A 144,179-nucleotide genomic window follows, 5' to 3' on the forward strand; every position below is an offset into this window, starting at 1 on the left:
ATTTATATTTACAGAGCTTTAATGCTGAATTTGCAAAGTACCTGTTCCACATTTATTTGTGCAATAAATATTTGTATCATTTAATTTGTATCATTTAATTTGACATAAAATTATGCCAGGGCTATTAATGTGATGCATCTTTTATTTCTGAAATAATCATATTTGGTCAGAGTGATCGCTTATTCTTTAGTATACTTCTTGATTCAATTTTTCAAAATATTATTTTAATTGTATTTTTGCATCTGAGTTCATTAGCAATTTCTCTTTTTAATAATTCATGGTTTGTGTTTATTCTGTTATCTTAAAAGTGAACCCTCAGCTGGGCATGGTGGTGTGGCCCACACCTGTAATCCCAGTTTGGGAGGTTGAGGCAGGAAGACTGTAGATTTGAAGATAGTCTCAGCAATTTAGCAAGATCCTGTTTCAAAATAAAAAGTGAAAAGGGCTAGGGGTGTACTTGAATGTAGAATGTCCCTGGGTTCATTCTCCAGGAACACACACACACACACACACACACACACACACATGCACTCACACACTGAATTATCTACTGTCTAAAATTACTAGACTATATAGAATCTATAGTATGTCATGTGTAATACCATCTGGGCATGGTGATGTTATAAAACCAGACTTCCAGCTTGTGTTTGGTCAGCTCCACTTTCTCCCTTACCCCAGGCAATTGTGCTAATACATTTTCCTAGAAAAACCACCCATTTCCTTTCAACTTTTAAGTGTATTACCACTTAATGTGACATATATTTATTTTCTTTGTTTATCCTTTAATCACATATGTCAAAGATTTGCCAGTTTTATTCATATTGGAAGAACAGCTGCTTTTTATTTTTTACTTATTCTTCTGTCATGTATTTATTTTCCTTAAAAAAAAATTAATTGGCTCCTAGCTCCTCAGTAAGATTCTGGCAAGGTGAATGGGTCACTCTCCTTGAGCACAGAATTTAAGGAGATGCCAAGAACTCAGTAATTCAGACAAATTGTGTTTTTATGCACTACTTTAAAAAATAAAAATTAATGCAAAAAATCCATGGTGCATCACATTTTTAAATAAAATTAGGATCAGTATTACTGATGTTCCTTTTGCTTCAGGCTCCAATATGGCTTAGCACAGCACTACTCCTTAGTTCATTTATTTTTGGGCAAAACAAAAATTACAAAATCTGAAATTTGTATACAGGCTCATGTTTTGTGTGACTAGGAAACCCCAGCATAGTAATTGCCCCAAATCTGCTATCATCCTTTTAATTAACATTCACAGAGAATTGTTTTTCTACAGAAAGTATTACCGATATTGAATCCAAACATGTGCTTTAAAGGTCACGTTCTAGAAGAAGACATACGTGCTTTTATTATATATGTTGATGAGTTAGGTGACTCTGATTTCCACATTGGCATAAAATGAAAGCAGAGGAAAGATTATCTGGTAAATAATGACAGGCTTAAAATTTTATTGCTCCTGGAATAACTGCTAAAATCCACCAGGTGGTGGAGTAAAATGAGTTAACAGTGCAGTTTAGCTTACGTATTTTCCTAGTTGGAGATGTAATTTTACAGAGCAATTCACAATTACATATCCACATTTTAGCCTATTTAAGTATTTTCTATTTTATCTTTTATTCTTACAAATCAGAATGTATATGTTAAAAATTTTAACCACATAATACTTTTTCTAGTACAAGGCAGTGCATAAACAAACAGAAGAAAGCCCTAGTTTAACTCGGTTCACAAATACAAATTAAAACAAAAGAACAAAAAACCCAGAAGCAAACTCTACTAAAAGGACAATTAGCCCTGAAAGTTTTACTAAAGAAAAAAAAAGCGACACTAATATTAAGCATCTTAGCTGGATTTATTATTGTTCAAAAGCTTTAGATTGTTGTATCCTCTTTCATATAGTTCTTATGTGACCTACTTTTGTCCTATCTAAAGACTTTCAAATTAAATAAATTGATTTGAATGTCTATACAGTTCACTTTGTGCGTATATCTTTATTCATTATTAATAACGACAGCAATCTTGTGCATATTAAAATGTATAAAATTATTTTTAGATATGGATCCAAATAGAGGATCAAATGACTTGCCTCAGGTCATGAAGTTAATCAGTAGTCAAACCATCACGAGATCCTGAGTTCCTCTAAGTCCAGCCTTTCATCCTGCTCCACCATCTACAGGGCCATCATTTCATCATGTGATTAAGATGAATCCAGGCAGTTAGCAACCTGTGTTGACACCCTGGGATCTGCAGAATTCTAAAAAGAGGGGAAAAAATAATTGAAGGGCTATTCCTGAAGTACTTACAGTATAATAGGATTGATAGTATAGGGGTAATTGTATTTTACTGCTAATAAAAATGAATGCAATAAAAATTTTAAACAATTGTATAGTCCCATAGCAGGGACCAAAATACTATCCTATATAATATCAAATGATTTAATTTAATTTACAAGTATCTGAGTGCCTAATAGATGCAAAATATTATATTTCCTACTAAAACAGTTTTTCTTAATGAGCTCATAATCTAATCTTATGGCCTAGTTTAGGTTAATTTGCTCGCCCTAGATTATAAAAAGATGGCTCATGATGTGGCATATTTTATTTCTAAATTAGGTTTTTAAGATAAAAATACAATATAATAACCCAATATTAGATTACAGACACTAAAGCAATAACCATAGCCAATAAGTGTTAGCTTTGAGTTTTACTTATTTTTTTCACTATCAGAAAGGAGTAAGAAACATTTGAGATGTGATCTAGTCAACTAGAGCAAAGCATTTCTTTGCTGCCCTTATGGTTTGGAGCCTATTCACTCCAAAGGCTTGAGAACTATTTGGGGAATTGAAAACATTTGCCCCCTTTCTCCCCAAATCTCACAGCCTGCCTTTTTGCATAGTTGCGTTGTCTCCCGTGCATTTCCTGGCCTGTTCTACCATCTCTTACTCCAGGTTTCTCTACTGCTTTGGTTCTACCGTCCCACTCACAAGTGACTCCTGAACATCGAACATCTCCAGCGTTCCTGGTTAACTTCTAAATATTTCCACCTTGCTATGCACATTCCGTCTGATGCTTCACCACTAAAACCAGACTTAATTAACATTTTGCCTTTTTAAAAGCCAGCCCCCACCCCCTGCTGCCTTCCAACAGTCTGATTTCCACTGGTGTAACAAGTGTGGGGGCGGTGAAGATCTGTGCAGGTTGCACTCAGAACAGAAGTACGGAGCTGAAACTATTTTCACTCGTGATGTGACATGCTTGAGCGCAGGGCTATGTCAGCCCTGGAAAGGCCTCTACCTGCTTCTTCCTCCCAGAGAGGATGATTTTGTCTAACACACACAAAGGTGGCAAGTGATGGTGAAGGACCCAAGAAGCACCCCCCCCCCATTTTCTCCAAGTCACTTATTTCAGAAACTCAAAATCTCTATATTATTTATTTATTTATTTATTTATTTATTTATTTATTGTTGTTGTTGGTACTGGGGATGGAACCCTTCTACCTCTGGGCTACACTCCCAGACCTATTTTTTAACATATATATATATTTTATTTGGAAACAGGGTCTCTTAAGCCAGCGCGGCTGGCTTCAAACCTGTGTTATCTTCCTGTCTCCACCTCCCAAGCACGGGGATTACAAGCGTGCACCACCATGCCCGGCAGAATCCCCATGTTTTATTTCCTCTTTTAGCCCCCATAAAATAACAGATCACATTCACCTCTTTTTCCCCATCTGTACTGTCAGGAGATCAGTGCAGCCCAGGGTCTTCTCTGAACTATTTTAATGGCACTGTCTTCATTGAACTCTTCTCTGTCACTCTTCTCTGTCCTTTCTCTGCTCCTGATTTTCCTTCATCCAGCTCCAGATTACCCTCCCTTATAGCATAATTTTATCTTGTCATTGTCCTGCTCAGAAACCTCATGATTTTCCTGTTGTCTGCATTATTAAGAAACAACTTCTCAGCCTGTCATTCTCCCACCAGGCAGGGTCTAAAATATTTATGGCCCCTTGAACAATATCTTGGAACTCCTAAGCACTCATTAAATACTCGTTGACTTGCTAAATATAAGATTTCCTACAATATGTTCCAAATGCTCCCTGCCCATCTAAGTCCCACTAATTCCTTGTACATACCCTAGGCACCATGGTAAACTGCTTGATATTATCAGAACCCCCATCCTTTACTATTTTGTGTGTATATCCTTGGCATTGCTGATTTATTTACCTAGGGCCTTGTCCATACCCAAGTCAGAAAGCCCACTCCCACACCTCTCTATAGGCTTTCCTTGTCTGATCTCTGTACTTATCCCTTCTTTTATTTTTTATTTTTATTTTTTCATTTTTATTTTTTTCATTTTTATTTTTTTGCGGGTCTGGGGGTGGAACCCAGGGGCATTTGACCTCTGAGCTACACCCCCTGCCCTGCTTTTTATTCTTCATTTTGAAACAGGGTCTCACTAAGTTGCAGAGGGCCTCACTAAGTAGCTGAGGCTGTCTTTAAACCGCGATCCTCAGGTCTCAGCCTCCGGAATGCTGGGATTACAAGTGTGCGCCACCACGCCCGGCTTATCCTTTCTTTTAGACTGAATATCCTCTTTCTTATAGTTCATCCATCATGTTATTTTCTCATTGTAGTCATCCTTGGTTTGTTGCTTTTACCAGATGTTAAGCTTTTCAAGAGTAGCCGTCCTTCTTACTTGTCTTTGCCTTGTCTTGAGCCCCAGGTTTAAAGAGAAATATACTGTAGACATTCAATAAATATTCATTGAATTGTAAACCTGCAATCAGTTTTACATATGCCCAAAAGACAAACTGATCAAGCATTTGACTTTTCAGGGGAGAGGTACCATCATAGAAAAATAGAAAAGAAAAGTGATTAAAGAGACTTTAATTTCTGACAGCAGTGAGGTCACAGAAGAACAAATTGTATATTATTGGATTTAATATGTAAAACATACAAGTAAACATACACTTTACTTTTTTTTACAGAAAGATGCCGAAGTACAGGAGCATGAAAAGATTTTGTCTTCTGATTTTCTTTCAACTGCCCAAATTGCTGCCTTGCTAACTGAGGATGTAGATGGAGTTCAAGAGTAAGCATTTCAGTATTACAGCAAAATAACCAGTTCCAGTTTTCCATTTATAAATGACCATTATATGTTATTACATATTTTAAATTTTTAAAAATGTTGTTATATTTTGCACTGAAATACAACTAGACTCTGGAAGCCAAAAGCTTTTAAATTCCTGACTTTTGTGCTGCTTGGCAGCCTTCTTTATGGGAGAAATACACTGCAAACCAATTTATTTTATAATAACCCAAAGTACAAATTTATTACTAAACTCCTCTAGCAAATGCCATCTTCCATTTCTCTATCTCATTCACAAAACTGTCAATATGAATAAATCCTAAAGAGTCATGTTTTCTGTAATATTAATAGTCAATGCATTTTATTATTTTAGAAATTCTGAATATTAGCCACCCATCTGTGATTTTTTTATAAAAAATGAAGCTATACTAAATACTTTGACTGCATACATGTTACTAAAAATGTAAATATCACTAAATTTATAGATGATAATTCTATGACATATACATTAGGCCATTTATTTACAGAGTAGATAATTTATTTAAAATATTAGTATCAGATATATCAAACACAATATTCTAAAAGATATTTTAAAAAATCATATCACTTTAAAATGAAATTCAAGGAAGCCGGGCATGGTGGCGCACTCCTGTAATCCCAGCATTATGAGGCTGAAACCTGAAGATCACAGTTTGTGGGCAACCTCAGCTACTTAGTGAGGCCCTTTGCAGCTCACTGAGATCCTGTTTCAAAAATAACTAATAAAACATTAGGGCTGGGGAGTGTAGCTTGGAGGTAGAATGTCCCTGGGTCCCATCCCCAATACCGCAAAAAAAAAAAAAAAAAAGAAAGAAAAAGAAAAAGAAAGAACGAAAGAAAGAAATTCAACTGGCTGTATGTGTGGAGACTGGGATGACATAATGTGCTGGACCAGAGCATCCTGTTATCTAGTCAGGACACAGACATGGAGTCTAGACCAGTGGACAAATGACTCTGTCAGCAGTTATCATTGACAAATCTTAGAAATGTTATGAAATAGTGGCAATTTGCTACTTAAAAGGAAACACGACGGCTGTACTGACTGGAAGAGAAGACGTTTTGAGAGCAGGAGAGAGTGCAAACCTTTCCCAGCAGTGAAACCCTGTGAGTTGGCCACACCTCCTGCTGTCAGAGAATTAAATTTCCCACAGATTAAAGCAACTATCTTGTGACAGTTTTACCATTTTTTATAGAAATGAATGTTCACTGGGAATTCTGATTCTTGGTGTGAGAAGATGATTGTGTTTTTGTGTGAAATATTTTCTAATGCTTTTGAACATTGCAGTGCAAAACAACAGGTGTTGAATACAGGGCAAAACTAATGCAGTGCATATAAGACCTATTTGTTTACGATTTATTTGTATTCAGCACTGAGTAAAAGGTGTAATAATTGCAATTAAGTAACATGTGCATTTGGCTTTTTAGAATTATTTCTCATCATATCATCACTTGTGCTATGTATTGTACTTTTTATCTCCAATTATTTGTTCTTTTTGTTGTTAAATATCCAAATTCTTTTTTTTGTGTGTGTGTGGTACTGGGGTTCCTGGAAACCCTTCTACCTCAGGGCTACACTGCCAGACCTATTTTATATTTTTATTTGGAAACAGGGTCTCTTAAGCCCTCGAGGCTGGCTTTGAACCTGCGTGATTCTCCTGTCTCCGCCTCCCAAGTGCGGGGATTACAAGTGTGCGCCACCACACCCTGCCCCAATTCTTTTTTAAATATGCTTTCATTGTTGAAATGTGTTTGTTTGTTTCCTGTCATTTTGTGTTCTATCTTCTGTTGGATATAATATTATTTCTTCATACTTTGATGCCCTGCTGATCAACTTCATCTCTTTGCTGGTTCTGGAGTCTGCTTCTTTTTTCTTCTTTGTGGTTTATTTCTTTAAGTATTTCCTCTAGTGTTGACTTAGAATTCATGAATTTTTTGAGGTTCTGCTTATCTTGAAATACTTTTGTTTCTCTATCAATGTTGAATAATAGTTTTGCTAGATAGAGCAATTTTGGTTGGAAGCTGTTTTCTTCCAGAGTCTGGATCACATCATACCAGTCTCTCCTGGCATTCATGACTTGGGATGTGTAGTCTGGGGTGATTCTTATTTTTTTGCATCTATATGTTACCCGTCCTTTTGTTCTCACTGCTTTTAAGATTCTTTCCTTGACATCTATGTTGGTCATTTTGATTATTATATGACGTGGGGATGTTCTTCTTTGATCTTGTCTTAGTGGTGTTCTGTATGTCTCCTGAACGTGAAGATCCAAGTCTCTTCCCATGTTTGGAAAATTCTCTGAAATTATTTCATGCACACCCATGTTCATAGCAGCACATCAACCTAGATGTCCATCGACAGATGAATGGATTGCAAAATTATGGGAAATACACACAATGGAATTCTATTCAGCCATAAAGAAGAATAAAATAATAGCATTTGCAAGAAGATGGAAGGAACTGGAGAGCATTATGTTAAGTGAAATTAGTCAAGCACAGAAAGAGAAGGGACATACGTTTTCTCTAATATACGCAAGCTAGGGAGTAGTGGCAATACCAGAGGGACTCCAGATGATGGAGGGGAAATCTCAGCAGAGCTTGAATGGAAGGATAGGAGAGGAAGAAAGCTGAGGTTGTTCAATGGAGGAGCTACATATGAATATGTGTAATAGTATAAATATAACATGGTTAACCTGGACACTCTTTATTGGGAAGGGGTAAGGGAAATGGGGGGGAAGGGCACGAAGCACAATCCAAATGTACACCATTTTCAATATGTTCCACTTATAAATAAAAAAGAAATATATATATATTTAAAAAATAATGAAAAAAATAAAAAATACATATTTTTTCATTGGTGTATTATAGCCTCACATCATAATATAAATCATGTTAACAGTGACATATATGCACACAGTACTTGGTGGCACCTGCCTCCCATTTTCTCTTAATCCAGAGTACTGAGATTGATGTTGGTCTATTCACATATGTACACATAGTTGATGGTAGTATTTCCATTAATAAATCTTTAGTGAGGCAGTGAGGTCTAGGACAAATAAATGACATAGTAGGTGATGCAGAAGTTAGCAATATAAAAATAGTGGGGCTGATTTTTTGGACTGTCTCTTTCATATAGAAATCACCTGAAGCAATCTCGAATTTAGAACATCATCTTTGGATAAACTCCAGCGGTGTTAGGAGCTATTTCACTGTCACTTTCTTGTTCTTCTTTATATGACTCTTGTTAACAGTAATCCTGATATATTTGCAATCAATCACTTACTTTCAATTTAAAATAGCATCATTATAAATAGGGACTATATACCTTTCAAAATGACAAATATTGTTTAGCTATCCTGTCACCAAGTGACAGAAGTATGCCAAAACCATGAAGTATACAATGCTATAAGCCGACTGAACGATAAGAAATCAGTGTATTTCCCTGCCTTCTGAAATTAGGAATTTCTCCCTGTGAAAGCAAGCAGTCAAATTAAACATTATAATTAAATATATTTTTAGAATTCCCTTTTCTTCAGTAGCTAAATGTCTGGGTACACTTCTCATGAGCCCGTAGCTGTTATCAATCATACATTTTTAAAAATGTAAACCTGACTTAATTTGCAGAACCACCCCATACTTTTCAAAAAAAGGAATTAAATTAAAAATAACTTCATAAAACCAGAAATAATATGGAGGCATCTTTTAGTATCATTTATCTAGTTAGGCCTCTACAAGCTGGTTTCGCTTGTGCTATCTGGTTGATTTCTTCTTGTTATCACTCCAAGTTCAAGAACACACAATATATGATAGTTAACTGAAATTCTTGGTATTACAAAGTAAATAGTCATATCACCTATTATGATCACAAAACTTAATAAAACAGTGTTAAGCATCTTTCATTGTCTGCATTCTCTTATACTATAGCAATGACCATCTCTCCCACTGCCCCCACCTTGTTCCATCTCCCCTTATGTCCAGAGGGGGTGCAAAAGGCTAGCAAAATACATGGAAACTTTGCATTCACACTGCAGCATTCTTACTCCAAATGCCCCCTGCATACTTTGCTTTGGAGTGAAATGACTGAACAAAAAAGAAAGGATAAATCCTTAAAACCCTGTGGCCCAAGTTATTGTGGAAGGCTCAATGACGCTATGGAAGGTGGTATAGGAAAGGTTAGGAGAGCCAGGGTGTCAAAGAAGTGTCACCAAAATGTTCTTAGAAAAGTGGTTGCCTTCATTCCAACACAAACATTGAAAAATAAATATAGAAAGCAAAGAATGTATTTAAATATTCAGGCCAAATATTTCATTAACAAAACACAGCATGCAGACGGCAGATGAAGGAAAACTTAGAAGTAGAGCTAACTGCTTGTGACAGAAGAAACTGTTATGCAGAAACTGTTGATTAAAGAGGGCATCAATTTCAAAAACAGAGAGGTTAAAGAAGAAACCGTAAAATACATAAGGAAGTTACTTTTAGAACTAAAGCAAGAAACTAAGGGTAAAAAGTAAAATCAATGCAGAAATCACCTTGCTATAAATCAAGTCATTAATAATGGAAGACAAATTTAAGAAAACTAAAAATGCAAATCACAGCAATTAGAACATGTTAGAACATACATCTGTCATAATGAATCAGGAAAAAGTTAAACTTCAAAGTAAATGTTTTAATTTAATATTTTGGTAGAATAAAATTTCATGTATTGCCTTATTTCTAGGTTAAAGAGAGAAAAATAAACAGGGCTCAGACTGCTAAAATGTCAGGCAGCAGAAATGAATAAATTTGACAAGTCACTAAAATTTAGGGCATTGACAAAATATGATTCCAGGACAAAATGTATTGGTATTCTTCTTTATGATTTGTATTTATTTATTTATTTTTATTTTTTATTTTTCTAATTTTAATGAGCATTTGTCAGTGAATTATAGTCTCACATCATAATGCAAATCATGTTGGCAATGACATTCATGCACACATCACTTGGTGGGCCCTACCATCTCTCCATTTCTCCCCCAGCCTAATAGAGATAATTTGTATTTTTTAAAGTCTTACCAAGACATTCTGACCTACTCAAATCACAGTACTATATTTTCCTAGTAAGTCTGTGATATTTGCTATTAGCATTTAAACCTTTAATCCATCTGGATTTTATTTTAATGCATTAGGTGGAGTGGTATTTTATTTTCTATGATAATGGACAGTTCACCCACCATCACAGAGTCTATACTTTCTCACCGTTTCAAAGTATTACCTCTGTCATATAACAAGCTCCCATGTATAATGGGTCTGCTTCTGGGTTTTCTACTCGTTCCATTGGCATACTTATTTATTCCATGACAGAATCACACATTTTTACCATCATAGAAGTATTTTCAATGGCTTTCTCTCAAGACTAAATGATGTCATACAGTAAATACTGAAAAGGAAATATTGCTGAGTAATGCCCAGTGCAGATTAAAGATGCCTGACCAGTAGAGTAACTGCCCCTCCACTAAAACCAACCTGTCTGCTTGTATCCACCTCTACCAGTAGAGCTGTGTACTTGATGAAATATATCAAAAGGTACAACCATATGATAAGGAAAGGATCATAATGACTTAAAAAATAAACATTTGTGCACGTGTATGTGTGTGTGTGTGTGTGTGTGTGTGTGTGTGTGTAATGAATGATGGTACTAGTACCCAGGACTTGACTCAACTTTGAAATCAACCTTTCTCTGAATTTCTAATTGTGTGATATTTTATATAGTAGTGATAAAATCATTGCCAATACAGATCAAAGCTACTTAACCCTTTTTTATTTTTGTTCAGTAGAAAAAAATAATCTCAAGAATCTCATCATTAATTACAAATTAATATTATTTTAGAGATTTTATATATACTAAATGGTAATGTAAGGCATTATGGGAAAAGAAGTGAGATTAAAATAATTGCTTCAAGTAATCAGAACTCACTTTTGGGTTTGAGATTTACCCTGATAACACTGAACATGAAATGCATGTTAAAAAGTTAAACACATTAATTGCATCCTTTATCTCTTTTTGGCTCTCTCTGAGTTCTTTTCGAAGCACCTCTATTATTTCTACAGTTATTTTCCTGATTTGATCTTCTAGAAATCTCTGATTTTCTGTTTTATCGGGTTCTGATGTTGTGGGGTTGTGGGCATTCATTGCTCCAGTATTATTCCTCTTTCCCATGATTTCGGAAGTTTGTGCCTTCTCTGGGTTCTTCCCTTGGGTCACTATGACTTCACATAAGGTGTTTTGGATCTCGAGTCTGTAGTATCTCAGACCCCACTACTCCTTTACTGGGTTGTATCACAGAGTCTCCGACCCAGAGAGTCGATAGAGGATGCTTTAGACTGTGGGGGGTGCCAGGTTGCACGTTCTCCTATGGTGTGATATCTCTGCCAACGCCCCTCCCCCACTGGGTCAAGTCCCAGGGAGTACAGTACTGGGATTTCTCCTCTGTGGCCCGCAATTTGACTCACTGTTCTTGAATACGCAGATGTAGCTGTACTGGATTCGGGTGAATTCTCTGCTGCTGCCGCCAGTGGCAATATGGCTTCGCTGCTACGCCCTCGGCCGTGAGGCTGGCGTATTTCTTCTTGGTTTTGATTTCCACTCTGAATCGCTGCAGCGTGTGTTGAGCTCAGCCACTGGGAGCTTTAGATTTTATCTGCGGCGAGAAATCCCGCCTGGCTGTTCCGCAGAGGCTCACCTCAGCTTGCTGTAGCCGTCCAGTGAATTTGCCGCTGCCGCCGGCAGTATGGTGCTGCTGCCGCGTCCTCGGGCATGAGGCCGGTTATCTCCTCTGTGGCTCTGAGCTCTGTTCTCAGTCCTCTTTCTCTCTGGAGGCTGGTGATTTTTTGTTTCTCTGGTGATGGTGTTTTCTGGCTATGAAAGGCGCTGATTTTGTGGTAATGGAGATTGGTTGTTAGCGGGGCTCTTAAGCCCTGCTTTTCTCGGTCGCCATCTTCCCGGAAGTCAACATCAGAACCCGATAAAACAGAAAATCAGAGATTTCTAGAAGACCAAATCAGGAAAATAACTGTAGAAATAATAGAGGTGCTTCGAAAAGAACTCAGAGAGAGCCAAAAAGAGAAAAAGGATGCAATTAATGAAGTAAAGGCCTCAATTCAAAGCACAAACAACCGATTAGACCACATGGAGAACAGAATCTCGCTCTTAGAAAATGATCATTCCAAAAATGAACGCATAGTTTCTAATCTAGGAAAAAATATCCGACAGCAGGAATATGATATTGAAGAAATATGGGCCCATTTTAAGAGAGCTAACCTAAGAATAATTGGAATAGAGGAGGGAAAAGAAAGTGAAACCAAAGGGATCAACAATCTCTTCAAGGAAGTAATAGCAGAAAATTTTCCAAACATAGAGCAAGAGGTTGATACACAGGTCCAGGAATCTTATAGAACTCCCTTTAGACAGGATCAGAGAAGAGGATCCCCACGCCACATAATTGTCAAAATGACCAATGTGGAAGCCAAGCAGAGAATCTTAAAGGCAACAAAAACAAAGGGCCAAGTGACATTCAGAGGCAAACCAATTAGAATCACTCCAGACTTCCCAAACCAAGTCATGAGAGCCAGAAGGGCTTGGAGTAACATATTCCAAACTCTGAAAGAAAACAACTTCCAGCCAAAAATTTCCTACCCAGCAAAACTTTCTATCAAATTAGATGGAGAAATAAGAAACTTCCATGACAAACAGAAACTGAAGGAATTTTTGTCTTCAAAACCAGCACTAGAGAAAATACTCAAAGAGATTAACTACAAAGAAGAAATAGGTAACACACACCAGAACCAGAGAAACAAGATTTTCCATCCAGCAGTCAACTAAGATTGGTTACCTGTGGAGATTCATTACTTATGTTAGTCTTTTACCTATCTCTAAATGGTATTGTTTGCCTTTATTGTTGTTAATTTTTAGGATGTCTAGTTGGAATATTAATATACCTTCAGATATAGCATTTGGAAATATTTTATCCCATTCTATTAGTAACTGTTAACTCTGTTTACATTGTCTTTGAATATACAATATTTTTTTTTATTTTTTAGGGAGTTTGTATACTCTTCTGTTGCCTGTGCCATTGAAATCATATCCAAGAAATCACTGCCAATTTCAGTGTTGTGAGGTTTTATGACCCAGATTTTCTTCTAAAAGTTTATAGTCTTAAGATTTATATTTAGGTCTTTTATCTATTTTGAGTTAATATTTGTATATGGGATTAGGTAAGGGTCCAATTTTATTCTTTTCCATGTAATTATTATCTTTCAACAATATTTAGTTAAAAGATTATTGTTTCTACCTCCAAATGTTCGTGGAAACCTTGTCAAAAATAACTTGACAATATATGGAAGAATTTAGCTCTAGGCTTTTATTTAACTCCAATGGTTTATATATCTGCCTTTAGAATAGTACTACACTGTTTCAATTATTGTAGCTTTATATGGTTTGAAATCAGAAAATATATATCTTCTAGCTTTGTTCTTTTTCAAGATCGTTTTGGGTATCTAGAGTCCATATTCCATATTAGGATAGAGTTTTTTTCTGAAAAATAAATATATAAGTATATGATAGTTTCACCTAAAAAATAGAAAAAAAAATATTCTCTGGTAAGAAAGAAAGCAAAAAGAAATATTGAAATGTTATTTTTAAGTCATCAAAAGCTTGGTATCAGACAAATGAAACTGTTATGTGAGATTATAATTTTTAATTTTGGATAAATTGCTATAATACTAGATGTCAACCACTAAGCCAAGCATGGGAGGGAGGGATGGGGAGAGAATGGGGTGGGGATCCGGTGGGGGCTGACTGGGCGATGTGTGCATATATGTCTACAAAAGTTTGTATCCCACTATGATGTATGAATACAGTGCACCAATAAAAAATAACAAAAGAAAAGAAAAGTTAAACACATATTAACATAAGTTTTACTTGTTCCCAAACTTGTTTAATCATGCTGTGTTTGTTACTTATTTTATTATTACATAACTTATTTTAATATTATAAATAATAAGGGATTCCTTTGTCTGGGTTTGTGTGGTGCCATGGATTGGATCCAGGGGACTTCTACCTCTGAGCTACATGCCCTCAGCTCTATTTTATTTCTTACTTTGAGGCATGGTTCCCCTAAATTACTGCGTGCTGGCCTAGAACTTATGAAGATCCCCATCTCAGCCTCCCAAGTACTAGGATCACAGGCCTGTACCCCTATTCCAGATGTGGGTTTCCTTTTTTGAAGACAGCTGTATACCACTGTCACTCACATTCTCCCCCCACCCCGCACCTCAGAAATAAGCTTCCATCCTGGTTCCATCCTGGTTAAAACAAAGAGAAAGATGAAACACTAAACCACAAAATAAAAAGACAATTGCCACAGTCATTATAAATCAACCAACTATAGGAGAAAATGTAAGATACACATAGTTTCAGATTTTAGAATGAACTAAAGTATATATTTATTCTCCCAGAAAAAAGAATCCTTAAAGCGCAATTTTAAGAATCCTTATTTGCAATAGTAGGACCAGGGTTTTTCAGGCTCCGGGCAGAATCTTTTGTGAATCACAGGAAGTCAAGTGTTTATGTGCTGATATTAAAGAGAACCTACCCATACTTTTTTTCTTTTTCCCACTAATTAAAGAGAAAATAATTGTTAGGATAATTGGCAGAGAGATACTTCAAACAGGAAAGGTCTGCTAGTTTGCAACATGGCCAAGTCTCCACCTCCAATGTATTTTCTGAAAGTAGCAATACAAGGACAAAAACTTACCTTCATTTAAAGATGAGTAATGAACACAAAGAATAGGAACACAACAATATTGTAAGGGGAAAAAAACAAATGAGGGGATAAATAAGAAAAAGAAATAGCAGATAAAGAAGACACAGCAGATACAGCAGTGAGCAGACAAAAATATGATCAGACATTTCCTCATAAATTTTAAAAGATTAGGAGGCACTCAGAAGAACATGAAACAGGTACAAAAATTCGAAGAAGAGATAATGAAAAAATGAAAGGTTATAATGCTTGTAATAAAGCAGTAGAAAAGTAAAAACCTTACAGACTTTAAGGTGAAATTTATAGTAGCCCAAGGAAGAAATAACGCAGATAAAATCACACCAGTGGACAGAAAAGACATAATTAGGAATATAAAAATTGCAAAGAAAATATAGTTAAAAGAATCTGAAGGTTAAAAATTACAGATATAGATATAATTAATATAAGTAAAATTCTTTAAAAGAAAATATAACAGAATATTTTAACAATCTTGTTCCAGAACACATTCAGAAATTTAAAGAAAATAATTGTATAAATAGAAGGAGATATTAAATATCAAAGGCAAAAATTCTAACTTCAAAGATAAGGAAAGTAAGTACAAGGGAAAAGTGAGTAAAATTAGAAAATAAAGAGGAAGGAATGGGGAAAAATAGAGCTCTTTCTCTTTTGAGTGTCATTTTGCACTTAAGGATTTTTATGTAACTGAATATTTTTAGATTTTAAAAATTATAGAATTGCAGGCATGGTTGCCTACTATTGTATCCCAGTACTTGGGAGGCTAAGATGGGAAGGTAGCAGATTTGCATGCAGCCTGCCTCATAAATTTAGTGAGGTCTCTGAAACTTGGTAAGACCCTGTTCCAAAAATAAATAAATAAATAAATAAATAAATATTATACAATTTTTTACAAAATATATTTGTTTTCAATATTTAATCTAATTTAATATCTGGATTTTTCTTTTTGTTATAGAAAACTGGGAATGTTTCTGAATTTCAAAAATCTTCAGACTTGCTTAAAAGATGCCATTATACTGGATTATTATGTGTCTGGATTTTTGTGGGCCAAAGAAATGGACTTTTCTATTACTCAGTATTCAAAATACATGACTTTACTAAATAAGTTACTTCATAATCTCAGAGGTAAGTACATTATTTTTCTGTTTTTTTAAGAAAAAGATATTTAGTTTATCATCTAACTTAATGATCTTAAAGCAAAAGTTTCTGATTTTGCTGGAATTTCCTCAATGAAAATTATGGGCTTTTTATGGATATAGTAAAGATATGGCTTATATCTTTATATAGTTGTAAGTCCTCAAGTCATACTTAAAAATACTAACTTTCTCTTAATAATCAATTTGCCAAAGATAAATTTTCTTTAAAAGTTGCCAATGCCATCATCTTCAAGCATCTGAGAACTCTGTTATATTCTTGCAACTTTTATGTATATATAAAATTAGTCTAAAATTAAAAGTTTATCAATAGATATTTTAACCTGTCCCTAAAATTGAATAAAGAGGAAAGAATAAGGAGGTTTTCTATTAATTATTTAGAAAATTACATTTTTATTAAAAAAGCAAAGTGAAAAATTATGTGCTTTTGTTTATAAAAGAGACAAAAATAAGAATTTATATGTTTTTATTTGCACATACACAAAAAAATTACTAAAGGAATACGGGAAAAAACCTAATAATTACAATTACCTGTGAGGAAGGGTAGTAGGAACTGGGCATTTGGGCATAGTGGTTGGAGGATGTCTTTTCATAATAAATCTATATATATAGCTATTTTTGAAACATGAATATATAACCTATACAATTTATTTATTTTCTGTCTTTTTTTATGCTGGCAATTGAATCCAGGGGCATTCTACCTCTGAACTACACCCCCAGTCCTTTTTATTTTTCTATTTTATGTATATATTTATCTACTTATTTTTGGTGGGTTCCTGGAAACCCTTCTACCTCCAGGCTACACTCCCAGACCTATTTTATATTTTTTATTTGGAAACAGGGTCTCTTAAGCCAGCGAGGCAGGCTTCGAACCTGCGCGATCCTCCTGTCTCCGCCTCCCAAGCGCGGGGATTACAGGCGTGCGCCACCACGCCCAGCTTTATTTTTCTATTTTAAAACAAGGTCTAAGTTGCTGAGGTCCTCACCAAGTTGCTGAGACTGGCCTTAAACCTGTTATCTTCCTATCATTTCAATTTCAAATTTCTGAGCAGAGTGCTCATCAATAGAAAATAAAGGGAATGAACGAATGAATCTCAGACTCTAAATTGAAGAGAATATTTACATCTCAAATTTTTTTCCATACTTTAAAACCAACTCAAGAATATTCCTTTGAAGCGAAACTTTATACCGTTGAAATCAGTTCCAAAATGAATGTTTAGAACTGGTGCAGGATCCATCTAACTATTCACAAACCACGAGGAACACAAGGATGTTAACAAAGTTATAGACAAAATCAGTGAAGAGTGTAACCTCAGTGTGTCTGCCTATTCAAGGAGGGCGAGTGTGTTTGCTTGAACTCAGTGGCTGTAGAGTCCTGAGCTCAGCCTTCTCATTCCCAGGGCTTGCTAGGAAAGCTCAACCCAAGCCCAGGGTCCTGTGGCCCATCCAATGTGGAACCAGCTTGCAGTCTAGCAAAGTGCTAACTCGGTGTCTGATTTGTTTCTTGCCTCTGACTCGTACTGCACTTCTACAAGGCATTGTGCAGACAAACCACCTAGAACCAGATTGGCTTAAATTAAGAGACTCTAAAAATAGAAACAAAGCCTAAAATGATGGCACACACCTGTAATCCCAGTACTTGGGAGACTGAGACAGGAGGATCTCAGGTTTGAGGACAACCTCAGGAAGTAGTGAAACTCCCATCAACCTAGCGAGACTCTTGCTTCAAAATAAAAATAAAATAGGACTGGGAGTGTAGCGTAGAGGCAGAATGACCTGGGTTAAATCCCCAGTATCACACACACAAAAAAAGAAAAGAAATAGAAAAAGATTATAGAAATAGGATCTGTAGAGTTATCTTAACCGTTGATCCTCATGGAGTCCGCCAACTGCAGACAGAAAATATTTGAAAAATACGTGTCAGTACTGAACATGACCAGACGTTTTTTTCTAATCATGATTCCCTAAACAATACAACAGCTATTTGCCTAGCATTTGTAGTGTATTCAGTATAATTAGTAATCTAGAGATGATTTAAAGTCTATGGGAGAATGTGTGTAGGTTTTGTGCAAATACTATATAATTCTACATAGAGGGACTTGAACATCTACAGATTTTGGTCTTTTTCAGGGATTCTGGAACCTACCCTCTGTGAATACCGAGGAACTACTGTACACGTTTGGGGTCTAGGTTTTCTAGGGCCTGACCAAAGGCAAGCTGTAGAGTATCATTTAGACAAGATATTTGGCTTTTATTCCTGCTCATAGGTCTAGATTGACTCTCCTGTGCATAGCATGATTATTCTTAAGTAACTACAGGATTTTTTTTTTTTTTTTTTGCAGTACTGGGGGTGGAACCCAGGGCCATTTTACCTCCGAGCTACACCCCCAGCCCTTTTTTTACTTTTTTTTTTTTATTTATTCTCTATTTTGAAACAGGATCTCGCTGAGTTGCAGAAGGGCTCACTAAGTAGCCGAGGCTATCCGCAAACTTGGATCCTCCTGTCTCAGCCTCCCGAATGCTGGGATTACAAGTGTGCGCTACCACTCCCAGTTTATAGGATCCTTTCTAATTCTTATGATGCTAAATTGTTTCACCTCAAATATAAATGACAAGAGCAGGTTGCATTTATGTAGAATTCATTTGTGTCAGCCAGGATACCAATCACATTACAAATAAGGTCTTAATTCGCATACAACTTTATGAGAAAAACAAATAAGACTCAAAGGCCTTGAACAACTCTCTAACAAGATGGTCATGCTGCTGCACACACATAATCTCAGGATGTGGGAGGTTCAGACAGGAGGATCGTGGGCCAGCCTCAGCAACAGCGAGACCTGGTATCAAAATAAAAAATAACATGGGGTGTAGCTCAGAGTTAGAAGGCCCCGGGGTTCAATCCCCAGTGCCACACACAAAATAAATAACTAAATAACTCTGTTAACATCACGTAAGTCCAGCCTCAGCAAATGAGAGCCCGTCCTTCTGACAGCTATATCAAATATGCCTCACTTTGAGATGATTCTAGACAGCACTACCGTAAAATACTAGAATGCGCATATTTTCAGTTTACTAAAAGTTTTATGTGCATTTCTTATTTGATCATCACAGTAGTACTATAATTTTGAAAACATATTATTATTCTCTTTTCATGATAAAGAAAAGAACACTCTGGTCATCTATCTAGTATCAGTTATGAAGTACTATCCTAAATTTCCCAATTAATTATGAACTTAGTTTATTCTTTTGTTATCTTAGTTTTTCAAGAATAAATTTTATTTCTATAGCCTTACTATTTAAGTGGTTTAATCATATCACTGAATGCAACTTTTAAAAGAACAAATGTTTCAGTTAGATAAGTGAAATGATAACTTCCCTAATTTTTAAAACAATTATCTACCGAAAGACAGACGCAGAAAAATAGTTTGAGTCAGTTATTTTTCAATATAAGAAAACAGTATTATAAATGTATTTTTATATTTAATAAGTATAATTTAATCTAGATTTATAATCAATTATCTAAGAATTCCTTTTTCTCTGTCTCTAATTAATGTAATTTTATTAATAAAGTGATTCAGATTTTCCATTCATTTATGAATTGCTCTTATTTAACAGATTTTTCATTTCTTAAGTTATTTCCGCTATTTTAAAAAGATGTTTATAATAGAAAGAAAATGTATAATTGAGTTAAATTCCACTTGGAATAATATAGAAAATTCTAGTTATCCAGCAATAATTCAGTGTATCTGACATGCATAAAAGATGTTCTCAAGGGAAACTATGAGAATGGACCAATTGTTATTCATTAAAGCAGATTTTAATTGCTATAAAGTTTTATGCTTCTAATTTCTATAAGTAGAAAAGAATCGAGACTAAACAAATTATAAAGTAGTGTTCATAGTATCTTTCTGAAAATTTAAAGTTGCTATTTATTTTATTAATAATTTTGATGTTTGGGTTACATCATATGTACATCTCCTAAAGAGTAGCTAGTCTGGTTCAGAAGTGGCTGGGTGCACTCACAATTTATGTCCATCCCCATCCCTCCAAAACTCCATTCATTACAAGGAGCAGAACATTTACTAAGGGTTTTCTAAGAGAACAAAATTTGTTTGGCAGGGTGCAGACTGAGCAGTACAATGCCATCATCCCTATCCCATTCCCATCCTCAGCTGACTCACCTCCCCTCAACAGCTAGCCCAGAGTCAGTTTCCCCAGAGCCTTTCAGCTCTTCACCCCCAGCCACCTGAGTTTTATGCACCCACTATAATCAGAAAACAAAGGACCCTCTGGATCCTCCATTTCCCTGAATTCACCCTTCAGGGTGTTGAAAGAAAGTGTGTGTGTGTGTGTGTGTGTGTGTGTGTGTGTGTGTGTGTGTGTGTGTTTACATGTGTGCACTCATTCTAAACATTTTACCTGCCTCAAGTAAAAATGAGCATTATATTACCAAACAAGGAAAAGACAATAGAAATGAATATATTATAGATACTCTAAAAGCTAAGTCTAAGGGTTTTTACTTTTACTTTTTCACTGAGACAAATGCCACAGAAAGTGTTTGTTTTTTTGTTTGTTTTTTGTATCTTTGAGTAGACAAGAATCATTCAGCTGCTCATTTGTGGTTATGGTGGTACAGTGGTACCCTCTTTTTGTACTTCTTCCAGTTTTCACCAACATCGTTGTGGGAACATTTGAGAATCAGATTGCATGATTTCTAACCTGTAAGCTGTGGGGAAAAAAAGATACTTTGAATTTTACATAAATATCCGTAGTGAAAATCTTCAGGCCCAGATTCTCACATGGCATTTCTGAACTCCAGTCACTTATATTTTAATCTCTGAGTTCAGCTCCGCTGTCTGTAGCAAACAAGCCTACCCATCTGGGTTTTGCTAACCATCTAAGTCAACCAACTTTTTGTAAATCTTATATTTTTTCTAAGATTATTTTAAAAAAATTTATTGGCGCATTGTAGTCATACTTTTTTTTTTTTTTTTTTTTTTTTTTGCGGTACTGGGGATGGAACCCAGGGGCACTATACCTCCGAGCTACAGGCCCAGCCCTATTTTTTATTCTTTATTTTGAAACAATGTCTCGCTGAGTTGCAAAGGGCCTCACTAAGTAGCTGAGGCTGTCCTGAGGCTGTCCTCGAACCGTGATCGTCTTGTCTCGGCCTCCCAAATGCTGGGATCACAAGCGTGCGCCACCACACCTGCCTGTAGTCATACATCTTCATGGCGTACAAGATGGTAGAGGTCTACATGTACACATCATCCAATTAGCCCTTACTCAATTCTCACCCCATTCCCTCCTCCCTTTCTCCTTCTCATGTTTGGCTTAGTGATTGGTATGTTTTTGAATGTACATCATGTACATTAGGGAATTTTCCTCTCCCCTCCATCATCCTCAGGTCACCTTATTGCATATCTATAGTTTCTCTTTCTTTGTCTAGACTTTATCCTATGACCCATTTTTATTATCCTAGCTTCTGCATATTAGGGAGAGCATCCAATTTCTTATTTTTTTGTGACTGACTAATCTCCGCATAATATTCTCCAGTTCCACCCATTTCCCTTAAATGATGTAACTGTGTTTTTCTTTATGACTGAGTCACATTCCATTGTGCACATATTCTTAGTTTTGTAATCCATTCATCTATTGATGGACACCTTGACTGGTTCCATAGTTTGCCAATGGTGAATTCTGCGACTATGGACATATATACCTATGCATTAGTTTGGTATTTTGGTTTCCATTCTTTTGGGTAGATACCCAGAAGTGGTATTGTTGGATCACATGGTAAGTTCGTTCTCATTCTTCTGTATGGAGGATCCTTCATACTGTTTTCCAAAGTGGTTGCACTAATTTGCAATCGCACCAACCAACAATGTATTAGAGTTTCCACTTCTCCACATCCTCACCAGCATTTGTTTTTTTTTTAATTAATGATTGCCATTCTAATTGGAGTTAGGTGAAATTTCAGGGTGGTTTTGACTTGCATCATTCTGATTGCTAGTGATGCTGAGCATTGTTTTCATACATTTATTGGCGATTTGAATTTCTTCTTTTGTGAAGTGTCTATTTAGTTCAATTGCCCATTTTTAATTGGCTTATTTGTTTTCTTAGTGTTGAATTTCTTGAGTCTCTGTATATTCTAGATATTAGTCTTCTATTGGAAGAATAGTTGGCAAAATATTTCTCCCATTCTGTCGCCTCTCTGTTGAGGTTCTTAATAGTTTCCTTTGCTGTACAGAAGCTTTCAGTTTAATGCAATCCCACGTATTGATCTGATTTTTAGTTTCTTGTGCCTTTGGGGTCTTGTTGAGAAAATTTTTATCTGTGCCTATGTGTTGCAGTGTTGGACCGATCCCCTTTTTCAAGGAGCTTCAAGATTTCTGGTCTTATTTCTAAGGCTTTGCTCCATCTTGAATTGACTCTTATGTAGGGTGAGAAAGTGGGGTTTATTTTTATTTTTCTGCATAAGATTAACCATTTTTGCCAACAGCATTTGTTGAACAGGCTTTTGGACCCTTTGTCAAAAATCAATTGGCTGTAAGTGTGTGGATTTGTTTCTGGGTCTTCTATTCTGCTCCATTGGTCTATGTATTTGTTTTTGTGCCAGTACCATGGTGTTGTTTTTTCTTTTTTTAAGTTTTTATTGGTGCATTATATTCATACATCATATTGGGGTAAAAAACTTGTGTGTACATACATGTACACATCACTGATTTAACCCCTACCCAATTCCCACCCCATTCCCTCCCCATCCCTCCTTCCCTTGCTTGGCTCAGTGATTGACTTTGATATGCTTAAGTACATTGTGTGTTTTAGAGATTTTCCTCTTCCCCACCCCTTTCTCCTCCTTTAAGTTGTCTTGTTTGCTCCTCTATAGGATTTCCTTTTTCATCTAGAGTTCCTCCTATGACCCATTTCTCCTTAACTCTCACATATTAGGGAAAGCATCTAATTTCTTATTTTTTGTGACTGACTAATCTCACTTAGCATGATGTCCTCCAGTTCCATCCATTTAGCTGAAAATGATGTAATTGAGTTTTTTTAATGGCTGAGTAAAATTCCACTGTGTACATATCCCACAGTTTTGTAATCCATTCATCTATTGATGGACATCTTGGCTGGTTCCATAGTTTTGCTATGGTGAATTGTGCAGCTATGAACATAGATACGCATGCATTAGTTTAATCCCAGTACCATGGTGTTTTTACTACAATAACTTTGTAGTATAGTTTAAAGTCAGGTATTGTGATTCCTTCTGCATAGTTTTGTTGCTGAGAACTACTTTGGCTATTTGGGGCTTCTTGTCCCAAATCAATTAATGGCACAGTTAGAACATCTTGGATTATTTTGCTCTTAAAAAATCATCATAATAATACTTAAGATGTCCCTGGATTTTATTTCAGCACTACATATGTCCTTAGAGAACAGCATAAAGTGGCTGGGGGAGGTCATGGCTGAAATTGGACCAAACTATTCACAAAAGAACGAGGAACAGAATATCTTTGATGTAAAACAAGCCAATGCTATCGTTGACTACTTAAAACTCAGGTATGTTTGTTTTTATAGCATTATAAAATGTCTACCAAATACAAACTAATTCAGTTATTACAAAGCCAGAATTACAGAATGTATGCAGTACATAATCCAATGAGCAAACAAATAATATTCAAATCTCTCATCTATTAAATAAAAGTCAGGATATTGAACATTTAAGCCAATGTTACATTTTTTAAAATGGTCTGTGTTTAATAAGTATAATTTTTCCAGGTGTGGTGGTGCACCTTGTAATCCTAGTACTTGAGAGGCTGAGACAAGAGGATCACAGGTTCAGGGCTATCCTCAGCTACTTAGTGAGGCTCTCTGCAACTTAGTGATACCCTGTTTCAAACATAAAGGATAAAAAATTGGGCTAGGGATGCAGAAACCTTCTGGATTCAATCCCTAGTACCACAAAAACAAATAAATAAATTTAATTTCACCTGAGATTATAACAAATTACTCAAGGATTTTTTTCTGCATCTCTTATACCATTTTATTAATTTTTGTGATTAATTAGGCTTAATTATAACAGATTCTTTGTTTTTGGTAATTGACCTTTCCAACTTCCTCACTTTATTTATTTATTTATTTATTTATTTATTTATTTATTTATTTATTTATTTATTTTGAGGTACTTGGGATAGAACCCAGCAGCATTCTACCTCTAAGCTACACCCCCAGCTCTATTTTTTTTTTTTTTGGCGAGTTTTGGGGATGGGACCCAGGGGCATTTGACCTCCGACCTACACCCCCTGCCCGATTTTTTATTCTTTTTATTTTGAAACAGGGTCTCACTCAGTTGCAAAGTGCCTCACTAAGTAGCTGAGGCTGTCCACAAACCTCAGTCTTTGTGTCTCGGCCTCCCAAATGCTGGGAATTACAAGTGTGCACCACCATGCCTGGCTCCCAACTTTACCTCTTAAGGAGCAACATTCATTTTTATTTAAATGTTTACTTTAAGTCCTTTGTGTTAGAAATGGAAGAGATTTATGTATTTTCTTAATGTTTTTACGTGCCATAAAATATTTTGTGCAACTGACCTATTAAACATATTATTAAGCCTCACTCTCAACTTGCAAAATTATGGCAAATGGAAGTGAAGTGCTTTCTGTAATAGTGATTCTTCCTTGGTGAACTAAGAGATCTGTTTTTACATATAGTCTAACAGGACGTCTACATTACATTCATGTGTTTCTCCAAAGGGACATTTTTGGAGTTTGCAAATATTCAAGCAGGAGTGGGTAAAAATTTTTCTTTTCCCTGAATAAAAGTTTTTGCACAGTATCTTTGTTCCTTTTATGCTATATACTTGAGTATTTTCCAACTTTCAAATTAAAATTTTAAAATAAAGTGTGCCAGAAGAAATCCTAGACATGTTTGTGATTTGCTTGGCTAGGATCCTGGTTGTAGTCTGGAAGCTTTATAAATATTAGTGTGTTTAATATCATAAAGTTTATACACTGGCTTCTGGCATGAATTAATAATGGCATATGATATATTCTTTATATAATGGCATTTGATATAATGTGATTTCTTAACATAAAAATTATCTCCTAATGAATGACTCTCACTAAAACCACAGTAGCTGTTGTGCCAGTTAGATTAAAGCAAGGTACATGGATGTGGGGAGGAAAGAGAAGGCTGGAAATCTGGAGTTGGATGAGAACCTGTATGCCTCAAAGTCTTTCTGTGCCCATCAGGGTTGAGAATCACTAAGCCAGAGCATTCTACCCTGCACATTCGTATTAGCATCCTTCTCCTTTCCCTCTGTTTGAGCATGCCAGATTGCTCTTGCAGAACACATTTCTACAGCTGAGTTCAAAACCCAGGAGGTTTATAATGGGCACAGAGACTGATAGCTAATCATAGCAGCAAAACTCACACAGGCACCATCAAGACAGCTTCTCAGCAGTGAAGGACAGCTGCTCTTTTCCATCAAGTCTCATCTCTAGGCAAATGCTCATTAACAATATGCATCTCTTAACATATTGTTCAGAAAATGGTGAAGTTAGGAGGGGGATGCCAGCATTAGTCACCTTTAGATCCGAAACACAGTAATTCAGTATACCAAAAATCTCTAATCCGATATCTCTTAAAATTTATTATTTAAGAAATTACTCAAATAGAGTAAATTAAAAATATTATTAATGACACTAAGTTTTGTGAGAGGTACTAGGAATTGAAGCCAGAGACATTCTACTTGCAAGTTACCCCTCCAGCCCTATTTTATTTTTTATTTTGAAACAGGGTCTCACTAAGTTGCTGAGGCTAGCCACATACCCCCGTCTTCCAGTCAACGCACCTGGTTGATGTTAATTCTTTATATCGCAATTTCAAATAAACTATGCATCTTAAATATCCTTATTACAGTAGGATAAAATATCAGTTAGTAGAATATCTGGAATTGATACTGAAGTTGTTGTAAAGGGAAATGTGCTACAACACCTGTTCAGAATCTCTCATGGGGTCACAAATGTAAGTTTAGTGGCAATTAAATCACATAATATATTATTTCGATGTTTGCAAGGCAGTTTTATAAATAGTAACTCAATTATTAAAGTATAAATGTGTTTCAATTTCATCTGATAATAAGTTTACCTAACCACTGAAAACCCTAGTCAATTTAGGAAGATCAGTTTGTAGAACCTGAACCATAGCACGGTAAACGTAACTTGACAATAAGGCTAAATTTCATTGGCTGCTCTTAATACAATCTAAATTTTATTGTCTGTGATGTGTCTGTGATTTGAAAAAATTCCTCACATTACTGTTAAATCTACTTGCATAATATATACTTTTGTATGTACATGTTGTATAATCCCTACAAATGTAAATGCAGTTATAAATACTACTGTAGCTTTTCATATGCAAACCTACATATGAAATCATATATAAATATAAATCAAATATATCTATAGGCATATGTATATCTACTTGTGCAATTGTATATATTGTATAATTCTGACAAATAAAGTGCAGATATAAATACTACTGCATCTTTCTAATCTACACATTCATATATATTTATAATATATACATATATATATATATACATACATACATATGTCTGGTTCAAATACACTACTTTCATTCTTTCATTGTGTATTTCATCTATTCTCTGATAATTAGACAAAGTTAATATATGCAGACATATATCCAGGATAAGAAAATCAACCCTACGCCTCTGTGTACAACAGTGTACAACATCCTGGCATGGAGCCAGACATCTGACTCATTTCCATTCCATCTCCCTTCCATTTAGGACAGACTAGATGTTTAAACCAAATAAGCAAGGAGCTTGATCACTCAGATGTCTAAGGGTAGAGAAAGAAAACGGCCTCATACGGCTGAAATGCCACTTTGTTATCACGTGAGACCTCTTACTGGTTACCTGTAAAAGCTGGGGAGTGAGGTGAAGCCGAGGTGGGGACTCGGCCTGGTCCTGAGGACGGGGCTCCGTGTGCCCCTCCCCTGCGCGTGTCCTCGTAGTCCTGGCCTGTCAGCCCTGCATCTTCGGCCACAGCATCCAAGTCATGCACATTATTTCCATTGTGAGAATTTAATTCTCCTCTCGACGTAGGACCATCTAATTCCTATATGCAATGAGGAAATTGAGGCTGGAAGGTTAAGAAATTGGAAAGAAAATTCCAATTTAAGTTCTTTGTGTTATACAAGATGGAGAAAGTAATTTTACCCTAGTTCACTTAGAGGACATGAAATACAATCTTTAATTTTTCTACCCCAAATCAGTTATGGCCAGTGTATTATTTTTGACCTTACAGGTTTCTCTTGGTCAACATTGTAAGGGAGGTAGAATTTGATTTTTATTTTGCTCCAATGAATTATCAAACTACACTAATCTAAATGCTTTTTTGTAGCCAAGCAAAGTGATTTCAAAAGATAATTTAGTTTTGTGAATGTTGATGAGTAATTCAAGTGTACAAGTTAAAAAAAAGATATGCTTGCTTCAGCATATATATTATATATATACTAAAATTAGAATGATACAGAGATTAACATGGCCCCTGAGCAAGGATTACATGCAAAATCGTGAAGTGTTCTACATTTTTTTTCAGTAAAATCAGAGGGAATTATTTTGTGTTGCATAAACTTGTAGTCAGAAAAACTTAAAAAAGAAATGACTGAGTCTACACACCCATTACTTTTAATGGATTGTGTTAGTTGTGAGATCAACTGCTAATATAACTCAAAAAGACCCAGCTGCCTGAGGATTTCTTCATTGATTTCAAATGAATTGAAACTTTGATCCATTACAGCATTCTGGAGAAGCCATTATTATACATGCTCTGTAGCTACATTTTGCAAATGTTAATTTCTCAGTTATATTAAAATCAATTTTCTTAAATAGCAAAAGGCACCAGAGTGAAAGAGAAACCACTAAGACAATTTTTTGTTCTTGGGCATTTTGCTATATTATGAGTCTATTAATTTTCCTAACCAGCAGGGAGAGAATTAGAAAAATTCAAATATTATCACAAACAGGATATTAGAAGTCAGCCTTTCAGTTAAATTTTTAACTCTTAGTGATACATTGCTGAGCTCTTTAAATTTACTAGAAATACTTATTTTTAGAAACTCCTGTCTTGGAGCTCTCTGCAGTTTTTACACATTGGGCACCTAGCTTTCAGGTAGGAAGAAAGTGAAATGGTCCCTTTTAAGTTTATTCTACCTAGCCGGGCGTGGTGACGCACGCTTGTAATCCCCGTGCTTGGGAGGAGGAGACAGGAGGATCGTGCAGGTTCGAAGCCAGCCTCGCTCGCTTAAGAGACCCTGTTTCCAAATAAAATATAAAATAGGTCTGGGAGTGTAGCCCAGAGGTTGAAGGCCCCTGGGTTCCATCTCCAGTACCACCAAAGAAAATAAATAAATAAATAAATAAATAAATAAATAAATAAAATTTAAAAAATAAATAAATAAATTTATTCTACCTTTTCATGCCTAACCAAATATTCTGCAGGTAGATTGGATCTTTTCCAAATGAATTTTAGTTCATGCCGCATCAATTTTTAGGTGTTAATGAAAATTAATTTAATCTTGAAACAATTTGAAACTGTAAGATGGAATTGATATGGAAGTAGATTATAGAATGAAGTGTCCTTCATACCAGAGGAAATTAGCTCCAGTTAGGAGGAAAAAAAAAAAAACATAGCTAATAATGTGTAATTTTATATTATTTAGAAATGATGCATTATTTGCTTTTAAGCTGGGAAAAGTTAAGATGCAATCTAATTGCTTTCTTATCCTAAGCCAAACTTACAGACGTTATTCTTGATACTGTTATATCACCAATGTCACAAAAATAAAACTTCTGTAGCCAGATGTGGTGGCACATTCCAATAATCCCAATACATTTGGGAAGCTGAGACTGGAGGATCAAAGGATACAGGCCAGCCTCAGCATCTTGACGAGACCCTCAGCAATTTAGCAAGAAATTGTTTCAAAATAAAAAGGGCTAAGGGTATATACTCAGAGGTAGAACCTCTGGGTTCAATACCTAGTACCAAAAAAAGTAAGATTATAAGACTTCTAATTTTTTTTAACATTTCTAGGCAATTTCTTTTGAAATAAAGGATGTGGTTCATTTTACATTAGTGTTTAATACTTTTAGTTTGGTCAATATGAACTTTCCATGAATAGGTGTCTTTATGTATTCTTTTCCTGAAATAAATGTACCATAGTTGCACATTCGTTTTGTATTTCAGCTTCTTCCAGCACTACAAGCTGTATGAGTTTATGTTCTACTCGACCAGGGAAGAAATTGTGATAGGAACTGAGGTAAGTGAGGTATCTAAGTGGAATTCAGTAAGCCGAATCACTCATTGCCGCAATCAGCGATCGGACTTTAACTGCGAAGCAAATTCTCGTCAAGGCTATGTAAGTGTTAAGACAACCAGTATTTTGCAAAAAGAATAATCATATAAAGCAAGCTTTGGATTAAGAAAATAAGCTGTCTTTCAGCATTAGAAACATTGTTAATCACTATGCTTAGACAATATACTATTTGACAGAACTAAATTGAATAAGGTATTTGCGTCTTCATACAAATAAAATCAGAAAAAATGAGATAAATTAATCCAGCTAAATCTCTTCTAATTTCATATTTATTTTCACTCTGCTCATTTTTAAAGGCCTAATTTAAATCCTACTTCCTCAATGAAACAAATCTATATTAATTACATTGTAGCTCAAACACAGGGCGTGGACAAACCTCTAATCACAGTCTATAATTTGATTTCAGTTGGTCTCCTCTCACTGAATTTTCACTATTATGCCCATAAGCGCAAGAACATGCACTATTGTGTAGTTCTCTGATTATTTCCTATAGGTTCATAGAGTCAACACAGCACAATGGAAATCTTCTCTAAGGCAAGGATCACCTGTTGTTTTTCTATGATGTTAACAGCCTAAAGTATAATACAGGACACAGTAGCTCCTAAGCTAACACTGTGTAAGCCATTCAGTGGCAGTTCATGGAATGGAAATTCTCTAACAAGTCATTTACCTAGGGATGTTTGAATAGCCTTGCATATAATCACATGCTTCTCATAACTAGAAATCAGCCAGGTGTGGTAGCACATACTTATAATCCCAGTACGTAGGATGCTGAGACAGGGGGATTGCAGTTCGCAGACAGTCTCAACTAATTAGTGAGCCCTTCTGCAACTTAGTGAGAAGATAATAAAATAAATAATATAAAAATAAGGCTGGGGGTGTAGCTCAGAGATAGAATGCCCAGAGTTCTATCCATCCCTAGAAGTACTGCAAAAAAAAAGTAAAAAAAAACAAAACAAAACAAAAAAAAACACTAGAAATCAGTCCTGAGTAGAACAACATCTTAAGGAGACTACAGATGTCATAAAAGGTGCTCCTGTAGGTTCCAGTCGCTTCAAGAGGCTTCACTGCCTTCTAAAAGCATCAGGGACAGGAACGATCATCATAAGAAACGGTGACTAAGAGGATATTCGCATTATCTGTATGACTTCCCCCATGCTAAGCGCTGGAAGGAGCGGGCCAACTATTCTGTCCTCCCGAATGTTGTGGTGTTGGAATTTATAAATGTCTTCAGGAACACCTCGTCCCTGTGCTCACCCTCTACCAGAGCACTTCAAAGCCAGCTGCAGGGAAACAGGGAACCATTTTTACTGTGGGCTTTTCTTAAAAGGTCTTCCTTGCCATCTCCTTCTACTGAAGCTTAAACAAGGTGTCACCTGACAAAGTGTCACTGAAAACGTCTCCACTTCAAATTTATATCACAGAATCATATCACAGAATGTTGCGGTAGTTAACACTTTGGGACCATCTCGCTTATTTGGCAAATCTGTGTGGGGCAATAATGGCTTGAAGAGCAGCGCCAGCAGACAGAGTCATCAAGAGAGCAGCTCTGAACTTTTTTTCCCCCTTTGTTAATTGAAGAATCATCCCTTCCTTCTTTATTATGAGGAGAGATCCAGGTGACATTTGTGCTATGGAAAGATAAACTAGATGAAATAGACAGAGATGGACTCTGCTATCTTTCCTTGTCTTTTGTGTTTTCCTCAAGTGATGGGAGCTAGAAAAAAAAAATTGTAAGGAAGGGGTATTGGATTGTCAAAAATTAGGCTACTCATAGGTAAAGGATTAATAAAAACAGATATTATCTCACAATATTTTATGGCCTTTCGGAAGTGTCTGGTAGTTTTGGGTTCAAATATATGCTGTTTCATTATCAACTTTCCATGGAGAAAACAACACCTCTGTGTTGTTACTGATCTTAGTGCTCTGGACCAAACGGGACCATGTGCGACATATGAATATTTCACACTTAATTCTCTGGCAAGCATTACAGTTAGATAACACTGGCACAATTTAGTTTCTGAGTTGTGGTAGACAATTATCACCAAACATATGTTATCTCTATTCATAGAAGTAGCCACTTCAAAAATGAAAACAGAGCCGGGCCTGGTGGCGCACACTTGTAATCCCAGGATCTGGGAGGCTGAGACAGAAGGATCGCGCTTCACAGACAGCCTCAGCTACTTAGTGAGGCCATTTGCAGTTCAGTGAGACCCTGTTTGAAAATCAACAGTTAAACATAAAGCTGGGAGTGTAGCAAGGAGGTAGAACACCCCTGGGTTCCATCCCCAGTACCACAAGAGAAGTGAAAACAGAATAAGGAAATAAAATGTCACTAATTTTCAGCTTTTAATGAAATAATAGATCTATGCAATGATGATCAGTGGTTGCTAACATCATAATATGAAAGATCAAACATTATATGCCTTAATAAAATCATACAAAAACCATCTATGAATTGTCCCTGATAGATATTCGAACATGTCAAGCCTCTGGTAGCTGCTGCTATCTATTCACGTACTGGAAATATGACCAATAAAGGAACAGGTTAAGGGTATCATGGAAAGCAATCAACTAAACATTGTCCTAGGGGATTCCATAGATTAGAGGATGTGGAATAGTCACCAAATAAATTACATGGGAATAAAAAGAGGTTAGGAGAAAACCTGTCAATTAAAAAATACTCAAAACCAATTACAACATAAGTATTTTATTTGGAGCTAATGCCATGTCATGAAATGGCTTACGTGTGTCCCTCAGTGGATCCTGTGTTGCATGCTCAGTCCCTGGTGTGGCGATGTGGGAGCTGATGGAATTAAGAAGTGTAGCCTAGTGGGAGGTCCTTGGTCATTGGGGGTATGCCCTCAGAAGGGATGAGGAGTCTCTCTCTGGCTCCCTGCTCCTAGAAGTGACCTCTTGTTCCCACACATGCTCCTGCCACTGTGACATTAACCACCCTCCAAGCGGTCCCCACCATAGCAAGAACTGTCAGCATGTTGCCCTTAAATCCCCAGAAATGCCAGCTAAATAAATCTCTTTTCTTAAATAAAAGTAGCCTACCTCAGGTATTTTGTTCCACTCTACTTCAGACAAGAAATCAGACAGTCAAACAAACCAAAACACAAACTCAGACAGGAGATAATCCCAGGAATTTGAACGAACATAGGTTTTGTATTTGATGATGACTGTATACTGATTTCTTGAAACCTGTGAATGTACTGCCAATGAATTTGCCCTTAATGGCAAAAGGAACTCCAAAGATTTTAAGTTAAGAGATTTGAGGTGGGTAAGTTTTTCTGGATTACCCAAGTAGACTCAGTATAATCATAAGCTTTCTCATAAAAGAGGTGGAAGGCAGCAGAGTCAAGTGAGGGAGAAAGAAAAGAAGGTACTACGCCGATGGCCTTGAAGGTGCAGACGCAGCGACTTCAGCAAATGTATTGGTGTCCGGTACAACAGTGCCTTTTTATTGTTTTGCTTTTTCAATAACCAATTTATTATTATTGACTTTATATAGGAATTTTAGAATTAAGCTATTGCATGTGCAGATTTTTAGTATATGGCATATATGATTACTTTGTGAAATGGTATATAAAGTCACTTTAGTTAATTTGCTGTACATTTTGTAAAAAAAAAAAGTTAGATTTCTACCATATATCAGACTTAACAAGTTCAATTTATTAAGAAATCTATCTCCTGTAATGATAAACATAATGACAAATAATAATTTGGCCCAACAGTTTCTCTGAGAACTAGTAGAAAATCTGGAAAATATAATGTTTAAGTCTTAAATGTTTGAAAGTTCAACTAGAAAGTTTCAAAAAAAAAATTATGAACCTAAGAGGTAAGCCTGGCATTTGGAAATGCTTCCTGCCAATGGGTTTCTACCCACTTAGAAAAGGTATCAATGAGACTTAAGAGCTAAGAATTAGGGCTTTAGTAAATGCATGTTACGAGGAGAACAAATATTGGAGAATACAGTAAATGGGTTAGGCTGATTATTGGAAATCAGCCCTCATGTGGATCAGACTTCATCTTCAAATTATCCTATTTTCTGGTGGATTTAGTGTGTACTGCTCACCTCCTCTAAAGTGAAACAAAATTTTACTACACTCCAGATTATATCAACTTTTTTTTTATAACCAGTATCGTTCACTCAATAAAAATCATCAGGCACACAAAAAATATAAAGGAACTACAAGTGTTCCATTTGATAGAGTAGTCATGTTAAAATAATCATGCATAAGAAAGAAAAAATCTTGGACTTCCGGGAAGATGGCGACCGAGAAAAGCAGGGTTTAAGAGTCCCACTAACAACCAATCTCCATTACCACAAAAAGAGCGCCTTTCATAGCCAGAAAACACCATCACCAGAAAAACAAAAAAAACCACCAGGCTCCAGAGAGAAAGCGGACTGAGAACAGAGCTCAGGGCCACAGAGGAGACACACGCGCCCGAGGACGCGGCAGCAGCGCCATACTGCCGGCGGCAGCGGCGAACTCAACGGACGGCTACAGCAAGCCAGGTGAGCCGCTGCGGAACAGCCAGGCGGGATCTTTCGGCGCAGACAGCATTTAAAGCTCCCAGTGGCTGAGCTCAGCACACGCTGCAGGGATTCAGAGTGGAAATCAAAACCAGAGAAGAAAAAATACGCCAGCCTCATGGCCGAGGGCGTGGCAGAGGCGACATATTGCCACCAGCGGCGGCAGCAGCAGTGAATTCACCGAGTCCAGTACAGCTACATCTGCGTACTCAAGAACAGTGAGTCAAATTGCGGGCCACAGAGGAGAAATCGCAGTATTGGGCCTCCTGGGACGTGACCCAGTGAGGGAGTGGTGGTGGCAGAGATATCACACCATAGGAGAACATGCAACCTGGCACCCCCCATAGTTTAAAGCAGCCTCTATCGACTCCCTGGGTCGGAGACTCTGTGATACAACCCAGTAAAGGAGTAGTGGGGTCTGAGATAATACAGACTCGAGATCCAGAGCACCTTAAGTGAAGCCATAGTGACCCAAGGGAAGAACCCAGAGAAGGCACAAACCTCCGAAATCATGGGAAAGAGGAATAACACTGGAGTAATGAATGTGCACAACCCCACAACATCAGAACCTGATAAAACAGAAAATCAGAGATTTCTAGAAGATCAAATCAGGAAAATAACTATAGAAATAATAGAGGTGCTTCGAAAAGAACTCAGAGAGAGCCAAAAAGAGATAAAGGATGCAATTAATGAAGTAAAGGCCTCAATTCAAAGCACAAACAACCGATTAGACCACATGGAGAACAGAATCTCGCTCTTAGAAGATGAGCAATCCAAAAATGAATGCATAGTTTCTAATCTAGAAAAAAATATCCAACAGCAGGAATCTGACATTGAAGAAATATGGGCCCATCTTAAGAGAGCTAACCTAAGAATAATTGGAATAGAGGAGGGAAAAGAAAGTGATACCAAAGGGATCAACAATCTCTTCAAGGAAGTAATAGCAGAAAATTTTCCAAATATAGAGCAAGAGGTTGATACACAGGTCCAGGAAACTTATAGAACTCCCTTTAGACAGGATCGGAGAAGAGGATCCCCACGCCACATCATTGTCAAAATGACCAATGTGGAAGCCAAGCAGAGAATCTTAAAGGCAACAAAAACAAAGGGCCAACTGACATTCAGAGGCAAACCAATTAGAATCACTCCAGACTTCCCAAACCAAGTCATGAGAGCCAGAAGGGCTTGGAGTAACATATTCCAAACTCTGAAAGAAAACAACTTCCAGCCAAAAATTTCCTATCCAGCAAAACTTTCTATCAAATTAGATGGAGAAATAAGAAGCTTCCATGACAAACAGAAACTGAAGGGATTTATGTCTTCAAAACCAATGCTAGAGAAAATACTCAAAGAGATTAACTACAAAGAAGAAATAGGTAACACACACCAGAACCAGAGAAACAAGAGTTTCCATCCAACAGACAACTAAGATTGGTTATCTGTGGAGATTCATTATTTATGTTAGTCTTTTACCTATCTCTAAGTTGTATTGTTTGCCTTTATTGTTGTTAATTTTTAGGATTTCTAGTTGGAATATTAATATACCTTCAGATATAGCATTTGGAAATATTTTATCCAATTCTATTAGTAACTTTTAACTCTGTTTACATTGTCTTTGGATATACAATATTTTCTTTTATTTTTTAGGGAGTTTGTATATTCTTCTGTTGCCTGTGCCATTGCAATCATATCCAAGAAATCACTGCCAATTTCAATGTTGTGAGGTTTTATGACCCAGATTTTCTCCTAAAAGTTTATAGTCTTAAGATTTATATTTAGGTCTTTTATCTATTTTGAGTTAATACTTGTATATGGGATTAGGTAAAGGTCCAATTTTATTCTTTTCCATGTAATTATTATTTTTCAACAATATTTAGTTAAAAGATTATTATTTCCACCACCAAATGTTCGTGGAAACCTTGTCAAAAATAACTTGACAATATAGGGAAGAATTTAGCTCTAGCCTTTTATTTAACTCCAATGGTCTATATATCTGCCTTTAGAACAGTACTACACTGTTTCAATTATTGTAGCTTTATATGGTTTGAAATCAGAAAATATATATATCTGCTAGCTTTGTTCTTTTTCAAGATCGTTTTGGGTATCTAGAATTCATATTCCATATTAGGATAGATTTTTTCTGAAAAATAAATATATAAATATATGATAGTTTCACCTAAAAAAAAAAAAACAGAAAAAAATATGCTCTAGTAAGAAAGAAAGCAAAAAGAAATATTGAAATGCTATCTTTAAATCATCAAACGCTTGGTATCAGACAAATGAAACTGTTATGTGAGATTAACATTTTTAATTTTGGATAAATTGCTATAATACTAGATGTCAACCACTAAGCCAAGCATGGGAAGGAGGGATGGGGAGAGAATGGGGTGGGGATCGGGTGGGGGCTGACTGGGCGATGTGTGCATGTATGTCTACAAAAGTTTGTATCCCACTATGATGTATGAATACAGTGCACCAATAAAATAAAATTAAAAAAAAAGAAAGAAAAAATCTTGATAAAATAAGATACTGAGATTCAGCATAAAACCAGAAATTAGTTAAAAAATACTAAGTGGAAATTCTAGAATCGACAACAATAATTGAAATTCAAAACCAAATTGATACATTTAACAATAAATTAGCCATAGCAGAAGAGAAAATTTGATAAACTTAAAGATAAGTCAAAAGAAAAAATTTAAATTGAAGTGTGAATAATCAAAAGTACATAGAAAAGATACAAGAGAATATGGATATAGTGAAAAAGTATGATATAGAGAAAACAGAAGTCAATTCCAGAAAAAAGAAGATAGAGGCAACATTTAAAGAATAAATTTTCAGGCTGGAAATATAGTTCAATGGTAGAGTGCTTCCCTGGCACGCACAAGGTCATGGGTTCAATTCACAGTGCAGCAGCAAGAAAAAAAAAGTGAATTTTCCCCAAATACCCAACATTAAGGCACTGATTTACAATTTAGGTGACACTGTGAAAGCCCAATCTGAGTGCAGCATATCATAATAAAATTTCTAATAACAAAAAGTGAGAAAAAAACAGTAGGAAAAGACAATTCCTTTTAATGAAGCAACAACAAAATTGACGTGATAGTTGACTTCTCAACAGAAACAATGAGAGCCAGAAGACATGGTAACTTCAAATTGTTCTAAGACAGTAACTGCCAATCTAGAATTCCATAGCCGGCAAGAATATTCTTCAACAATGATAATTTTAATTGAGTTAGTTCCAAACTAACAAAAAGTAAAAAAAGTTAAAGGAATTCAAAAAACTCATGTGTAAAAAAACCAAATAATTTGATTTAAAATGGGCAATAAACCTAAACAGACTATTTTTCAAAAGAATACAAACAAGGGAAAAAATATATGAAATTATGTTCAACACCACTAATCAGTAGAAAAATGCAAATCAAATTCACAGTGTGAAATCCCGTCGACCAAGTAAGAGTAGCTATTATATTAAAAAAAAAAAAAAAACTAAAGAAAACAAGTGCTGGTGAGAGTGTGAAGCAAAGTAAAGCTTTGCTTAGAGTTGATGAGAAGGTAAATTAGTAGAGTCATTATAAAAAAATGGAGGTTTATCAAAATAGTAATAGTAATAGTAGAACCACCATGTTATCCAGCAGTCCCCCTACTGGTTATATATCCATAGGAAATTAAGTCAGTGTGTCCAAGAGACTTCTAGACTTTCATGTTTGTTATAGTACTATTCACAAGAGCCAAGAAATAAAAACAACTCACGTGACTATCAACAGATAAATGGATAAAAAAATGGTACATGTACAGGATGGAGTATTTTACAGCATAAATTTTAAAAATGAAATGTCATTTGCAACAACATGGATAGAACCAAAGATCATTACATTAAGCAAAACAAACCAAGCACAGAAATACAAATACCAAGTTGGAATCTAAAAATACTTGACCTCATAGAAGTTGAGAGTAAAGTGAGAAAAAAACAGAAGGAAAAGACAATTCCGGTAGTTACCAGAGATTATGGAGAGTAGGGAGGAAGAAGGAATGGGGAAAGGTTGAGTAACAGGTCGTGAAGTTCCACTTTAATGGGAGCAGTAAGATCTCGTGTGCTATTGCACAGTGAAGTGTCAACAGATAACACAATGTGCTACATGTTGTTTTTAAAAAAAGTAGAAGAAAATATTTTTGAAATTCTCACCCTGAAATAAAGAGTTAACATTTAAGGAGATAGATATGTTTAGCCTGATTTAACATTATATAACATACATATGTATCAAGATATATGTCATTCTGTGGTGTATATCTTTTTATGTTTTGCTGTATTAACTTAAAACAGATATTTTTTAAATAAGAAAATTAATTACAAACAGAAGTACACTGAAACAATTACTAATAGGTGTTCTTCGGGCATAAAGAAATTCAAAAAAATTCATAAAGTAATTCAAAATGAGAAAATAGATAGGAATGAAGAACCAGTAAAATAAGGTGATTGGTATCAGATAGAAAGATAGATAGCTAGATGGATGGATAGATAGACAGATAAATACATCCAAATAAATATCAAATATACAAACGCTACGTTTTTTGGTTTGTTTGTTTTGGTGGTACTGGGGTTCCTGGAAGCCCTTCTACCTCCGGGCTACACTCCCAGGCCTATTTTTACATTTTTTAAATTTGGAAACAGGGTCTCCTAAGCCAGCGCGCACGGCTGGCTTCGAACCTGTGCGATCCTCCTGTCTCCGCCTCCCAAGCGCAGGGATTACAAGCGTGCGTCACCACGCCCGGGCGTTTTTTTGGTTTGTTTTTGTTTATTGGTGCTGGGGATGGAACCCAGGGGTGCTCTACCTCTGTGCAGTTACACTCCAGCCCTTTTTTTTTTTTTTGAAACAAGATCTCCCCAAGTTTCAGAGAATCTCACTGAGTTGCTGATGTTGGCCATGAACCTGTGATCTTCCTGCCTCAGCCTCACAAGTATTTGGATTACAAGCATGTGCTGCCATGCCTAGCTAACAGCAAAGTTTTGTGGAGTTTCAAATGCACAGAGACATTAACATTAAAAAAGAAAGAAAGGCAAATGACTTGAAGTGTTCTAAGATTTTGGCCTTATTTGAGACAAGTAAAAGACTCATTTATAAATAATTGATAAGTCAAGGATACATATTATAATCCCTAGGGCAAAAATGAATAAAAGATAAATGTTAAGCTAAGAAAGAAGGAAACTAGAATGATAAAACAGTTTAAATTAGTAAATATAAAATATAAAACTAAAAAGACAGGAGAAACATATGGAGGAAAATATTTTTAATTGTTGAATTATCCACTTAAAATTTTTTTGAAGTTTGATGAGTAATACCATGAAGAAAAAAAAAAGTCCTTTAAAAAGTAACTGGGAAAAAACGCAAAATAATATATGAAGGTCAAAAATATTTTATACATGAATAGTTCCTATGATAAAAAATTGGAAATGAGATAACAGAAACATGGGCAAAGAAAATGAACAGATCATATACTTTACCAAAAAGCTGATATAAAAATATTCAACCTTAATAGTTATCAAAGAATTTGCTATAGTTAAATGTCTCCCAAAAGCCCATAGGTTTAGAGGGCTGGTCCCTAGTATGGTTCCTAAATTCATTCCCAAGAAGTACTGAAGCATGTTTTGTAAATTAAGTGCAGGTATATAAATATACTTACTACTAACACTGACAGAAAAACAGTCCATGAGAGAGACATTATTTGGATTCTGTAAGATAAAGCCAGAACTGAAAAAAAAAAAAAATAGGTGAATTCTCAATCCACAAAATTAAATACTTTACAAGTGTGTTGCTGCCATATTTAAATTTTAAGCACAAACTAGGTTTAGCTGAAAAGTCATTTATAGAGTGAAAATCTGGTGTTGTGCTATAACATCCCAAATTTTCCCCAGGAAAATAAAATTGATATCATGAATTATGTATTTGTATATCACATTTTAAAAATATTTATTCAGTTTAATTTCACCAAAGTGACAACACATCAAATCTTGGACCATGTACACTCTTGAAGGTTATAGTGTGTGTGGATATATAATTGCATATATATATTGCAGATATATATATATATATATATATATATATATATATATATATATATGCATTTTTTGTGATACTGGGGGTAGAACCCAGGGGCTTTCTACCTCTGGGCTATACTCCCAGACCTAATTTACATTTTATTTGGAAACAGGGTCTTACTAAGTTGCTGAGAGCCTAAGTAGCTGAGGCTGGCTTTGAACCTGTGTGATCCTCCTGTCTACGCCTCCCAAGTGCGGGGATTACAAGTGTGCGCCACCACGCCCAGATATATATATGCATTTAAACACATGCGCACACACACACATATATATCTTGCATTTGAAATTAATATCACAAGACTAAGTCTTATTTAATAATTTCACCAATTTCCCAAATGTGATGCGTAGGTATAGTTTTATTTCTAACCATCTAAGCTTGGGTGCCTAATATGTCACCGAATTGTTCTCTGTATCATGGCTATTTTTACACAGGTTCCCTTTGCATAGCTCCAGTGGGCACCCTTTATGTTGCAGTTCATGTGATTAACGAAGTTTGTCATTGCACTGCCAGTGCATCCATTGATAGAGGCCTTATTTTCTCAAGCAGTGCAGGACCAGGATCTGCTTATTACAAATATGATAGGCTGAGAAAGACATTTAAAGAGAATCATAAATACATGTTGAGTGGTTACCTTGCCTAGAGTCATACATTGGCAGCCTTTCATAGCCCAAAATAATACCACTTAAGGTCAACAAATATTGGCAATTCAGACCTCTCTAAAGTCGCTGAAAGTCAACTGTATATAATTTCATGTTCTGAATACTTACTCTTAAAGCAAAACCAAAGTAAAGAAAACATTTTTCTCCCTTATTTGAAACTCACACAGATTATGGGTGTTAATGACATTGTACTTAAAGGCTGTTAGCTTTGGGGGAGAAAATAACCAGATAGAAACATGAATTTTATTTTCTTTCTTTAAACTATAAAGTTATGGTGTCCTGAATAAACAAAATATAAAGCTTATATAAACATTCATCCTTTTATGGAAATAAAGCAGCAAAAATAACATCACATGTCTGATCATATTTTGGAAAGGAAGAAAGCAGCTGAAGCGTAGCTACAAAGGTATCTCTTTTCTCTTCAGTTTACCCTTGAGATGTACCTATCAAAATAATCTAAACTTACCCAGATGATGTTTTTAATCTTGAAAAAAGTTCTTTTTCTTGTTGGATGATCCTATTAGCAAACTGCTGGAAGGAAAAATCAAACAGGGCATAATTTGTAGTTTGACCTACTCACATTGGGTGTTGCTGAAGAAAATCAATCAGAAGTTGTGTTAAAATAACTCTATCTTTTCTACTCAGCTTGGGTGACTGACTGACTTGAGATTCTGTCATTTAAAGAAAATGGTTGATGCTTCAGTGTACAATTTATCAAACTTCACTGTAGCCCTTTCTTGCTAAAGCGTAGAGAAAATAATCATCCTTCTCTAAATATAAATCTCTTAAGAGAAATTTGAGGAATCTATCTCCAGCAAAACAATTGGTAAATGCTAGGAGTATAATTTGAAGATGGTTTCCATCACAGGTCACCTGGCATCTTAGCTCCTGAGTCTGCCTCTCAGTGTGTGCATCTGTGGGCCACGAGCATCCATCTCAGCTCTTCTATGGCCCGTTCTCTACTGTGCGTTGAAAGCAGGAGCATTCTGCTTCTGAGTGACACCCCCAACCCCATTCTATATATATATTGTGAAATAGGATTTCAGTAAGTTGTTGAGGGCCTTGCCAAGTTTCCGAGCCTGGCTATGAACCTGTGATCCTCCAGTCTCAGCCTCTTAAGCACTAGGATTACAGGTGTGCATCACCACACCCAGCTTGATCTTTTTATTAGTCTTTCTACTTAATTCTGCCAGAAACAAGAGGGTCTTCCTACTTCCGTAAATGAACTTCAACATTTTTTCTGCCAGCCAAACCCATTATTCCTTCACAGTTCAGTTTGAGATACTTCTTTTGAAGAAAAAAAGAAGGGAGGGAAGAAGGGAGACTCCTTTAACTTGACTTTTTATCTCCTCAGCATTAAACACCTTATTCAACAATACTGTCAATCTAGGTGTATTGGTACACAACTGTAATCCCAGTACTTGGGAGGTTGAGATAGGGGGATCATAGATTCTAGGCCAGCACGAAGTAACTTAGCAAGAAGATCTTGTTTCAAAATTTAAAAATTTAAAAATAAAGCCTGGAGGTATAACCATGGAGGTATAACCCCATGAACACAATCTCCAGTAAGAGAGACACCAAAAATAATTTCTTTCAAGGGGCTGAAGGTGGTAAAGCTTCAAGCTCAGTGGTAAAACTCCCCTGAGTTCAATCCCAAGTAAACTAAATGTGTATACATATATGCTATATAATAATGTCCTCAAAGATAATAAGAAAATATTATTGTGCTAGTGGAAAAAAATAACAAAGTGTATTTATGAGAAGCTACATACCCAATACATTTTTACAAAGATTTTCGCCTTTTGTAGTACTCGAATTAAACTAACACGCAAATAAACTAGAACGATAAGATTCTCAAGAATTAAACTGGTGCTGCACTGTCCACATTCTTGTGGAAAACTGGGGAGAAATTTGGCAAGATATATGGAATTTTCAAATGTGTTTACTTTTGAGTCAACACTTATACTTCATTGAGTTTATCTCAGGTAGATAAATCAGACAAGGGGCAGAAACATGAGTACATATATTTGCTTACAATAAAGTATGAGGTACCTAAATGTATGTCATCAGTACTTCTATGTAATCCTATCATTATGAAAGCATTCATGTAGTGTTGTATTTGTAATAAAATATTATTTACACTATGTTAATTATGAGAGAAAACAGGACACTGATGTGTCTGCTTTGACCGCAGTTTATAGTTTCATACCACATTATGTTCATATACATAGACAATAGGTCCTGAAGGACACACATCAAATTATAAGCAGCAGTCATTTAATGTTAAAAGTACGCCAAATAAGCTTTTCTTTTCCTTTATATGTCCTGAAATTATTTTCAGAAAGCACTGTGCAGCTGTTTTTAAGAGTAAAGCCCTAAACTATCAAAGTTTTACTTCATTCCTTTTTATTTTCCATATTCAGCATTATTTCTTTTTTTCTTGCTTATTTAACTTTAAAAGATTGCATAACATTATGAAAATGTCTGTTTTATTTTGAAGAGATGCATTTCATGTTTATGTGATTAGGCAATGTTCTTTTTCCCTAAAGCAAAGGTTCTATTGCAAATGAAGATTTAATTGTTACTTGAGGATGAGCATCTTATTATTCATGAGTTACATAAATCACCAAAAATATGTCCAGGGTGATAACAATATGACCAGGAAAGCAAAGACTTTAGATGCAGGAATTTTTCTCGACTATTTCAGATACTAGCTGGCCAAGAGATGGCAAAATATAGGGAGATGAATGTAGTTTCAGAAAAGTCAAGCCGAGTGTGGTCGTGCATGCCTTTTAATCCCAGTACTTGGAGGTCAAGACAGGAGGATCACAGATTTGGAGCCAGACTCAGCAATCTATCAAGGCCCTCAGCAATTAGTGAGAACCTGTTCCAAAATAAAAATGAAATCAGGGTTGGGGTACAGCTAAAAGGTACAGTGCCCCTGTGTTCCATCCCCAGTACCACACACAAAAAGGGGGTGGGGTTGATATTCTCCATTCTGTATCTAAATACCCATGGGATCCACTGATAATCTAAAATTCAGACTTAAACATAAAGCGACCTCTTTAGTCTTTTCTAAGGTGTTCAGACATACCTAAGGCAGACTGTCAAATTCAGCCACCCACAGTTAAAAGGAATCTACACAAATCAAAATATGTTTAGAAGAGATAATCTGATTTTTCAGTGTCACTGACCTTTGCAGAAGGAAAAATTCAGATTTGATATTTCCGTATTTACATCTAAAGGACTAGGACAGGAAAGTCCAAAAAGGAGTTTGACTTATCTGCATTATCCCCAGATGGCAGACCAAACGCCAGCCGGACTTCTGGAGGGGGATTCTGACTAAATAAATGCAATCACTTTCCAAATATTAAAAATATACCAAAAATAAAAGGGCGAGAAGTGGAAGGCCAGGGCTGTGCTGTCCTCACTCTTATGCTACAACTCTCAGCACAGGTCCTGACTAGCAAAAGTGCACTGGAAGGCACTTCATACACGTGTACGGAATGAAGAGAAAGTTATATTTTCGTTGAATATATTTCAAGCTCCATGATACGATTCTTTTTGAATAATATTTTGTATAGCTGTTTAAAGAACTGGATGGAAATTGAGCTAGATGATCTATAAACACATGACCATCTACCCTGGGATTTTCTAGAACTTTCTAGAACAATTCAAATTTAAACTATTTGTCCTCTTCTTTTCATGAGTATATTTCTAAACGTCCTTCTCGCTAGTCAGGTGCAAAAGTTATAAGCTAGTCTTACTCTGAGTAGCATAACAAATAGAATGGCAACACGGATTCCTTTCTACAGGCTGAAAATCATACTGGAATGGTACCATCGAAGTGAAGAGAACTATAGTTGTTCGTAACTAGAAAGTCATGTACCGTAAATATATAACTGGCTCTGTCTTGGTGAGTGCAGACTTACACGTTAATAAATGTAGTCAAATATAAGTCAGCCAAGACTCCAGGGTGATGTATTTTATTGATTACTTTCTTTACAGAGAAGGTTTGGGTCACAGTTGTACATTATTGGGCCACATATCCGTGTTTTCGTAGCGTTCAAGTGTGATTAGGAGGCCACCCTTAATGCTTGGTGAGCGATTGACAGATGGCTGAAAAAATGCAAGTAAGTATGTATTGTGCAGGAAAGCCTGCAAGTGAAGAGTCAATCAAGACAGAACAAACGTGCTTAGAAAGAGGCCACCTTATTCGTATTCTGACTACAGAATCGGGCAACTTTCTATGCAAATGATGCAGCTGCATCAATAACATTGACACTAGAGAAGTGAAGAGGGGAAAAAACAACGAAGTTCTCTGTAGCAAAGTGGCTGTGCGCTTGATCAAGGAAGGAACATAATGGTTGATGAGATAAAAGGGGATTGGGGTGTTGTTGTTGTCGTTTTTTTAAGTTGCATTGTTCCTGTTTGCCTGAAGCACTAATGGCCACACCAGAAGTAGCAAGTCTCACCGATGAATACGGCTTTTGGACTAACGAGACCTGAGATGGGAGCCGCTGCCTCCTTTCCCGAATCCCAAGATTTGCCTGTGTGGTCCACACAATATCATGTAAATGTGCCAGTACTTGTAGAGTACTCACTTCACTCGTTCTCACTCTCTTGCTCTCGCTCTCTCTCTCACCATAAAAGGCTAAACCATCTATTATTCAACAGTTTGGGGGAGAAGAGACACAGAAAGCTAACAAATGAGTACAGATATTTTGTTTCATTTAAAGGGTGAAAAATCTGACTTGAATTATCTGTTCCCCAATATGAAACAATACATATTAAGTAAATATTATGTGTCAGTATTTATAATCTAGAGCAAGCAATTTGTGTGTTTTCTACAAAGTCTTTTCTGACTCTTCTAGATTATGCTAAAAGAGACCCTGCTCCCTCCTACAGATCTCTGCTTCAGTTTGAAATAAGACATTGTGCCTGGAAATACTGGTTTATATGTAATCCGACCAGTGCTGGGTTGCCTTGAGTACTGCCTCTGCCCTTTCTTACACACACACACACACACACACACACACACACACACACACACTTCCTAGGAGCTAGAGGGAAGTAGTGATGTTTTAAAACATATCTTTAACAATATATCTTTATTTTAAAAAAAATCCAGCCCAGGTGTGTATAATACATAGGGAATTACAAAAAGGTCTCAGTCTGTTGACACATGAAAATCCCCTGTCCAACTTTCCTCTGTTACACGTTTCAAGAATAAGTTAACACAATCGTCAACACTCAACTTTCCTTCCTTTGAAAGTGGGCTGGACTTCAGTGTCCTGCTTCTACTCGGTGGGCTTCAGCAGAAGCGATACCACTTCCAAGATGAGGCTATAAGAGCTGTGGCTTCCCTCTCTCAGCTCTCTTGGTACCGCTGTCTGGAATCTTTTGCACTGGGATGTCAACTGCCATGGCATGAGGATGCTCTGCAGTTTCTGGAGAAGCCCACAGAAGGAGAGCTGGAGTCCCGCTCAGTGGCTTGGTGAGCTTGGAAGTGGGCCCCAAGAGAACCGTAGGCTTTCCCCGTGGCCCAGCTGCAGTCTCGCCAGACCCCCAGATGGTACCACCCAAAAGAGTGCTCTTGGGTTCCTGCACCACAGAATTTTCTGTGTCTAAACATTTGTTGTTTTAAACTGCTAATTTGGGGGTAATTTGTTACCTGGCAACAAATAACTAATATATCTTCCATTCATAATAGCATCTGATCAATCACTCTCTCCCTCTATATTCTAGCCCCAAATACTCGCTTCTTCACATCCTTTCAGTTTCTGCTCCCTTGGGCCTGGCTGCTCCTGCAACAACCCACTCTGGCCTCCCTGCTGCTCTGCATTTTCCAAGAAGCCCCTGGAATTCTGGCATAAAAATCCAGTTCTCCATGACAAGTGGCTCATATCTCAAACCTCTCGCATAACAGGTGTTCAATAATTATCTGTTCATAACATAATCAAACATCAATTTCCTTTGACTTCTCCAAAGAAAAAATTCTTTATTTAAAAAATATTTTAATGACTCAAACTACAGTTATAAAGAAAGATGCTTAAGTGTTTGAAGCCATGAGTTATATAAGCAAGAGTTGCTCCTGATAACTCCAACACTCCCCTGGTACCTGAGTCAGGCAGAGTGGACTCAGTACATTCCTTTACTTCTGGAACAAGAATAGGTATACATCTCAATTCCATGTGGCAAAGCTGCAGTGCAGCTAAATATCCTTTGCTCAAAGGAACAATTCCAGGTTCAGGATCACTGTCTCTGTATCTTCAGGTCTTTGTGTTGCCTATAATCTCTGGGTCAGTGTCTGTTGCCACCTGAATATCAAGATTATTTATTTACAAAATTCAGTATATCTACCAGCATTCTAAGTGCCCTGGGGACTTACTGTCAGTCAGTAAGTTTGTATACACATGCTACTTTTCTTACTAACGTGTGACACCAGTGTGCAAAGCAAACAGTTGTTCGTGATGCTAACAGCCTCAAAAGAGAAACAGACATTAATTTAGCAAACCCATAGGCATATAACTTCAAACCAAGTACTGCAAAGGAAAAAAAGACAAGTTACTAAAAGGAGAGCTTTCTCTGTTCTGAGGATCAGTGGTTCAAGGAAGGCTCATCTGAGCCAGTTATCTTTGGAAGTAGTTAACATGCTCAAGGAATAGCATATTACCTAGGCAAAAGTGTAAGGCAGAGGGGAGTATTTGAGTATTTACTATTTGTCAGGCACTGTGAACATCCTTTAAATATAAAATATGAGCCAGGCACAGTGGCATATGCCTATAATCCCAATACTTGGAAGGCTGAGACAGGAGGATCAGAAGTTCAAGGCTATTCTCCATAACTTATCAAGGCCCTCAGAAACATCATGAAACGCTGTGTTTCTAAATTAAAATTAAAAGGGCTGAGGATAAGCTCAGCATGGTGTACTTGGAAGACTGAAACACGAGGATCCCAGATTTGCTGTCATCATCAGCAATTTAGTGAGACCCTCAGCAACTTAGTGAATCTCTGTTTCAAAATTTAAAAAGTAATAATAAAATAGGGATGGTTGTGTAGCTCAGAGGTAGAATGCTTCTGAGTTCAATCCCTACTATCACCATGAGTAATAAGTAATTAAGTAAATAAATAAATATCAACACATATACCTTTACAACCATCACTGGAGGTAGGCACCATGTTCTCCATATTTTAGAGACATGAAACCCAGGGCACATGTCTGCATGCTTACCTGCAGTCAGTCCCAAGTGCTCTCTGCAAAGCCTTTGCTTTAATTCTTAAAGGTACCAAAGAGAACTTTGAACTTCTGTTAGGACCACTTTCAAGTTGATCAACATGTAATGATATTGATTACTTTCAGAAGTTTCAACAGTTAAAACACAAAATAGGATATAGTTTAACTTTAATACTTTCCAAACATATACTCTTAAAAATTAAGTATGATATAAATAATATTGTAACAAGGTTATTTTAACTATTCATTACTTTTACAATCTTTCCAATTTATTTATATTATCTACCCAAGAACTTCATGGTGCTCTCTTTTCTATCATAAATACTGCTAATCATATATATGTTTCAGTTTTATACAGTTTGTGAAAATGTACACTATACATATATTAAATTACAGACAAAATTGAGAAAAAAGAAGGGAAAAGAGTTCATTATTCTTTGTTAAATAATGAATGCTTTTGAAATAATGCTATCATTATATGCAAATGAGCATAACTGTTACAAATGTTAATTTTTCAAAACTTGAAATGTTCCTTAAGATAAACTCTGGCTGAAGCCCTGAATATTTAATTGTTTCATTTTCTAGAAATGAAGACAGTCACCTATTCAACATAATTAGTTATGTAGGTAAAAACAACTGTAGCTGAACATCATTGTTTTCCAGATGCATTTTAAATAGCAATCCTACATTGACTGTTTAGCCTATTGCTTGGATTTCTTCTATTTACTCATCCAGATTCCTTTCCGCTGCCCTATTCTGTACCTCAGGAGGTCAATGTGTGTGAAAGCCTTCCACAGGCTCCTTTGCTCACTGGCCTCCAGCTAGGCTACTGTGGAGTATTAATGGGAAAAGAGTAAGGCAGAAATTCTTTTACCCCCAGCTCCCTCTCCACTGAGTCACTGTCTGTTGGAGCAGAAGGTGAGGGTTCCTGTCTTGGCTATGCACACCATTTCTCTTCTCTGAAAACTGCTTTCCCCTTAGAAAAATGAGAAGAAACTGAAGACTGCGCTATCTCTTAATACTTTCCCCCATACCAGTCTACACCTTTGCAAATGGTTCTTCTATTGAACTCCCCTCACTCAGTCGGCTTCATTGGGTTATTTCCTCTGAGAATTTACTTTGTCGTCAGTGATATCATGAGTGGCCTCAGGAAACTGACCTTTAAATGGAGGTCCTGGTTGGGTTGAGTACGTATGTATGTGGTATCCAGATAACTAACAGGGCAGCAGTTCCAGGAGCTGAGATGGAACACTTAGGAAAGTAGTCAAGAGCTAACTCAGGATTTGTGAAGGAAAAGGATTAGGTCGATGGGTGGAGCAGGCTGAACGTGTTGACATGGATGCGCTGCGGATTTAGTACTTGGAAATATGGCTCAAGCACTGAGGAACAGAATTACTAGTCCACTAGGCTGGCTCACTGAAGGCTGTACTAGTGGTGTGCCAGGTTCCCTTAGGTTGCTTTGGACATTCCATTCTCATAATGTTTGCAAGCTAGTACCACACACTGGACTGGAAAATGGAGGTCAGAATTTCTGTCCACCTATTTCATTTCGTATTATTTTCAGTGCCTGACAAAGTTAGGCGTATACCAGTTATGTGTGAGTGACTGAATGAAAGAATGAATGTGAACCAGACATGGTGGAACACACCTGTAATTCCAGTACTTGGGAGACTGAGACAGGAGGATCACAGGTTCAGGGCCAGCTTCATCAACATAGCTAGGCCCTCAGCAACTTAGTGAGACCCTGTTTCAAAATAAAAAAAATAAAGCAGGGTTGGAGGTAATTGTCCCTGGATTCAATCCCTAATAAAACATGCACAAAAAGAATGAATGTGTTCCTGTGAGGATGTAGTAGAAAAGGCCACTTGATGACTTATCTTTCTTTCCTTTTCCTCTACCTGTGTTTCAATTGCATCTCTCCATCTGTTGCCTTTATCCTTAGGGAAAAATATTTAATCTCACAAAGCTGTAGATTCCTCCTCTTTAAAATTAAAATAGTACCTCTCTCTTAGTTTATTTGGGACTATCACAAAAATACAACTCAAGTGACTTATAAACAACAGAAATACAATTTCCTACAGTTCTAGAGGCTAAAGTTCAAGATCAAGGCACCTGCAGACTCAGTATCTGGTAAGGACTCATTCTCCGCTTCATAGATGGGGCTTTCTTGCTGTGTCCTCACTTGGTAGAAGGGGTAAACAAACTCTTTCAGGCTTCTTTTATAAGGGCACTAATCTCATTCCATGAAGGCTCTGCCTTCATGACCTCATTACCACCTAAAGGGAGTTGGCACACAATGGGGATTAGGTTTCAACTTACAAATTTGAGAGAGGTGCAAATATTAGAAACACAGAAACCTCATAGCCTCATAGGAGTGCTATAAGAGAGAAATCAAATAGATAACAGTTAAAATATGTGGAAAGTAAAGAGTCCTCCATAAATTTTACTTTCCTTCTTGTCCCATTTGTATTTCAAGAAACAAATACATTATAGGCACTGAAATAAATGTCATTTATGATGGACCATGCATGAAGTTCTAATTTTGAAGGCTCATACTCTATTCGTTCCTTTTATGAAACTCCTAAATATCCAATTTCTTCCCATGGGACTGCAAAATATTTTAATGCCTTTTATGGTTAAAATGCTTGAAGAATTTGGAAGAGGTCCCATTTCTGAAAGCTATTTCAATAAATCCAAAATGAATAGATGTGGAAAATATTTAACATTCAACAGTTAAATTTTGAATAGGAGACATACATAGTTAATTTTGTCCCTTTTATTTCCACAAGTCATAAGAAGAGACCATTCAAATAGGTTACGTAAAAGAGGCTCCTCTGATCATTTCTAAGAGGACACCTCAATTCTAGTTTCACTCAAAGATTATTCTTAACAAATGCACCTATTGTTTGGTTTCTTTGAAATAAACAAAGCTCAAAATTAGACTGTTGCTTAGACACAGAGCCATTGAATTAAATAAGCGCAGACATTTAGAATTAAGTCAGTTTAATATAGATAGTCACCTTTCATTAAATCATGGCTACAGTATAAGGATTGTTTTATTAGCTTTATGTCACAATCATAAAAGCTCAGTTAAAATTTCACAGTAAATGCATACTTTTACACAATTTTGCAAAATCAGTGCCTTCAAACAAATTTTACACATGAAAAGGGATTCCCATAACCACTAAACCACTAAAAACAATAGACAAAAGAATTGGATTTCTAAAGTTATTTAAATCACTACTACCCTTAATTCCCTTCTTTCATTCAAATAGAAACAAAAAATGTATATGTATCAATAATAAATCAGTGTCATTTCCCCCAATTTCTATCATTTGTTAGGGTTCTCTAGTACTATATCACTATCTAAAATGTTAAAAAAAAACAGCTGATTTAGGGGAAATAGTGTTATTTATAGACTTATTTGTGTTGAGAAGCTTTTCAAAAAACATATTTTTTGGATTAAAGGAAATGTTTGTGGTAACCTAAGCTCCAGTTGCTGTTTCAAAATTATAAAATGAATTAAGAAGGGGTATGATGTAAATTAAAGCATGAATGACTTCACAAATAAACATTTTATAAATGTAAATTTCTTTTGCCTCGAAATGTAGACAGAATGATTTAAGTACATGATGCATTTATTTACCAAAAACAAAAAGAAATTTGCCTAATTACCATTTAAAATAATTCTTCCAGTGATCTTTTTTGTGCAGATAGTCAATGGAAAGATTTTGTTCTATGGCACAGATTCCCAATTCTTGAGACACTGAATTTTCTCTCTCTCTCTCTCTCTCTCTCTCTCTCTCTCTCTCTCTCTCTCTCTCTCTCTCTCTCTCTCTCTCTTTCTCCTCTTTCTTTCTTTCTTTCTTTCTTTCTTTCTTTCTTTTCTTTCTCTTCTCTCTCTTCTCCTCTCTCTCTCTCCCCCTCTCTCTCTCTCCTCTTTCTTTCTTTCTCTTTCTTTCTTTCTTTCTTTCTTTCTTTTCTTTCTCTTCTCCTCTCTCTTCTCCTCTCTCTCCTCTCTCTCCTCTCTCTCTCCCCTCTCTCTCCTCTCTCCTCTCTCTTTGTCCATATGGGTTAGAGAGTAATAATGGCTTCACTATAGTAATTTCTTTAAGGACTCTTAGAGCCTTAGAGCTAACTAAAGAAACACAGGTTGGATCCTAAAGAACTTGTGATGCTATCTATGTCTTCTCAATGTGCAGTAGACACAAAAATGTGTTCAATTCTAAAAATAGTAAAAATATGTTAAAATTGAAGTACAAAATTTACAAATAATTTTATATTTTCAAATGTGGAAAATACTTCATTCAGAAAACAATGATTCTGATCCATCTGCTTCCAGCTTTAAGAAGGTGTATCTTATAATGGGCCATGATATAATTAAAAAATCAGAGAAACAAGTACTTTTTAAAAATTCATCTGAAGGCTTTGGAGGTGTTTCAAAGCACTCAGGACTTAAGTGGCTAAAATCTCAGAATTAATTATTATAAATATTTTTTAAATGAGCACAATATTTAAGTACTACTTTACCCTGTGGGGCATTTGCTGAGTATTAGGCAAGAGGTTGAGAAACAAGGCAAAAGTTCAAGAAACAGGCAGAGGTTTGTTCCTAAGAAACAGAGAAGACAGTAGAACTTTTGGAAATTTCCTAAGACTAGAAAACAAAAGCTAGAATGTGGACATGCCAGAGCAGCCAGGATCAAGAGGAAAAGATGTCAGGAAGAAGCCAGGTGCACAGAAGTGATCCTGACACCCTGGAAGTTTTCAATCCCAGGCATTTGCTGATTCTTCAGCCCTTGCAAACAAATAACTCAAATGCTGTACAGAGCACCTATGTAGCAGAGCAGAGGCTCCAGCAGCCTTGTGGTGCTAAAAACACAAAAGTGTTAAAGTACAGAAACCAAGAGGAGAAGATTCCCAGCAGTTGAGGCCCTAGAATGATGCGTTCTCAGAGTAAGGATGAATTGCAGGGACATCTAGTGTTACAGAATTTGTAAAATGGCTCCAAGTCAGCATTGTCCATGGTTGAATAGAGGTGATCTGTTTCTAAACCTGCCTGTCTAGAAAAAGAAAACAAGTCAAGAAGCTGTGGAGCAACATCAACTGGTCCTCTGTATGTACAATTGGATTTTCAGAAGAGAAAAAGAAAAGGGGAAGAAATATATATTTGGTAAAATAGTGCCTAATTTTTATCCAAGTTTTATGAAAACTATAAACTCACAGATCCACAAAGCCTAACAGAGTCCAAACATTAGATACACAATGAAAATGAAACTATCATACATCATAATAAATTGCTAAAAGTCAGTGATAAAGAGAAATCTTAAAGGCAACCATAGAATAAAAACACATCTTTGTTCCACACAAAGGAAAAAAAGATAAGAAGAACAGAGTTCTTGGGGGAAAGAGTACAAGCCAGAAGACAGTGGAGCATTGAAAGAAAATAAACTGTCAACCTAGAATTATGTATCCAATGAAGACTTTTTAGACATAGGTGAAATACTTTCCAGATGTACAAAAGCGTAAAAATTCATCAGCAGCAGACCTGTATTAGAAAAATATTAAGGGAGTTTTTCAGGCAGAGGAAAACTATACCAGATGGAAATCTGTATCTATACAAAGGAATGAAATTACTAGAAGTAATAAGTATGTGAACCAATATAAAATAACTTGATTATTTAAAAAATTAATTGACTGTATAAACCAAAAGTAAAAGCAATGTATTATTGAATTTATAACATACATAAGATCTAAAATGCATGACGACAATAGAACAAATGCCAAGAGGGGAGAGATAGAAGTAAATTGTTGTAGGTTTATTATGCCCATGAAGTGGTATCATTTAGGGTAGAATATAATAATTTAAGAATGTATAATATAAACCACAAATCAATCACCCAAACTTATAGCAAATAAGCAAGTAGAAAAGATGAAAGGAAACAAAAATATATTAAATCCAAAAGAAGGCAACAAAAAGAGAACAAAAGACATAAATGACAAATCAAAACAAATAGCAACATGACAGATTTAAACACAGCTATATCAATTTTCATATTAAGTGTAAGCCATTTAATATGAAAATTAAGTTAACCAAAATTAACTAACCATATCAGTTATCATACTAAATAAACATAATGACCCATATAAAAGGTAGAGATCATTATATTGCCCACTCCATGACCCAACTATATGATCCTACCATAAACACACTGTAAGTATAAGGACACAAACAAGTTAAAAGTGAAAAGATGATGGAAGAATATATACCACATCAACAGCAACCAAAAGGAAGCAGTAATGGTTTTATAAATATTAGGCATAGTAGATGTCAGAGCGTGTGTGTGTGTGTGTGTGTGTGTGTGTGTGTGTGTGTGTGATTAGTGAGAAAGAGGGTCATTTTATGAGGACAAAAGGGGTCAGTTCAACAACAGCACATAACAATCCTAAACATTTTTTGTACAAAAACAAAACCCAGAGGCCCAAAATACATGAGGCAAAAAAAAAAGACTTGCAAGGAGAAATAGTTGAATTTAAAATTATAATGAGATTTCAACATCTTTCTCTCAATAATTGCTAGGCTAAGAAGACAAAATTAGGAAAGACAAAGACAACCTGACCAATACTACCATATAACTTGGCATAAATGACATTTATAGAACAACAGAAACAAATTATTTTTTTCTTCTTTTTTTTTTTTTTTTTTTGGTGGTACTGGGGTTCCTGGAAGCCCTTCTACCTCTGGGCTACACTCCCAGACCTATTTTTATGTTTTTATTTGGAAACAGGGTCCCTTAAGCCAACCCTGCTGGCTTTGAACCTGCATGATCTTCCTGTCTCTGCCTCCCAAGCGCGGGGATTACAAGCGTGCGCCACCACGGCTGAAACACATTCATTTTAAATGCATGAAGGATATTTACTAAATTGTCTACATTCTGAACCACAAAATAAACCTAAATTAATTTTAAAGAATTCAAATTGTACAAAATGTTTTCTTATCATAACCAAAATAGAAATAGTGATAGAAATTCTAACATATGTAAAAACTAAACAACATATTTCTTAAAAACAAAAGGATAAAATAAGAAATAAAAAGTAATTAAGAAAGTATTGCGCATGGGAAGAATTTAAAAGCACAAATTTCTTTTGTTTTTGTTTTTGTTTTTGTTTTGTGGTACCAGGGGATGGAACCCCTAGTCCTATTTTTTTAGTATTTTTATTTTTTGAAACAGGGTCTCACTGAGTTGTGAAAGGTCTCTCTAAGTAGCTGAGGCTGTCAGCAAACTGCGATCCTCTGGTCTCCGCCTCCCGAATGCTGGGATTACAAGTGTGTGCCACCATACCCAGCCACAAAGTTTTAAAATTTGTTTGATAAAGCTAAATAAGTAGAGGGAAATCTATTGCACTAAAATGCGTACCTAGTCTCTACCTTTAAGACTTCTATCTTAGGACAGTAGAAAATAAGATTAAGTACAAATTAAGCATAAGAAAAGAAAAAAAACTGCATTATTTATTTATTTTTATTTTTATTTATTTATTTTTTTTGTGGTACTGGGGTTCCTGGAAGCCCTTCTACCTCCGGGCTACACTCCCAGACCTATTTTATATTTTTATTTGGAAACAGGGTCTCTTAAGCCAACATGGCTGGCTTCGAACCTGCGCGATCCTCCTGTCTCCGCCTCCCAAGCTCCCGGATTACAAGCGTGCACCACCACACACGGCTACATTAACTTTAAATAGAGCTTTTTATTTAAAAAATCAATAAAATTGGTAAATCTGCATCATGATTGGGCAGAGGAAAAATAAGAGAGAAGGTAAAATGACCAATATCAGCAATGAGGGAAATATGTTATTAAAATATCTACAAATATAGAAAAGATGATAAAGAATTAGTATTGTAAATAGCTGTAAAGGGTCTGAAATTTTGCCTATTTTATGAGTATGTGTGTCACTGTGTCACTGTTTCGTGGATAATGGCAGAAAATCCAAAACTCTTGAGTTGGGGACAAAATTAGAGAATAAAAAAAATAATACCAAATTGAGCTCAAAGAAAATATAAGGAAGAAATTCAAAATGAGCAGAAATTAATGAATTGGAAAATGTATGCAGCAGAGAGATTTAAAAAATCTGAGATGGCTTTTAGAAAGATTAATGAGACTAGTAATCTCTTACTAAGACTTTAAGACTAAAAAGGCATATGGCAGAAAATACAATGTCAGTAATAAATTGAGACATCCCTAAAGATCATATAGACATTAAAAAGACAAGATGAACAGCATTATATCTAAATTTTCATACTAGAAAAAAATGATAGTTTGAAAAGTTCTAACAGCTCTATATTAAAGAAGTCAAATTAAACTAAAAAAAAATTTTTTTTTTGGTGGTACTGGGGTTTCTGGAAACTCTTCTACCTCTGGGCTACACTCCCAGACCTATTTTATATTTTTATTTGGAAACAGAGTTTCTTAAGCCAGCCCTGCTGGCTTTGAACCTGCGATCCTCCTGTCTCCAACCCCCAAGCGCAGGGATTATAAGCATGCACTACCACACCTGGCTTAAATTAAAATATTTTAAAGACTAAGGGTATGTAGCTCAGTGGTAGAGTGCTTGCCCAGCATACATTCAATCCCCAGTACCAAAAGTAAAATAGCAAAATATTTTAAAATATGATTTTTCCATAGTTTAGGAAAAGGTCAGCATAATACAAAAACCTAACAAGCACATTATAGAAAAGGAAAATTCCTAAAATATCTCTTTTACGAACATATGTGTAAGAATCCTAAACAAAATGCTAACAAACCAAATCAAATAGTATTTGAAAGGGTAGTACCCCATGACCAAGTTAAATTTATTTCAAGAATGAAAAGTTTATTTAGTATTTGAGAATCAATCAGCCCAACTTGCTACACTATCAGATTATGAGAAATCATATGGTTTCCTCATTATAAGAAGTATAATCATTTCATAAATTTAACATTCAATTACAAAATCTGTTAGCAGACATGGAATAGAAATTAAAAATTTAATATGATTAAAAATTAAAAGTACCTGCAAACATTAACATCATACCCTATAACCAATAGTCAAATATTGATGCCTTTTTTTCTGAGAATGGAAATAAGGATGGCTGCTATCACTACTTCTATTTAATATACACTGACCTGTGTATATTGTATAAACAGAAAAAAAACTGGGACTTGCACAAATAGAAAAGTAATATTTTAAGACTCTTACTTTTCACATTTGACATGATTTTGTATGTACATACAAAATAATCTACAGAAAAATATTGTATATTATAAAAAATTTGAAAAATTATTGAACAGATGGTCAATATTTGAAAGTAATTTTTTATATACTAACAAGAAGCAATTAGAAAATGAAGCAATACAATGTCAACAGTTACAATAGCATCAAAAATATAAAATATCTAACTGGAAATGTGTGAAATATATATATGTGAAAGACTAAAAAGTATTACTGAGCAAAACTGAACACTCATCTTAAGACATGAATTTTAAATATACATTGAATTTACAGCCAGGCGTGGTGGTGCACGCTTGTAATCCCAGCACTTGGGAGGCTGAGACAGTAGGAGCGCAGGTTTGTGGCCAGCCTCAACTACTTAGTAAGATCCTGTTTCAAAATAAAGAATAAAAAATAGGGCTAGGGGTGTAGCTCAGAGGTAGAATGCCCTGGGTCCAATCCCCAGTACCACACACACACAAAAGAAAAGAATTTGCAAAAGGTAAGAAATAGGTAAAAAAAAAAATCTTGAATAACAAAATTGGAGATTTCTATTACTATTTTTTCAAGAGTTGTAAGTTTATAGTAATTTTAAAACAATGATTAATTTATACCAGCTTGAACATAGATAAATTGGTCACTGAGAGAACATAAAGGAGAACAGAAAGAGATTGATATAGTTACTTAATTCTTGTCATAATACACAGTGGAAAATGTAATCTTTTCAATAAATGAAAGTCAGGGAATATTCTATAAGGAAAATAATTAATTTGTGCCCTTAACTTGTTATATAAACAATTAAGTGCAGATCTGAACATGAAGGTAAACTCTCACAGCTCATAGAAGAGATTGAAAAATATCATTGTATCCTTAAATAGATCATACACCAAAAGAAACAATAAAAAGTTAATGAGCTGTATCACATTAATATTAAAGATTTCTTTTTTTACAAAATAGACCATGAAGAAGAAAATACTTTAAGTAATATGGAAAAAATATTTGCAATAAAACGTTTGCAACAGAAGACATATCCACATAAATGAGCTACAAATCAATAAAACATGAGGTAAATCAATACTTAGAAATGTGCAAAAGTTTCAATATGCACTTCACACAAAAAAATCCACATGACACTTTGTGTTCAAATTTATTGCTATCATTTGGACCTTACGTACTCTACCAAAAGTTCATTTGTTAAAGGCTCAGGGTCCCTAGCTGGTGTCACTTTTGGGAGGTGGTGGCAACTTTAGGAGGCTGAGACAGTCTAAAGAAGAGGTTGTTATGGTCAAATATAAAATGTTCCCTGAAGAGGTCAGGGTTGATATAGTTAAGTCATGAGGGCTGTAATCTCATCAACAGATATACTTATTGCAATGGATATCCATTATGATGGATTTATCTTGCTCTCTTGCTTCTGATCTCCATGATGTGAGAGCAGAGGTCTCCCTCCCTCCTTCCCTTCCTCCCTCCCTCCCTCTGCTCCCTGCCTCCATGCACTAAGACAGAAAGACTCTGGCCTCATGTGGACTGAACCCCAAATTTCCAAGAAAATGTGAGCAAATAACATTTCCTTCCTCTCAGTTGTGTGGTCAGTTGCTTTGCTTATAGCAAAAAGAATGTTAATGGTGACAGATGTCCTTAGGAGTGTACTTTGAAGGATATATTTTGTCCCTGGCTCTTTCCACTCTCTCTTTTCCTGTTTCCTGGCCACCATGACTTGAATAGGTTTTCTCCATCACATGCTTCCTCCCTAACGTATTTCATGCTACAGGCTACAAAGCAACTTGGCCAAGTGAGCATGGTCTGAAGCCTTTGAAACCATAAGCTAAAATCAATCTTTCCTCCTGGTAAGTTGATTATCTCAGGTATTTTGTCACAGTAATAGAAATCTGACTAATTTTTAGTCATTGAGACAATTGCAAACAAAATTAGCTGAAAGTCAAGACTGCTCTTCATACAGTCCCCACACATGGTCTCTGCATGTAGGTAGCTGGATTTCACTGGAGGGAGCTTGGATCCCAAAAGTTCAGATTGCTAGGGGGAGGAAGCAGAAGCTGCCAGTCTCCTTAAAGCTTAGGCCCAGAGTTGCATGGTGTCATTTCAACACCACTGCATTGGTTAAAGCAGTCCCAGAGTTAGCTAGTATTCTAAAAGAGCCAAAATAAACTCCACCCCTCAATAGGGAAAAGTCAGAGCCTGTAGCCCTCTAGAATCTGTCACATTTTCCCACCTCCCTCAAATTTATGCTTGTCCAAAACTAGCTCTATCATCAAAGTTCATTTCAAATCCTTTCCCTTTTATAAATTATTAACCCCCTAAACTGAAAATAGCTCCTCCATTTCCCCCTGTGAGCTTCCATTTCAACTTTACCTTTCTTGGGGCACTTTTAACTTTTAGCCTTGAATTATTTATATAAGTCTTATCTCCTCTACATTTTAAATAATGTTTATTTCTAGTTACTGGAATAAGAAATTCATATTGTATAAATTAGCAGAATTCATTTCTGAATAAATATGTGCCTGCTTTGTACACATGAGATGCTTAATAAACATTTATTAAGTAAATCTTAGAATAAAATTCAGTCTTTTTAATAGGTCAATAAGAAAGTTTTTCAAGGTTTTAGGCATACTATTTCCTTCCTTATACACAATCATATTTTTGTTTAGATACAGATAGGCAACATGGTGCTAGATATTTTCCAGGCATATTTTTAGGAAAGGATTTTGTAATCTTAAAAAGGGAAAAATAAAATAAAACAACACAATGGCTAACACCTACTGAGCTCTTAACTATGGCTCTAGGCATTTCTTCCTATAAGATTTATAGAAAACCAAAAAATAGCCCAGGAATCAAAAACCAATGGAAGCCTAAAAGCAAAAAGGAGTTTTTACTATAGGACCTTGAACAATTCTAAGATATCTGAAATTCTAACATTCATTGCCTACATGAGGAGGAAAGCCAGACTCCGAGAATATATACAGGAAAAGATTTTGGAAGAAGAGGACATCTTTCCTCTAAAATAGAATCTACTCTTTCCATATTATATGGAGTACCTTCTAACTCATGAATTCTTATTTTTTAACAACAAAATGCATCAATTTTTGCCATATGGAAATTTGATAGTTTAAATTACTCTAGTTTTTAATATGTTAAAATCTTTAAGCATAACTTAAGTTTTGAAAAATTGCATTCTACTTAAAGGCAATAGTACACTATTATAATTAGAGAAAATAGTTTTCTGACACTTTTCTTTAATAAGCAAAAATTACTGTGTTCAGTGCAATGCTTAAAACTGTTGAAAACCAAAACAAAAAAAAGGAATATACTATGGCATTTGTCATCAGAAAACTAAGAGACCTATTGGAAGAGATAATATTAAATATTTATGGAAAATTAATAAAATAATAGGAAAGCTTAAGTGGAGTATAACAGCAAAATAAAATTTTATTGGCGGTGTTGGTAATTGAAGTGTCCTTCAAAGACAGCTAGAATTTACCCAGATTATCAAAGAGCATTCCAAATTCATATTTGAAAAGGTGAAAATTAGTAAAACACTAAGGGAGAATTAGATTGTATTACCCAGTGATCTCCAATACATAGTCTTACTCAAGATGAATGTCCGAGCTAACCTATGTATTAGAGCTCATTGGACAATACACTCTAATGGCAAGGCAGGCTGGATGATGATGACTTTTGACTGGGTGTTAGGCAGTGTGGTCCAGACTTGGTACAATAAACAACCTGAAGCCATTTTTCTACTTGATTGTGAGGTTATTTCATGTACCAAAGGCAACTTGACTGAGTTTTAACATAGGAAAGTTCTTCCTGAGGTGTAGTTGGATGAAATCTTCCTATTTATTTGTCATAAAATCAGCATGATTTTCCACAAAGCGAGTATTATTTTTGACATGAAGCAAAGGTCGGCATTTGGGTGTGTATTTGTGTCCATGGATATGATGATTTGTGTAGGTGTTTTAATTTCCAAACTCAAGGTCAGGAGAAGGGTTAGGGCTGCATGGTGTTATGGAAACCAATTGAGCTGTTCCTCTAAGTCCAAAAAGTAGTCAATTTACTGGAAAACATTCAACCAAGATTAAATTAAAATAAAATTTATTTGTGAAAAGCAGCTACAGTGTTTTTCAAAGTTGTATGAAAGTAAGCATTTTTTTCTGTAAAGATATTCTTTATACATGAAACAAAGGTCAGAATTTGGGTGTGCCTGTGTGCATGTGTGTGTATGCATATTTGTGTGTGTGTTTTAACTTCCAAAATTAAGGTCAGGAGTCAGGTGAGGACTACATCAGTCATTCTAACCAATCAAGTTGTCATTTCAGTTCAAAGTAATCAGCTCACTGGAAAAAAGTTCAAGCAACTAAATTTAAAATACAGTATTTACCATTTCACTTTGAAAAGCCAACATAATTTTATCAAATGAAAGGCATTAATACCTGTATTTTTCACCAGATCTCTCCCCTCCCCCTCCCTCTTCTCTCTCTCTCTCTCTCTCTCTCTCTCTCTCTCTCTCACACACACACACACACACACACACACACACAGTGTTGTTTCTACCCACTGCCTATATCTTCTAGGTGCTTAGAAATTGATTTCTAATTCATAATAAAAAGTTCAGCAACACTACCAAATGAAAAACTCATCAATTACTTTTCATTATAAATATCTTTTGGAAACACTCTGCTAATTTTACAGAAAGTCATTAGGTTAAATAAATCAACTTTTGGGTACATTTAGTAATGGAGTAAAATAATTTTAATATATAATTTACTTCTAAATGTCCCAGTGTTTCAGGAAGCATTAGTAACGTCCTGATTTCCTGTATCTTGATCCAAACATTACTTTTGATCATTGCTTTTCTAAGTCTTAGAAAAACAAATTGTGAAAGTTATAATGGGCTTCTTGGAAGGGAATGGCATAAGAACATGTTTACAAAACTGCTTTCTCCTGTTTCCAACCTAAACTAAGAAAGATTAAGCCCATATTATACACTCCAAAGGATAACTATTAAGTGCAGGGTTGTTTCGGCCATATTGAGAGAAAACACGGAACCAAGTGTAAACTCTCTAGTTTATGAACACAATATATGATGACATATGATAGAATATTAAAATTTGTCCCCCTCTCATTAATTTTGAAAACACCAAAAAATGTTTACCAGCAATCCCGTGGCCGCTCACCACACATAGATCTGCCATCCATAACACAACAGTAGGAAAAATAAAATTTAAAAGTCACTCGTGCCAGCTGTGTTGGCGCACCCTTGTAATCCCAGCATTTGGGAGGCAGAGACTGGAGGATCACAGTTCGCGGACAACCTCAGCTACTTAGGCCCTTTGCAACTCATTGAGACACTGTTTCAAAAAATAAAAAGACTAGTAATAGGAGGAGATCTACTTGAAGAAAGGGCCCTATAGAGGAGCAATTAAGGTGACCAATCAGAAGGGATTGGGGGGGGGGATCTCTTTAAAACTCATGATGTAGGTAAACAAATATATCAAAGTTAATCACCAGTCAAGCATGGGATCGAGGGATGGGGAGAGAATGGGATGGGGATTGGATAAAGGCTAATTGGATGATGTGTGCTTGTATATCCTCAAGTCTTGTATTTCATTGTGACGTATGACTACAATGCACCAATAAAAATATATATTAAAAAATAAAATACAAATAAAAAGACTAAAAAAATAGAACTAGGGGTGTAGCTTGCAGGTACAATGCCCCTGGGTCCCATCCCTGGTATCGCAAAAAATAAATAAATAAATTAATTAATTAATTAATTAATTAAAATTATGAGTGACTTGTTTTTTGCGGTACCAGGGATAAGAACCCAGGGGCATTGTACCTCTGAGCTACACGCCCACTTCTCTTTTTAGTATTTTTATTTTTTTATTGGTACATTGTAGTCATACATCTTAATGGGATAAAAGATGGTAGAGACATACATGCACACATCACCTAATTAGCCCTTACCCAATCCTCATTCCATTCCCTCCCCATCCCTCCTTCCCATGCTTGGCTTAGTGATTGACTTTGATATGTTTAAGTACATCATGTGCTTTAGAGAGTTTCCCTCTTCCCCTCACTTAGGTCACCTTATTTGCTCCTCTGTAGAGTCTCCTTCACCTAGAGTTTCTCCTGTAACCCATTTCAACCTAGCTTTTGCATATTAGGTTAAAGCATCCGATTTCTTATTTTTTGTGACTGACTAATTTCATTGAAAAAAGAAATCAAAGAAGATCTTAGAAGATGGAAAGTTCTTCCATGTTCATAGATTGGCAGAATAAATATCATCAAAATGGCCATACTTCCAAAAGTGATCTACAGATTCAACGCAATACCCATTAAATTACCAAGATCATTCCTTACAGAGATAGAAAAATCAGTCCTTAAATTTATTTGGAACAACAAAAACCCCAGAATAGCCAAAGTAGTTCTCAGCAACAAAAACATGCAGGAGGAATCACAAATACCTGACTTTAAACTGTATTTTTATATTTTGAAACAGGGTCTCACTAAGTTGTGAAGTCCTGGCTAAGTAGCCGAGGCTGTCCACGAACCGCGATCCTCTGGTATCCGCCTCCAGAATGCTGGGGTTACAAGACTGCATATAATTGAAATATTATTTGCGCTGGGGAGTGGTGGCACAGGCTTGTAATCCCAGTACTTAGGAGGCTGAGACAGGAGGATCACAGGTTCACAGTCAGCCTTGTTACTTAATGAGGCTTTCAGCAATTTAGTGAGGTAGAATGCACCTGGTTCCACCCCCAGCTCAAAGAAAGAAAGAAGGACATAATATTTGAGAAGTTATGAAAGAAAAGATCTGTTTGTTTTGGGGGTTTTTTTGGTGGTACTTGGGTTCCTGGAAGCCCTTGTACCTTGGGCTACACTCCCAGACCTATTTTATACTTTTTTATTTTTGGAAACAGGGTCTTTTAAGCCAGCAAGGCTTGCTTCCAACCTGCGCGAAATCTCCTGTCTCTGCCTCCCAAGTGCGTGGATTACAAGCATGCGCCATCATGCCCGGCCTGAAAGACAGGATCTGAAAAACAAAATAAGTCACTGACCTAGAAGAAATAGTTAAAGAATAACAAACTCTGAGACAAACCTACTGAAAGCATTGAACTTCACCATTAGAACATCTGAACAGAAAAATGAATCATCAATAGTGGAACTGGAAAATATTCGCCTAGGAATTTACATTAGCAGCTGTGGATGTAAGAAAATTATACAATAATAATAAGAGCTTTAAGCCGGACATAGTGGCTTACACTTGTAATCCCAGTGTTTAGGGGGCTGAGACAGGAGGATCGCGGTTCATGGACAGCCTCAGCTACTACTTAGTGAGGCCCTTTGCAACTCAGTGAGACACTGTTTCAAAATAAAGAATAAAAAATAGGGTTGGGGGTGGAGCTTGGAGATAGAATGCCCCTGAGTTCCATCCCTAGTACGGCAAAACAATAATAATAATAATAATAATAATAATAATAATAATAATAAAGCCGGGCATGGTGGCGCACGCTTGTAATCCCTAAGCTTGGGAGGCAGAGACAGGAGGATTGCACAGGTTCGAAGCCAGCCTCTCTGGATCAAGAGACCCTGTTTCCAAATAAAAAAATATATAAAATAGGTCTGGGAGTGTAGCCCGGAGGTAGAATGGTTTTCAGGAATCCCAGTACCACCAAAAAACCCTACTACTACTACTACTACTACTACTACTCTTACTAATAATAATAATAATAATAAAGTTTTAGAATAAAAGATATTTGACTTTAGAATTACATGCCCAATTGGTATCTATATATCCAGACAGTATAAAATAATCTCAAAATGTACAAAGTTTGAGGAAGTATGTCTCCCATTTACCCAGGTATCTGTTCTTAAGGAGCTCCTTGTTAACATAATTCTGCCATTGTTCAGGGTCATGAGCTTGGTTTCTGCTAATCAGATTCTAACATGGAGTTTGGGTTCAAAATGGAGTTTGTTGTTGTAGGGAGCAACTGTGAAGTGAAGGGGGAAGAAGGTAGATTGGACAGAGAAAGATACTGAACATATACATAATGCAGACAATAAACTACAAGACATCAGTCAAACCACTAGGCAGCTCGAGTAACAAACTGTGCTCCAGTTTTAGAAGAAAAGATATTTGACTTTAGAATTACATGCCCAATTGGTATCTATGTATCCAGACACATCTATATATCCAGAGCACTCCGCATTGGGCGATTTGGCCAGCCTTGTGCCAATCATCCCAGCCCCAAGAAAGCCAAGGCCAGTGCTAGTTGACAGCGACTCACTGAGCACTTTGTCTAATTGATTGTTTAGTTCTTCCATGGTAAATGCTCTCAGATGGGCATTAATATAGAATGCACACACATAAACTGTGTATCTGTTGCCTACAGAGAAAAATGCTACGCTAAGTCATCATAAAAAAATTCAGTATAATATTTGGTATACAAAATAGCCTCCAAAGATGCTCATGTTAGAAATGTACATAACAACTGATAATGCATTAAAATCAGAAATTAAAACATAGATACAAAGAAACAATACAATAAAAACTGCTTGGAAAATTTTAAACTCTCATAGACAACTCTTTAACCAAAGAACAAATCAAACAAAAATTGTCAAGAAGGAAAGCAGTCTACATACATTATAGTTATAAAAGACTTTTACTTTTGGAGTCATATCTGATTGCTCAGAACTGAACGACCTCCTCATTTTTCCACAGCCGTCATTTGTGGCTCTTGTACAAATAATAAGAGGCAAAATGTGATCTTTGAAATTTCACCTTCAATTAGGTTATTTTTATTTATTTGACTCTTCTATAGATATTAACATAGGAAAATACTCAATAAATATTTATTAAGTTGAACCAGCTGTACCTGCGTAACCACAAAAATATAATAAAATTGAACTAGTAAAATGATATTTACAAGCATCTTAATTTTTCAAGTCATCCTAGTTACAAAGGGAAATATTCATAAATTTTTCATTGCATATGTCTCGAGAACATTTTTATAATAAGATTTTCACTAAAACTCTCAGGATATTGAAGAAAGATATTTAAATTTTTCCAGGTTAATTAAGATCATCTAAAAGAGCTCTATAGTTTAAAAAAAATCCTAGAAATGTCTATTTTTGAATTTCACTCATCACTCTCTCAAAATAGCAGTGGCTTTTTTTGGGAAAAATGTTATTTTGAATGCATCTGAAATAAAACAGAAGCAGAAAATTTTCTGATAATTTGTTCTCATCACTTTTCTCCGCTTTCCATAATGTGCATCTAGAACATTTTCTAATTTAACAAATGATCACTATGACTCAATAAAAAATAATTTTGAACACCTAGCTGGTAATATTTTAAAATATTCCTTTGGCTGGAACAATTAGATGTTTGAATTACTTACTCTGAATGCTAATGTAGGAACACTTTTCTCCTGTTCCACATTCCTCTCTCTATATTTAAACTATTTAAGTCACAGTATAATTATGGAATATGTTAGTAGAAGGAAGGCAAAGTGTTTTATCAATGCCTGTAAGCATCATTTACATTAGCATCTGTTACAGAATGGGTTTTAAATTTTATTTATAAGGGTTTCAAATCTGTGGGTCACAAACATCAGGATTTTTAGACTACAGTGTCATAGGACTAAATCTTTGTTAAAACTTCCTCGGTTACAACACACTTCTAAATGCATCTAAAAATTTAGGTAATATGTCCTATTTTTAAAAAAATCTTACTTACTTCCTTTCTGCTCTGTAAGACCTCTTGTGCATTGCTAGGAATTTTTTTCTTGTTTATCTTTATTTTAAAAAGTAGTTATTGCCTATGTATATGTACAACACTTTTAATACTCCACATGCTAATTCTCAGATGTACTGACAGATATTCTGAAATATGGACAAATGAAGACAGATCTGTCAGTATTGCAACTGGCCTTTCAGGGCTACAGAGCGGCACCAAATGTCACCAGGTGACTGCAGATCTCTGGACAAAAACCTGTCAATATGGAACTAGCCTCATAAGTATATTCATTAGATACCCCCTCATCAGTTTAAGAGAATGAATAATCTGTAATATTGTTATGCATCTCATATTACCCTTCAAAGGTAAAAAATGTTTTGAGCCCTTGAGATTACAAAGGAGAGAGACTGTGATACTAGTAGGGTTTTTATAATATATTTATGTAGTTATACTGATGATTTCAATTCATATTAAATAGACCTTAAAAGTTTGAGTCTGAATTCTGACTTTCAGAAAATTTGACCCAGCTAAGCTTCTTTCAGCACGACAGAGATACAGGTTATCCATTCAGGGTCCCTCTCAGTCAACACAACTGTTTGGGGGACAGACGTGGCCAGTGCTGAATGGTGCCTGCGCCTTTCTTCTTCCTAGTCCTATTCCCCTGCTTGGCCCCTGGCCTGGCCAGGCCAGTGAGGGGAGGAGAGAGAGCATAGGAGTTTTGGGCTGGCATAGCCTTTAAACGTGGTTACATAGGACTGGACTGAGTAAATAGGTAAATATATGGAGAATAATGGGGCTGTTTCTCTATGGGAGAAGGAAGTTATACATGAGATAAGGAGGAAGATTAAAATCAATCCTGTGGCATTGGAAGTATCACTGTGAACTGATGGGTTTTAAGATGGTAAACAGAGATACAACATTATAACAGAATATAAGTTTTCTTTGTCTTCTGAGAGAGTGCAGGGCGTTGCTACTTTAGTAACTACATGCACACTTAAGTATTCGACTTTTCTCTGAAGTCCTGGTTGCTATAAACCATAATTATGTTGCCCCGGCCCATTTCAGCCAATTAGTAGGAATTGTTATGCGTTTGTAGCATCATAAATCCCTCCCAACACATTGCTTCAAAGAAGACACACCACTGTCCAATGAGTACATACAAAATGCTTAATATCACTAAGCATGAAGGTATGCAATTAGGTACCACCTGACACGTTTTTTGCTTTTTATACTTTTATTGCTGCATTATCATCTCACATCGTAGCATAGCTCATGGCGACAGTGACATGATGCACACAGCGCGTGTACGTTTCCCCCGGCTCCCTCCCCTCTCCCCCTACCCTGTATTGAGGGTATTGGGATTGGCGTTGGTGTTCTCACGTATGCAGATAATGGCAGTGGGAGTGACTCATTAAGAATCCCTCATATCCATCCCAATTCCTCCCTAGCTTCACCATATGAGAGAAAACATATGACCCTTCGCATTCTGTGACTGGCTAACCTCACTTAATGTTTTCCAGATCCACCCTTTTTGCTGCAAATACATAATTTTGCTCTTCTTTATTGCCAAGTAGAATTCCATTGCGTGTATGTCCCATAGTCTTATAATCCATTCATCTGTTGATGGAAAAGTAGGTTGGTTCCATAATTTGGAATTGTGCTGCTATGAAGGTAGACATTCATTTGTTACTATAATATTCTGATTTCAGTCCTTTTAGAAAGATACCCAGAAGTGGTATCACTGGATCATATGGTGGCTCCATCCCCAGTTTCCTGGGGAATCTGCACACCTCCATAGCAGCTGTACTAATTTGTAATCCCACTGAGTGTTTAGAAGAGTTCTTACTGCCCCTCATCCATACCAGCACTTATTTATTGACTTAATGACGGTTGCCATTCTAATTGGGATTAGATGGAATTTCAGTGTGGTTTTTATTTGAATCTCCCTGATTGCTAATGATGTTGAACATTTTTATGTATTTATTGACCATTTACATCTCTTTTTTGTGAAGGGTCTATTTAGTTCAGTTACCCATTTCCTGATTGTGTGTGTGTGAGGTTTTCTTTTTGTGTGTGTATTAAGTCTTTTAAGTGCTTTTTAATTTCCAGGTATTAGTCTTCTATGAGAGGAACCTACCAATGATCTTCTCCCATTCTGTAGGCTTTCTCTTTAGACATCTCTTTGATGAGCAGAAACTTTTTAGTTTAATTGTATCTCATTTATTAAGTTATATTTTCATTTCCTGAGCTTTGGGTATTTTATTGAAGAAGTGTCTACCTGTGCCTATGTGTTAGAGTAATGGGCCTATGCCCTCCTATAGTAATTTCCAAGTCTCTGGTCTAATTTCCAGCTCTTTGATCCATCTCAAGAGGTAGGAATTTAATTTCATTTTTCTATAAATGGATAACCAGTTTTCCCAACAACATTTGTTGAAAAGGCTGGCTTTTCTTCAGCATATCTGTTTGGCACCTTTGTAGAAAATCAGTTGGCTCTAAGTGTGTGGATTTGTTTCTGTATTTTCTATTCTGTTCAATTTGTCTATGTGTCTGTTTTGGACCAATACCATGCTGGTTCTATTACTATAGCTCTGTAGTATAATTTGAAGTCCACATGACACATTTTGATAATAATCATTGATGTTGAAAAACAGCATGGAGGTTCCTCAAATATTAAGAAATACAACTACAGTATGATCCAAAAATTCTACTTCTGGGTAGACATGCAAAAGAATTAAAATGAGAATCTTGAAGACACATTAACATTCCTATATTCACTGCAACACCATTCAGAATAGCCAAGATATGGAAACATCCTAATGTCCATCAACAGATGAATGGATAAATAAAATGTGATATGTGCAGACAATGGACTACTATTTAGTTTTTAAAAAGAAGGAAATTCTCCAGGCGTGGTGGTGCACACTTGTAATCCCAGTACTTGAGAGGCTGAGACAGAAGAACTGGGTTTGCAGACAGCCTCAGTTACTTAGTGAGGCCATCTGCAACTTAGTGAGACTCTGTTTCAGAATAAAGAATAAAAAAATCGGGCTGAGGCTGGAATGTAGAATGACCCTGGGTTCAATCGCCAGCACCGCCAAAGGAAAAAAAAATAAAAGGAAATTCTACAATGTGGGTGATATGAATGAATCCTGAGGACATTATTCTAAATAAAATAAGCAATTTATAACCAATCACAGAAAGAAAATAATTCGTTTCACTTATATGAAGTAACTAAAATAACCAAATTCATAGAATCAAAGAGTAAAATGGAAACATCAAACAAGCCCAAAAAGGACTGTCCTAAAAAAAAATAACTATTTTAAGCTTTCCAAAAATGTCAAGGTCAAGAAAAATAAGAAAAGACTGAGACTCTAATAAAATGAAAATTGAAAGAGATTGAAGGAACACTTAAATATAACACTTGCTTCTGAGTTGGATCCTGGACTTTTAAACAACATTGTTGGGATAACTGGTAACATTTATTAGAGTCTGGGGATCATATGGCAATATTAGATCAAAGTTAATTTCTGTGTGTGTGTGTGTGTTTGTGTGCGCGCGTGTTTTACAGGGATTTAACCCAGGAGCATTCTACCTCTGAGCTACAATCCCGGTCCTATTTTGTATTTTATTTTTTATTTTGAAACAGGATCTCACTAAGTTGGAGAGGGCCTCACTTAAGTAGCTGAGGCTGACCACGAACCTTTGATCCTCCTGTCTCAGGCTCCCAGGTACTGGAATTACAAACATGCACCATCATGCCAGGCTAAAGTTAATTTTAATAGATGTTCTATATAAAGGAGAGTGTCATTATACTTAAGAAATGCACACCAAAGTCTGACAAAAATGCAGCATTTGTCTGCAGTTTATTCTCGGCGACTATACAGGAGCACTATATATTATTTTGGTAGCTTATATGCAAATTTGAAATTACATAAGAAGGAAAAAATAAAACAAACAAAAGAGTATGACCAAAATTTGAAGTGAGATTTTAAAGTCTCAAGGTCAGCATCATGGGAAAGTTCCTGTGGGTCAGCAGAAGAAGCCCTACCGTGTTCTGGCTGCTGCTTCTGTTGGATTTTATGACACAGTCCTTCCCCAAAACGGTGGGGTGTGTCATTTCCTTTACTTGGAGGTGAGACCCATATGAAATCCAGGATTGTCAACTTCTCACCTTCCTCTTAGCCTCATTGTACTGTAGAGGTTATTGTATAATTAGTTATATTTTTGTGTAATACTCAACCTCATACGTCACCTTCTGATTTCTCTTGAATTAAGACAGAAACAACAAGCCAGGCATGGTGGTGCATGCTTATAATCCCAGTACTTGGGAGGCTGAGACAGAAAGATGGTAGGTTTGCAGCCAGCCTCAGCTACTTAGTGAGTCTCTCTGCAATTTAATAAGATCTTGTTTAAAATAAAAATAGGGCTTGGAGTATATATAGCCCAGAGGTAGAATGCCTCTTAGTTCAATTCCTAGTAACACACACACACACACACACACACACACACACACACACTAACAGCTGCCCCTCAAAACACTGGCTTTCTTTTAGAGGAGTCAAATGTGAAAATTAGTAGATTTTTATAGCATAGTTTTTAACCAAAATTTAATTTTATCGTAACATGTCATATTTTGTAAGGAATAAATAAATAAATAAATTTAACATTCTCTTGCCTGTGGGTAAAAACGAAGTAAGAAAAGAAGAAAGGAAAGCAGGAGGAGTAAAAGGAAGGGCAGGGAGGGAGAAGGAAGAAAAGAAGGAAAAAAGGAAGGAAGGAAAGAAAGAAAGAAGGAAATTTTCTGAATGAAAAAGTTGGGGGAGGGATCTTTTAGTCTTTTAAAGTGATAAAATTTAGTTGGAAATTACTCCACCCTTAATATAGATCTCAGAAGTAGCACTATTTTGACTTACTAATATCGTCATTTGATTACAACTTACCTCTTCTAAAATGCCTAAGCAATAAAGAATCACATAATTTAAATATTCTACTTAGGATTCTTCATTAAAAAGCAAAAGAAAACACTGATTATGTATGGTTCCATTATTCAGATATCTGACATATAAAATTTGCCAATTTTACATGACAATATTTTAAAGTAATTTTATAGTGTACAAGCAGAATAGCCAAGTCTTTTTAATTTTAAATCTATTTTAAAAATTATTTATTGGCAAAAAGATCTGTTAAGTATGAGCTAAAAGAAAAGATATTTAAATTAAAGCAGTCTGTTCTGATTCCCCAGGAGAGTAATGAACTAGCATTTTAATTACTAACGAATTTATTCAATCCAGGTGTGAACCATCAAAAGTTTAGCTAACTCCTCTGCTTTAAGCAAGTGCTTTGCATTTGCAAGAAATTAGGATGCCATCAATTTCTAAAATAGAGATAGGTTTAGAAAACTGTCAGATTTGTACTGTTATATTTTTTTTGTTTGGACTATAAATTCATAGAACATTAAAACTACAAATATTTGCCTACAGACAATATATACCGATGTATTGAAGACACCCAAGATTTTCACCAGTCTTTCCGTCCATTGTTAGAATTCATCCAGAGGACAATTTTTTTGGCAAAACTATAATGAAAGAAATAGCCTTCTTACTGGAAATAGATTTGTTATATAAACAGTTATTGGAACCATATAATCTGTATCTATAACCACTATTCCTGTTACTTTTCAAATTTAATGAAAGTGTCTATTCAATATAGTTTTCTTGGACTTTCATGGCTCTGTTAGTTCTCAAAATAATAAGGCAAGGCTCAGAAAGACACATGGCAACTGCCAAGATTATAATTACTTTTGTATTGATTTAAACCTAGTAAAATATTAAAATATTTTATCTCCTAGAGAATGACTTGAAAATATACTAGTGAAATTGAAAGTTAGGACAGAGGGCATTTTTAAAGCTCAATTTGGACCAGATTTCCATCTTTATTATTACAGCGAATGTTTTTAGAGCATTTATGAGGATAAGGAGAACCAGTTTGGAAACGCTTTGGAATTTACATTTTAATTCTATTGCTACATTTAGTGAGATTGGTCTATCTACTGTTTAGTTAGCTGGATATCCATTATAAGTAATAGGTACCACTTGCAAGTAATACCATTTATGCATGCTATTTATAAATATAATATGTAAGTAATAAGGACCTTTATCTATTGCAATGTCTTTCGGGTTTTGTTGCTTATCTTGGTAGTCCTAAAATATTCCTGTTATTGTTCAAAGCATTATATAATTTGACCTATTTAGGTTTTGCTTCATGCAGACCATGCTATCTTACCAATTTTGCAATAAAATTTATATTAAATATATACTTCAAAAGAAGGATTGAATTGCCTGTAATAATTTTTAAGAAAAAATATTTACCATATATGAAATCTACAGACTTTGAGTTTTGAAAAGTGGACTTTTCTCATTCAGGAGGACTCACTATTTGAGACATTTAATCAAGAGCTAGGGAAGGACAGAAGAGGTTGCAGCAGTTGCAGTGTGTACCAGGATCACACTATAGTGCCCTCCTGTGGAGGTTTGGTTAAAACTTCCTTTTTGTGCCCATGAGAGTGATTTTCCAAACTAAGTGGCAGTCTTCACATTCAGAAAATCACCAAAGTCTGATTTAATTTGGTCATCTGTTTTATTTGTAACTAGACATTAAATTGCTTTTAAAATACAAGAAATACTGGCAGTTCAAAAGATTTACAGTTCAAAACACAAATTGAGGGATGTTAGCTTTTCATCTACATTTCTTAATTATCTTATTAAAATGCATCTTCCTTGATTTTTACTTAAATAATTAAATACTAAAAGAGGAAATAGTATAATCAAATACTTAACTAGAAAGATAATTCTTGAGCTAAAACTTTTTCAGATTTGTGGAATGAAAACAGAGCTTTCTTGTTAGATGCATAAAGACTATATTTTAAAATTATAAAAGAAAAAATGTCAGTGAAGGTTTTGCTTAGAACATATACTCACTTAGATACAGATTTTTATAAGGACATAAAAAAGTTATTGTTCTATGGAAATGTCCTGTTAAATATTGCATGTCCTTCCCTCGGGGCACTTTGTAGAAAAGTATAATAAATAAAAAGAAAATTATATAAGGATATGTGACATTATTGTAATTGTGTACTTGAGGTAACATGCAAAACTAAAAATCAGAATATTTACACACACACAATTTAAATTCATAAAAAATATGCTAAAGGAGATGGGTACAGTGGGACACACCTGCAATCTCCATATTTGGGAGGTTGAGACCAGAGGATTAAAGGATTAGCAGATTCAAAGCTAGCCTCAGCAACACCCTGTTTTAAAATAATAAATAGGGCTGAAGATGGAGCTTGGCGGTAGAATGCTCCTAGGTTCAATCCCTAGTACAAACCAAAACAAAACAACTGAAGAAGGTGACTTATATTACTTTTTAGGGATTTATTTTAAAATAATTTGATTGATTTGTTTTACCTCTTGGCCCTAAACTTCCTTTTCTGCTTAATTTCAAGGCTTTGAAAATGTGAAGCTTACGTGGCACGTGCATGCACACACACTCTGTAAGCCCTAGACTTCTTTACTCTTGGTGTTTATTTATAATTAAGTTTCAATATATACAAACCTCTCTGATTGATAGATGTAGGTGTCTAATGTCTCCTGTTAGGTTTATCCTTTTTCTTCCCTAGCCCACAGTTTTCACCACCATACTTTATCTAACATGGTAATGCTAAAGCTTCTTACTAACTACTCGAAACTAAAGCCTTTCTTGTTTCTTCAAGGGGAAACTAACAGGTGTTAAGAAGCACTAGACTCTAATTAAGACTTTCTTACAAAGTAGGGAGGAGGGGAGAAAATTAAAAGGAGTGAAGAGAAAAACAAGAAGGCTATCTATAGCATTTTATGCCAACAGAAAGTACAATGAATATTTGTCTCTTCACATAAATCTCTTTAAATCCATTTCCTACAATTGGGAAGGAGGAAACGCTGAGTTTTCAAAGTTTCAGTGTCTGTAATTACAGACTGTTAGGTAGCTGGCAATATTCATAACCGGAGAAGTAAGTGCAGTTCTTTCTGAGGCCGTAGCCATGGTCAAAAGATTATGAGGAATCTCATCCAAACTAGAAGTGTAGGGCAAAAATCTTAAAAACAAAAATAGGATGAGAAATTGTGCAACAGAGTGGAGGATGGTGTTAGTTTTCTTCAGTAAAAATGGCTTAATTAGTGAGACAAGATTAGATTAGAAGCATAACTGAGAAACCCAACCTAACCTAAGTTTTAGACAAAGTAAGCTTAGCACCAAGCATCCTTGTTCTTCTGTATTCTGAAGAAAATCCACAAGAATGAGTTTTTTCAAGGCCAGGAATATGTGGACTTCCACTAATAAACGGCAAATCTAAAGTGCCTTGTTGTAGATCAGTCTAAATCTAACTGATGCCCGGCTAGACAACATACACCCAAGACATTCAGGATGAACTCCAAAGAATTGTTTACAACATGGACACTGCTTGGTCCCTTGTCCAAAGGGACCAGAGCATGCCCTCTCCGGAAAGATAATTCAGTATCAACAAGAACTTGATCTGCTCACACCCTAGCCTCCAGAAAATTTTGAGAGTAGTTTACTATCAATAAAATTAAGGTCATCGAGGTGAAATTCTCTAAGACTAGGTACTTGTAATCCTTAAATCTCGGGTCCTAGCTTCCTACCAAGAGTCTCCCCACCTCCCCATCTGGGATAGCCAGGTTCAGACAGAGCTGCAATCCTGTTCTATTACAGCTTGGTTACACCCCACATTGACCTTTCCAGAGCTTCTCCTGTCCCTAGAAGGTCCCCTTAAAATGTGAAGACCTTGCCCTCAAGGAGTTTAGGTTATGGCTGTAAATGCTACCATTTTCTACTCTCAAGTTCCTTTCAAGAAACAGTTTTTTTTTTTCTTTAATCCTAAATTACTTTTTCCTCTGTCACATGAGCCAAAAACTACTATGAAGGCATGATGAAAATTGGAGAAAAGAAGAATAAATAGCCAAATAAGAAAACTGAGAGGGAGAGAAAAGCTTGGGAAGGTGCTCACAATCTGAGTCACCATTCCTACAGTCCCTTCCCTCCCTCGACCGTGCTGAAATACTGCTGTTCAGAAGCCCCCCCCCCCAGAAGGGATCCTTGTTTTGTCCTTCAAAACCTGACTATGGACCTGAATCACCTGGAGCACTTTGAAAAATAAAAACGATTGACACCCCTAACCCTGCCCCCCCCAAATAGACATGATAGGGCCTGGCATGTGCCATTTTGAAAAGCTCAGTATGCATCTATGACTTTGATAAACATCTATGGCTAAAAAACAGAAGGTTAAACTTTTCAATAACTGGGTGTAATTTGCTATCATAAGTCCAACTACCCTCTCCTCCTCTAAAGATATGGGGATATAGTAGATATGGTTTATTTTTATACAGTTAGGAAACACTTCAAGGTATCCAAATAACACCAATGTTACTACTTTGTATTGTTAACAAATACTACCCACTTTGAATTTTAAAAAATTTTGATGGTAGCTCCAGAATCAAAATGTTATATTTTCTTCTCTCAAAAATTATTTTTTTTCTGAAGCTGGAGTTGTAACTCAGTGGTAGAGCACTTGCCTGGCATTCATAATACAAGGCCCTAGGTTTGATTCCCCAGTACCATAAAATATTTTCCTTATAACTCTACCATATAAATTATAAATAATATATAAAATATATATTAATCTTAACAATCATATTGGATTATAAATGTCATAGTTGAACTTTTTTTTACAAATTATAGACATTGTAAACTGTATTAATTTATTATTTATTTATTTATTTATTTATTTATTTATTTATTTATTGGTGGTTCTAGGGTTCCTGGAAGCCCTTCTACCTCCGGGCTACACTCCCAGACCTATTTTATATTTTTATTTGGAAACAGGGTCTCTTAAGCCAGCATGGCTGGCTTCGAACCTGCGCGATCCTCCTGTCTCCACCTCCTAAGCGTGCGCCACCACGCCCAGCTAAGCTGTATTAATTTAAACCCAAATAACTGAATTTCAGATTCATCAACTAAGTCTACACTAAGAGCAAACTTTGGTTCATGAAAGAATGAAGACACTTATACATGGAGGTTATTTAGTTTCAGGGTTATAGATGTTAACTTTGCCATATGTGGCACACACACACACACACACACACACACACACACACACACACACACAGTTACATGCATACACACACACACACACACACACACACACACACACACACACACACCTGCTTTCATACACACTCGTATGTCTCCAAGACCTCATTATTCTTGGTGCACATTTATAATTCCTCCTGCTGTCTTAAGTAGGACAGAGTTTGAATTTGGCAGCATTCGCTGTTTATATGCAAATGGACAATGCTAATTATAAATGAGGCTTGTTTTTGTTTTATCTCATTTTGTTTTCCTAAGCCATTAAAGTAGATCCAAAATCTTTGTTTCTAACATTTTTATTACTGGGTTCAGTTCCTTCATCATTCTTTTCTGACAGGGGTTCTGTAAAGAACTAAAATTTGCAGAAAATGACTAAAGAGCAATTTTCATAAACATAGTACATAGCTAATAAGACTCTGGATGTACAGAATAGAAGTTAATTCACTATAAAGAGTAGATGCCCTTGCTACCAAGGATTCAGTTTTCTGAGAACTTTGCTTAAAGAGGTTGAGAATTGCTACCACTTGAATGCAAAGTTCTATTTTTGAAAATATTCTACAATTCAGACCTGCTCTTAAATTCAGACTGGCTTTCTAACCAGTTCAACCAAATTAATGATATTTAATACCAATACAAGTAGATTTAATTCTTCAGGAATTCAAGTTCAGTTTTAAATTTTATCTTTGGTAAGAATCTGGATCTAAATGTTACTAACAACAATTTAGCTTGCAGGTTCTAAGCATGAGACTGGTATGATAAAGCGGTATTTTGAGCAAAGTAACTTGGCAATGTTACACACAACATTTTGAAATGAAAGTGACTGGGAACAGAGAGACTAATTAGGAAATTCAGAAATTATAAGACATCTCTAGGATATAGATGGTAATAGAAAGGAAGGAAGAAATGTAAGAAATATCATAAAGAAAATTTTACATAGAATTTACTGATCATTTAGAAATAAAAGACTAAGATATTCAGATGAACCACAACTTGTACAGATTTGCGCAAGAGTGTATAAAGAGTAACTGTGCCATTAATCATAATTAGCAAAAACACTTTCTCATAATATTAAGGGATTATATGATGAATTTAGTGCTAAAAACATTAAGTATAGTATATCACAATGACAACATTTAGGTGTCCCACTAACAGAAACATAGGACTAGATAAGCATTTGAGAAAGGCCACTGATTGGATGGGGAGAAGGAACTTTTGCATAATCATCTGTATCTTGCCATCTTTGTGCAGAGATAGTTTCCCACTCCATCCACTGGGACATTATTATCCAAGGTACCAAGTTCGAGGTTATACTGCAATGTAAGCAGGTCCTTTGGAGCCAGGCTCTTGGACATGTGTGAGAAGTGGAAGGTAAATCAGGTTCGGAATGTATAGAACTACGAGATAGTCTATGAAAAATTCTTCTAAACATCAGCTGTGTAGAAAGCTATTCGAGTCTTGCCATGAGTTAAATGACATTTTAAGAACTCTAAAATATATTTTTGAAGACTTGGAATAAAAACCCGAGTGCAAATGAAATGCAAACATTTTATTCAATAAATTTTGAATATACCATTTTAACTGTAATTTAGGCAGACTTTTGGAATGTTTTAGTTCAACAAGTGAGAAATTACAGCTTCTGATTTGGATTTATATGCAGGGGAATGTTTTTGTCATTTAAATCTGATTTATTAAATAACTGAGAAAAATAAAAATATAATGAAAGATAAAACAGGAACCATAGAAGAGCAAAATAAAAGCAATGAAATCAATAAAAATGACTTCAAGAAGAATATTGCAATTTCCCCCAAATTCAGATCAGAGCAAAACTAGTAATCTAACAAAAAGATACATTCTAAATAGAAACAATAAATATGTTTCTATATTGCTCGATAGTCCAGTTAATTATGAAGAGTGAATCATGACAACATTGAAAAAAGATTTAAACTTTTATTCTTAATAAAAATTACTAATATCAATTAAGATAATAAAAATGGCCAGGCGAGGTAGCGCACGCTTGTAATCCTAGCATTTGGTAGGCTGAGACAGGAGGATCATGGTTTGCAGGCAGCCTCAGCTACTTAGTGAGGCCTTTTGCAATTCGACCCTGTTTCAAAAAAAAAAAGAATAGAAACTAGGACTGGAGGTGTAGCTTGGAGGTAGACTGCCCCTGGGTTCCATCCCCAGTAACACCAAAAATAAAAGATAATAAAAATGTCTAATGTGCCTCTACAATGTAGGCATCAGCACAACTTGGTTAATGAGTATCATTCATCCAAGCAGTAAAGAGTATTTTAAATTGTTTCTTTCACTTTTCCAGGTACTGAATAGAATTTATTTAATAAAAAATAAGTAAATAAATTGTTTACTGCACAACAGAACCTGGAAAGAACCTCACATCTTGCAGGTCATGTATGATGGAAACATGATAAAGGTTTTCTGAAATCTGACAAGTATATGTGATATCATGAGTGATAAATAATAAGGCTGAAGATTTCCTACACTATCCTCAAAAAATTTTTCAAAACCTTATTAGCTAAACTAGAAGAAAGACTTAATAATCCTTTTTCTATTGAAAATAATAGTACAATGTTGTTGTATCTGAAGAGCTGGAGTATGAAGCCCAAAACCAATTGTAGGGTAAAATATAAATATATTATAGATATGAAGTAATCAGTTAATTAATTTTAATTTTTTAAAAATAATTGTATTAGTGCAGTACAATTATACATCATAGTATGGTCTAATGTGATACAAACATACACGTGTATGGATTTTGTTTAATTCTTTCCACATCTTACGCCATCCCCCCCTCTTCTCTCCTTATACGTGTTAGTGAAATTGTTTGTAATACTTTCATAATTCCATAGTGTTAATTGAACTGCTTCCATCGTTAATCCTCCTTTTCCTTCTGCCCAGCTCCCTCCCCAACTCCCTTTTCATTCTTCCAAGAGTCTTTCTCCACATTTTAGGAGTCCCTTTTATTTCTTATTTTCTTTCTAGATTCTATATATGAGAGAAAATATATAACCCTTGACTTTCTGAGACTGGATGATCTCACTTGGCATAATATTCTCTGGTTCCATCCATTTTTCTGCAAATGACATAATTTTGTTCTTCATGGCTGAATAGAATTCCATCGTGTGTATGTACACTGTGCTTTCTTTATCCATTCATCTGCTGATGGACACCTTGGGTTGATTCCAAAATTTGGCTATTGTGAATTGTGCTGCTATAAGCATGAAGTTACACATATCACGATAGTATTCTGACTTTAATTCTTTTGGAAAGATACAGAGGACTGGTAAGTGTTACACTATTTGTAGAATCTGTTAGCTTTTTAATAATTTTTTTATTATTCTATATACTTACTTTGTGAATGATATATCCACTTTTCTACCTAACTTTGTAATTTAGCTTCAGGTCACACAAAGTCCACTCTGGCTACCATTTTGTACATAGTCTTATCAGACTGGGGTAGAACAGGGAGAAAGGTAGAAGGTGAAGGCTGTAGTCTTGCCGGATGGGAACAGGGTGATAGCAGAGAAGATAGAGACAAGTCTATTTCAGAGAGATTACACAGCAGATCTGACAGGACCTGCAGAAGAACAGGGTGCAAACGGTGAAGGAAAGAGGAATCTAGGCTACCTCCCAGGGTTTTGTATGGAGCTGGGCAGATCTTAGCACCACTACAAGGAAGGCTGGGGAAGACTTCCTTTACTTCATACACTTGACGTGTACCATGTTTTCTTCACTGTACTACACTGCTTTCTTTGCTCCATATCATAGGCTATCCCACAGCTCCACCCACATTAAACTAAAAACTCAAAGGAAGCCAAAAGCCAAAACTGGCTGTTTTTTGCCCTCATGGGCTTTTTTTTTTTTTTTTTTTTTTTTTTTTTGCAGTACTAGGAACCCAGGGGCATTGTACCTCCAAACTACACCTCCAGCCCTGTTTTTTGGTCTTTTTTGTTTGTATGTTTTGAAACAAGGTCTCACTGAGTGACAACGGACCTCACTTAGTGGCTGAGGCTGTCTGCAAACCGAGATCCTCCAGTCTCAACCTCCCAAATGCTGGGATTACAAGCGTGTGCCACCACCCCCGGCTCATAAGATTTCTTTTCAGTTGTGTTTAACTTGTGTTGTACAAACTGTTGCAAGATACTCTGCCAGATCTAGATTCAAATTTCTCAAATCAAAATCCGACTACTAAATAATAAATAAATAAAATGTCAGTGTTTAGAATAAGATGGACCAGAGTTAGCGCCCCAGTTTTATCTGCTGCCTGCTAATTGCAGGACCTTTAGCAATAGCGTTGACCCTCAGAGCCTCTGATGTTCACCTGTAATCCCAGGATTTGGGGGCTGAAACAGAGGAGCACAGATTCAAGACCAGTGTCAGCAACTTAGCAAGATTCTCAGCAACCTAGAGAGAACGTGTTCAAAATAAAATATTCAAAGAGTTAGAGGTACAGCTGGGATGTAGAATTTCCCTTCGTTCAATCCCCGGTACCATGAAAAAATGAGAATGATTATACTCATAAGATTATCATAAAGGAAAAATAAAATAATTACAATAAAAATATTATAAAATTGTTATATTTTATAAAAATAAAAAACTTATTATTGAATTGCTCAGCAGACATTAGCATCCAGTAAATGGTAGGATGTACTTGATTTTCTGGCCAATACAGACCATACCTAGAACACAGACGTAACAAAACCAGTGTACTAGAAAATGTTGAGAGAAGTCGTATTTTCAGCATAAGAACATATTTTTTTTAATTCCAAGAGAAGATATTAAGTTTCTTTACTCTTCCAGTCTTGAAAAGGGGGAGGAGGGACTTAAAGGCACTGTGAACAAAAATAGAATGAATTTACTCAATTCTTTACTGCACTATTTAACCTCTGCTTTCTTAATCATATGCACAGCAGGGGAAAGGATGTGCTAAAACAATTCATGTGTCATGAACAAAGCAGCCACAGATTTTAGCTCAAAAATCACACTAGGAAAACCACCAGTTGGAAGTAAAGTAATAAGGCCAAATTTATTTTTTTAATTGAGTCTTGAGTTACAAGCAAGCCTTTAATTACATTAATCAAGCAGGCTTCCTCTCAGCAAATGATGAGAGAAATACATTGTTCTAACTCTTGCTAAATTTGATTTTTAAAATTGCTGGATATTATTTGGACATATGGAAAATAAGCCCGTTGATCTGGCTTTTCTTTTTCTTTCTCTTTCTTTTTAATATAGCTATAGCAAAAGACATACCCATACTGCTAATTATAAATTACCCTATAAGACTGTATGTCACATTTGTAATTAGAAATATTACAATTTTTTTTTTTTTTTTTTGTGTGTGTGTGTGGTACTGGGGATGGAACCCAGGGGTGTTCTACCTCCGAGCCACACCCCCAGCCCTATTTTTTAGTCTTATTAAAATTTTCTTGAAACAGGATCTCACTGAGTTGCCAAGGGCCTCACTAAGTAGCTGAGGCTGTCTGTGCATCACAATCCCCCAGTCTCATCCTCACGAATGCTGGGATTACAAGCGCGCACCACCACGCCTTGCTAAATATTACAATCTTTTAAAACAGCACTCCCACTACATTCTACTTTGTTGTCGTTAAATGTCAACACCCTAATTTTTATTTCAGTTGTCTTCATTTAAATGTTTTTGATATAAGTATTTTCCCTGTAAATTTGGCTCTACCATTTGGATTATTGCCAGTTTTCACCATTTGACAGGTGGAAAACCTAAGACTTACAGGAGATTAAATAATTCACCAAAAGTTTATGTAGTTATTAAATACCAAAACTGAGACGGTACCTAGGCCTGTCTGACCCCATCCCTTTACCAACACATGGGTGTCTTTGTTCTGGGATGTTTTCTCTGTTTCTATTCATTTGTATATGCTACTTCTGCCGGCCTGTCTCTTTGGGACTTTCTCCTCTCTCCAACACCATCTGCATGCTCTTACGTATCGTTATTGAACTCAGACACCATCTCCCCTTTAAGTTTTCCCTTAATATTTTATCTCTTTCCTCCTATCAGAATGAATTCACTATTCCTTTGCTATATTTTTAGAGCACCTATAAATAAAATAAAAATTGTTCCAAGCCAGACTCAGTGGCTCACACCTGTAATCCCAGCACTTAAAAAGCCAAGACAGGAGGAGGGTTATAGGTTCAAATCCAGCCTCAGCCACTTAGCAGGACTCCTAGCAACCTAGCAAGACCCCGTTTCAAAATAAGAATAAAATATGGCTGGGGCATAGTTCAGAGGTAGAGTTCCCCTGACTTCAATTCCCAATAAAACACATACACACACAAAAAAAAATGCATAGGCCTATTTCACTCTGAAAATTTCCTCATATGTCATTCCTACCAGATCCTCCACCCATTCACTAAATTGTGAACGTCTCGAAAGCTGGGACAGTGTGTTGTTCATCTTTGAATCCCCAATAACCTAAGACAGTACTCAGTCTGTGGTGCTTGCTCAGTAATGCACTCTGACAATGATGGCATAAACAAGAGTTTTTAAAATAAATACAGAGCTCCCAACCAGGTATGGTGGTGCCCTCCCATAACCCCAGTGCTTGGGAGGCTGAGACAGGAGAATAGCAGGTTCAAGGCCAGCCTCAGCAACTTAGTGAGATTCTCAAGCACTTAGTGAGACCTTGTTTCAGAACAAAAACAAGACAAAAAAAATAGAAAAGAGCTGTGGATACAGCTCAGAAGTAGAGTACTTCTGGGTTCAATCCCCAGTACCCAAATAAATAGATTAAATAAATAGCATCTTGTTTTCTGAAAAAAATATGAAAGCTTGAAGGACTTTAGCTTGCCTTTTGAAAATATATAAGATTTATAGAGGAGGGCATGTTAAAATTTAAATTATTTGAAATAAGTCCTGAATTGAAATGTCTCATTTTGAACATTGTTACAGGAAGTATAAAGAACCTTAATTTATATTTCTGTTATTGCCAGTCATACTGTCAGAATGCAATAAAATACTTAGTATTTTACAGTAAGGGCCTTAAGTGTATACATTAAACATTTTATATATTCTGGCCTTTAAAAATGAGTATCATGTAATTTATACTTTGTCCAAGTGACTACAATAACCATAACATCCTTCTAATCGCTGTCGTCAAGCAGCCCAGCAGCAACTCATTTGATCAAATATTTTGTAATATTTGATTTTGTAATATTTGAGACAGAGGATGTTTCCAGATAACTAAGAACACCTTGGTTCCAGATGAAACAACTAGTCCTTCAGTAGACAGCACTCCTGTGTGGCACCAGCATATCAGCCCACTGCACACGAGGAGGCGCTAGAGAACTGGAGCTGCTGTGTTCAGAATGGAGATGCCATCGGCCCTGGTCTCATGCTCTGACCCATAGCAACCATTAACTGCCTTGGACCTAACCTAAGGAAAAAAATATGGTAGGATTCTTAGTAAGAGACAGCAGCTACAGAAACCCAGTAATTCAATAAAAGGATGTAACAGTGTTCCTGTAACAATGTTCAATGAAATAAAATATGAGACGCATTTTGAGAGGTGAAGCAGTGTGAGTTTTCAGTTCCAGATGTACACCTAAATTCTGCAGGCCTATATTTTAAGTAGATCATCCACTTGGTACTCTTTTCTCAGATTAATGTCTCATCCTTTGAAAGGGGAGCAACATTTCAGTGCTAGTCCTCTGTATATACAGTCAGTAATGTTTGTCAAGAGCTTTGAGAGGAAAGGACTATATAAATGTCAGTAGTTATTAATATTTGGATTTTTTATATTTAGCTATCAAGTGTGTTTCCCAGAATCTATCACCGGAGGTCTATTTGTATTCTTTTAACTACAACATATAAAGCAAAAATAACTATTGGCTAACAGCAGTATTTCTTCTGTTCTCTTTAATCAAAGTAATATGTATCAGAAATTAACAATTATGCTCAAATTCCCCAAGAGCCAAATTTACTTGGGTATATGTTTTACTCCAAGTCATTTAATGCCACATATTCCTCTGGCTTTGGGTAATAACTGTGAGGAGATGAAGACCCCTGACAGTGGGTCTCTCCACCGAGCTTACTATGCCCTTCCCTTTCTTGGCCATCCTTTGTTAGGCTGACCCCTGACTGGTATATTATTCAGTTGTCTGCTAAGCAAAAGGTGACTAACCCAGTAATTCTACACTTCAGCCCAAATGTAGCCATTTACATAGTTCTGTAATTATACACATGTTTGGATCACTGGCCTTCTAACCCCATCTCCAGACTGTAAACCAGTGAGGACTGAAATCCTGCTCCTGCAGTGTCTCTAGTACATGAAACATGACCAGATCATCAGACTCAAACCAAAATCCGATTTTTTTTTTTTTTTTTTTTTTGCAGTACTGGGGATGGAACTTAGGGGCCTTCTACGTGCTACACTCCCTGACCTATTTTATATTTTTATTTGAAAACAGGGTCTCACTAAGATGCTGAGAGCCTCAATAAATAGCTAAGGCCATCTTTGAACCCATTCGATCCTCCTTTCTCAGCCTGCTAAGTACTAAGAGTACAGATGTGAGTCACCATGCCCGGCCTCAAATCCAATCTTACAGCCCAGGCAAACACGTGTCTGGTACAGTCTAATGCTTACAAGCAGAGAGCCATGGCAAATCTAGCAAGATGGTTTTTCACTTTTTCCTTAAATGGTATTTCAACTTCCTTACTTTTGAAAGGTCCAAAATGTTTTTAAAAGGGGGTGAAGGGGCTGTTGGGCTGAAAGGGCTATGTTGGCTCGCAACCGATTCCCTGAGACTAGAGTTCAAATCCTCATTTAGGTTAAAAATCAAGATAGAGTTGAGGGCCTGTTTCCACATGCCCTACCCACTAATGCATGTTTTAAAGACCACACAAATTCCCCTGTTTGGTATTGACTCATAAGAACAAAAATAGGTCAAAATATATTGGCGGAGCTATGTAAAGGAATCTACAAAACATAGGCTTGTGCTCTTTCTGGCTCAAGCCCTCAACATTAGCCCTTCACTTTTATGAGTACTAAATTTCACCCTAGTTTTAATAATAATAACAATAAATATAAAAATAAAACCTTGTTTATATAAGAGGTTCATCTTGTTAAAAATGCATTGAGACTCATGGAGCTTTATAGGACCAATTTATGCTCTCTTTGGTGATTTCAAGGTGATAACTTCATGTGATTCATTGCCACCTAGTTCTGAATTTTAATAATATAATGACTCATGATTTTTACATTTCTTAGAGAAACAGCCTGGTTAAAACCATTGCAGTGTTTTTACTGGGGTCATCTGAACTACAGTTCCCAGAATGTTCATGAAAGGGACATGCTTTATGTGTTCTGAACGGCTGTAATCTATCATGGCTGGTGCTAGGTCGACAGATTATGAGTTTACAGTGTCAGCCCCGTGAATTAAAGCTTTGTTGTAGGCCAGCTTGCTAGGCAATTATTTCCAGTTCATATCCTATAAATCAGCACTGGTCACATGACAATCAGAAATTTCCAACTAACCGTCTAAGCATCTTTGTTTTATTTTAATTGTGCTGTATGATACTGCACTTAGAACAGCGTGACACGCCTTGTACCAAGAGCTTAGAAAATAAATTTTACTGTCACTAGAACCTATTTAAAGAATACACTATGTTCTTGCTTTTTTGGTGAGCTGTTTGGTATTTATGTTGAAATAATAGGAAATGAATTTAAATAGAAACACTTCTTGTGTCTTATCTCTGCAAACAAAAAAAAAACATAATTTACAATAAATTAGCACAGCAGTTGTTAGTGTAGCTCAGCTTTATTTTGCAATTCTCACACCTAAGCTCACAAGATGACACTTTTTCTGATAAGGTAATCTTTATAAGGTAGTCTGTAGGTGATTAAATCTGACAGATGCTAGTGAGATGGTGAAGTTCAGAGATATAACAGCAAATGCTTTAAAAAAAATCTTGTTAAAATAATAAAGTGTCTTATGATGTGCCAATAGAAAAATCAGTCTGATAAAAGAATCATTTACAATGTTATATACCTGTGTCTCAAACCAGAGCAAAACCATCAATAAGTAAACGAATGGACCAATTACAGGAAAATATAAGGAAGCTTGTATTTTTAGAATAAAGAATATTATCTTCTCAATTGTTTCTTAGTATTTACACAATATTGTTGAATGCAATGAGAATAAAAAGCTTGTAATAGAAAAAAAATAGAAAAGAAATGGAAGGTGTCTTTTCACAACATTTTGATAGTCTATCTGTTCTTCAAAACATGCCTTGAACTCCAGATCCTTCTAAGGCAAAGCCTTCATCTCCTGTGTGATGATGGTAATCAGGTGGCTGATGTTTCCAGAGATACCAGCAATCTGAAGTATGTCGAGACCTAATTGCAGATTGTATAATTAGATTTACCTAGTTAATGTTATAGGTAGTTTTGCAACTATACCTTTATTATTCGCATGTTTTTAACCCTGGTTTCTCATTTTTAGCAGAAGAATTTTGAAACAATCGCTCATTGTCTTTGCTTGGTTTTGATTACTTAAATGATGTTAGCTTTGCTAGAGTCCATTGATATTCCAATATGTTGAAGCACTATTTCACAGGAGGTGCTGTTTTCTGATTTTTTTTTAATCTAAATATAGGTTGCCTAATGTACAGGGTTCATTTATAAATACCGAGAAGTTCCCTGAATCGAGTAAATTAAGATGCTGGGCCAGAGTCACTGGCTTCATTAGCCACCCCTCATACCAAAGCTGTGTTCATAAAAGTGTGAAAACCAGAACGACCCTTCCAGGGTTTTCCTGGCCTGAATAATTCCCTCGTCAGGCAGTAGACTACACTCATCCTGAAATTTCAGTCTCATTGCCACAATCTGTTCATTCAGTGTAACTCCGTCTAGCATAGACATCCATTCTGGAGGAAAGGTGCAGCACATGAGGAACATGGAAAAGTCAGTGATTAGGACTGGACACCCTGGTGGGGAGCAACCTGAGCACAGGTCAAGTTGGAGGGATGGGGGATCCTAAGCTCTGATACCTTGTATGTCAAGAGACTATACAGCCACGGGGGATGATGAGATACTGACTTATTGACTGCTGAAGGCCACACGATGATTTTCCACATTTACTTATTCAACAAATATTTATTACTTTCCCACTATTTTTCAGCCACCTGCTAGTAAATGAAGTGGGGAACCAAACAGATCAAATCCCTACTCTCAGAGAGGTTTGTTTAGCACTGCTGGAGATATAAATTTATGATGAACAAATACAAAATACAAAATAAAAAAAACTTGCGCTTTTACTCTCTTTCAACACACCAGACACCGTGGAAAGCACTTTCCACAAATTGATTTCATCCTCACAGAGGCCCGTGGAGCAAGCAGCCATTGTCACCCCATTTTGTAGATGAGGAAACAGTGGCCTGTGTCATGGGTCCACAGAGGGGCAGATACCCTCGGAAAGCTGCAGATACCCCTTTCACTTGTGACCCTGACAGTGCTTCCACATAGCAGGTGACATAGCGCTTTTGGTGCTAGAATTTTTAAACTATTTGTGCATTCTCTTTTTCCCACTCAAAGAAAAGAAAGGTTCAAACCATAAATATAGGTGCCTAAACTCCTTGGGGCAGAAGCGGCAGTGCAGTCCCTATGGGACAGCTGCCGCGACAGTCGGCAGGCCGCGGGATCTCCGCTGGAAGAGCAGCTTGGCACAGCCCTGTCCTTCTTTGGTGGAACAGATGTATCTGATCAGGGATCGGAGCTGCGGGATAGACAATGAGCCTCGTCCATAACAGAACTAGTATCTCATTCTCCCAGGTCTGACTTTACAATTATATCAGCCATGAAAATGATTTCACTGCCGTCTTCTGTCATGAGTAATCAGGCCATATTTAATTTTAATCACTAATATGTAAAAATAATAAAAGCTTCCAAAATAGTCCATAGTCAATTTTCTGATAAAATAAATTTGCTTTTCCCCCAATTTGTGATTTAAATGGCCTCCAGAAAGTTTGTTGAAACTAAGTGTTAATTAAAAATATGGAAATGCATTTCAAGCACATTACAGGAAGTGGTGGGAGAGATTTATGCGTACAACCATACCTACCTCTCAGTGTATGTTTTAACCATCTAGGTTATCCATTGTTTTTCTGTATGCCTCTACCTAGAGAAAACTGTGATTCAAATGAAAGCAGTAATTACAATTCCAACAAATAGGATAAATTGCCATTTGATCAGGAACGTGACATTTCAGTCATCAAAAGCAAACTGGAACTCCTATGCTTTCTTGTTTACACGAATGAATTAATCATGTCCTTGGATTTTTTATAAACCCAATTTTTTCTATCTTGCCATGTTAAAAAAATGTTTAATCTACCATGCCTTACTTTCATTGGCTTATTTTTGGAAGAATGCACTGTTGGCCTAGTACTGTAAAGAGCAATAGCTCTTTCTGAAATTACCAGATAATTTATCTTTTCAGATCCCTAGTGTGCATACATCATTTTATTTTTCTAAACCTCTATTCTTCACCCATAAACTAGAGATGAACATTTCAGGCAATCTAAGTACAACCAGAATTCCAGTTGTCGCTAAGGGTCAGGTTAGGAGTTTTCTAGCCAAATTGATCTGGATTCAAGTTCTGACCAGAGCTCTTACCATTTTCTACTTGTGTGACTTTGAGAGAGTTATTTAACTTCTTTGAACTTTAGTTTCTTCAACTTAAAAAGAAAAAAAAAAAAAAAAGAAGCCAGGGCTGGGAGTGTGACTCAAAGGTAGAACACTTGCCTAGCATGTGGGAGGCTCTGAGTTAGACCCTAATAGCTGCAAAAACAAATAAGAAAATAATGAAAAGTAAGGCCAACAAAAAGTCTCTTCACAACATAGTATGACCTGAAAAAACGAGTGTTAAAATGTGCTTTCTAGCTGGGCGTGGTGGCATTCGCTTGTAATCCTGGCATTTGAGAGGCTGAGACAGGAGGACTGCAGTTCACGCACAGCCTCAGCTACTTAGTGAGGTCCTTTGCAACTCAGTGAGACCTTGTTTCAAAATAAAGAATAAAAAATAGGGCTGGGGGTGTAGCTTGGAGGGAGAATGCCCCCTGGATTCCATCCCCAGTACCAAAAAAAAAAAAAAAGTTTTCTAACCAGTCCAATATCAAGTACAGAGCAAGTTTTCAGTAAGTGAGAGCTGCTGCTTCTTCTTTTTTTTTTTTTTGCATCATCAGTGTGTACTCCAGCATGGTGGCCATGGTGGCCAGCACTGCCCACTGCTGACTCCAGTAGGCATCTGTTGCAGTGGGCAGTGAGGGTAGGAAACAGAGGTCACTGTAACTTGGAAGCAGTCAAAATGCAATGAGAATTGTGATATATGGTAAGGCATTTCAACAGCCCCTAGAGATTTTCTGAAGTTACTTCCATCAGGAGCTAGGTATTAGGGAAAAACTATGACTGAGGTTTTTTTTTTTTTTTGTTATTGTTGTTGTTTTTAATCAGAAGCTACATCATGTCTATAAAACAACCCCCAGTCAGTTTATACATCAGTTTAATCATCAACCAGTTCAAAACAACTGTCCTCATTACTGAATCAGTGAGACTCTGGCTGTCTGTCATTGTGCTCATCAAACAAACACTCAGGACTCCACGGACAACTCAGAATGCAGGCACCGCACTGATGCCACAACAGGCCCCTAGGTTGGCTTCCAGGTGGTGTCATTTTTCATGACACCCTTTTTAAACCAAATTGTAGCTGATCAAGCAAAGCAGGGAAGAACGAATACCCTCAGGGCACACTCAACATCTAATGAATGCCTCCCATGCTCTTCCACAAAATGGAGGGAGATCACTCATTTATTGCTATTATTCTATTGCTATTATCCATGCGACAGTGCTTTGCAAGAGGAATAAGCAAAATATTCCATCAGCTTAAGGAATAAACAAAATACTGTGAGAGCTTCAGAAAGACAAGAAAACGCGGGGCGTGGTGCCGCACGCTTGTAATCCCCAGGCTTGGGAGGCAGAGACAGGAGGATGGATTGCGCAGTTTTGAAGCCAGCCTAACTAACTGGCTTAAGAAACCCTGTTTCCAAATAAAATATAAAATCGGTCTGGGAGTATAGCCCGGAGGTAGAAGGTTCCATCCCCAGGACCACCACCAAAACAATAAAAAATAAAAATAAGAAAGACAAGAAAACTTCACTGAGATGAGTGAGCTGGCCTGGAAGACGGGATGGAGTACTGCCTGCCAAGACCCTCCCAGCAGAGGGCACAGTGCAGGCAAGTTGGGCTGGGAAAGCAGCTTCATTCATATTTTGATTTGGCTTTTGTTCTGTTTTTTTTTTTTCTTTTTTTTTCATCTAAGAAATATGCATATTGGGAAAGAGTGACTAGTCTTTACTACTTGGAGCTCAAGATTTGTGAAGGGAAGAACTTGAATTTGAAGGCTGCAAGATGTGCATTGTCATGAATACTAAGGGGCAGGTGTGGCAGACTTCATGGAGGTGCCCCAGTGAGTTTTGTTGCTGATTTGATGTTACAAACAAGGAGGAGGGAATGACTGAAGATAACCACAAGCTTTGAGTCCAGTGACTGAGACTGGTGATGCTACTGAAAGATAAAGTGGGAGGAGGAGTAGGAGGAGGAAGAGGAGGAGGAGGAGAAGGAGGAGGAGGAGGAGGAGGAGGTGTTTTGGGAAGATAATTAGGTAGATATAAATGGACAGGCTTCTGCCTGTCTGAGATTCCAGTAAGCACAGAGTATGTAGCCCAAATGTTCTTCTGCATCATGATAGAAAAATTCTAAATCTGGGGATCTACACAGGTAGGCAATACAGAGTCTTATGTAAATAGAGAAAAAGCCACTTGAAATTTAGTAACATAGGATATAACGTCTGTAACTGGACCAGAGATGATGATGTAATCCAACTCCCAAATGTTATAAACAAAGAAAATGTTCTCAGACATACTCTCTATGGTGTGACAGAACCAGTCCAGGACTATGAATACATTTAAGGAGGGGGGGAAAAAAAAACCACAACCTAGATTTCTAGAACATTATAATCTGCAATAAAAATACCACCTAAATGTTTCAGAGTCACTGTTTTTAACTAAACTAGCATGATTTTCAGATTATAGATGACAAGTCTTTTTTGAGAACATCTATTACTATATATATCATTGTCCACAAAATCAGTTTTGTAGTTAATTTCTAAGACTTCAAATTCCATGAAAATCTCTAAAACCTTAAGGCACCAGACCCGTTCTTTAAAAGTAAATTAGTAGCGGGGCGAGGTGGCACACACTTGTAATCCCCGCGCTTGGGAGGCGGAGACAGGAGGATCGCGCAGGTTCGAACCAGCCGCACTGGCTTAAGAGACCCTGTTTCCAAATAAAAAAATATAAAATAGGTCTGGGAGTGTAGCCCGGAGATAGAAGGGTTTCCAGGAACCCCAGTACCACCAAAAAAAAAAAAAAAAAAAAAGTAAATTAGTAACTCTTCATGTTACTGAAATGACAACCCTGTGAAAAAAATAAAGAACTGCTCTGCCTAAGAAGGGCTTCAGTTCTTCCTGAAAGAGGCCTGTTTCTAGAATGACAAGCGCATAAGGGAAACTGGCAGTACTCTTCTACAAAGCAAGAAAATTCTTCCCTACTGACCAGAGAAGTCTAATACAGCTAAAGAATCAGTTAGTATGGGCTTTAAAAAAAAAAAAAGTAATAAAAAGGTAGGGATGAGGGGAAGCTAAACAAAGGGGAAAATATTTATAACTGTGACAACATGTTTCCTAGGAATAATTTATGAGCCTATTGGAGAAAAAGGAAACATATAATCTATGAATAAATTGCCCCAAATGTAAATATGCCTACTGCAAATTTTCTCTAGTTAAAAATTAAGGTTGAGGTTGTCTAAAGTAAATGACTCCATTTTCGCGGTCTCTTATTTCCTTGATTCTAAGGGTTACCAACTGATTTACAACTTCCTGTATTGTTTTTGAAATCTATATTTGTCAGCACATTTTTAATGTCAGATTACTTAAAATAGACATCTTGGGTCTAAGAGGTCAGAAATAATAATATTATGTTGACTTCTCTAAAAATTTTATAGCGCTTTATAGACATTCTAATTCCCCCTCCCTCGAACTCTGTATTTCTAAATGAAATTAGTTTCAATATAATTTTAAGAGGTTTTTTTTTTTTCACTTTCAACTGATGACTCCAGGACTGAAGTACAGTTCAATCAGTACGCTTTGAAGTGAAGCAAATTACATGTATAGCTTTATTCAATAGAGTTTCAACCTCCTCCTAGTCAGGTAGTTTAAACTGTCAAATAACAAAGTCCAGGAAAAAAAAAAAAAGAGCCAGGACAAAGGACCTAGTGTTCTTCTGTTGGAATTTCTGTTCTAACCATTGTAAGTTATTGTCTCATAATTTCTGCAAATTATAGGTACTTATTCAAAGAGAAAATTCTCAAATATGAAGGTCATGCAATGAGAATATGATATGTGTAAAATCAAATTTTTGAATGTATATTTGATAATTTGAAACAGGCTCTCTCTCCATAAAGATAATTGCATACCTCATCTTTATAACCCTGGTTAATTGACTAATACTGATATTCAATTTCAAATCCTTAAAGAAGAAATCATTTGGAATACTTTAATTTTTAAATATTAAAAAGAAATTTAAATACTATACCTAGATGAAGTCAAACAAAGTTTTATATATAACTACAATTGTTTGAGATGTCTTATGCTGACTTCAATATTTTGCCTTTTAAAATATATGCTGGTAAGCTAAACAAAAATGTTTCAAGTAACCTCTAAAATATTTTTGAAACGCTTTAGGTATTTTCCAGCTATTTATAATGAAATCATACTTTCTGACTCTCACCCTGAGGAAGTTACCAGATCAGGTCAATGTCAGAATCAAAAGTACAATGCCAAATTTAGTCGTTTCAAGAGTTCTGGTGTTTTATTTTCACGAAAAAGATGTGTTGAAAATTTGCCCTGGACTGCTTTAACTCCACTTTTGACAATATTTGTTGAAGAGGATCTTTGCAAAATGAAGGCACCCTGGGCAACCACAGGCCACATTTGGTGTTGAAAAACAAAAGATAAAGGAAGTAATAAACTGGCTAGAGTAGGAAAAGAAAGAGGCAGATGCTCAAATTTGGGAAGTTAGGTGTAAACATTCTCCTTTTGTTAGTAGGTGATTTGCTTTAGTTCTAACAGGGCACATAACTAATTATGTCACACTAGCTGGTCTCAAAAGGGAAGTTGTCAAAATCCTACCTAGGAGCCCTTAAAATAATATGGTACTAAATATATGTTTGATATTTTAAAGACTGTGACTACATGGAGAAGGGTGATAGGCTGTTCTTATTAACCAATTCTTCTTAGTTATTTGGTCTGGACAAGCAATGTTAATAAATACATACAAAAGTAGCATGGACCATTGTCCTCAAATATGGCTACGTTAGTCTGTCAAATGTCTGAACAGGATGGCATTAGAAAGATGATCCTTTCAATAATAACAGTAATTATAAATAATAATAATGATACACCTTGGGGTTTAATAATACTTTCCCTTTGAAGAACTCCCAGCATTTTTATCCACATTATCTAATTTGTGCTTGAAACAATTCAATGAAGTAGCCAGGTAGCAATCATCATTATCCTCCTTTTACAGATAAATAAACTGAGGCCTAGGGATTTTCTTAGCATCACACAATTAGGAATAGAGCCAAGCCTAAAGCCTATAATTCAGTGATCTGTCTTCCAGATTATTGCATCTGTAGAAAATATCTGGATATCTAAAGAACAGTTCTTTCCCTCAGGAAATGTTGCACCAGAGCCAGATCAAAACATCTTTTCCTTTTAAATTGCATTTATGTGACAAGAATGTAGTCCTTTTCCGTTTCATTAGAGAGGATTTTATTGTCTGAGGTCATTAAGATAGGCGTGTTCAGATTTATTTTCAAATTGTAGATTGCCCTTAAGCAGAAGTACTCCAAAATACTAAAGATATCTAAAATATTCAGGAATCGATTTCTTTGATTATCCAATTTTTAAAAAATTATTATTTTAAGCCCAAGTTAAACAAGATCAAATCAAGTTATATAAATACAAATGGGCACAAGGTGTTAACTGGAATATCTTTGCCAGATTGCAAATCGGTTCACTGTGGCCTGCCAACTTAAATTCCTCCCTGCATCTTCAGCTGGAATGGGTAGTCTTCATTTCTGTCCTGACTTGTTGGGCTGTGTTACCATTCACTGGCTAGGTGATTAGCATGTATGGATCCAATGGTCTCAAAGCTCTATTAAGTTATAAATATTCAAACTACCAGTATGCCATGGATAAAAATAGGAGTTGCTATTAGATATCTATTCATACCCTGTAGAAGCCTGGTAACACCTTGAACCTTTTCAAAATATAAATACTGCATATTAAGCATAGAAAAGAAAACTGATGTGCTGTATTTGCAAATTTATTTCCAAGTCAAAAATGCAAAGGAAGAGGACTCTTGTAGCAGAATTGATACTCTACATTTACGGAGTATGTTAAGAAGTTTGTAATGGCCTTAACACAAGAGAAAAACACTTTCGAAACAGATTAATTAGTTTCTCTGATAATCCTGGCTTTTACATTTCTTCTTTTCATTTTAAATTTATGACCTCTGTGTGACATTCCCTGAGTTTATTGCATTTCGCAGGTGGCATTCATATGTTGTTACTCTATGTGCTGTATATTGTGGGCAATGAGTTACAATTTTTTGTTAAAAATTTCCAGAACCACACAAGTACTTCTTAATTAGACTTGCAAATGAGTAATGCCTTTCTTCAAGAGGGGGAAATAGTTAAAACATTACAGGAATTTTTGTGCCTTTTTCCCTTAGTTAATAGTGGGGAAACTTGGCAATAAAATTTGCTTTTTGAAACTTTGACATATTTTAGTAAGTTCTGATTTACATATGAAGTCATCCTCTGACAATTCCAAACAAATGTCTCTTCAAAGCAAACTCACTCTTTTGTCTGTGTGCCTGTGGCTCAAAAAGGACGGAACAGACTTATCTTACTTTCTGCCATTCAAAATACTAGAAAGTTATCATCTCAATGGCGTTTTTAATATCTAGAATAATTTGATAATATATTTTAATGATTTTACAATTATCACCTTAACATAGATTTTAGTGGTACCACTTTCTCTAAAGAATCATTACTCAAGAAAAACAATAAATCTAAGTTTGAAAAAGTAGAGAAAGAAAGCATGTAGTAATAGGACTTTTTTTTTTTTCTTTCTTTTCAGTACTGGGGATAGAAACCAGGGGCATTGTACCTCTGACCTACACCTTCAGCCCTATTTGTTTAGTCTTTTTAAAATTTTTTCTGAAACAAGGTCTCATTGAATGGCGAAAGGCCTTGCTAAGTAGCTGAGGCTGTCCACAAACCCCAATACTCTGGTCCCTGCCTCTCAAATGCTGGGATTACAAGCTTGCATCACCACGCCCGGCCTAGTAATAGGACTTTGAGATTAAATGTTTCTACTTCTCAGACACACTAAGAACCAAAAGCAAAATCTAATTCCTGTAAGAATGATTTTAAATGCAAACTGACCCAGTAAGGGTCAAAATTCTTAGCATTTATTTCCCATGGTAGATATCCAATTCATGTTGAATACACAATTTTTTCAAAGATTTCTAGTGATTTCTCTTGGTTTTTCAGGTAAAACTTTTGCATGTGTTTGCCATGAAATTTTGTAATTTTGAGTATTAAACTGTGCCAAAAAGCCATTTACTTGGTATTCCTTAAATACCATAGCACAATTCAACTAAAACACAGATTGTAAGCCATCTTAAATAACACTAATGCCATGTGCACGTAATGAACAATATAACTAACTTAATTTTCATGTAACAGATAACATCTGGAGGAAATGTATATTGGTAAGTTATGCAAAACTAATTTTCTGGTGACCACATTTGTAGATGTTATTTATTGTACGTTCACTTAACAGTCCATTATTCTGTTTAGAAATCTATTCTCTTCTTTATTAGAGCTTTTAATGTACTCACCTTGGTTCAAATGTTCTGCTCATTATCGGAAAAAAATATAAATGGCATTCACATGGGGCAACATGATTGTTTTTATTATATCCATTTATGTGCAAGCATTCAAAAATGGCAAAGAAACACATTTATTGCTTTACATTCAAAGTAATATTTAGGGGATATTTGAAAGTCGAGCATAACTGATCATTTGGCCAAATGAATATATGTGTATAATCAGAAGCTGCTGATTTTTAATCTCAGCATCAGGCCCCAGGCAAGTCACTTCCAGCCCTTCTCTTTGTTTCCTGATCTGAATATCATGGGTGCCGTTCTCACATGGAAAAGGGGGTTTACTAAGTGTAGGTACCAAATAGGAGTGTTATTTAATAAGCTTATTTGATTCTTTTTCTGTTTTATTTTCCAGATTTAAGAGGTAACATATTAGACTTTTGAGGAAAAAAAATATGAGACAATTACAATTCTATAGGAATGCATAAAAATAGTTATAAAACTAGCTTTATTTAATTTGCTTCAACTATTCGTAGACTTGAGGAAATTATAACGTTCTTTCAGAAAATCTAACTTAATAAAGCTGACCATGTCTCTCTGTTTTAAATAGATTTTATTACAGAACCAGTGATGTTGTAAAACATGAGGTTTTGTTAAAAAAATACAAAGGCCTAATTGTATTTTTTTAAAGAAAGTATTGCATCAGACGGTTTCATTTAAGCATATTTGCTGGCTCTGTGTTCTCACCACAATTATTGATTCTAATTTTCCTTAAACTTGTTTTTTCTTTTTTTTTTTAAAAAAGCTACCATTTTATAATAAGCAAAAATCACTATGATGCTTCTGGGCACTATGTTTATTTCAAACTATGTATTTGAAAGTGTACCTTCTTATTATTAAAGAAAACTTTATTTTTATCCGCATCTGAAATTGGGGCATTTTTTTTCCCTCATAATAACTCACTAACGTAGCTAAATGTAATTCTTCATGAAAGAGAAAAAACATAGCCTTGGTTTGGTTCTTTAATAGTATGCAAAACTCTTGAAGAAAGGAAATTCTCACCCCAGTTTTGGTGCACAAATTAAATCAATTTAATAGTTATATGAGCTACACTCATAAAAATCAAGGGAAAGAAAAGCTCAGCTTTCATCCAGAACTTCAGCTTCTTGGAATAAATGGGCGCTTCACTCTACCAAAAAAATGATGATGTGGAGCTGAAAAGGGCCAAGTTTCCAAGTGTGTGCCCCGATCTCTCTCTCCCTCTCTCTCTTTCTCTCTCTCTCTCTCTCTCTCTCTCTCTCTCTCTCTCTCTCTCTCTCTCTCTCACACACACACACACACACACACACACACAGCCAAAGACAAGGAAACTGTAGTTTTCAAGTAATCCAGATGAACCATATAAAGAAATCCAAATCATAAGAGTCTAAAGGATAAAATGAGAGACTTGTACATAAATACCTACTTCATTTTAAGTGTATAATCTGATGGGAAAAGAGACACACGGGAAAGATGGTAGAATCTGCTATTACCAGAAAGGAACTTCAACAGAGGGTGAGGGTAAATTAGCAGAAAGGCCTAATCTGTGTATAGAAAAAATATAACAAGAAGTTAGATCACTGTGGTAACTCCAGTCAAGATAAATTTTGCTCCATTACAAGAAAACACTGTTACCTTGCACATCTCAGTGACTGGAGCAAATTCAGTGAACTCGAGCCTTCTTTTCAGTGTCTCACCATTCTCCTGACATTCCAGACTTCCTGCTCCTCACTGTATAGTAAAGTCTGTGCCACTAAGTAAATGCACCATCTTCTTTCCTTGTCTCTTCTTTATTTTACCCATAGTATTTCAGGAAAAAAAAAATCTAAAATATGGTTAGCTGTATCCTTTTCCTAGCTTGGGAAAATAAAGAGCAATCGAATATGAGAGAAGATACAAACTAAGAGTGATAGAAAGAGGCACAAATAATTTTGTGAAAAGATGAAACTGCCTGCATGCCCAACCACTTAGGAAAAAAGCAATCGTTTGTGAATGTGATGTAAAAAAAAGAACTTTGCAAACACGTTTTCTCAGTATTCTGTCTTGACTAGCATTCAGTCAATTTATGATAAACAATCTGTAGTTATGTCACCTATTAGATTAGAAAGTAGGTGCTTAGCAATGTCAATAATTTTTAAGTATGGAAACTTAATGACTTATTACAATTTACTGAAAATCATATAGGCCAAGAAGTCAGTAAGCCGGGGGGGGGGGGGGGGGGGGTGTTAACTCCTAGCCCTATCACTAAGTAATCATTTGGCCTTGGGCTAATCATTTAACCTCTCGGTTTCCAAATCTCCTTGCCTGTAAAGTTAGGACACTATGGTGCTTCTGTATATTAACACTAAGCAGCAGCTTCCTATAAACTCAAATTAAAATTAATAACATAAATTCACTGCAAAATACATACACATTGGGAGGACTAAGAAATAACCTAGCTCCCAGTAGATTATAAAATGTATCTCTTATCTAAATCAGAAGTATTAATATCTAAATGGTGATATAACATGTATATTTATCTGAAATATCATGGAAAAGTTAGAAATGAATGCATATTATTTTCATATTTTTTTTTTTAGATTTCATCAGACAGTAATTATCTGGTAAATGTATACATTTCCAGGGTTTTGTCTTCAAACTTGTAATCCCAGGGCCTAACTTTGTCAGCATGCAGTGAGTGAGTTCATCTGAGTTGTACTAAAAAGCTCATGAGAGTTTACTATATAAACTAGAACAACTTATTGATTTACAGTAAGGAAAGTCTTATTCCTACAGATCAGTTGAGATGGGAAATCAAATTATGGTCAAATGTTGCATGTTTGACATGGAATTAGAACAAGATGAACCAATTAAATGAGTCATCTGCTTGCTGCTATTTTTAGCCTCATTTTCTCTTTTTCTCCCCCGTCATGGAGGCCCAGGCATGGTAAAAGTTAGCTTTATTTGGCTCTCCCATTTCTTCACTTCCAGTGGTGACTAGCATCTTCCTCTGACTGACATACGATTGCTAAAGAGCTGTGAATGGCTGGTGATGAAGTCTTACCCTATTTTTTCAGTAAATCTCTCTGATTTACAGTGTCCTTATCACCAAGTTCTGATGACACGCCACTACTGCCCACAGAAACAGTTACATTTTGCTGAGTAATATCAATCACCAGGCTGTTGTTGAGTGTAATAAGCACCAGAACTCCAGATGGGTATTCCAGGGCTCTAAGAATTGGGTCTTTGCCTACAGAGATCTTGTAGGCAGGAGATAAGAGACTGAGGCTTGAAACAAACGCTGAAGCAGTGTGAGAGAGTACACAAAAAGAGTAAGATGAGAAATTAGCAAAATAAAATGATAATTGAAAAATATAGACCTCCAAAAGCATCAGATAACCAAGAGGGCTTCGGCATCAAGAATTCAGAGGAGATGGCCTTTAAAGGATGCTGGACTCTGAAGAATAATAGACACGTAAGGGAACTGGCTGATTGTGGTTGCTCACTGAAAGCTCTCTAATTTAGTCCGTCTCTTCCTCTCCAGCAAGTGATAGAGGTTGTCCAGTCTGTGGGTGGCCTTTTCCCAGAGCCCCTGGAAGAAGGAATCTCATTTGATATTTATTCAACATTTATCGAGCCATCAACAACATTAGATACAGAAATAAAGGTAGGTGCACTTTTATTGTATTTTTTATAACAGCTTCATTTTAAACTATGCTTTTATTAGTGCATACATGTACTGAGCACCTAAGATCTCTTTTGTTTTTTCAATAACTGTACTTTGGCATTATACTCTCTAGGGGTGGGAGGAGGAGAAACTAAATATCCTTCCATTTTCTTTGCCTCTGATTTTTTTTCAACCAGACATAAACATTTATCTTAGCATTGATTCAAATCTGGGCCAAATGATGGTGGTTCCACAGTTTTAACTTCCTCCACCACATCAACCTTAATCTCCACTTCACTTCTTCAAAAGTAGGTACTGCCTTGGCATCATGACTTGATCTACTATAATCCCTATGAATAATAAAACTACAAGGTAATACCAAGTTAAATCAAAATTTTCCTCCTGATGGATATTGTTCTTGGTAGAATAGTATCCAATAGAAATTTAAAGTGGCATATAAATCATTGGGTGCTCCAGAAATCACTTGAATATCACTTATTATCAATATTCTAGGGGTTGGATCAAGAACAAGGCCCTAAGGAGTCCGAAACAGAAACCGACACTTCAGAAACTGATCCTTTAGTTGGCTTCACCATTGAAGATATAAAATCAGTTCTAGCTCAAGTCACAGAAGAGGTTTTAACTGGCATTCAGGTACTCAATATCATAGTATACTCACCTATTTTACTGTTGGTTTATTTTACATACTCAATCTTAAAATATATAACCATTGTCCACACTATGCCATTGTGAGTAATACTTAAGATGGAGGAGTTTGGTTTAATATGTCTACATAATTCTCAGTTGAGTCATCTGAGATTCCGTAAGATCATAAAATAGATTTGCCCACAGCATCTAGAGTGGTGTGTGTTATCAGTTTGCAAAATCATTCAACACAGAAGCCAAAGAAACAACATAGTGAAGACTCTGTGACTTGTTAAACTGTAAACGTTGCTTATGCAAGAATAATTGGTGCACATTTCTGAACAGTAAACACTAAAGATCAAATCATAATTTCTAGCTAAGTCTTCCCAACAATTTTTTTTGAAATGTCTTCAAAATCCCTTTCAGATAGTTGGTTTCTTTTCCCTTATCACTAACAGCTAAACAATTCACACCAAGGGCTTCATGAAAATGGAGATAGCAGCCGCCATCTCGGTAGCAGCCAGTGATCTCTCAGCCAGCTTAGCTTTGTGCTTATTTCTCATTCTGTCCAACCAACAAACAAACAACCATTTCTACCTCAACACAAAGATTTACAGGAATTCACATAATTCTCCAGACCACATGATTAAATAACTGAAGTGCATATTTTGAGCAAATTTGCAATTTCTTAGAAATGACCATAAATCAGTAGGACAACATACTGCATATTTAAAATACTAATGCAGCTCAGAGAAAATTTAGTTGTTATGAAAACATGAGACCATACACAAGAAGGACGTAGTATTAACAACTAATTTAGAAAAGCAAAAGATTAGTTTGGCATAAGCATACCTTGTTACTTGTTTAATCGCTGAATGTTATTGCACTATTTACATGAACATTTAATGATTTGGTGCCAACAGAATCAGCCAAAGTCCTCAGCTTAATAAGGGGTGTTTAGTGTTTACCAGAAATAGTGGAAGAACACGTTTTACACAAAGCTTTATTGTTAACAACCCCATGAATGTAATAACTGGTTACTGTGTGCAAGAGCAGAGTTCAGTTGAATTAAGCTGAGTTCAGAATATATCTCCTCTTTAGATTTGATAACATTTCATCTAAATATAGTTTATGTATAATCATGGCCCTGGGCTTCTTTGCAATCCTGCGGCTCTGAAATTATTGCCGAGGAACTACTAGACAGCAATAGGATTGTTTGCAGGCCCCCAAAATTGAAAACATCTTTTCAAGGTCATGTTCCATGTAGCAAACAGTATGCTTTTAACTATTCGCTGATTCTTTAAAAAATATTAGAGTGTGTAGCATTTATTCCTCTAGTCTATAACAGAAAGAATATGATTGGTGTATGTGAACATTATCTCTCCAATGGCCTGCAGCCATCCTGGAAGTTCATTAGCTTCCTCAGCTAAATGTAACTAGGCACAGAGAGAACTTGAACCAGAGGAGAGAGATGCACCTCCTTTAGGTGCCACGGTCATTGCCTGATTAAAAGGATCAGTAGTTATCTGCCTGCGCCAAATCACTGCCTATTTTTTAGTGAAATGGCAGGATGATGTGAATTTATACAGTGTCTCCAAACAGCTAACAATTTTATGTATTCTCTCTCAATAATCCATGCAAGCAAGAAGGACAATTGAAAAACAAGACACAGAAAGATTAAGTAATTTGTCTTGAGTTTCCGGGGTGGGCAGCTAATGAAAGGCCCTGGATGGGAGCTGTGAGCTGGGTTCGAGTTCTAATTCCAGTGTTATCCACAAAAACCACATAGCGTCTAATATCACAGCCAGACTACTTTGGATTTTAATACACTTGTGGGGTGGTACTTTTCTAGTGTTTACCCTGCGTCTTGGTTCAATTCCAAGTTGGGTAATTACTTTCCGTTTGCCTAAATTTCTCCTCCTACTTCAGAAGGATAAGTCATTTTTCACTTCTAACGCCTGACTTCCAGTGTTCCTGGCTCTAAAAACTGCCATATCCCTTTTCAAGGGTAGCTGCATGTCAGTGGTCAGTGTACGTAAGCCTTCTGAACAAACTTGCTATACAAACATTCAATGAGTTATTACTTGTAAGATGTTTTCAATTTTCTCCTTTCTTTATTTAAGCCATACTATTATTACAAGTATTTGCCGGAAAAGGCAGTAGCGAATTTATGTTTTAAGTCTAAATTTTTTCAAAGGTTCCTCTGTAATGTGGTTAAAAACATATATCATCTTCTATAATATAGAAAGCTCTGAAAATGTAGTGGGAATCCTTACTTTTTTGTTATTCTACTAATTTTCCCATGAACTCACTTTTTAGTGTTAGGGATTTATGAAGAATGAAGTTATCATGATCTTCAAATGTTAATTAACATTATAATGAATAGAGCAAATATTTTAGGACTATATTATTGAGGTATTTTAATTTTTTTGTAGTACTGGAGGTAGAACCCAGGGGCTTTTCTACCTCTGGGCTATACTCTAAGACCTTTTTATATTTAATTTGGAAACAGGGTCTCACTAAATTGCTGAGAGCCTCCCTAAGTAGCTGAGGCTGGCTTTGAACCTGTGCGATCCTCCAGTCTCAGCCTGCCAAGCACTGGAATTACAAGCGTGCGCCACCATGCCCAGAGAGGTATTTTAATTTTAAGGACACATTCAAAATGAAATTATTTTGGTCCTGAGTTATATAATAAAAATTGCACCCAATGGAACAAATTTTAATATATTTAAAGAATTATATTTGAGAGAAATGTGAATACAAACACTAAATTCATGCATTGATGTTGGCTATTGGCCCTAAAAATAGGGCCTAAAATAATGTGAAAAATAATAATGTGAAATAAATGAAAACCTTGAGGGAGGTCTACCATCTTGGGGAATCTTAAGTATGTCTTAAGATGTCAAAGGACATCTTCAGGTCAAGGTTAAATTTTTCCATCTTAGGAAAGTGAATGAGACCCCTCAAGGTGTAGTGGTCAGTGAAAAGCTATTTTGGGTTGTACTTTTTAGGAAAGATCTATAGGCAATAGAACCAAACCCAACCCTAGAAATTGTAGGGTAGCTGGTCATTTCATCAGTATTCTGAGGAATAACTTGACAGACCAGTAAAGCCTGTCCTTGACCAGACATGACATCTTCCCATCCAGTCTCTGCTGACTGTGCCTAAACTGAAGTATGAGACCACTAGGGACTCGAGGTCTGGAACATTACTCCCCACTCTGTGCACCACTCTGCCGGGCACACCTTATCTTCACCAACCTTTTCCCCAAGGTCCACACCTATTTCAGTAAACTCTGTCTCAGGGAAATACTGGAAAGGGCTCCAGGTTCCTGTGAGATGCTTGGTGAAGGAGTGGGACAGAAACTAGTGGAAAATAGTTTATCTGTCCTTAGATAAAATAAAGCAGTGAGATTATGAATGTGCAGAGAAGAATATTAATGAAAGTAGGAAAGGCTTGCTGTTTTGGTAGAACCATGATTTCTAATCCATTTGAACTGTGACATGATTTCTTCAAACCTATTTAATCACAATATGGTACAGTATGTTGTGTGCCACAAAATTTATTTTAACAAAGCAGGGATAACAAATTTTATAAATATTTCACGGCAACAAACATATCAATGAAATATCCCATTAGGAAAGTGCATCACAAAATTGGAAGTTAGGAACTTAAAGTCAGGGTATGTTAACAAAAATCTTATTCTCCTGCTCAATTTTCCAGATAAGGATTAATAGGCAGGATGGTTAAATACCTTGCCCAAGGCTATATAGCTAAACTAGTACATAGTTCTCCCCATTCATTGACCAAAGTTCCTGTCAACTCTACTAAAATTATGCATAAGGAGATTTAATGGATCTTGAAAAATAAGAGTTCTTTTGTAACGTAGAGAACTATTACTCATCTTCTCCACTCATCCAGTAAGAAAGGCAAATATAAGACACCAGAGGCCAAAACTTGATCTCAGAGCTTAAAGAAAAATTAAACCAGAAAACTAATCCTCATATAAATTGTGAATCTGTAATTATTGACACCAATGTGATTGTGTAAGAAATATCAACTATTATTATGAAGGTAAAATAAAATCTCATCAGATAAGACTACCAGGAAGACATTTTACATTCATAAAAGTAAATAAAGAAAGAATATAACTGGTGTTTTTAAAAACAGTATTTATTTTTTAAACTTTTTTCTTTGCCCAGATCCTTACAGGTTAGGCAAGTATTCCACCACTGAGCTACATCCCCAGCTCCCAGATTTATTCTATTTGAATAAATAATCAAGCCAGGTGTGGTGGCGCACACTTGTAATTCCAGCATTCGGGAGGCTGAGACAGGAGGATTATGGTTTGAGGACAGCCTCAGCTACTTAGTGAGGCCCTTTGCAACTCAGTGAGACCCTGTTTCAAAATAAAAAATTAAAAATAGGGCTGAGGATATAGCTTAGAGGTAGAATGCCCCTGGGTTCTATCCCCAGTACTGCAAAAAAAAAAAAAAAATTAAAAATCATCAAAATTCTTCAAAATGCAATTACCCTGAACACCTCAAATTAGTTTGTATTCATATAAATATTCTAAAGTTTGCATTTGTTAACATGTCTGTTAATGAATGTCTCTTCATACACTTCACATGTTCTTAAGTTACCCAAATACCAAGAAAAGACACCAATTTTGCCGTGCACACCAGCACTGTTTCCCCTATTCATAATTGTATCAGCCATCACGATAAAAGGAAGACATTTCCAGGTCTACTAACATTCAGGTACTGTGTATTTCTGGAATTGTACAGGTAGCTGTGTTTGTCCACAGAACATCACTGCCAGAGGCTAAATACCATCACGGCTGCAACAATCGTTAAAACCTGTCAGCAACTGCTTACTTCTTTCTACCCACAATATACCACAAAGTGGCATCAAGAGTCATAATTTATGATGAATACTCTTAATTATGAGAAGTGTTCTAATTGTGAGATTATTTGTGTTGTTATTTTGCAAAAGACGCTTCTGGGATCCCATTTAGAATGCATTACACACGAGACAAAAACATTTCCGCCAAAGGAGGTGGGGGGACCAACAACGCTACGATAACCGAGCCCAGAGCGGTTGTTCTGATTCTGTGCTTATTGGTAAAATCTGTCTGAAAATGCAGATAAATTATCCTATCTTCCAACACAAGGCTACGTGAAAAATGGCTGTCCAAATACCACTTCCTGCTCATAGTAGACATGCTATACATTGGGAATGTGCAGAGAAATATGATAAAGTGTTATCACATCACTACAGGCTGAAACACGGCTACGTCTGCAAAACAGGAAGGTGTGTGAGGGATAATGTCTGTCTTTAGGCACTATAGTATGTCAAAACCACAAAGACAATGTGCAGCACAAGATAGCTCCGTCATAACCACTTTTTTATGATTGTCTTCACAGACTGAGATAAACGAAAAGCTGCAAATAGAGGAAGAGGCCTTTAATGCACGGATAGAAAAATTGAAAAAGGCCTGAGGATTCGGAACAAGGAGAGCACTGCTAACTTCACACAAGCAAACAAAACCAGGCAGCATGATGGATTCGCTAGAGCATCATATATTTCCCTCCTCTAGTTGTGAAAGGAAAAACAAGCCCCACTCTTTATTATCTTAAGTAATTAGAATAGTATTGGCCCCAGTTTTACCAGCTCTTGTCCCATAATAGACTCTGAATTTATTGCGCCAAGTATAATAAAAGTATTTTGTGTACAAGGGTTTGGAGAATTATATATAACAATACAATTACTTTTATGATAGTCCTTTGACGTTTTGACTAATAAATACTATTCATCTTCGGTGAGAATGAAACCAATGTTTTTAATAACCGAAAATAAAAAATTAATAATTTTATTCATATTGACCCAAATGAACTGTCACGATTACTGGAGCACTGTAAAAAGATGCCAGAGCCATTCTGCTGAGGAGAAAACTTGCTAAACAATACAATTCAAATTTATATACTAGGGTATTTTTTTTTACTTAAATCATTTGGTTTTCTTATTTAAACATTTCAGTGTGAAACCAATTTTCTGAAATTATATAATGCAGTTTGAAGCATTTTAATTTATTCTGTGCTGTATTTGTTATTTCTAATCTTGTTACTCTCCCAGGAGAATACATGACCTATATAAAAAGAAGCAATGTATAAATGGTTATTAAAGACCAACCTATATATAGACTGTAAAAATCTTAAATACAAATCAAACTCACAGAGCTCCTAAAATTAACCATTATATTGCAGCAGACTAGCTGAAAACTATCTCGAGACTTTAAATACCCTTAAGAAAATATAATTTCAAAACAAAAATAGCCAGAGGCCAACTGATTGTCCCTGGTTAGACAAATTAGTTAATTACTACCTAAGCCCTTTTTAAATGAATATTCTGGAACGAGGGCAGAACAAAGCTAGGAAAGGCAGTTACCTCAAGGATTTTCAAGGTTATGCATATAATATATGCATATGGGTGCAATCAGTTGAATATGGGTTATACTCATACCCTCTCCTTGGCAGCAAAAGAACTGCCCAAAATATATTCATTTGGAACATATATAGATCTGGCAGCTTTTGGTAGAATCAGGTTTTGAACCTGGGCCTATATGATTATAAAACCCATAAATTTGCCCATCTATCCATCTTATAGTTAACATGAAATCAAGTGAAAACGGGTCTTTCTTTTTCCTTATTAGTTATAATAAGTTATAATCAGTTATAATTAAGGGAACAAATTTGGTTATGTCATTAGCATATTAAGTATTTAGAAAATTTATACAAGGGTAGGATTATAGCCTAGTTCCACTCACTCATTCCTATATCTTCATTAAGCACCCCTTAAGTGTCTGGCCCTTTAGTGGTGACTCCAAGAGACAGTCTCTTTCATAATAATTGGTCACAGCTGTAGCAAAGACAAGCTTCAGATAGATATGAGAATATAGAAAAATGGAACTCGGTTTAATCTGAGAGGTCATGGAAGATTCCTATGAGTGTTGACATTTGGGCTGGGATCTGAAAGACATGTAGAATTTATCCAGTGGAAGATGAAGGAAGATTCACTTCAGGCAGAGACAGAGAGAAGACTGCATAAATTCCCTGGGACACAAGTTGGAGCTGAAGGATTGACCAGAGCCAGAGCTTTCTTAGGGTCATAGCCCATATGACAGATTGTTATTTTTAACCTAAAAACTTGGAAATTGTTAATAAGTTTAAGTAGAAGGGACATGTGGTTAGTGTTTCTAAAAAGCTCATCCTTCTGGTAAACAGGACTTCTATCATGAAAACTTGGGGAAAAGAATATACTCATGAAAGACTTATATTGCTAATGAGTATACTGTACCGCTTCTTAGCAATTTCATGAAGTGGGAGAAAAAAGGAAAACTTGACTTCCCTAAATTCCCAGGTCCACCTACTCTAAGCAGTCTTTGGCACATAGCAGCCCCCTGAAGAGCCAATTAAAAACATAGTAGCCACCTATCTCTAAGACCTGGAGCAGCCTTGCCATCCACAGGAAGAGATGTTTCTCCCATTTGTAAAAACGATTTGGGAAGCTTTGTCCTAGCCCCCACAATAAGTTTCAAAGAGAAAATATATTCATTATGTTGTGAACAAGTCACAGACTGCCACTATTTCAGGTATTTGCAGGCACTGTTGCACCTAAATATAACTGTGGAGTCTTTTTTTTCCCCAAAATCCAAATATAAAGTTCTATTTCTATCCTCCATTTGATTGGAACCATTCAACCATCCTGGTAGATAATAAGTTTGCATGTTCTTAGATTGCATTTCATTATGCTTCAGTTTCCCTAGAGAATAAACCTGCTCCTTTTCCCAGCAATTGTAGAGGGGCAATAATTCTGACATCTCAAATTTCAGAGTCTCCGAAAGAGGTCCCTCTTCTGGACATCAAAGCCAGTTTTTCCCCTGGACATTAATTTATTAAATAAAAGAAGGTAGCACTCCTTCATGACAACCAAAATACCTATTAATTTAAGTTTCCTAAGCAAAATGAGTCTACATCAGAATAATCCCATCTTGTTAGAATTCACAAATGCTAAAAGAAAGAAAAATACTACAAGTCTCATTTGCTTTTAGGATCACCTTCTTTTTCGCAGAAATACTAACAGTTGAGATCCGTTTACCATATTTTGTCAGGGTTGCTAACGAGAACTTTTTTTGTCCTTAGTTTAATTTTTAGTTTTAGAGAATGTCCAGTGACGATGTCTCCAATGGTTATTTTGGTGTTTGTTTCTTCTTTTTTACCTAGCCTGTTTTACTCAGGGTACTCTTTAAGAACTGGTATTAAAATAACAGGTGAGATCCTTGACTTCCTAGAATTAGTGAAGTTAATGGGGCAGGTGATAAACAGGTGGATGATGAGTATGATTTTTATATAACTATAAATGAATACTACAAATGTCATAGGACAGAGGATTAGGGATGCAGGGAAGCTGTTTTACCTAGACTGCTCTAAGTAGAGCTTTCTTACTAAAAAGTAGTGATTTTTTTAGTTGAGATCAGAATATGAGAGGGAGCCAGCCAGAGGCTGTGATAAGGAATATTTGTTCAATATACAGCAATGATAGTAAGTAAAGAGGACCTTGTGTTGCAGTGCCACAAAGAGCCATTGGTCACAAGAAGCAGCTCTCAGAGAAGAGGGCTGTGCCCAGGGCTATGCTCCTGGAATTGAACAAGCTGGTATGCAAACTCAGACCCTGGAATTCCTAATTTGGTGTTCTTTCTACTTTGCCATGTCGGCAAGACCATATCCCCTTGGTTTTTCAAGAGAGCTTGCAGAATTATAGCCACAAAATGCTTATCAAGATCATTCCTAAACCAAAATAAACCCTTCTATTCAAAAGAATCTTGATTCAAATCTGCCTTGCAGAAGAATTCCAAATAAAATGTGTAGATATTCTACTCCAAAGGTGGAACACAACTGCAACTTAGGTGTATGTTGCACATACTGACTTCTTTCCAAAGATTAAGGTATGGAAAAGGTGGGGTAGGAGAACACCTTTACAGTTAACAACACGGACAAACACTACCTCAGCTAGGTAAGCAAGTCCAACATCATGGTGAGACCCGTGGAAATGGTTCTTTATCTTTGTAATCTTCCCCCCCATGATTCATAACCCTGAGGAAAATATTCCACAAATTCCGAAGAGCGACATACTACAGTATTCTTGACTAATAACTGTCAAGGTCAACAAAAATAAGGGACAGACAAAAAAAAAAAAATTTACCCCCAAGAGGAGCTAAATCCATCTCACCAAGTGTGATGTCATATACTGGATGAGTGTGATGTGGTACCCTTAATGGAATACTTGGGGAGGGGAATAAACCTAAAAAGCTATGAGTAAATAATGAACTTAAATAAAAATGTTTTGACATTGGTTCATTAATTAAACCAAATATGTCATACTAATGCAAGATTACTAATGTGGGGGAAGTGAGGGAAGGGTACAGTCTTTAATAGCTGTTCAATGTATCTATAAATCTTAAACTGTTCTTTTAAAAATCTATTAATTTAGCCAGGCATGGTGGCGCACGCTTGTAATCCCCACACTTGAGAGGCTGAGACAGGAGGATCGCACAGGTTCGAAGCCAGCCTCAGCTACTTAGTGAGACTCTCAGCTACTTAGTGAGACCCTGTTTCTAAATAAAGTATAAAATAGGTCTTGGAGTATAGCCTGGAGGTAGAAAGTCTCTAGGTTCCACCCTCAGTACCACCAAATAAATAAATAAATAAAACTCTATTAATTTTTAAAAGAATACTTGCCAAAACAAAATTAATTAGAATGATAGATGCAGTCCTATTTGACATTAATTAAATTACCCTTCTAAATGGCATATGAAAAATTAGAGATGGTCATCTTGTGGACTAGAGGGGGAAATTATCATAAAGAAGACAATGGCAAACAAATCCCATTTTATTGGCAAAGAAATCTCATTTTAAAGAGATTGCTGGGCTGGAAGTGTAGCTCAGTGGAAGAGGGCTCTTGCTTCATATGCCCAATCTTTAGTATCTCAAAGGTGGGGGGAGATAATAAACTTCAAACCTCACCATTCTTGGCTTTCCCTAAAACTTTCTCAGTTCTGTTGTACAGTTTGAAACTTTCTAAAAAATGTGCATATTTCATAAAAACAGAGATTGGGCTGATTTGTTTAAACACCTAACTTTCTACAACATAATATTATAATGTGGTCTATTAGCTAATCTTAAATGAGGAGATCACTCATTTTTAGAATGGCTCCCATCTTTCAAGCTGCTCACAATGAATTAAGTGTCCTCTGGATCTTGCTAAGACTCCTCTAAATAAGCAGTTCTTGTCTTATATAACATGGGAGCACTGTCAATCAGTAAATGCCATCTAGCCACTTGAAAACAGGTTTGGTTATGATTACATCATCTGTCATCCTATCACCAAAAAACAACATTAAAATATCCTGGATATTATTCTTTTATTGAGTAATGACCTCAAAATCAAAAGGAGAAAAAAAAATAACCTCTGTTCTTATAGCAGTGACGTTTTATATTAATTAATACATTGTTGATGCATGGCCTTCATAAAATCATGGCCTAAATTTAACCAGAATAAAAGTTAACATCATACAGATTGAGTATCTTTTATCCTAAATGCTTTAGACAGAAGAGCTTTGGATTTTAAATTTTTTTTGAAGTTTGGAATATTTGTATATGTAGAGTGAGATAGGTCTGGGTTGAGACCTATATCTAAACACAAAATTTATCTGTTCCATACATATCTTATGCCTTTAAGCTGAGGATAATTTTATACAATATTTTTATATACTTGAATTTTGACTGTGGTTCATCACATGAGGTCAGATCATGTTTAATTTTTTCACTTTTGATATCATGTCAATGCTCAAAAACGTTCAGGTTTTGATGCAGTTTTCATTTTAGATTTGGAGATTAGGAATGCGCAACCTGTGTTCATCTTCCAGCCCCACACAGAAATTAATCCCGTACAATAGCTAATAAAATGTCTGTGGGTTTTTTTTTCTGCTGCTCAGGACATAAAACAAAATAATTAAACAAAAGTAAGAACCCCCATGATTCAATTCTAAGTAGGACATAGTACCATAATGCTGCAAGTCCTAAGCATCATCTAGTTCATCCCTTTCATGATGAAGAAACTGAAGGCCCCCAAAAGTAAAAAGACTGTGATCACATGGGTAATATTAATAATAATATTAATATTAATGCACTCATTCATTTACCAAACATGCTTTCTGGGTGTCTTCTGTGTGTCAGAAACTATGCAAATCATACACTTACAAAAATAGACACAACCACTGCTTTATGAGGTTTATAGTCTAGTAGAAGAGGTGGATCTTAATCAGTTGCACCAATGATTTCTTTTTAAAACTATAGTGAATCCAGGGGTGTTGGTGTACACCTGTGATCCCAGTACTGAGGAGGCTAAGGTAGGAGGACCAAGGAGGTTGAATGCCAGCCTCAGCAACTTAGTGAGATCCTCAGAAACTTAGTGAGATCCTGTTTCAAAATAAAAAAACATAAAATATGGCTGGGGATATAAGTCAGAGGTAAAACACCCCTGAATTCATTATCCAATACCCCAAAGAAAAGAAAAAAAAACTATAGCGGGAGCTATAAAAAGTTTACCCAGCCATGAGAGCTTATTTAGAGAAGTTTGACCAAATCAAGAAACGTTCCACTGGGAGAGTCATGCTTCAAGGATGAATAGGAAATGAATAGATAAAGAGGACAAATGCATCTGCCAGCCACGGGACCAATAAGTGTAAAATCCCTGTGGGAAAAAGAGTGTGGAAGGTAGAAGATGCGAAAAACTTTGTGGCTGGAGCTTTGTGAGAAAAAGTGTCTTCCAAAACTGAAGAAGAGTAGGTAAGTAGAGAGATGTGGAGGTAGCTGGTGAAGGACAAACACAGTAGCACGAAGCAAAAATCACTCTAAGCTGGGTGTGATGACACACACCTGTCATCCCAGTTATTGGAAGGCTGAGACGGAAGGATCATAGGTTTGAGGCCAGCCTCAGCAACTTAGCAATATCCTCAACAACTTAATGAGACCCTGTTTCAATTTAAAAAATAAAAAGGGCTGGAGGTGTAGCTTGGAAGTAGAATCCCCCTAGGTTCATGAACTCCCGTACCAAAACACCCAAATCATTCTTAATCACAATGAGGAGAATAGAGAAGAAGGAGGATGCCCCAACCCATGCATTAGGATTCTTCAGGAGCCTGCTATTCTTGCTGCTGTACCACGTATGTACTGGAAGCTGTCCACCAACATCCATGCTCCCTTTCATCTAAGCACCGTTGCAGGTGGGTGCAAGCGTATCACTAACTACCAAGCCATGGAAAGTGAGCAGAAGCTCAACATGTTCCTTTAAGGGTGTATGCGGCTCAAGACTAAACAATACCTCCTCCATGCTCTCTTCGCCCTTTGAAGGTGGCATGGCAGCCCAGGCAGGGAGAATCTGAAGGCAACTGTCAGCCTAGGTTCCAGATTGACCACCTTAAAGGAAGGAGGCATAAACAGGAGTATACATCTAGACTGTCTCAAGAGCAAGAAATACAATTCCATTTCTTAGAGCCACTTCTATTCTTGGGTCTATCTATGGCAGCAATATAGCTGCCCCCAATTCACTCAGTTGATATGTTTCTATCTGTGTGTATCCATATGTAACATGTCTTATGTGGATCAATGTATATAATGTGGGAAAGCCTCCAGCAAACTCATTAACTAAGGGCCAGCTAGTAGTCTTACTACAGAATATAATTACTTCTTAGTTTATATAAGCCCACAGTCTTTCCTCAACTGACATTCTATAAAATAATTGATTAAGCCTACAAGTATGATAATTATACCCAAGAATTTTCTATCAAGGACACACCTTAAATATATTCTTCTTTAAGTGAGGGTAGTAATATTTTAGATATCTATGGTTCACTTGGAATTTCTCCACTATAAGTAAATTACAACTAAGGCCCTAAGTTATTAATTTGCTAATATTCTCTTTCTTAGGCTATCACTACTTACGTAACTGATATATTCCTTAATCTCCTAAAAATTTCTCAATAAATACTTACTCTAGGAACCTGGCTGTGACCCTTACTAGAGCAAATATTAATAAGTTAGCTACTTTGGATAGTAACTATATATTTCTATAAAGTATTGTTCTGGTTTAGGTAGTAGACAGTTTCATAGGCCACAATGAAAGGCAGGAATTATTGATAAGGTTTGAAATAGAGAATTTGTTTCCCTCTCTCAAACATGCCCAGCCATTACCTGTTCATTTGTTGTGGGTGACCACCTGGATTAGATAGAATGCTTTTGGGTGAAAATAAGCAACATCCTCCACTCAAAATGTCTCAAACATCAACAAAAGTACACTATATCATTTAACAAGAATGGAAGGAGCTTCAATAACGTCATGGAGAACCCAGGTATTTCTACCCATGGTGAGCTCTTTGGTATCTTGGCTTTCATTGTCAGAGTTGTCCCTTCGTAGTCCTGGGATGGTAACAACATCCTCACAAAAGGATCAACGGATCAAACAAAAGGAGCTTTTTCTTCTTTTGTATCTCTTTAAGAATGAGAAAATCTTTCGCTGAACTTGTTAGCAGAATTTCTGCTGTGTCCCTTTGTCCAGAATTGTTTCCAATAGCCCATCCTAAAGTGGATACTAGCAAGGGAAGTAGAATTATCAGAAGTGATTTGAAGGAGTTCAGATTTACCATCTGGAGCTGAGGAATGATCCAGAAAACACAGTCAGCCAGGAGCTGAACAAAACTGGGATCCTATTTGAGAAAAGAAAAAAAAAAGTAAAAAGAAATGGTATGGCTACTGGGCCAGCAACTGCTATTTCTACTCCACCAAGTGATTCTTTCTCTATTACATTTTTTACTTTTTTTTGCTTGTTTGTTTGCCTTTTTGGTGGTACTGGGGATGGAACCCTTCTACCTCTGGCTACACTCTCAGATGTACTTTTTATATTTTATTTGGAAAGAGGGTCTCTTAAACCAGCAAGGCTGGCTTCGAACCTGCAAGATCCTCCTGTCTCTGCCTCCCAAGTGCGGGGATTACAAGCATGTGCCACCATGCCCGGCCTTATATTTTTTTAATGTCCTGGCATTCACATCATTCCTTATTTCCAAATTTAGACATAAACAGAAAGATATCTACATATATACAGTATATAGGTACATAGATAGCTAGATCTTTTCTTCCTTTTCAAAGATTATGCTACTGCTATTGATTATTATATCTGGGTTGGGTGTGGCTTAAAAACATTTGTCTTAGAAGAAGCTACTGCATCTGAACATATCTACAAAAAAATAGTTAGAAATTTTCTAAAGCAAATTCAGTCAGCTTTTAAGGTGTGGACCTCATAGTGACTTATTACCCTCTCCTTCCTCCTGAAATTTTGATGACATGGTCATCACTCATTCAACCAAGTGTGGCCATTTCGGATTCAGTTAAATGTCTTTACTCAAGGTGTCCTCACAGACTCCTTTATTTGTTTGAACTATTTCAAGATGAATAGCCAGATGAATTACCAAAACGTCATAAAGCAAAACTCACGGGCCAGGATTAAACCAAGAAAACAAAACAAAATAATAAAGTAATTACAGAGTTAAGACATCATTGATATAATGCAAATGATGTAATATAAAGTGAAAAAATAATATAATATTATGATATAATAAAAAGTGAAAAAATCATTTCATATGATATGTTGAGAAAGAATGACAGCCAAAAACTAGGCATTTAAACAAAATGGAGATTATCTCTTGATGGCAAGATTAGAGGTGAATTTTAATTTTTTTCTGTATCTTTCCAGACATTCTGTTTAACTTTCCTTTCCGTAGTAAGAAGAAATAAACACTGCTTCTGGAAAGTTTATGCTGCACCCTAGCCTTCCAGGTCATTGCCCATTTACCAGCTTCTGACCACCCACTATGAGCTGGGTATTGTACTTGTCCTCCTTGGGCGAGGAGGAAGCCCCGACCTCAGCACTCCTGAGCATGCGCAGCTAGTGTCCGTCCATGCAGGGAAGCACAGCGAGCTTCCCAGTAATGGTCCTTGTTTTAAAAAAAAGTTTAAAACTAAATTAGATATGTTGGCCAGTTCACAGCATTCATCAAATAGATACATTGACCTTATAGTGCTGAGCTGCCTTCTGGAGCCAGATTCCAGGAAGGACTGGGTCAGAACCATTGGCTTTGTTTCAGGCGGGTCAGGTTACTCCGTAGAGCCTTGGGTTTACTGGTTATAAAATGCATGACTTAAAAGTACATAAAAGGAAACGGTGCTGAAAAGTCATTCCCTAAAACTCAAGACATTCCTGACTTAAAAAAAAAAAAAAAACAACAGCAAAATTTGAAAACCACTTTAGAAAACACAACATGTTAAAGACTATCTTAAATTGATATTGAAATACCAATAATGAAGAATGAAAAAGGCATGATTTTAATCGATTATGTAATTACCTGTCAAATGTTTGTCTCCAAGCTGGGTGAGACCCTCAACAACTTAGCAAGACCCTGTTTCAAAATAAAAAGTGCCAAAGTTGTAGCTCAGAGGTAGAATGCCTGCCAAGGGTTCAATCCCCAATACCAAAAGAAAAAAAAAAGTGTCTCCAGTCCAGGATATAATTCTAAATGCTGGAAAATATCCCTGGCTTGCTCCGGACTTTATCTCCAGTATCTCACACAGTGCCTACCTTGGACGTGGCACTTCATGAATGTTTTGTGAAAGGAAGAGCAGATGACTGATCAATGATCATTATGCTGGCTGGTTGAAAATATTCATCACTGGTATGTTGCTTTCCCAACTAATGCAATGAGAGAATATGTAGAAATTAAACAGATAGTTAACACAAAATTCAAATCATTATTATTTGTGGATAAGATTTTCTACACTGAGGACCCATGAGAAAAACTATTCTCAAAATCAGTAAGAAGTCAGATGAAAAAGTAAGTATTAAAATAGATTTCCCATAAAATAATAATGGTTAGGAAATTTGATGGAAAAAAATCTCTAATAGCAACAACATACTAAATACTTGAAAGAACAATGAGAAATGTAAAGGACTTATCCAAGAGAAAATTATAAAACTCTTCTAAAGGACATTTTACTAAATGCAAAGTTTAAACATAGTACAGATGTCAAGTTTTAAATGTAATTCCATGGAAAAATCTCAGGAAGTATTTTTGTATCTGCTGATGTTAGTCTGAGGTCAACATGAATATTGAGCCAGTAGGAGGAGCAATGTAGGAGGAGCTGACATAAGGGGCAAAGGCTTTCAGACTTTGAAACATAAAACTATAACACTTAAAATATAATATTACTGAAAAACTAGAAAAAATCAGACTAAAAACTAAAATATATGCCCTTTAAGTATTTGTTTTATGGTGAAATTTATTTGGACTATTTATTTAGTTTGTTGATTATTGTGGTACTGGAGATTGAACCCAGGGGCATTTTACACCCAGCCCTATTTTTTAATTTTTATTTCAAAACAGGATCTCTCTGGGTTGATCAGAATCTCATTACATCCTGAGACTGTCCTTGAATCTGTAATCCTCCTGTCTCAGTCTCCCAAGCACTGGGATGACAGGTGTGCACCATCATACCTGGCTTGGACCCAGTTTATTTGCTGAGTCTACTGAATCTGTACATTTTGGAATAACTAGATCCTGAGGTTCCTCTCATCTCTAACTATCAGTAAATGCAGCTTAAGTCATCTAAGCCTCAGCCTCTCATCTGTGAAATGGAGTTAAAACAATTACACTAGAATGGCGAGGCAATCAACTGAAATGTCTATCCATTAATACTAAAACATTATTTAAAATATTTAGCACAACACCTAAATATATAATAAATGGTAGCTATCATGTGACCCAATGAGAAAGTAACCTATAAAAAATGTTGTTGGGACAACTAATAATGTGAGAAAAAAATTCATATATCTTATGTTATATTTTAAAAATATATCTAAATTACAAAATAGATTTAAGAAAGTTTGGGTGATAATTTTTCTGATCTGTGACAGAGAAGAGTTTTCCAAATGAAAATAAGAAAAAGGGTGAAAAACAAATTTAATTTTTCTGTAGGAAAATTTTAAACCTCTCCATGAAAGAAACAAAAACGCTGAGAAAAATACTTTCAGCAAGATAAAATTAATAACAATATATAAACACCTCTTTAAAATCAATATGAAAATGCTAACGAGTCAACAGAACAATTGCAAAGAATTTGAACAAAGAATTCACAAAAGAGTAAGTACAAATTATGAGCAATGATGAGAAGCATTAACTTAATCAATTCTGGAATTTAAATGCACTAACATGTAAATTTTGTTGTATGTAAAGCCAAAGAAATCCATTAAGGGAAGTGTAGAAATAAAAATATTTTGTACACTACTGTCAGGAACTGCCTAAAATTGACTCAGATATGGGAAGTATCGTGCATCTTTCATTGAACCTGTCTGTGCTAAGGCATACTTTAAATTTTCAAATGAGATGTCAGAACTCACACTTGGTAAATTGCAATATGCCACTCATTCTTTGTGCCACCCCATGTTCTTCTTTCCCAACATGGCATGTGTGACTTTCAAAGCACTGATCATTTCCATGCCATAAATATCCATCTGGATGGGCAGGAGCTAAGTAGATGATGGAAATGACCCCCAAGAGAAAATACAAAGAGGTCTGGTTCTAGGTCTTGGCTCTCATACCACCAGCTGAGGCAGGCCATGCAGGAGGCGTAGCCCTTCTCCAAATGCAAAGCCATTATATCAGGGTTTCTCCCATGAAGTCTGTGATTCCTGCATCCCACACCAGCCTTTCAGAAGCAGGAGGTAGAATTGGACATTTTTAGTAAACCTTCCAATTATTGCTTAGGTTCTTTAATGTTTGGAAACCACTTTCACGGCAGACCACTAAGCCTTTCATCAAAATTCCTCCACCAAAAAATCAAGTGTTCTAAAAGAAAAAAAAATGTATGCTGAATAGCAGCTCCACTGTATATGTGAGAGTGACCACCACTCGCAAAACTGAGTTCTCAGATCCTGTTATATGTCTGGTGATATCTCTTTAGGTTTGTTCTCCCAATCCCATGCATCAAATCATACTCATTGAAGCTGCCAGCCTTCAGAAGTGCTTTCAGAGGGCACATCAATTCAGCTCTAAGGCTTTATGATTCAGGCATTTCATCATGCCATAAAGTTAATGGGATCCAATTTGAATATAGGCACCTCAACAACTATGTTGCATGGAGTTCACAGCATTCATGCAATATAAATTTCAAAATTAATCAGCAGCCCAGTGGAAAGTTCAAAGTAGAACGCTCCCCTCTCATTGGTCACTGTCCTAATCTTCAGCTGCCTGGAAAGGACCAGAGCTGTCCACACAATGTGGTAGCCTAGGCAACCAGTCACTCCACTAGGAACTTCTCAACACTTAGAAAAACAAGGATTACTATAGAAATTTTCAGATAGAAAATTTCTCTATAGACTGTTTAGAGAGCCCACGATTCATAACAGTAATGATGCCCATCCAGACCTCCCGTCTTTAACAGCCCAGGAATGGGTTGTTGTTTGGGTGTTCCTGACTCAACCCGAATGCCTCCAGTGGCGCCTGGTCTCCAGGATAAGGGAGAACAGATACTATGCTTCCAAGATCCCAAACAATACTATATTTAAACCACAGGAAATAAAAATGTCATTGGTCCTCCAAACATCCAGATGTGGCCCCTAAGTTATTAGGCATCTAGCAGGTAAGACATCCAGATGATTGATTCTGCAGTTTGCATCCAGATGTTCTACCACAGTGGCAACACAATCGAAATGAAGCTGGGTGGAGTTTGCAGGCATTACGGAGCTACCCTCGTGATCCCCTTTGGAAACCCCTTTCACATCAGCTTTTCTACCTTAGATAGGGCAGCTTTGCTGGAAAGAGCATTAGGATCCACAGAATTGCTTAGATCAACGATGCTTTCTGTTCTTCAAACATTCAGAGTCATTGTTAAGCTAAGTGGAAGGAAGACCAAATCCTTTCCTAAATTTCTTTTTCTTAAAGACAGCTGCTGGAATCCACTCATTCTTAAAAAGTTATTTACCTGAAGTAGGAACCATGCACATAAAAGATAGAGACAGAGCTCTCAAAATGTCTTGTACACTTTTTGAGTCTAATGTGCTGAACTGCAAATTTAATCCACTGAAGTGGTTTCATGCAAAAACTCCTCTTAAATTCCTTTTGTACAAAATCTTGATGCATAATGTATAGAGTCTGAAAATGGATTAAACTACATTTGGAGATGGTTTGAGTTGTGTATTTTTTTTAAGCAAGCAAAAATGAACAGGTTTTCTGTTGTTGCCTTTTTTAACCCTTCTTGCTCTTAAGCAATTACACATGGATTGTGTCTTCTCAAAGCTGCCTTTCACACAACATTTCTTGTCTTTTTTTTCTGTCAAAAAGCTTGAAATGTGAAAAGTTTTAATTAAAAATGGGAATGGTGAATTAAACTCATTTCCTTCAGATTCCCCAACTAAAGCGAGCAAATAGAATGGTAAAACTTTCTGATTTATTTCTGGAAGATAATTCAGCAACCGAATAAGCAAATGAGTGAAGTCTTACTGAATAAAATATTTCCTGGTCCTCCACCATTTTAATTACCCTGTGCACTGTGGCTCTAGATAGATTGCTGGTCTGTATGCTGGGGGAAACAAGTATGATCAACCCCAAAGGTACATTTCTACCAGTGCCCTCTCAGGCCAGAAAGGCGAAAGGGAAGACCAGCCATTGGAATCACAGGGACTTGACTACAATCCTACACTCATATCTCAGGGGTCAATGCTGTTTGCAAAGCTCTGTATCATCATTTGATTGTATTTATATGTCACGTTACTACTGGTAAATTGTAATGGAATTAGAACAGCAGCTAGAATGGGGAGATTTTGACTGGAGCCCTAAATCTGACCTTCCCCAGTTAAAGGGCCTTGAACTTACTTAAACTTGCTGGTTTCAGGCTCGTAGCCTATCATGTAAGGAGAACTATCTTCTCTCTAGCTCTCTGTCTGCAACCTGGGACCTTCAGAAGAGACCAGACAGGTGAGAGATCCATTCTCTTAAGTTTCATCTGTACTGCTAGACTCTCCCCTGCTTTGGGTTACTGTGGGCTTCTCCTGAGAAAAGGCACCATGCTTGGCTCTTCTGCAATTTTCACTGTGGTCTCCCAAAGCTGTGGGTAAAATGAACACATGTCCCACAGGGAGAGACCTTTAGCTGCCTCCTGGCTGACCACCTCTGGCAGGCTCTGTGTACGGGGCCCTACCAAGAGCTTTTCAGCTGACAACTATCTTCCCATAACACTTTAAAACCTGGCTTCTGAGAAACACGGAGACCCAATTGCTAGCTCCTCAGTGTTCTCCACTGCCGCCTTTCTTCCCTGCCCCCCCAACTCATGATGTTGGACTTGTCTCACTCACTCCACCTCTCTAGCCTAATAGGTAGTTCCAGTCACCTCTCATGGACCTTCTGATAATTTTTTTCCATCATGATTCAAAAGATTCACTTCATCTTCCTCCCTTTATTGGCTCCAACTTGTCAGAGCACCCCACACTTCAGTCCTGTGAATGGGACACAATACAGTTTTATATGTAACTATAGACACTCGGATATGCCTCCTCAAATGGTCAATGCAAGGATTTCTACCAGCACTGGGCACATTTCAAGCTACAGACATGGAACAATTGGGCATTTCACATTCTATGGGACAGATACATTAGGACTTCTCCTAATGAGGTGAGAAGAAAGTGTAGCTTTCCCTCACTCGCCTTCTCTTTCTACGTTAAGCAGTATCACACACCAACATACATCAGAAACGTAGAAGAAATAGATCCTGCTACGGCCTCTCCATATAGGCCTTGGTTCAGTGCATGGGGAACTGAATGTTAAAGGAAGATTAATTCCAACTCCAATTCATTCTCTATAATTTTGCAATAATGTAGATGCTATCAAAACATTTCTTTTAAAATTCCTGGTAAGATCCAGGCCTTTCTTATTCACTAGTTATTTCTAGCACAATGTTTGGCACCTAGCAGGTGATTTAAAAATATTTGTTGCCGAAATGAATGCATAAGAAAAAAATCCAAAGTAATATTTGAAAGATTTCTTGTTATCTGATGCAGATAGGGAGTGGAGTTAATGATTTAGAGAACAAGTATCCAGCAGTACAGCTCGCTAATACCTTTTAAAACGTGTTGATGCTCATAAATCCAAAATAAACGACCTGTAAAATCACTTAAGAAGAAATAATACGCATTTAATCAGGCTTCCAGAGGAAAGTCTGAAGAAAAGGCAGGAATCTCAAGAAGAATTATTAAATCCCTTCGAATTCAATCATTGCCGATCACAGACACGCAGCATGTCCCTCTGCCCACAGGGCCGTCACTTCAGGAAACCTCGTTATGAAATTCCTAAATTATAGCCACCTCCTGGAGCCATAGGGAAAGACTTTGGATCAGCTGAAAAAGGCAAGTCCTCTTGCAGGTCTATCCAGCATTCTCTTCCTCATTCCACAGAGGAATCTCAAATAGAGGGGAAAGTTGAACATATCGCCCCTGTACCAAAGCCAGCATCTTCAAAGTTTTACATGCGTCCAGACTTGGCTCCATGTCAAAAGCGTTCTTCTACTGGCAAATAAGCCTCAAAACATTGTGAAATGTCAGCCTGTGCCTCTTTCTATAACCCTGTTGAAGTTTCTGGAATTTAACAGTGTTCTGGTACCTCCCATCCCATCCTGGATTTTTACCACCTCAGTCGGCTAATGAAAGTTACTTTACCTTTCCCAGAGTTTGATTAAGGTCCTGAGGGTGGTAGTAAAATGGATCCATGTTTTTGTTACAAACTCAATTAGAAAAAGTTGGAATTGCTCTCTTCAACAAAGTTAAATAAATCGTTAATGAGAAATTTACCTTCACTTGATTCGCTAGTTGCCTTATTAGCTTGAAGTCAACACTATTAAAGGAGAAGATGTTTATTAAAGCTTAAGGTGTTTTGCTGGATTGAATGTTAAAAAGATGATGGCAAGATAGCACCACCAACTTCCTGCTTCCAAAATCGAGGGGGGCGTCCATCCATCAACATCTAGAGACTTCCAGACCACATGTATGTCTCCTCATGGAGAAATGGTGATAGACCCCCATAGATGAAAGGCCTGCACCTTCCTGAGTCATATTTAAAGATTCTCTTCTCATTCACGGTCACTGGGCATTTTCTAAGCCAAATAGATGCCAGCCTGAGCCTGAAGAAAAAAACCACCCATTTTTTGATGAGTCTTAAGAGGCTATAGGAGGAACGGGGGCTTTCTTCCTCAGCTAAGGAGGGAACTCAAATACCTTCACCATAAATAGCAGGGGCTTCAGAGACAAAGACTATTTATTTAGGCAACTTTACATGCAGACCTCAAAACCACCTATCCAAAGAAAACAATACCAGCTCCCTGATGTGGCATTCCTAACATGCCTCCTATTAAGAAGCAACTCTAGGCAAAATTGTGAGTCAAGGTCAGTCAAGGTGGTTTTCAGGCCCCTCTCCATTTATTTCTCCCTCAAAAATGTTTCCTTGGCTCCCCCCTACACATAGCCCTGGTGGTAGGGTCTGCAGACCGCTTCACTCTGGCCCATGCCAAGCCCTTCAGAGCTCCTCCAGGGCCTTCAGGAAGCTAAAAAGCAAGCGAATAGCCTCATTTCTCAGAATCTACTGAAGTGTGCAACCCATGTGAGACCCAACTTTAGGTAAGCAGGCATTTCCTCTGAGATGTAGAAGGTTGAGGCAGACATTGATAGAGAGGCTGAACCTCACGACTTCTGCTAAGCAGCACAGTATGGAAACATGCAGGAGCTATGACAGAGGATGTGGGGTCCAGGTACTAGCTCCATAGCTATCGAGAAGCAAGTCCAGGGGGCTATGTTATTGGTGCAGGGTGGGATGGAAAGGGTGACCTGCAATAGTAGGCAGTTGGAGACATGGCCTCTGTATCCACTGACCATGGCAGAGGCAGCTGCTGCCTCATGGGCCACACCTGAGGTGTGATTCCTGAAAGTTCTGCCTCCTATCAACTCCTCCAGCCTGTCTAGTGATTTTTGTAAGCTCCTTTCTCATTGTATGAAATAGATCTCTGCTGAAAATAGCTAGACTGAATTCTGCTATCTACAACCAAACTCTGAAAGAATACTTCCTTTCTACAGAGGCAACCAAATGCCTCGATACTCATCCCTTCATCTTCTCAGAAAAATTGGGTTCATAAATTAATTCACAATAAGTTTGAACAACTCATAAAATGACTTTCAGTGAGCAGTTGTCTTAACCAAAGGAAAAAAATTATAGTGGTGACTATCCAACCATAGGTGGCCTACAATGTCAATGAGGATTTTTTTTTTTTTTCCTAGACATGGAGGCAAAGATTTTCTAAGCTTTGAAGAAGTTGTTGTTAATGTGGTTGATGGTAAGAATAATAGTGATGGTGATGTTTAAATACAGGAGAGAGCTGACCTAACTTGAAAAGCTCTCTGGGCTGGTACCTTCAACTCTCTCGCTTCACCCAATGCTGTAACCAGGGCTTCTCACCTCTCACTGCAGGTTTCTCCGGTGAAGCTCTCTGTGAAACCTGAAACTTCCCCATAAAGAGAAACATATTAGTATGTCACAGAAGGAGGATTTATCCCATGAAGGATCCGGAGGAGTTCCCAGTCAGGGAGAGAGAGGAAGGCAAGTTAGGACTGGTGGGGTCTTCAGCATACCCGACAGAAAAGAATTTCAGCACAAACCAGAGACATGAACAGAGATTTATTTAGGGAAGCAAGAAGTACACACTGAAGGTGGAACGTGGGCCATCTCGAGTGAGAGATGAGTTTGGGGGTCCATGGCTCTTCTTTTTAGGAGACTTTTCTGAGAGGTGGTTAGGAGGAGGTATTTGAAGAAGATATCAATACCATAGTTATAAGAAACTTTAAGATGTTTTAATTGTCCCCAGTGTCTTGACAGGCCTTCACTGTCTTATCCCTTTTGTTTAGACTACATAGGATCTGGCTAACAGCGCCCAAGGAGATATGTTTTGTAGTTGTTTTGGTAGTGGAGATTGAACCCAGGGGAATTCTACCTCCAAGGCAAATTCAGCTCTATTTCATTTTATTTTATTTTATTTTATTGGTGGTGGTACTGGGGTTCCTGAAAACCCTTCTACCTCCAGGCTACACTCCCAGATACCTATTTTTTATATTTTTATTTGGAAACAGGGTCTCTTAAGCCCCCAAGGCCGGCTTCGAACCTGCATGATCCTCCTGTCTCCACCTCCCAAGAGCGGGAATTACAAGCATGAGCCACCACGCCCGGCTTTATTTTTTATTTTGAAACAAGAGTCTTGCTTAGTGGCTAATGGTCTCCCTAAGTTGTTAAGGAAGCTTCAAAACTATGATCCTCCTATCTCAGCCTCCCAAGCAGAAATTACTGTTTTGTTTAAATTATTTACAGGTGGGATACCTAAACAGTGCTCAAGGAGATTACTCTTGTGTGACCTCTGTCCTCTGACCAACAGATATCTTTTCTGCTTTAACTAATCCTAGGTTGGAAAATTTACAGTTCAAGGTTTTTTGCAAGTAAATTTCTAGCATGTTGCCTGACCACCTTTCCAGATCTTTTGTGAGGTTGTCTTGATCTACAGAGACCTCTTTGAGGATAGTCAGTAATGCTCAGGGTAATTAGTAAAACCTTGCAAATCCTTCAGAGATTTGAAGTTAACAGGTCTGGCTATAGGTGGGGAAGAGGTCATTGGCCTGGCTTGAGGAGTAAGGTGTCGGGGATATTTGCCACAGGCTTAAATTTACATTTTTCTTGTTCTTTATGTCTCCTTTCTATGTTTCTTTTATCTCTTCTATTCTACGTCAAGTACAAGGGAATAAGCAAGGGCCTCAGCATTTCCCTGAAAGTTGATAGTGCACTCTCTGAAAGAAGACAGAAACCTACAAGGGGAAGAAGGAAACAGATGAGCAGTGATGATGGCCAATGTCCCTCTGTCGATCAGCGTGCATTGGATAGGCTCCTCTGTAGGCCTCCACCTCAACCCCTTGTGATGGAGAGGCGAGGCTCACCCTGGCCTCTGTGAGTTCACAGTACAGATAGATGGACAGAAGGAATTTACATTTCTTAACTACTTACTATATACTGGACATAATGAATTTCACTTACCAAAATTTTGCTTTTGTTTTCATTTAATGCACTAATGAGTAAGTTAAATTTTTTAATTCCTTACCCCACTGAAGGAAGAGCGAGCAATGGCTTCGAATCATAAGACGCTTAAGCCAGTGAGGTACATAGCATTATCCTACCTTATACATTGAACTAGTGGGCTCCAGAAAGATTAGGTAACTTCCCGGAACACAAGGGAGTGTGAGCACAAAGACAATGTTCATATATATAATCCAGCCTCTCCTGCAAACGGAAACAACGAAACACAGCAGCCTTTAAAAATAACAACATAAGCCAGGAGTGGTGCCACAGGCCAAAATCCCAGTCCTTGGCAGACTAAGACAGAAGGATCGCAGGTTCAAGGCCAGCCTAAGCAATTTAGTGAGACTCCAGCACCTTGGACATTTGTTTTCTCTAATATGCGCAAGCTAGGGAGTATCAGGGATACCAGAGTGACTCCAGATAATGGAGGGGAAACCTCAGCAAAGCCAGGAAGGAAGGGTAGGGGAGGAAGAGGCTGAGGTTTATTAATAGAAAAGCTACATGCGACTATGTGTGTACATGTGAACATAACATTGTTAACCTGGACACACAGAATCGAAAGGGAGGGCAAAGAGGAAGCAGGAGGGGGCACCAAGTACTGTGTGAATATATGCCACTGTCAACATGATCCAAATTATGATGTGAGACTATAGTGCACCAACAAAAAAATAAAAAAGTAAAAATAAAAAATATAAAGGACTGTGGGTGTAGCTTGAAGGTAGAATGTCCCTGAGTTCAATCTCCAGTACCCAGACAAGAATGATATTTATAATAATATATCATTATACCATTATATAATATTATAATATAGTATCATAAGAATATATAATGATTGTTATTATTATTATCAGAAGACCCTGCAAAGCCACACAACTCCTGATGGAGCTGAGGATGGATGGATTTTCATTTGCTTGCTCTACTGGACTCCAGACTAAAGTAAATTAAAAGCTTGTTATTTTAGGTGCAAAAGTCCTAGGCGCTTTTTGAGAATGAAATTGTCTTCTCTTTCCCCCAAGGCCTTTTATACCATTATGGTGAAGTCCCAAGCTATCAATGATAGTGGGAAAATGGGGCTTTACAGTAGAGGAAAGAAGCTATTCAAACTGCTCCTGATTTCTATAAAAGAGAGATCTTTTGATCTTTGAAACAGCCAAAAGGGCAGTTTGATCTTCCTCAAACTCATTTATTTTAGATTCTTGCAAATTTCTTTTCTGTAGGTTTACTTCCTTAGAAAACTCAATATTCAATTGAACAGTGACTTTTATACATTGAAATGCAATATTGAATAGCCAAAGCCTAATAAATGCCATCCCAGCTATATAGGATATTTAAAAAATCATAAAAGGGCCGATTGAGCCCGATCCAGGCAAAGATGACAAAGCGAATTCAATGCTTCTTTTGAAAATGAGTCATGGTCAGAAATACTCACTTTGACCAAAAGCATTTCTTTGAATGCCAGAGGTAAATTCACTCACTTTCATTTTCTGCCTGGGTTTCAAATCAGCCCAGCAGAACTGAACAAAATCAACTCTAAGAGGCCTTGGCAGCTGTTCCAGATGTAAATGTGAACAAGATAGTGAGGTTGGACCTATTCCCTCCTATGTGTTATTTTCAAATTATGCAGATGATATTCAGATAGGGATTGACCCAACTTTCTATGTTGATTTTTTTTTCAGGGAGGAGGAAATAGTTGCTATTCTCTGCTACATTAACATTCCCTAGGACTACCCTTTCCTTTACTTAGAAAAAGGATGTTTTACTGTCATAAGCCTCCCAATTACTGGCAGAGGGAGAATCTGACATATGTTTTCAGTCGTTGTGGGGTACGGGGAAGGACAGCACAACATACTCAATCGATTAGCCAAAAGGAACAGCCTTTGATGTCAGGGAACCTTTCCAAATTTCGTTTAAAACTCAGTCTGTGGGAAATCAAAGTTCCCAATCAGAACTTCTGTCCTGCTCCTCTGAGTGCAGTTGTGGCCTGAGGAACTTTAGTTTTAACAATTTGTAGATGATGACTTATTTTGAGAATGTGTCCCTCTCATGGCCTTTTCAACATTAGACCTTTTAAAAAGATACATAGCTTCATTCTCCATTTTCTTTTTGTCACATGAACTTTTTCTCACTTGAGTATACTCTAGCAAAATGCAAATTAGTATTGCCAAAGAAAAGTTGTTGGGTAGCAACCCTCTCCTCAATGTGGCCTTCTAAGAAAGACTGACTTTATATTATAGGAACACCTTGCATGTTGCATACTTTTTATATCAGCTGAAGGCTGGATTACAATTGGAAAAGGAACTAGAGCAGGATACCCTAGGAAGAAGAATTGATAACCAATTGGATGGAGGAGGTAGAGAAAAAAAAGTCAAAAGACATGCATGGAAGATTTAGGTCTTACTCAGAAATAGCAAAGTGAAGCGGAAGGACCAGATAGGGTATCAGATTAGATATTATGGTTTGGATTGCAGAAATTTGCATGGTATTTTGGCGGTCCAAACATAAATGCCAAATCCTAGGCATTGCTTATAAGCCTAGATCATTTTTGTCAGATGTTTTTCCAATAAAGAAGAACAGGGGAAGTCTCCATAGAGGGCTTCCTTAGCCTCTGTATTCTCTGCTCTGGTTAGACCATATCTAGGATACCATTCTATCCCTAGTCTAGACATTCACTTCTATTCACCTGAATGCCATCAGTTCTTCATGGCACCTTCTAACATGGACCCCGGGTAATTTACAGACAGAGATGGACAAAATGATGAAAGGCTTGCATGCCTGAGAAATGTGTACTCCAAGAAAGAAAGAGAAGACTGGACAGAACTAAAGATCAGTCATATAAAGAAAGATTCCATGGAAGTTACACAGGTAGGAGAAGCAGATTTTTGCTGGAAGACAAAATTCACAAAATTAGAGGAACCCAAAATAATATGCATTGCCCAACTTGTGTGGATGTAACACAAGTCAAAGTCAAAACTGGGTGTCTTTCATTCCACAATTTTATTCCACATGGGATGAAAGTTGTAGACAAAGGGACTCCCACATTCCTGCATAATATTAGAACTGGAAGAAATCCTCATTGTCACATACTCCAAGCTATATGAGCTATAAGAATCCAGAAACAATCCCCATAGGGCCTTTTGCCCCAAATGTATACACTTTCCATGTGGTAACAGGATTTCAAGCGCATTTTGGGGGGAACCAGTGACAAAGGTGCTTTCAATATCTTAGAGCCTTTTGATTAGAGTCATCATTTTTCATCTTGAGACCATCACAAACAACTTCAACAGAGCAAGTCTCTCCTAGAAGTGGGCAATAGATCTACAGCTTAGAAAAGAATGGTTGATATTAAACTAATAAGGCCAGATACTACACTTGATCTTAGCCAAAAGGCCATTTAGCCCCAGAGTGGCAAGCATAAAGAAGTCAAATAACAGCAAACATTGGCAAAGATGTGGGGAAATAGAAACTCTTCTATACTGTTAATGGGAGTACAAACTAGTTCAGCCACTATGGAGATCAGAAAGCTGGGATGGATCTACCATACAATCTGGCCATACCACTACTGGATATCTTTCCAAAGGGGTTGAAACCAGAGAACTAGAGTAACATATGCATACCCATGTTCATAGCAGTACAATTCATAATAGCCAAAATATGGAACCAACCCAGGTGTCCATCAACAGATGAATGGATTACAAAATGATGGGAAATATACACAATGGAATTCTACTCAGCAATAAAGAAGAACAAAATCATGTCATTTGTAAGAAGATGGGAAGACCTGGAGAACATTATGTTAAGTGAGATTAGCTAAGCATAAAAAGAGAGAAGACATATCTTTTCTCTAATATGCTTGAGCTAGGGAGTATTTGGGATACCAGAGGGACTCCAGATAATGACGGAAATCTTCATTGGAGCAAGGGTGGAAGACTAGGGGAGGAAGACGGCTGAGGTTTATTAGTGGAAATGCTACCTGGGACTATGTGTATACACGTGAATATAACATTGTTAAACTGGACACTTGGTATTGAGAGGAAGGGAAATGAGGAGGTGGGAGGGCACCAAACACTGTGTGACTGTATGTCATTGTCAACATGATCGACATTATGATGTGAGACTATAATGCACCAATAATATATAAATAAATTTAAAAATAAAATATGTTATACCTTTCCAAACAAAGTGAAAAGAAAAGAATGGTTGATCATTAAAATCCACGAAAGAGGCTAGGCATGGTGGCGCACACTTGTAATCCCCGTGCTTGGGAGGCAGAGACGGGAGGATCGCGGAGGTTCGAAGCCAGCCGCGCTGGCTTAAGAGACCGTTTCCAAATAACAATATAAAAAAATAGGTCTGGTAGTGTAGCCCGGGGGTAGAAAGGTTTCCAGGAACCCCAGAACCACCAAAAAAAAAAAAAATCCTAAACTCTAAATAGTTGATTTCAATCAACTTCAAGAAACAGTTCTGAGCTTGAGCGATTCATATATATCTATTCATATATAGACATGCCCATTTCTAAACTTTCTTTAAGGCTGCTAGCTCACCGATAGGCATTGAGGAATAGAAACTTTTTTTTTATCCTTCAAAACAAATGAAGGCTTCCTTTTCTTTCATTCAGAAATATTTTAAACAAACAGCAACCACTCTCTGGATTTCTAGGTACTAATAAATCTGTTGTTCATAGATTCTTACACTCCAAGGTCTGAAACATAAGGGAACATGTTGCAAGAGAAACATGAGATATTCAAGAGGTAGAATCATTCAGCACACGCACACACACACACAGGCACACGCTCGGTGTCGAGTCTAACGACGGTTTGAATAACACTCCTGTGATAAGATTGCCTTGTCATTCAACGCTTCTTGTTTCCTTTTATTCACTTTGCTGTTTTCCAGTTGTAATTTTTTTTTTCAGGAGATTGAGTCAAGCTGTAGACTTTTTAATGGAATAGCACCCCCAGACATTCACCCAGGAGTAGTTTGGGCAATTTTCAAGTGTCGGGAATAAAAAATGTTGGAATTGAAAAAGAACAACTGAGTCGAAATTTGAAATGGCAGAAAGAGGCAGCCCACCTAATTAGAGTGGTGAGAAAGAATGATGATGATGCAAGATGCTGGACACCAGGAGAAAAATGGAGAAACCAGGCTTCAGAGAAGCAGGACCTACTCTCCTCAGTCTTCTCCCCACGCCACTGCAATCCCCTGCAAGACAGACCATCTGCCAATTGCTCCGGCAAGAGTGTGTCACCAAGCAGAATGGGTCTATCGGCACAGCTGTTTGTTGTGCTCATTAATTCTGGGATAAAGTTAAGGAAAAACAACCTCCAGCACTGAAGTCAACACTAATCTTGGTGTCTGTAACCCTAAAATACCCAAAGATCTTCAAGCGAAGCAAGGGAGAAAGCAGCAATAAAGTTCCAAAGCAAATATATAATTTTGTGGTGCACAATTTGTAAACAAAACAATAGAGTACAATATAGAGAAAATATTCACTGACAATAAACCAAAAACTAGGTATTTGCCTTCCCAAGCTTCCTATCAGTAAAATGCTATCAAAACAAGCAAGCAAAAATGAAATGCATTCCTATTTCGATCTCTATTTCAGTGCAAAATACAGCTCTCAAAATGTCAGTTTCATCTATTTTGGCCTTTCCAAGAATGTGCATAGTTAAACATCAGTGAACTGTAGGGGCTGGGAGATAGTGTTTAATTGAATTTTCAGGTTAACTGGGAGCTAGGCTGAAAACTTTTCTTCCTTTTTGGTTCTGGTAGGAATTGATATAAGATACTGATGAGTGAAAATGTTGTCCTAGAGATCCAAGAACATAGAACTAGAAGTAATTTCTTGGGAAGTGATATGCAAAACATATTCTGACCAAAAAAAAAAAAAAAACAAAAAAACAAAAAAACAAATACTATCTCATTGTTGAGTCCCAGCTTTTAGATATCACGTTGATAGGGTGAGCTGGATTCCATGTCTCTGCTCAGAAGTTCTAGGTCCACTCCCTGCCTATCTATCCCAAACTCAAATCTTACTATTAGAACATCACGGGACAAAAGAGCAGAGAAAATGACATTCACGGTAAGAAGACAAACCACCTTGCTTCACATCCCATGAAAGAGAGCACTAAATTTTGCCTGCTTTGGCCCCATGAAAAGGATAAGCAGATTTTTATCTCTTAATTCTAATATAATTCTTAGCAAAAATAAGTTTTGCCTCATGGAGAGTTTTGTGTCTTTTCAAAATGAAATTTTGCTATAAAGAGATGAAAATTTTCATGTCACTCCTCCAGGTCTTTTCCAGGTTCAGGGGCATAATGTCACCACCTTCATTATCGTCACCACCATCATAAACAAGTATTTGCTACTATAGTTGGTTGTGAAATATACAAGCACACCCATGCTTACTGTAGGGAAATGGAAATGAGAAGATCAGTTCAGATTGAAAGGGACGTGTAAACTACCCAAAACTTTCTCCTAAAAACCTGAAAACTTTTAAGCAAAGCAAATTAATTTAATCTAAATTAATATAATCTTCATTATATCTTTTATAATGAACACACTGCCCTTTATTGAGATTTTTTTTCTTTTTTTTTTCTTTTTTATTGGTGCACTGTATTCATACATCATAGTGGGATACAAACTTTTGTAGACATACATGCACACATCACCCAGTCAGCCCCCACCCGATCCCCACCCCATTCTCTCCCCATCCCTCCTTCCCATGCTTGGCTTAGTGGTTGACATCTAGTATTATAGCAATTTATCCAAAATTAAAAATTATAATCTCACATAACAGTTTCATTTGTCTGATACCAAGCTTTTGATGACTTAAAGATAACATTTCAATATTTCTTTTTGCTTTCTTTCTTACCAGAGAATATTTTTTTCTATTTTTTAGGTGAAACTATCATATATTTATATATTTATTTTTCAGAAAAAAATTATCCTAATATGGAATATGGATTCTAGATACCCAAAATGATCTTGAAAAAGAACAAAGCTAGAAGATATATATTTTCTGATTTCAAACCATATAAAGCTACAATAATTGAAACAGTGTAGTACTGTTCTAAAGGCAGATATATAAACCATTGGAGTTAAATACAAGCCTAGAGCTAAATTCTTCCCTATATTGTCAAGTTATTTTTGATAAGGTTTCCACGAACATTTGGTGGTAGAAATAATAATCTTTTAACTAAATATTGTTGAAAAATAATAATTATATGGAAAAGAATAAAATTGGACCCTTACCTAACACCATATACAAATATTAACTCAAAATAGATAAAAGACCTAAATATAAATCTTAAGACTATAAACTTTTATTTTTTTTAATTAATTTATTTTTTATTGGTGCAATGTATTCATACATTATAGTGGTATAAAGAAAATACTTTTGTAGACATACATGCACATATCGCCCAGTTAGCCCCTACCCGATCCCCACCCCATTCCCTCCCCATCCCTCCTTCCCATGCTTGGCTTAGTGGTTGACATCTAGTATTATAGCAATTTATACAATATTAACATTGATAATCTCACATAACAGTTTCATTTGTCTGGTACCAAACTCTTGATGCCTTAAAGATAACATTTCAATATTTCTTTTTGCTTTCTTTCTTACCAGAGACTATTTTTTTCTTTTTTTTTTCTTTTTTTTTAGGTAAAACTATCATACATTTATTTATTTATTTTTCAGAAAAAAATCTATCCTGATATGGAATATGGACACTAGATACCCAAAACAATCTCAAAGAAGAACAAAGCTAGAAGATGTATATTTTCTGATTTCAAACCATATAAAGCTACAATAATTGAAACAGTGTAGTACTGTTCTAAAGGCAGATATATAAACCATTGGAGCTAAATAAAAGCCTAGAGATAAATTCTTCCATACATTGTCAAGTTATTTTTGACAAGGTTTCCATGAATTTTTGGTGGAGGAAATACTAGTCTTTTAACTAAATATTGTTGAAAAATAATAATTACATGGAAAAGAATAAAATTGGACCCTTACTTAACACATATACAAATATTAACTCAAAATAGATAAAAGACCTAAATATAAATCTTAATACTATAAGCTTTTAGAAGAAAATCTGGGTCATAAAACCTCACAACATTGAAATTGGAAGTGATTTCTTGGATATGATTTCAATGGCATAGGCAACAAAAGGGTAAATAAACTCCCTAAAAAATAAAAAAAAATATTGTATATCCAAAGACAATGTAAACAGAGTTAAAAGTTACTGATCCTCTTCCAAGAGTTCCTCCTATGACCCATTTCTCCCTAACTCTCACAAATTAGGGAAAGCATCTGATTTCTTATTTTTTGTGCCTGACTAATCTCACTTAACATAATGTCCTCCAGTTCCATCCATTTCCCTGAAAATGATGTAATTGAGTTTTTTTTGATGGCTGAGTAAAATTCCATTGTGTACATATCCCACAGTTTTGTAATCCATTCGTCTGTTGATGGACATCTTGGCTGGTTCCATAGTTTGGCTATGGTGAATTGTGCAGCTATGAACATAGATACACATGGATTAGTTTGGTAGTTTGGTTTCTTTTCTTTTGGGTAGATACCCAACAGTGGTATTGCTGGATCAAATGGTAGATTTGTTCCCATTCTTCTGAGGATTCTCCATACTGTTTTCCAAAGTGGTTGCACTAATTTGCAATCCCACAAACAATGTCTTAGAGTTCCCACTTCTCCACATCCTCGCCAGCATCTGTTGTTGTTTGTGTTTTGAATGATGGCCATTCTAGTTGGAGTTAGGTGAAATCTCAGGGTAGTTTTGATTTGCATCTCTCTGATTGCCAGTGATGTTGAGCATTTTTTCATGCATTTATTGGCCATTTGAATTTCTTCTTTTGTGAAGTGTCTATTTAGTTCATTTGCCCATTTTGTTATTGGATGTTTTGTTTTCTTAGTGTTGAGTTTCTTGAGTTCTCTGTATATTCTAGATATTAGTCCTCTATCAGTGGTGTAGGTGGCAAAAATCTTCTCCCATTCTGTTGGCTCTCGATTGAGATTCTTGATAGTTTCCTTTGCTGAACAGAAGCTCTTCAGTTTCATGCAATCCCATGTATTGATTCTCCTTTTAATTTGCTGTGCCTTTGGGGTCTTGTTGAGGAAATGTTTGTCTGTGTCTATGTGTTGTAGTGTTGGACCTATGCCCTCTTCAAGGAGCTTCAAAGTCTCTGGTTTAATTTCCAAGTCTTTGATCCATCGTGAATTGACTTTTGTACAGGGTGAAAAAGTGGGATTAACATCCAATTTTCTGCATATGGTTAACCAGTTTTGCCAACACCATTTGTTGAAGAGGCTATCTTTTTTCCAGTGTATGTTTTTGGCCTCTTTGTCAAAAATCAATTGGCTGAAAGTGTGTGGACTTGTTTCTGGGTCTTCTATTCTGCTCCACTGGTCTATATATCTGTTCTTTTGCCAGTACCATGCTGTTTTTATTACAATGGCTTTGTAGTATAGTTTAAAGTCAGGTATTGTGATTCCTCCTGCGTGGTTTTTGTTGCTGAGAACTACCTTGGCTATTCTGGGCTTTTTGTTATTCCAGATAAATTTAAGGACTGATTTTTCTATGTCTGTGAGGAATGATCTTGGTAGTTTAATGGGCATTGCATTAAATCTGTAGATCACTTTTGGGAGGATGGCCATTTTAATGATATTTATTCTGCCAAACCATGAACATGGAAGGTCTTTCCATCTTCTAAGATCTTCTTCGATTTCTTTTTTCAGTGTTTTATAATTTTCTTTGTAGAGATCTTTTACCTCCTTGGTCAAGTTTATTCCTAGGTATTTGATTTTTTTGTGGGAGATCCTGAGTGGAAGTGTTTTCTGAATTTCTTTTTCAGTGGATTTATGGTTGGTGTACAGGAAAGCTTCTGATTTTTTAAGATTGATTTTGTATCCAGATACTTTGCTGAATTTGTTGATCAGTTCTATAAGCATTTTGGTTGAGTTTGTTGGGTTTTCTAAATATAGTATCATGTCATCTGCAAATAGTGAAAGCTTAAGTTCTTCTTTTCCTATTTGTACTCCTTTGATTTCCTTTTCTTGCCTTATTGCTCTGGCTAGAGTCTCTAGTACTATATTGAAGAGAAGTGGTGATAGTGGACATCCTTGTCTCGTTCCAGTTTTTAGGGGGAATTCTTGAAGTTTTTCCCCATTTAATATGATGTTGGCAGTGGGCTTATTGTAGATTGCCTTAATAATGTTGAGATATGTTCCTTCTATTCCAATTCTCTGCAGCGTTTTTATCATAAATGGATGTTGAATTTTATCAAATGCTTTTTCAGCATCTATTGAGATGATCATGTGGTTTTTGTCTTTGATTCTGTTTATATGATGAATTACATGGATTGATTTTCGTATATTGAACCAGCCTTGCATCCCTGGGATGAACCCTACCTGGTCATGGTGAATGATTTTCTTGATGTGGTTTTGAATGCGTGTTGCTAGTATTTTGTTTAATAGTTTTGCATCCAAGTTCATCAGAGATATAGGCCTGTAGTTTTCCTTCCTTGAACTGTCTTTATTCGGTTTGGGTATTAGTGTGATGTTGGCTTCATAGAATGTATTTGGGAGAGTCCCGGTTTTTTCTATTTCCCGAAATAGTTTGAGTAGTATTGGGATTAGTTCTCCTATAAAGGTTTTATAGAATTCACTTGGGAAACCATCTGGTCCTGGGCTTTTCTTTGATGGTAGGCTCTTTATTGCTATTTCAATCTCTTTGATTGTTATTGGTTGGTTTAAGTGTTCTATATCTTCTTGACTCAGTTTAGGAAGGTTGTATTTATCTAGGAAGTTGTCGATTTCCTCCAGATTTTCCATTTTGTTGGAGTATAGTTTTTCAAAGTAGTTTCTGATAATCCTCTGGATTTCTACGCTGTCAGTAGTAATGTCTCCTTTTTCATCCCTTATCTTCATAATTTGGGTTGACTCTCTCTTTTTTTTAGTTAGGTTGGCTAGTGGTTTATCAATCTTGTTAATTTTTTCAAGAAACCAGCTTTTGGTTTTGTTGATTTTCTGTATTGTTTTTTTATTCTCTATTTCGTTAATTTCTGCTCTAATTTTAATAATTTCCCGTCTTCTGCTGGCTTTGGGGTTCAATTGTTCCTGCTTTTCAAGGGCTTTGAGGTGTGTCATAAGGCTATTTATTTGAAGATTTTCTGTTTTTCTTATGTGAGCACTCAGTGCTATAAATTTTCCTCTTAATACTGCCTTCAAAGTGTCCCAGAGGTTTTGATATGTTGTTTCTTTATTTTCATTTGTTTCTAGAAATTTCTTGATTTCACCTCTTACATCTTCTATGACCCATTCTTCATTCAGAAGTGTGGTGTTCAGTCTCCACATGTTTATGTTGTTTTTCTGGGTCTTCTTATAGTTGATTTCTAGTTTCATTCCATTATGGTCTGAAATGACACAGGGAAGTATGTAACATTTTTTAAATTTGCTAGTGCTCATTTTGTGTCCCAGGATGTGATCTATTTTGGAGAAGGTTCCATGAGCAGCTGAGAAAAATGTAAACTCTGCTGTAGTTGGGTGAAATATTCTATATGTGTCCAACAGGTCCATTTGGTTAATGGTGTTCTTTAGTTCTGAGACATCTTTACTGACCCTTTGTCTGGACGATCGGTCTAGTATTGTGAGAGGTGTGTTGAAGTCTCCCAGTGTTATTGTGTTGGGATTTATGTGTGACTTCATATCACAAAGAGTTTGATTTATGAAAGTAGCTGCCCCTATGTTTGGGGCATAGATGTTGATTATTGTTATTTCCTCTTGCTGGACTATTCCTTTTACCAGTAAGATGTGACCTTCTTTGTCTCTTCTAATAAGTTTGGGTTTGAAGTCTAACTTGTCTGATATCATAGTTGCTAATCCTGCTTGTCTTCGAGTGCCATTAGCATGGATTACCTTGCTCCAGCCCTTTACCTTGAGTTTGTTCCTATCTTTACTTGTAAGGTGTGTTTCTTGTAAGCAGCAGATGGATGGATTCTGGCTTTTAATCCATTTTGCCACTTTATGTCTTTTTATTGGGGAGTTGAGGCCGTTTACATTCAGTGTGATTATAGAGAGATAATTTTTAATTCCCAACATGTTAAGATCTTATTTCTGTTTAAGATACTGTTTATTCTTCTTTGCTTAGTTGTCTGCTGGATGGGAATTCTTGTTTCTTTGGTTCTGGCGTGTATTACCCATTTCCTCTTTGCAGTTAATCTCCTTGAGTATTTTCTCTAGCGCTGGTTTTGAAGACATAAATTCCTTCAGTTGCTGTTTGTCATGGAAGCTTCTTATTTCCCCATCTAATTTGATGGATAGTTTTGCTGGGTAGGAAATTTTTGGCTGGAAGTTGTTTTCTTTCAGAGTTTGGAATATGTTACTCCAAGCCCTTCTGGCTTTCATAACTTGGTTTGGGAAGTCTGGAGTGATTCTAATTGGTTTGCCTCTGTATGTCACATGGCCTTTTGTTTTTGTTGCCTTTAAGATTCTCTCCTTGGCTTCCACATTAGTCATTTTGACAATTATGTGGCGTGGGGATCCTCTTCTCTGATCCTGTCTAAAGGGAGTTCTATAAGTTTCCTGGACCTGTGTATCGACCTCTTGCTCTATGTTTGGAAAATTTTCTGCTATTACTTCCTTGAAGAGATTGTTGATCCCTTTGGTTTCACCTTCTTTTCCCTCCTCTATTCCAATTATTCTTAGGTTAGCTCTCTTGAAATGGGCCCATATTTCTTCAATGTCAGATTCCTGCTGTCGGGTTTTTTTTTCTAAATTAGAAACTATGCGTTCATTTTTAGAATGATCATCTTCAAGAAGCGAGATTCTATTCTCCATGTGGTCTAATCTGTTGTTTATACTTTGAATTGAGGCCTTTACTTCATTAATTGCATCCTTTATCTCTTTTTGACTCTCTCTAAATTCTTTTCGAAAGTCCTCTATTATTTCTAAAGTTATTTTCCTAATTTGATCTTCTAGAGATCTTTGGGTTTCTGTGTTATCAGATTCTGATGGTGTGGGGTTGTTGGCATTCACTGCTCCGTTGTTATTTCTCTTTCCCATGATTTTGGAAGTTTGTGCCTTCTCTGGGTTCTTCCCTGAGTCACTACAAGTTCACTTAAGATGCTCTGGATCTCGTGTCTGTGGTATCTCAGTCACCACTACTCCTTAACTGGGTTGTATCACAAAGTCTCAGACCCAGGGAGTCAATTAAGGCTGCTTAGACCGTGGGGAGTGCCAAGTTGGGCGTTCTCCAGTGGGGAGTTGTGACTATGGTATGATATCTCTGCCACTGCCACTCCCCCACTGGGCTGCACTGCTAAAATCTCCGACCCAGGGAGACTATCTGCGCAAGTCCCTGGGAGTGCAGTACTGGGATTTCTCCCCTAGGGGCCGCAATTTGACTCACGGTTATTGAGTGCGCTGATGGAGCTGTAGTGAACTCGGTGGATTCGCTGCTGCCGCCACTGGCAATTTGACACCACTGCCACGGTGTATTTCTTCTCTGGTTTTGAACTCCGCTCTGAGTCCTTGCCAGTTGTGCTGTGCCCGGCCCTTGGGAGCTTTAGATGTTCCCGCTGCCGCCAGCAGTAAGACGCTGCTTCTGCGTCCTAGGCCGCGAGGCCAAAGTACCTCCTCTCTGGATTTGAGCTCTGTTTTGAGTCTCCCACCTCTCTGGAGCCTGGTGCTGCTAGGGGAGATGTAGGCCGCGCCGCTCCGGCCGCTCTGCGCCGCGGCTCTGACTGCTCTGCACCACGGGTCTGGCCACTCCGGCCGCTCCGGCCGTTCCGCGACGCGACTCTGGCCAAGACTATAAACTTTTAGGAGAAAATCTGGGTCATAAAACCTCACAACATTGAAATTGGCAGTGATTTCTTGGATATGATTGCAATGGCACAGGCAACAGAAGAGTATACAAACTCCCTAAAAAATAAAAAAAAAATTGTATATCCAAAGACAATGTAAACAGAGTTAAAAGTTACTAATAGAATGGGATAAAATATTTCCAAATGCTATATCTGAAGGTATATTAATATTCCAACTAGACATTCTAAAAATTAACAACAATAAAGGCAAACAATACAATTTAGAGATAGGTAAAAGACTAACATAAATAATGCATCTCCACAGATAACCAATCTTAGTTGTCTGTTAGATGGAAAATCTTGTTTCTCTGGTTCTGGTGTGTGTTTCCTATTTCTTCTTTGTAGTTAATCTCTTTGAGTATTTTCTCTAGCGCTGGTTTTGAAGACATAAATTCCTTCAGTTTCTGTTTGTCATGGAAGTTTCTTATTACTCCATCTAATTTGATAGAAAGTTTTGCTGGGTAGAAAATTTTTGGCTGGAAGTTGTTTTCTTTCAGAGTTTGGAATATGTTACTCCAAGCTCTTCTGGCTCTCATGACTTGATTTGGGAAGTCTGGAGTGATTCTAATTGGTTTGCCTCTGAATGTCACTTGGCTCTTTGTTTTTGTTGCCTTTAAGATTCTCTGCTTGGCTTCCACATTGGTCATTTTGATAATTATGTGGCGTGGGGATCCTCTTCTCCGATCCTGTCTAAAGGGAGTTCTATAAGTTTCCTGGACCTGTGTATCAACCTCTTGCTCTATGTTTGGAAATTTTCTGCTATTACTTCCTTGAAGAGATTGTTGATCCCTTTGGTTTCACATTTTTTTCCCTCCTCTATTCCAATGATTCTTAGGTTAGCTCTCTTAAAATGGGCGCATATTTCTTCAATGTCAGATTCCTGCTGTCAGATATTTTTTTTCTAGATTAGAAACTATGCGTTTATTTTTGGTTTGCTCATCTTCTAAGAGTGAGATTCTGTTCTCCCTGTGGTCTAATCGGTTGTTTGTGCTTTGAATTGAGGCCTTTACTTCATTAATTGCATCCTTTATCTCTTTTTGGCTCTCTCTGAGTTCTTTTCGAAGCACCTCTATTATTTCTACAGTTATTTTCCTGATTTGATCTTCTAGAAATCTCGGATTTTCTGTTTTATCAGGTTCTGATGTTGTGGGGTTGTGGGCATTCATTGCTCCAGTGTTGTTCCTCTTTCCCATGATTTCAGAAGTTTGTGCCTTCTCTGGATTCTTCCCTTGGGTCACTATGACTTCACTTGAGGTGCTCTGGATCTCGAGTCTGTAGCATCTCAGACCCCACTACTCCTTTACTGGGTTGTATCACAGAGTCTCCAACCCAGGGAGTCGATAGAGGCTGCTTTAAACTATGGGGGGTGCCAGGTTGCACATTCTCCTATGGTGTGATATCTCTGCCACCGCCCCTCCCCCACTGGGTCAAGTCCCAGGGAGTACAGTACTGGGATTTCTCCTCTGTGGCCCACAATTTTACTCACTGTTCTTGAGTTCGCAGATGTAGCTGTACTGGACTCGGTGAATTCGCTGCTGCTGCCGCCGGTGGCAATATGGCGCTGCTGCTATGCCCTCGGCCGTGAGGCTGGCTTATTTCTTCTTGGTTTTGAGTTCCACTCTGAGTCCCTGCAGCGTGTGCTGAGCTCCGCCACTGGGAGCTTTAGATGCTCCCTGCGCTGAAAAATCCCGCCTGGCTGTTCCGCAGCGGCTCACCTCAGCTTGCTGTAGCCGTCCAGTGAACTCGCCGCTGCCGCATCCTCGGGCGTGAGGTCGGTGTATCTCCTCTGTGGCTCTGAGCTCTGTTCTCAGTCCGCTTTCTCTCTGGAGCCTGGCGATTTTTTTGTTTCTCTGGTGATGGTGTTTTCTGGCTATGAAAGGCGCTGATTTTGTGGTAATGGAGATTGGTTGTTAGCGGGGCTCTGAAGCCCCGCTTTTCTCAGTCGCCATCTTCCCGGAAGTCTATTGAGATCTGAATATCCAAACACATTTCCTTTTTATAAATGAGTATTTGAGCCATTTATATAATCAATAGGTATAGAACATATATTCCATGTGTGTGTGTGTGTGTGTGTGTGTGTGTGTGACTGAGGAATGAATTTAGAGGCAGGCATTTTACCTCTGAGCTACACCTCTACTCCAATATTTTTTTCTTCTTTTGAAACAGTGTCTCCCTAAGTTTCAGAGGGTGGCCACTTACCTGCAATCCTACTGTATCAGCCTCCCAAGTACCGGGATTACAAGCATGCTCCACAACACCCGGCTCCATATATTCTATTTTAAACTCACCAATTTATATTTTTCAATTTAATAGTAATTAGATATCAATCTTATTATCTTAAGATTTGGTAGCTTGTGTCTGGATTTGGTGACAATGAATCTTTGATGTTTTAAAGATGACTCCTTGTTCAGGAACCCAGCTCCCTAATACAATGCTTGTTGAATGGGAATATATTGTCCCCTATACAGCGAGGCAGCCAATGATCATTTCCAGGCACTCGCCGTGGCAGAAAGCAAGACCTGAATCTCTATTCATGAAACCCCTGCCTTCCTATTTCAATAACTAATATGCATTCCTTGAATCAGATATAGAAAGCAATTGATGAGTTTACTGTGGCAAACAACAGCCATAGGGAGCTTTGGCACTTCATGTGGGGCATCTAATAAAAGGAGGTGTCCATCCTTCAGCCCACAGAAGGAAAGTCCATGCATGGAGTCACCATAGCACTTAGACACCAAGGTTCACCAGCCATGGACACCAAAAAGCTCAACACTTCTTTTGAGTTCCTAGCTCTCTAATGAGGCAGAAAGTTTTCTCCACAGAGAATGCTTGGTCAGGTTCAGCTTCAAGGCTAATTCTCATACTCAGGAGCCTTGTGTGCCTTATTCTAAGACCACAGGCCATCCTCTCAGATCTCAGTGCATTTTTTTCTCTCCCACAGTCTACCCCAGGAGACCAGTAAGTAGAGTGTGGGAATATGGAGGGCAAGTCTATATAAAACCATTACTGCTTTAGTCATATTTTTTATCATGGTGACCAAAATACCTGAGAAGAACAACTTATTTGGTCTCACAGTTTCAGAGGTTCAGTCTGTAGTCAGCTGACTTCAAGGAACAAAACATGATAGCAAGGAATGGAAGAGGGATGCTGCTTTCACATCATGGTACCCAGAATCACAGAGATGAAGGAAGGCCCCAGGGCCCCAAGATAACGCCCCTAGTGATGCACTTCCTTCAGCCCTGACCCATCTCTGAATCTTGCTGTACTGGGGTTCCTGTTTTCAAAACATGAGCCCTTTGGAGAACATTCTAAATGTAAACATAACAGTCACCATTCACAAATGAAGAATCAC

General features: G+C 36.7%; 1 protein-coding gene across 1 annotated transcript; it reads left to right on the forward strand.

Annotated features, from left to right (window-relative positions):
• Positions 1–15,999: 15,999 nt before the first annotated feature.
• On the forward strand, positions 16,000–107,129 carry CABCOCO1 (ciliary associated calcium binding coiled-coil 1; the record flags this gene model as incomplete). Its single annotated transcript, XM_080695365.1, has 6 exons — positions 16,000–16,069; positions 23,514–23,658; positions 29,373–29,445; positions 100,861–100,983; positions 101,497–101,637; positions 107,055–107,129. The coding sequence occupies 6 exons, from the start codon at positions 16,000–16,002 to the stop codon at positions 107,127–107,129; spliced, it is 627 nt and encodes a 208-aa protein (XP_080551491.1).
• Positions 107,130–144,179: the final 37,050 nt, after the last annotated feature.

This window comes from Muscardinus avellanarius, assembly GCF_963383645.1.
Source record: "Muscardinus avellanarius genome assembly, chromosome: 4".
Taxonomy (NCBI): domain Eukaryota; kingdom Metazoa; phylum Chordata; class Mammalia; order Rodentia; family Gliridae; genus Muscardinus; species Muscardinus avellanarius.